Raw genomic sequence first — 126,846 nt, 5'->3', positions numbered from 1 at the left:
GAAACCAGAAAAGCTCTAGAGAAAAATTAGAAAAAACTGTTTATCATCTTGGAGTGAGGAGGGCTTTGTCAAGCAAGCCACAAAACTCTAAAAGACAAGATTAATCATTTTGTCTCTGTTCTTTAAAAAAAGTCAAAGGACCACAAACAGGGAAAAACTGCAACAGATATATCAAAAGACTAATTTTTAACACATGAAGAGCTCTTGCAAATCAGTAATGAAAAAAAGAACCTAATAGAAAAATCTGCAGGAGGTATGACCCCCATTTCACATTCACTATTAAAAATTATATAAATTTACAATGAAATAAATGGTGTGAAAAACAAAGGCAATAAACACACAGCCGTCTTCCTAATAATTTAAGACACTTCCCATTGACCCACGCTCTGGAGGCATTCATGTCTGTGGTGTCTGCACGCGGTGCCACTCGCACCTCTTCCCAGCTCCACAATCGGGATGTCACACTGGCAGCTGGAAGCTGGCCGTAGTGTGAGTATTTGCACCACAGAAATTGGCAAACAAAACCCATCTTGATTTATTGTTTTGTTTATGGCCAGACTTCTCAAAGGCAACACCCTGGGAGCTCATCTCACAAGAACTTGGCTCTCAGCCTCCTGCCAACTGCCATGGACCCTGCAGTGCTGTGGGTGTTAGAGTTTCTGGATGTTTATCTCCACAAACAAATCATTTCAGGGTCAGGAAAGTGATTTTTAAAAAGGCATTAAAGGGGTGGCCGGTTAGCTCAGTTGGTTAGACCGTGGTGCTGAAACACCAAGGTTGCCGGTTAGATCCCTACATAGGCTGCACCCTCTTAAAAAAAAAAAAGAAAGAAAAGAAAAAAAGGCATTAAACACAGATGCTCCATTTCCTGGAACAAAGGACCAAAGTTCTGAGACAGAGAAGGGCGACTGTTTTCCTGAGTGAGCCGGTGGAGACAGCACCTTCCCGGTTACAGCTACACCCAAACCCATGGCTTCAAATCGCCACCAGAGAGCCAGATTGGCACCTTGGGCCCCAGGATGACCAGCCTTAGCTAGCAGTGAGGGGCATGGACAGGGAGCCTGCGGCGCCAGGCAGGCACCCCGGGGCTTGGCCACCCCAGGCTCCATGACTACACAGATGGCAGCGTCTGTCTGGCCACCAGGTCCACTGCCAGGTCATCCTAACTTTGGATTGGCCACTGGCTCCCACCCCTTCCTGAAGGCCCCTGGGCTCCTCCTGTCAATGACCACCCACTCCCTCCTCTCTGGGCCAGGAGGAGCCTCAGGTGACATAACCCTGCATGGCTCTCAAGGCAAGGTTGGAATAGGCCCCCAGCTTCCACCTGGCACTCTCACTCACACGCTCTCTCTCCATCGCTCTGATTCTCAGTGTCTCTGCTGAGGACTAAACTGTGTCCCCCTCAAATTCATATGTTGAAGCCCCCAATGTGACTGTCTTCTAGAACAGGGCTCTTAGGAGGTCACTAGGGTTAAATGAGGTCATAAGGGTGGGGCCCTAATCTGATAGGACTGGATTTATAAGAAAAGAGAAAAAGCGCTCTCTCTGCTGGGTGAGGACTCCGCAGGTAGGAGGCCATCTGTAAGGCAGGGAGACCCCTCACCAGGAACAGAGTTGGCTGGCACCTTGATCTTGGACTTCCAGCTCACGGACTGTGAGAAATAAATGCCTGTTGTTTAAGGCACCCAGTCTGTGGTATTTTGCTGTGGTGGCCTGAACTGACTCATTCTGACTCTTTCTCTCCACTTGCACTTGGAAGACAGACCCATGTTGGGAGGAAGCCCAAGTCACAAGAAGAGGCACATGCAGGTGGCCCCACAGGTGGCCAGCAACCACCACTGGTGCAGGCATCTCAGAGGATACCAGCCTAGCCTTCCCACACACCGCTGGGTGTTGGAAGCACAGAGTGAAGGGACAGAACCATAAGACCCAGGAGGTCTGGTGGCTGAGGTATGTTTTTATGGTCTTTTTCTATGCACACACATACTTTCTCCCAAATCTGGATTGAAGTATGCATACCACGTTTTTTCACCTAACAACACATTAAGAGAATTGCTGAAACCTTGAAAGTTTTTCTCAGTGGCTTTTGGTGTTCTGTGATACGAATTACTCTAATCTGCTTACCCAGATGTCCACTTGGGGACATTTAGTCCAATATGTGGTAAAACATCACTGGCATCTCATTAAAATGGTCAATTAGGAGATGTGATAAAAAAATATGGTTAATGTTTAAATTTAAAAAATGGGGGGTGGCCGGGTGGCTCAGGTGGTTGGAGCACTATGCTCCTCGCACCAAGGTCGCCGGTTTGATTCCCACATGGGCCAGTGAGCTGCGCCCTCTATAGCTGGATTGAGAATAACGGCTGGGCTCCCGCGAGCGGCCAGTGTAAGCTGCCCTGTGCTGCTGTGAAGCTGCCGTGTGCTGCTGTGAGCTACCATGAGCAGCCGGTAGCCAACGTGAGTGAATGGTAGCCGGCGAGAGCTGCCGTGAGCTGTCGTTAGCGGCCGACGACCAATTGGCTCAGCTGGGTAGAGCGCAATGCCCATAACACCAACATGGGCCTGTGAGCTGCGTCCTCCACAACTAGACTGAGAAACAATGGCTTGACTCCGAGTTGGGGGGGCCGGAGGGGGTAAAGGGAAAAAAATATTACAGTAAAAGACACATTGCTATTAATCCCCCTCAAAATACTCCCTCTCACTTCAAGCACTCTTATCCCATCGTTCTTGCCACTTCCTGAAGCAGTTCTGCAAGTCCTTTTTCGTGAGTGTCCTTAGTTGCACTGTCATGGTTGCCTCGATGTCCTGAATCATTTTGACTTTGGGGAAGAGCCAGAAGTCACACGGTGCCAGATCCAGCGAATACGATGGATGAGGACACACCGTAATGTTTTCGTTGGACAGAAGTTGCTGTACCAGAAGCGATGTGTGACACGGAGCCTTTCCATTGTGATCGCAAAATACAGTGAACGCTGCTGCCGAGTGCCATCCAACAGAAAGGCAGGGATCTTCATACGGGAAGTGGCATGTTGACCCTTAGTAACAGTGTGTGACAAGTTTCAACTTGTTTGGTGCAGTTGGGTGTGAGCTACGGTTGAGAGAAGTTGTGTTTTAAGTGTGCCATGAATCATCCTCCCTCACGACCGCTCCGTGTCACACATCGCTTCTGTTACGGCAATTTCTGTCCAACAAAAACATTACGGTGTGTCCTCATCCACCTTATTCACTGGAGCTGGCACCATGAGACTTCTGGCTTTTCCCCAAAGTCAAAATGATTCAGGACATCGAGGCAGCCATTGCAGTAGAACTAAAGACACTCACGAAAGAGGACTTCCAGAACTGCTTCCGAAAGTGGCAAGAACGATGGGATAAGTGTTCAAAGCGAGGAGGAGTATTTTGAGGGGGATTAATGGCAATGTGTCTTTTACTGTTATAAAATTTTTTTTTATTTAAACATTCACCATATTGTTTGATCACACCTCATAGTTCTTAAAACAATAGTAAGAGCTATAGGAAGGAGGAGGTTATATTGTCATTATTAATGGAATTTGATGATATCCTGAGAAAACACAAGGGAAAAACTGGGAAAAGCTCTGTAAATAATCAGAGCTCAGAATGTTGTAAGCTATAAAGGGAAAGTCTGTTCCCCAAAACAGCAAGCGATGAAACAAAACACCTCCCATGGCAGAGAGCTGATCTAACATCTATTGGACAGAGCTCTGAATTTGGGCTGAGTGTAGGACCCCCATCCCCCGAAAGAAGACCCCCCCCAACATCCTTCCAGCAGAAGCTGAAGGTGTGCGGCTGGGTTATAAAGGAATGTTTGAGTGTAGACAGTGGCGCCATGTCTCTGTGGGGAAACTGATCACATGCTCCCCAGCAAATGGAGACGTCCAGAAGGGTAATAGAGGAGGCAGTGGTTAATTGTGTGTCAGTCACCCTGACAAGCCACAGGTGCCCAGATTGGACACGATTTCTGGGTGTGTCTGTGAGGCTAGTTCCAGCCAGACTAGCATTCGATTGGTGGGCTGTCTAAGAAGTTGGCCCTCCCCAATGTAGTGGGCCTCATCCAACCAGTTGAGGGCCTGAATAGAACCAAAAGGTGGGGGAAGAAGGAATTCACCCCTTGTTCCTGCCTCATGGCTTCAACTGGGACATCACGTCTCTCCTTCTGCGCCCACGCTGGGACTGACGCCCTCGGCTGCCCTGGTTCTCAGACCCTCAGACACAGATGGAATTGACCACCAGCTTTCCTGCCCCCAGTTCACAGATGGCAGACCTCCACGTCACAGCCTCCATGTCACAGGAGCCAGCTTCCCACAGGCAGCGTCCGTTAGCGGTACGTCCCCTTGGCTGTTTCTCTGGAGAACCCTGACGGATACAAGGAGCTTGAAAACCTGATGCTGCAGTTGTGCTGGAAGAAGAATGTTGGCTGTGCTTGAGCGCTGCCCTGGGTCTTCTCACTCGTGAGCCCCCACGCCCATGCTGCTGGTCATGAGAGCAGCCAGTGACAAAGGGTGTAAAATGAGGCGCAGCTGACGCCCGGAAGCACCAAGTGAAGCCAGCAGTGTTGTCATTGTCACTGTTACCAGGCATTGGAGGAAGAAGTGGAACGAGTCTCCTAAGGTGGCCATGAACAAGCCACGCAGCATCACTGCAAGACCCCAAGAAAGGAGCAGTGGTACAGAACAGGCGTGGGACGCACGGCCTCTTCTCAAGTCGCTCGCAAGAAAGTCAAGTTTGAGTCTCCCTCGCACAACACACCAACACGAAACCCAGATGGAAGACACAGTTAAAAAGAAAAAGCACCAAAAAAGCGTAAAAAGGAAGAGCCATCACTGGGGTCACAGGGACTTTCTGAGGAAAGAGACTCTGAAGGACACCGCGGGCTGAAAGCCAGGTTGTGTCTGTGTACCTGGACACCTGGAGATGCAAATGTCGCTACAGCCAAAAAGCCACCACCAGCAAAGTTACAAGGCAAACGGCAGAAAAGGGTCTGGGACATATGTGGGGGGCCAAGGGCTGATACGCTGGGTACATGCCAGCCTCCAGCACGTGGACAGGAGCACTGGGTGTGCGCAGGGCAGGGCACAGGCCTAGGTGGTGATGAGTGGGCTGAGCTCGTGAGGGTGGGGCCCCACCTACAGGGCTGCCTCAGTTGCCCATCAGATTGCTGGGGACTGAACACCAGGATCCCAGTGTTGGCACTCGGTGGGCAGTGGTGTCAGTGCACAGACGTCCCCACAGACGGTAGGAGCAGCACATGCCCAGAATGAGCTCCGAAGGCTGAGCGGGTGTGGGTCAGGCAGCCATAGCACAGCCACCCAGCTGTGGGAAATAGCAAGTTGAGATCTGGCTACAAAGAGAACATACCATATGATCCTATTTGGTTAACAAAACGTGTGTAAATGCATGTACATGTAAAGTGCATATTTACGTGTAGTGGGTAAGGCATGTAAAACATCTACACTCAAGTCCAGGGAAAAAGATGGAAAGATTAGAAATGCTCTCTGTGTTAAGAAGTTGTCTCTGTGGTGGGAATTTGGTTGACTTAGTTTCTTTTTTTTCAATTACCTCTATGTCTTATTTTCTCAGCAATGCATATGTATAAGTTGTGTAACAAAATACAGGAAAATGCCACAGGCTTTCGGAGTCACATTGCATTGCAGCCGTCAGGCTACTCACCCATCTGGCTGGGGTTTGCCTAGTCCTGGAAAGACCAAGTGAACAAAGGGCCCCCCAGCCCACCTGCGCCCTGCAACAAACTGAGGTGTCTATGTAAGGATGCTGTCTGCTTAGGGTACCATCACTACCATCAAACAAAATTATGCAAATCTGTAAGAGGGCACCAAAGTCCCCGGGGAGATGGTGCGAGGAGTAACACACAGAAGAAGTAAGTACATGACTGCTTGTTCATTGTCACCAGTATCAGGAACCATAGCATTTCCCTGTCTCCTTGGCATAGACTGACCGTGGGCCTGGGTCAGGAGAATACCCTGCATCTCAGTTTACTCAGGCTGGTGTCCACTTGGGTATTCTTAGTGCTGGTGAGGCTCAGGCATGGCACCGTGGCGCTGGGACCTGGAGCAGCCCTCTGCCCAGCAGTGGGTCCTGCAGGTGAAACCAGAGATGTCAACAGGGACGCAGGAACAGGTATGAGTGACACTTCAAATAGCAAAGCATAGGGAAAGGCAAGTCTCACAGCAGAGAAGCTGACGGATCAGACACGTGGAACACGTTTGCCAGTAAAATGTCAGCATGGGACGTTCCCAGCATGGGAATGTGCTTCCGTGTGTTATGAAAGTCAGGACAGACGGCCCAAGGACAGTGGCCTGGGTCGGGAAGAATGCACGAGGAGGCGCCCCCACACTGACCAGCCCGCTCTGGGTCCTGAGAACAAGGGGCACCTTTGTGTTTCATTTAATACTTCTCTGTGTTTCTTACAATGGGAACAGTGTCACAATGAGCCAGTGCATGAGTTAGATGCTGAATGAAAGAGGAAAGCAGCAAGTCGCTGACACAGAAGCCCACAAGGGACGCTCACGGATAAGTCATAACAGCGGACCCCAGTGCCGGCAGCACCAGTGTTCAGCCTCGGCACTGGTCAGATGACCGTAGGAATGGTTTCCCGTTTTCTTTATTTTTCTCATGTTTACAATTAGCAAAAATGATTTTGGTAATCTGAAAGCAACATTACATCTTAAGTCAAAGAAGTAAAGTGGGGCTGATGGAGGGGCCCCAAATGCCGGCTTTGTGTGGGATCCAATGCAGCGGGAGGCGGGGGGAGGCACAGTTTGGAGCAAATAGTATTCTTCAAAGATTTGTGTCGGGTGCTGGACACAAGACAGGGAAGCCTGGTCGCAGGTACAAAGGCCGCAGGTGTCCTGGACACACTGGCTGGGTGCTGGCCTGGCTGGCGCTGCAGGTGGGGAGGAAAGAAGTGGGTGAGAGCCGTGGGGCCAGCGGCCCAGGTGACCTGGGGACTGACTGGGTTTGGGGGAGGAGGAGGAGAGAGGAGTGAAAACCAGCTGAGGTTCAGAGACTGCCCGTCCCCCAGGAAAAAGAAAATTCTGGACCAATATGCAGAACAGAACATAAAACAGACGCACACACCAAACGGGCGAGTGTGTCTGGGATTTGGAACCATGGGGGACGGGAGGACCTAGTTCAGTTATACAGTGGAGTCACACAGACACAACATGTTGCCCAGGAAACTTCCAGACACTGCAAATGAGCGAGATTCACCCTCACATGACATTGTCCACCTTACAAAATAAGAAGGGGAAAAAAAATCAAACCCCAAGTAAGCAGAAGGAAGGATTATAATAAAAATCAGAGTGGAAATCAATGAAATGGAAAACAAATGCAATAAAGAAAATCAATAAACAAAATGTGGTCCGTAAAATTGATAAACCTCTAGGCCGATCAGGACAAAAAGAGACGGAAGACAAAAACGACCAATATCAGGGACATGGATGAGAAAGGGACAGAAGGAAACATTTAGGTTATTGTCTTGATATGGTGATGGTTTCATGGGTGTAAATACTTATCAAATTTATCGAATAACCCTTGGGTCCAAGAAGAAATTAAAAGGGGAACTTAACAAATCATGCATTTCAGTATGTGCAGTTAGGCCTCAATAAAGCAGTTAAAACAAAATCACGAAAGCGTTATTGGGAGGACTTTTAAAAGACCTAAGTGAAAGGTGAGAGGGAAAAGCTAAACAGAGATATCAGAATGTCACAAATGTTGGGGTTCAAGACTTGCCCAGAAGGGTCCCTGGGAACACCCCAGACTTTGGCTTGACCCTGAAGGGCAATGCCCTGGACGCAGGAAGGCAGGGCCTCCCAAAGCCTGGCGGCATCCATGAGTGGGCCCAACCCCACTGGATGGACAGAAGGAAAAAGAAATTCTGAACAACAGAACACCGCCAGAGCCTCCCCGTTTTCTTGACAGTGACCACCACATAGCCAAGATCCCCAGCTGTGCCAGGACACAGGATCACGGTAAACCCAGAAGAAGCAATAGACACAAATCCACGCGTCACCAGACATTGCCATTGTTAGAAGGAACCTTAAAATGTGAGCAATGTGTTCAAGACATAAATGAAAAAGAGAGAATTTCATCAGAGAATTGAAACTAAAGAAAAAGAATCCTATGGAAATTCTAGAACTGAAATATAAAAATGACAGAAATTAACTGCATAGATGGCTTGAAAAGCAGATTGCACACGACAGAGAGAGGACTAGTGAAATGCAGAGCAGTGGATAGAAACCCCCCGATGGATGCGTGGAGAGGAGAGCAGTAGAAATACGGAGCATGAGGTGTTGGGGATGGAGTAAGAACCTGACACAGGTGCACGTGAAGCCCCAGAGAGAGAGGCGTGGGGGACAGAGTGCAGACACAATATGTGAACAATACCGGCTGAGAATTTTAAAACACTGACGAAAGACAACAAGCCACAGATTCAGGAAGCTGTATGAATTGAATTAGCATAAATAAAAGAAAATCAGCTAGGAACATCCTAGCAAAACTGCTGGAAGTAGAAATTTAAAAAGCATCCATGGAAAAATGGTACATTATCTTCAAAGTGCAACAAAAAGATATGAAGCACATTTTCAACAGAAACACTGGAAGCAAGAAGACAGTGGAGTGAGGTCTTGAAAGTGCCCAAAAGATAATGACCACCAACCTCCAATCCCATACTGGGTGCCCGGGTGCCCACAGTGCAGGCCACTCCTGTTGGCCACCCCAGCTGCCCCGACTGGCGCCCCCACTCCTGAAGGCAGCACCCCCCACACACTCCAGGACACCCGACAAGCTCCCCATGCCCTGTCACACTGTCCCCACCTGCAAGGAGGCCAATGTCCAGCCCTTGGATCACGCCCGCACTGCTCAGGGGTGCTGACCTGCCCTGCAGAAGCTGGAAGCTCACTGCTGCCACTCGGGGGCCTCAGCTGGCCAGGGTCCTGCTGCAACCAGGGACAGCCTCACCTCCTTTCTGTGTCCAGATGACAGAGCGGAGGGACATCCTAGCCGCCCACTGCGTTCTCTCCTGGCAACTGACGTCTGGGGGTGGCCTGATTTCTGTCTGCCCAGTCTGTGCTTGGACATTTCCTCCGCTGCATGGTGAGTGACACTCTCAGGGTCCTCCATGCCCGAGTCTCTCTCCTCATGGTGGCCCCTCTCTCAGAAGCCTGCGGCGGCCCTCTGCCATCTGAGCCCCCAGGGCCGTGGATGGCCGTCCAGCACGTGTGCATTTGTCAGGCAGGGTAAGGTGTGTGGGTGTTCCCAAGTCCTCCTCCCTCCAGGGGTGGGCTCACTCCCCCCCACCCCCCGAGTGTGGGCTGGCCTGACGCGGGCAGTCATCAAGTCTTGCAGGGCTGTCCCACCAGCTCTGGTCACACTGGCCGAGGGGACGCCGGCTGCCATGCTGGGAGGACATGCAAACAGCCACATGGAGAGGGCCCCTCCGGGAGGAGCTCAGGCCCCAGGAACAGCTACATGCGGGAGCTTAGAAGTGGACCTCCCAGAGTCTTCAGAGGACTGAGGCCTCTGGGGACACCCCAAACTAGAGCCACCGGGCTAAGCCTGTCCCAGACCCTGACCCACAGAAGCTGTGACATGATGGTTTGTTGTTTTGAGCTGCTACATTTGGAGTAACTTGTTACCCAGCAATTGATAATCAATATACCAAAAACGGTTGTTCAAAATATGGAGCAATGTCAGACTATGGGACTATGGAAATTTCACAACAATTTTGGACATCTGTGAAGTAAGAGAGATGAGCCAGGTAGCAAACATGGGAAGCTGCTAAGCATTGGTGTGGCTGAGTGATTGTTCCTCAGCCTTTTACTATTTTCTCTGCACTTTTAAGTCTTAAAATATTTTTATGAAAAAATTAGAAAGAAAAGGCACTAGTTTGGGCTTTTCTTTCTTTTAAATATATATTTCCCCCCTTTCTTCTTCCTCCCCTGCTCTGGTTCAAGCCCAGGGCAGGCAGCCCAGCTCCAGGGAGAGCTGTTGTTCACAATCTTAGCTGTAGAGGGCGCAGCTCACTGGCCTGTGTGGGACTCAAACCAGTGACCTCAGTGTTAGGAGCACAGCACTCCAACCACCTGAGCCACTGGTTCAACTCTAGTTTGGGTTTTCAAAGCAGAGGTCTTCAGCTTTGGCCTCTTGGGTGGCTGTGTGCTATCATGACCCTCAGGGCACTGACGACCCTCAGGGCACTGACCCCTTGCTGCACCACTCGCTCCACCCCGCAGTGCAGGTGAGGATGCAGGCTGCACATGAGGAGGGGGCCCAGTTGTCAGCCGCTGCCTCTGGCGTGGCCTCCGCAGGTGTGGCCTCCTGAGCGTGATTCAAGTGGTCTTGCAGTTTTGTTTTTACTCTTAGCTCTAACATCACCTGGAATTCATTGTTAGGACAGTATGAGGTTGGGATTCGGTTTACCCTTTTCCTTCTCTAAATGGAAATCCCAGCATCACTGAAGAGCCTACCTTTTCCTCAGTGATTTGAGGTCCCTAAATTTCCATACACGTGGTTTTCCGTTGGGCTTGTTTTCCGACTCCTGCTTTTATTCCATTTGCCTGTTTGTCCCCGTACAAATACTACAGAGTTTTAATGGCTGTAATTTGGTGTAATATACAGAAGATAATTTTCCTCTCCCTGAGTTTTCTTTTTTCTTTTAGAATTTTCTTGACTATTCTTGTGGATTATCTCTTCCAAGTGACTTTAGGATCAGTTTATCAAGTTACTGTATTTGAAAATCTCAGTGACATGTGATTGGGATTAAATCGACTTTACAACCTGACTAGTGAAGAGTATGTGTATTTTACATCTTTGCTTCCAAATCAGAATGGAGCGTTTTCTGAGTTAGTTTGAGCTCCTGTCACGTCCTACAGTTAAGGTTTAGTTTTTCAAAAATGTAGTCATGCACATTTCCTTTTAGGGTTATTCCCATGGGTGTTGGGGCGACTGTGAATGGCACCTGCAGATGCTTGAGGGCTCGCGTGGGTAACCACAGGTGGCGGGAGTCCTGGGGGGACAGACAACAGGGGGAGGGGCGCTCATGGGGATGTCCGGGCAGGTCAGGCACAGGTCCCAGAGACAGGTGAGCTGTGGGGCACAATATGCCCGCCCCGAGGGAGGGGCGGGCGGTCCCCGGGCCCGGTCTCCACCCTCGACCTGCGTCGCCCAGTCCCTGAGCTCCGCTTTTCAGACCCCACCCGGGGCCCCGCCCATAGCCCCGCTCACAGATCCAGGTCCGGTTCCAGGCGAGTTTACCACCCAAGGCACCGCCCACCACAGTCGGACCCGCCCCTCAGGCCCCGCCCACCAAACAGAGCCCCGCCCCGCCTCCGGAAGTTCTCGCGCTGCCGACGAGGCCTGCTGGTGTGTGGTTCCGAGGCTCGGTGGCCCTGCCGGGGCTCGGAGTCGCGGGTTCGAGCCGTCACTTCCCCGTCGCGGCCTGGGTGCCCGTCTCCGTCTCGCAGGCGCGGCCGTTGCAGGAGACGGAGCCCCGGCGCTCGCGGCGAATCTGCCGCTGCGAATCGGCGGGCGCGGCGGCGGCGGCGGCCTCGCGAGAGTCTGGGCGCGGACGCGGCGGCGCGCCGGCCGCCGAGGCGGACAGAGCGGGCAGAGCGGGCCGGAGCGGCGGAGCCGGTCCCGCGAGCCGCCGGCATGACGGGCCGCGTGTGCCGCGGCTGCGGCGGGACGGACATCGAGCTGGACGCGGCGCGCGGCGACGCCGTGTGCACCGGCTGCGGCTCGGTGCTCGAGGACAACATCATCGTGTCCGAGGTGCAGTTCGTGGAGAACAGCGGCGGCGGCTCGTCGGCCGTGGGCCAGTTCGTGTCGCTGGACGGTGGGTCCCGGGGCGGGGCGGGGTTCGGAAGCCCCTCTGCAGCCGGGGGAGCGACGTGAGGCGGCTGCGGCTGGTCCGGGGACGCCGGTCGCCTTCGCTTACGTCCCGTGAACGGGTCCACATTTCCACCCGGGGACCCGCCGCCAAGAGCCGCCTCCCCACGTCCCCGGCGGCCGCGGAGCTGCGCCCCGTCCCCACTTGTGCTGTTGAGTGTCCACTACGTGGGACCAGGCCGTTCGCCACCTCGCGGGGCGCGCGTCTCTCCCTCCGTCCCGGCCTCTGAGGTGCCCCCGCGGCGCTGCCGCTGCTGAGCCGGCCCGAGCGGCGGCCCCCGTGCGCGGACCCGACTTGTTGACCGGTTCCGGCTGGTGGCAGCTTGGGGCGGTTGCTGGCGCCTCCGGAAACGGCGTGTGAAGCTCTTGATGCGGACGCACGCTTTCCTTTCTCGGGGGTGGCTCCCAGGAGTGGGCGAGCGGAGTTTGAGTTTCCCGCGACGGTGGAGCTGGTGTCGGTGGCCGTGCCGTCCGCGCTCGGCAGCCGCGCTCCGTCTTCACCAGCGCTGGGTGTTGGCAGGGTTTGCACTCGGAAGGTTCCAATAGCTGTGCGGTGGCGCCTCGCGCGCTGCGCATTTGCATCGTCCCTCTAGTGCCTGTCGGTGATAAGCGGCCTCTCCAGGGCTTATTGGTCTCCCCTGATCCTCTGCTGAAAGGCCTGTTCAAGGCTTTTGTTCCTTTTTTATTGAGGTTGTTAGTTTTCTTACTGTTGAGTTTTGAGCGTTCTTGAAATATTTTCGTGGCAAGTCCTTGGTTGGATATGCAGTTGACAGAGCAGAAGTGAACATTTTGACTAAAAGTTTTACATTTTGATACAGTCCAGTTTATCGATTTTTTTTCTTTCGTAGATGGTACTTTTTGTGCATGTCCAAGAAATCTTCTGACTCTAGGTTGCCATATTTTTCTTCTAAAAGTTTTATTTTTTTGTTTTACCTTTAGATCTATGACTATTTTGAGTTTAAGTTTTATATCAGCGTGATGTGTGTAGTGGAGGCTCCTTATTTGCAGGTGGATGTCCTGTCCAGTTGTTCCAGCACCATTTGTCATGAGACTGCCTGTTTTCGAATTGCCTTTCCTCCTTTGGCAGAGGTCACTAGCCGTGCTTGTGGGTCTGTTTCTGGGCCCTCTCCTCTGTTCCCTTGGTCCCAGTGACATCCTTTGTCTACACCACACTGTCTAGTGTACTGTACATTTATCGTCAGTCTTGGAATCACGTGTTGTGTGAGTCCTCCAACTTTGCTCTTCGTTTTCAAAATTGTTTTAGCTGTGGTAGTTCCCTTCCCTGCCCATTCAATTTTAGAATAAGTTTGTGTATATTTACCAAAAAATGTTACTGGGGTTTTGATTGGAGTCGCATTAAAGCTCTTGATAAATTTGGGGTGATTTGACATTTTTACTATATCGTGTCTTCCAGTCCGTGAACACAGCATGTCTCTCCACACGTTTAGGCTTTCTTTGCTGTCTTTCATCAGCGTTGTGTAGTTTTCAGCATATAGCTCCTGTACAACTTTGTAGATGTATGCCCAAGATCCAAACAGAAGTATTGTAAATGATGTTTTTTAAATGTTTAGTTTTTGGTTATCCATTGTTAATATATAGAAATATGGTTGATTTCTGTTGTTGGCCTGTTTCCTGTGACCTTGCTAAACTTTTTAGTTCTAGGAGTTTTTAAAATAGATTCCTTGGGATTTTCTATGTAGACACTCATGCTCTCAATAAATAGGGGCTGTTTTATTTTTTTCCTTTTATTTCTCTTTCTTGCCTTAGAGCAGACATGCCTTCCTTCTTCTCAATCAGGGAAAAGCATTCAGTCTCTTCCCAATCAATGTAATGTTAGCTGTAGGTTTTTGGTACCTAGTGTTTATCAAGTTGAGGATGTTCCCTTTCTACTCCTAGTTTGTTGAGTTTTTATCACGAATGGGTGTTGAATTTTGTCGTATGCTTTTCCTGTATCAACTGATAAATCATGTTTTTTTCTTTAATACGCCAATATGGCTGATTTTTGAATATTGAACATGCCTTGCGTTTGGGGTAAAACTCACTTGGTCCTGGGTGTTATTCTGGGTATGGGTTGCTGGATTAGATGTGCTAATGTTGAAGAGTTTTATGTTTCTATTCATGTTGGATATTGGTCTGTAGTTTTCTTGTAATGTCATTGTCTGGTTTTGATATCAAGGTCATGGGCCTCATGGAATGAGTTGGGTAATATTCCCTTCTCATCTGTTTTCTGGAAGAGATTGTATGGAACTTGTGTTAGGTTCCTTGAATGTTTGGTGGAATTCTCCAGTGTAGCCATCTGGGCCTGGAGGTTTCTTGTTCAGAAGATATTTAACTACAGATTTCGTTTCTTTAGTAGTTGTAGGTTATAGTTATAGTTTAGATTATCTCCTTCACCTTGGGTGAGTTTGTGGTTTTGAGGATTTGGTCCGTTTGATTGAGGTTGTTAAATTTTTGTACAGAGAATTGTTGGTACTATTCTCTTATCCTTTTGATGCCTGCAGGGTCTGTAGTGATGTCCCTCTTTCCTTTCTACTATTGGTGTTTTGTGTGTTCTTATTGTTTCTCTTGCCAGAAGTTTATAAATTTTATTGCTCTTTTCAAAGAACTGGCTTTGGGTTGCATTGATTTTTCTCTCTCGGTCTTCCTCCCCATCCTCTCTGAGCTCTACACACGTCTTTGTGTTCTTCCTGGGTGACTTCCCAAGGGCTACTTCCTGAGACTGCTGGAGTAGCGCTCCCCGGCACTGTGTTTGGGGCTTTGTCACACATCATCAAACTTTTCCTCTAGAGTCATTCAAGACTTTGATGCCTGTTGGGGAGAGTAACAACCACAGTAAGAACAGGTAACTGGAGTGGCTGATACATTGTGCTGAGCGCACCCCTGGACCTGATGACAGCGCCTGTCCTCTCTGGGCAGACAGGAAGCTGGGTGCAGAGGAGATGGACTCCCAGAGAGTCCTGGACGTGAGAGATGTGCTCCCGCCCATGCACAGCGGTCAGGCACACGGCCTTGTGAGCGCCGGGTAATGAGGGGGGGTGTCTCCTGCGCCAGGAGTTCTCCATCTGCCCGGTGGGGTTCTCCCAGATGCCTGGCCTCCCCTCCCTTCCAGCGGCCATGGCACTGAACCAACTCCCTGGCACAGGGGTGTGTGCCCAGTGGCCCTTCTGAGCTCTTCCTTCACGCCAACCCCATCTGAAAGCTGAGCTTCCCTCCTAGTTGCCCTTTTCTGGGTCCCAAGGCCACTGCTTTCCTAATTGGTCCTGCTTGTTCTTTGAGAACTGAGCGTGGACATTTAGCTCAGTGGTTTACTCCAGAATATGCACATTAGTCATCAGGCCGTGTGGCCAGAGGCCTTGCCACCCAGGCTCCCGATGGGGCTCCTGGAAACCACCCCAGAGCTCCGTTGTCCAGGCCTTTCCGAGCGACCACCGCCCCCCCACTCCCGCCCATTCCCTGGAAGATGTTCCCTGACCAGCAGAGTGTGAGTCCAGGACTGGACACACAAACAACTCCTCACTGAGCGGTGGTGACAGGCGGTGCGGGGAAATCCAGGCCAAATGCCTCAGCTAGTGAGGGGTTGGCATGGGCAAGGGAGAGACCACCAGCCCAGAAGGATGGGTGCGTGAGGATACAGGCGCCCAGCCAGGCCAGATGGGCAAAGCGGGGTGGGGTAGAGCGTGGGGCCTCAGCAGGTCCTGAGGAAGCTCCTGCCGCTCCTGGGGAAGGGCTCGCCTGTGTGTGCCCGGGACTGCAGGGGCAGAGCAGGGCTTCCCAGCAGGGCGTGCAGGGTAGGCTCTGTGTGCCGCAGCGTCCTGTCACAGACACTGAGGGCCTCAGGACAGCATGCTTCCCCTGGGTGTCTGTCCCCTGTGCGGGTGATGAGGCAGCCTGGAGGCCGAGAGAGCTCCCGCAGCGAGCGACGCGGCTCCTCCTGGGCAGCGCCTCCCAGGGTTTCCACAAGGACAGCATCTCCTAGTGCGAGCGGTCCCAGTGTGAAGTGCTGTCGGCACGTTGGTGATGGATGCCCACCCCGTAATTCAGTGACAGGTTTGCTGCCTGCAGCCTGCTGCTGCTTGCTGGGGCCATCCCTCTGCCCTGAAGGAGGCATGCACCCCTCCCACAGGTGCTGTCTGGCCACAGCCCGCCCAGCAGCTGGGCGTCTGAGCAGGGGCCTGGTGTCCCAGAGTTGGAAGGTTCTGCGTCTCTCTTTCTACCTGGTGGCCTCTCAGAGCCCCTGGCTGGTCTGTCCTGGAGTCTCTTGGGTGAGAGAGGACTGTTTGTAAGATGTCATTTGCTGCTTTTTTCGCCCACCAGGCGCCTTGCTGCGTGGTTTCCATCAAGGGAATGTTAACCCTGCAAAGCAGGCTTTGGTAGCTGCCTCGGGGGAGGTTCAGGTTGCTGCCTCTGCTTAGCTGTTCATTCATCAGTGGCAAGGGCTGCGTGTCCGGCCCGTCCTTAGTGCCTGCGACTCACCTGGCTTCTCGAGTGTCTTTGGATGCTTTGGTCCACGTGCGAGCTCAGGCTGCCGGACACTGAATTCCTCTTTCATGCTGGGACCTTGTGTGAGTGTCTCCCCTTAAAAGGAGTTTCACTGCAACAGAAACGCTGCGCTTTAATGAAATAGTACAAAGTGATTGAAGGTTTTGCTTACCCATCTTGAAGGAACCCGTGAATGAAACGGAGTGTGGCACCGTGCGAGGCTCTTCTTTCTGGGGTGCTGAGGCCCCTCGGCCCTGCCTGGTCTCTCCTTTCTCTTTTGGTCTGGGGTCCTGGTGCTGCTGGTGTTGTCGTGTGCTCAGAGTGGCTGAGCGCACGACAGGCCCCTCCAGTCGTGAGCGTCAGGCCTTTGCACCTTCTTGCTCTGAGAGCCACAGCTGGTGGGGCCTGGCTGGGATCCCAGGGGAGTTGCAGGACCTTCCCCTGCTGCCCACCAGGGGGCGACCTTGGCCTGGCCGTATGGAACGCTGCCTTCTGCCTGTGAGTTCCAGCTTATGTTTTTTGTTACAGGATCTTGTTATAGAAAATAGCAAATGTTTTCGGAAGTAGAGGGACTGGTCTGAAGGGCATCTGAAGGGCAAGAACACCATGTGCTGGTGGTGTTGGTCAGATGTAATGCTCAAGCCCATGGCTGCTGAAATTTGCTGAATACGCACTTTCGTACCATCCCGCCTGCCTTCCAGGTTTTATCTGTTGTGACCAAACCCCAGTGGGTGGCGCTTGTCAAGTAAACATACAGATCAGTTCTGCAAGCAGGTTTTGACTCCCCATCCCCACCCACCGCACCCCCAGCTGGCAGGACCCAGTGAGGCACCGTCCTTGCTACAGAGAACTTAGTCTGCGGAAGGGGCATGCAAGGAGATCCTGGTTTCTCCTGGAAGCACGTGATGCACTGAGGCCACGCACAGGGAGCTCGGGGCCGTGGGGCAGGTGTGTGTGTGCATGCGCGTGTGCACGTGTGCCTGTGCAGACGTGAGTGTGCACGTATGTGCACAGGTGACATTGTGCATGTGTGTGCGTGTGTGAGGGTGCCCTGCATGTACACGGGTGCGTGTGTGTGGGTGTGTGAGTGTGCAGGGGGAGCAGGCCTCAGCAGGAGGCTCCCAGAGCAGATGGAGCCGGAGCAGCTCCATGTAGGGCCACCTGGCGGCGGGGAGACTGGGAAGGACGCCCAGAAAACGGCCGTGCAGGTCCTGGGAGTGGGGGGCATGTTTGGGGGTGGACAGTGCAGGGGAGCAGGAGGGCAGAGGGCGCCACCTCTGGGTTTTGCGCCTTGTGGGGGTGGAGGAGCCAGGAGATCTCACTGAGCCCTCGGCCTCCACTTGAATCAGTGGAGCCTCTTCGGCGCCTGTCCGTCAGTGTCTACGCAGGGAGATGAGGCTGGAGGAAGGCCACCTCTGTCTTAGTTCCTGAAAACTTTATGTCACGTCATTGTCTTCTAACGCAGGATCATTCTAATTTGTTCAGAACATCTCCATTTAATTAGAACAATGGGGCTATTTCTTTTCTAACATTAGACTTGGGGGTGCTGGAAACAAACAGGCCTGGTGGCTGACCTGGTCAGGTGACTGAGTGACTGTGCCTTTGTCTAAAAGATTTCGAATCCCAAAATCCTGAAGTTTAAAAAAGCCAGCACCACCAGATGGGTGGGAGATGCCTCCCAGTGTCACCCAGCAGAGCTCGCAGCTGCCGTGGGGCTTCAGGCCCCAGCGTGTCGCCTGGCCCGCCCCAGCTGGCAGGCGAGGGCGCACTGCCGGCTCTGCTCCTTCCTACCCTCCATGGCTAGCTTCTTGAAGACACTGAGTCTGTGGTGACCTGTTAGGGCAGCAACACCTCGTGTGACAACAGCCATCTCCAGGCACTGTCCCCGTCCCCGCACCGTGCTCTGCTGGGAGGGGGCCGCAGGCTCGTGCCAGTCCCCACGGGGAGACGGCGCTCATTCCCGAGGGGCAGGGCTGAGCTCCAGCTCGGCTGTCTGCCCCAGTAGCACCTGATGTGCCAGAGTGCTCCGCCACGTGTGGCTAATTGGTCTGATTTGTGTTTCTAGGTGCTGGCAAAACCCCATCCTTGGGCGGCGGCTTCCACGTGAACCTGGGAAAAGAGTCGAGAGCACAGACCCTGCAGAACGGTACTTCCCGTCTCGGTGCTGCTGGGCGAGGGCGGGTGCCAGGCTCCCGTCCTTGCCACCCTCCAAGCCCAGTGCACACACCCTTCTGGGAGGAATTGTACATGGACCCACTCCCCTTTCCCCGGTCGCCACGACCCCTCTGGGCCTCCTGCAGAGACTATGCCAGGATCGCTCAGGGAGGTCGGGTCCTGTTTGTCTCTGGGCTCAGTTAAGATGGCACAGAAACTACAGGTTGATACAGTGTGACGTGGCATGCCGTCACCGTGTATTTTATAACAGATCGCGGAAATGTCTTTCAGATCCCAGGCCTGTGTTTAATCGGGTTTCTCCTCAGTGTTGAATTGTAAAAGTCCGTAGTGTATTTTAGATACAAGTCTCGCATGCATCACGTGAGTAAGGACACGTTCGCCCGTCTGTGGGGTGTCTTCACGTTTTGATGCTGTACTGTGAGGCACAAAGGTTTTCTTTTTGGTGCTGTCCAGTGTACCTATTTCTTTGTGCTTTTCATGTCATAACTAAGGAACATGGCCAGTCCAATCCAAATCACAAAGATTATGCTTACGCTTTCTTCCGACTTTTATGGTTTTAGACCTTGGATTTAGGTTGTGACCCCCTTTGAGTGAGCTTTCGCCCATGGTGTGAGGAAGGACCCACCTTCTCTCTGGCGTGGGAGTGCCCAGCGTTCCCAGCCCCGTTTGTTGGGAGCCTGCATTGATGGCCCAGCCGGCCATGGGTGTGCGGTTCGTTTCCACTCACCTCTACTCCTAGCTCGGTGTCCTCTGCGCTGCTGCTGGGGCTTCGCAGCAGGTGTGGAATCAGAAACGGGAATCCTCCAGCTTTGTGCGTTTTTAGACAGGATTTTGGTGATTATTCTGAGTCCCTTGAATTTCCACATGAATTTTATGATCAGCTTAGTTTCTGCCAAGAGCCAGCTGGGGTTGGATAGGGGTTGTGTTAAGTCTATAAATCAATTTGGGGTGTCACCATCTTCACATCCCTGAACATGGAGTGTCTTTCCGTTGATTTGGGTCTTATTTAATTTGTTTCAACAATTTTTGTGGTTTTCAGAGTATAAGTTTTACATTTCTCTTATTACATGTATTCCTAAGTGTTTTATTCATTTTGATGCTGTTGTAAATGGAATTGCTTTCTTAATTTCATTTTTCAGTTGTTTGTTGCCAGTGAATAGATGGTAGATGTCTGGGTGTTGAGCTTGTATCCTTGCAGAACTCACTGATTATGATAGTTTCTAGTGGATTCCTGAGGATTTCTTCTGTATACAAGGTCATGACATCTGCAGATAGAGCTTCACTTGACTTCCCAATTGAGGAGCGTTTTGTTTAACTTTCTTGCCTGGCGGCCCTGGCTAGACCCTCCAGCACCGTGTTCCTGATTTCAGGGGAAACATCCAGTTTGTCACCACTAGCACGATGTCAGCTGTAGTCGGCTCGGGCAGGGTCCTTTCTGCCGAGACCGCAGACATTTCCGTGAGGACGCTCTCAGGAACGTTACGGCATGTAAGAGCGCCTCCACGTCTGTACCTGCCTGCTGGTCACCTTGGCTCTCAAGGACCTGCGTCCCCTCCCTGCTGCTGCTGTGGACGGGACGGCCAGCAGGGGACACCCACATGGGCCGACTGACATGAGAGCAGACACATCAAAATGTGTTTCTAAGTTTGCACTGTGCTCTTTTCTTTGATCCCATGGGTTTGATTGGTGTAGTTTGTGCTGCTCTTCTTCCCAGCCTGATTCCTCTGGTCTGTAGGAGCTCAGTCTTTTGAGATGACTCGACACTTGCTCTGCCTGTCACAGACAGTGTGTTAAACCCCCGTGGGGACTGTGGATGTGTCCGTGGCCACCGTAGTTTGGTGAGGTTTTGTTCTGCCTGTTCCAGGCTGTTGTTGGCGCCTGCAGACGAGTCCGTCCTGGTGGGAGCCTGCCCTGCCGCCCTTGCTCATCACATGGGGCTGTCACACACGTTCCTGTTCTGTCTGGCTGACTTTAAGTTCTTCTGCAGATGAAGAACTTTATTCCCAGTAGAGGATGTGTGTGTTCCCAAACCTTGTGGTGTGTTGTACGTCAGACCCCAATAAAATGTAAAGAGCATGGCAGCAAAACTGGAAACTAGCAATAAAGAGAGAAAACCCATCTGAATAAAACAAACTTTAAATAATCCTGGGTTTAAGCAGAAAATCGCAGCAGACCTCATAGACTCTTAGAACAGGGTATCTATCAGGTCTGAGGCCGAGGTGGAGCCCAACAGCGATTTGGGGAAGCCCGCACTTTGTGGGGTCTTCCTCTGCAGCCCTTTCATGGGCTCCCTCCTGGGGGTCAGCGGCTCGGCGCCTGCGAGGGGCTGGCTCTCCCTCCTCTGCCCTGAGGTGCCCTCCTGCCTTTGGCCGTCTTCCTGGGTGTCAGCATCCAGTGTCTGCCGGGTGGGGGCCGTGGGGCCCAGTCCCAGACTGTAGAGCCGTCCGTTTCCCGCCCGGGGCCACACTCTGTTGACCTTCTGTCTGCCGGGGTTCCCTTTTCTTCTTTGCCTTGGTGAGTTTTTGCCACTTGATATCCTGTCATTATCTGTAGCTTTCAGGGGTGGGGGTGGGGGGATAATGGAGGGCAGGTCCTGGCACAGTTTCCAGACGTTCTCTAGGAGACGGAATCTGCTTTTCCGACGTGTTGGGGGCTCTTCCTGCCTCGTATTTCATGTTTTATATTTATCTGTAAATAACCTTCACTGCTCCTTGCTGATTTAACCATGGCTTGTGTTTTTTTCCTTCATACGCTGTGTTCTTCACCTCGCCCGCCTGCCCGGGGGTTTGGCTTTCCGAGTATCACAGTAAAGACGTGACGGTCAGTAGTCACCCCCAGCTTTGCCTCCAGAGCCTGGACTTGGTCTGTCATCCTCCCGTGCCTGTGCACGTCGCGCCCCCACCCCCAGCCTGTAGTGTTTGCTTGAGATCCGTGAATTTAGCTTCAGCTGTTACTGTTTTGTTAAATGTTGGTTGTCTGTCTTAGAAAACAAGGAGCTGGAAAATGAGCAGATGGACAGCTCGCCCGGCGCCGCGCCGTGCCTGTGTCGTGAGAGGGTTTGCCAGCTGCTCGCCTCTCTCCCTCCCTCGGGTCTTGTGCCCACACCTGTCCCTTTCATGTTTTCGCCCCTGGTTTTGTTGGGAACATACTCAGGCTGTGGTTAAAGGCTGGGTCCGTGAGGGAGGAGCTCCGGACGCCTGCGTGTTAGAACTTGACTTTGTCCTCCCTTGGCAACGCTTGACGGGGCTTTGGGGCCGGTGTCCACCGGGCCCTGAGCAGGAGCGGTCACGCCCAGTCTGAGTTCTGGTCTTCTTTTATTACTTGCAGGTGTACAGAACAGCATACTGATTAGACTACACCCCTCACAGCCTGATCACCCCCTAGGCTACTACCCCTCTGACACCCTACATCGCTATTCTAATACCATCGACTGTATTCCCTATGCTGTACTTCACATCCCATGACTATGTATATATATTTAATTATAGTTGACATTCAGTATTATTTTATGTTAGTTTCAGGTGTACAGCGCAGTGGTCAGGCGTTGATCTCATCTATGAAGCGATTCCCCCCATAAGTGCAGTGCATCTGACACTCTACGAGGTCTTTACAACATCACTGACTATATTCCCCACACTGTACTTCACGCCCCGTGACTGTTTTGTGATGACCAAGGTGCACTTCCTGATCCATTCACCTTTCTCACCTCCCCCCCAACCCCACTCCCATCTGGCAACCATCAGTTTGTTCTCTGTGTCTATGAGTCTGTTTCTGTTTTGTTTGCTCATTTATTCTGTTCTTTAGATCCCACATATAAGTGAGATCATATGGTATTTGTCTTTCTCTGTCTGACTGTCATGCGGGAGACCCTGCTCGCTGCGCCATTTGTCGTGCAGGGCGTCCGGCGGGGTCTCTGCTCCCGCTCCCCATACAAGAACGCAGGATATGGTGAGGCCAAAAAGGAACACCCACGGAGCCATAGGTAGGGGAGTCATATCACTATATTCCCTCTGGCGGCACTATACTCTCACTGGAGGCTGGATCCACACTGTCTGCAAACCTCCATCCACACTTGCCAGCCCAGCCACCATCTTCCTGCTAGCCCCCATCCTTTCTCTCTGCTAGCGTAGCCACAGCAGTTATATTAGTGGCCAATGGCTCACTGGTTACAGCTGACGGCCAACTAGCCACAGCTGATGGCCATGCAATCACAGTTGGCCATTTACTACCTGAGCCAGCACCTGTCTATGTGAGGCCGAGAGCCTGGAAACTACTCTCTGGGGCTCCGCCCCCACACTCCACCCCTACAGGCTCTCGCCTCACAATCTACGCGACAAGCGTCTTCCGCGAGGGGACCTGTGCGAGGAGCCTGGGGGTGAATGCAATATCCTGGACATAGCCAGGCTCTCTGGGCACAGCCAGGGTTTCTCAGGGCACCACCAGTGCTTCTGGGCACAGCCAGACTTCCTGGACTTCTTAGGGTACCACCTGTCTTCCCGGACACAGCCAGGGTTTCTCAGGGCACCACCAGTGCTTCTGGGCACGGCCAGACTTCCTGGACTTCTTAGGGTACCACCTGTCTTCCCGGACACAGCCAGGGTTTCTCAGGGCACCACCAGTACTTCTGGGCACGGCCAGACTTCCTGGACTTCTTAGGGTACCACTAGTTTCCCCGGGCACAGCTAGGATTTCTCAGGGCACTGCCACTCTCTGTGGGCACAGCCACACTTCCTGGACACAGCCAGGGCTGTCAGGGCACTGCCACTCTCTGTGGGCACAGCCACACTTCCTGGACTCAGCCAGGGTTTTCAGGGCACTGCCACAGCCACACTTCCTGGACACAGCCAGGGCTCTCAGGGCACTGCCACTCTCTGTGGGCACAGCCACACTTCCTGGGCTCGGCCAGGGCTCTCAGGGCACTGCCACTCTCTCTGGGCCTCTCAGGGTACCCTGCTGGAACAACAGCGACTCACAATCAAGGTGCTTACATATTCTCAATGGCGGCCAGTCAAGAGACAAAAGCAAATATCCCCCAGTTCCACTAACAACAGTTCCCAAACAAACAGTCAAGCGGTCCATTAAATTAGGGATAGAAGGCAATTCCCCATAGTCCATAGTCATTCACTAGGGCTGTCCTGGGGGTGAGGGATGACCTTGACCTCACCCTCATCTCCCACGGAGGACTCAGCAAGCGTTACCTCCTGGGACTACAAGTCCTGCATCCGGGCTGCCTGAGCAGGAACTTCCCAGCCCACAGGGCCGCAACGACCTTCGCTTTCTCCGGCCTGTGCTGGTTGGGGAACCGTCCACATCTTTCCACCTCTCCACGGGGCTCCATCTCTCCAGCAGCTGCATGGCTTTTCCTGTGCTGGTGGGAGAACCGTCCACGTCCTCCCACCCCTCCACGGGGGTCCAGCTTTCCGGCAGCTGCTCCTCCTGGTCTTCCAGAGACTCAGTGTTCATACACACAAACTGCTCCACCACTCTTGGGAGAGCCTTGGCCGGCACCATACCCTGCTCGCTGCGCCATTTGTCGTGCGGGAGACCCTGCTCGCTGCGCCATTTGTCATGCGGGAGACCCTGCTCGCTGCGCCATTTGTCGTGCGGGCGTGCGGGGCGGCCTGCGGGGTCTCTGCTCCCGCTCCCCATACAAGAACGCAGGATATGGTGAGGCCAAAAAGGAACACCCACGGAGCCATAGGTAGGGGAGTCATACCACTATATTCCCTCTGGCGGCACTATACTCTCACTGGAGGCTGGATCCACACTGTCCGCAAACCGCCATCCACGCTTCCCAGCCCAGCCACCATCTTCTTGCTAGCCCCCATTCTTTCTTTCTCTCCTCTTTCTGCTAGCGTAGCCACAGCAGTTATATTAGTGGCCAATGGCTCACTGGTTACAGCTGACGGCCAACTAGCCACAGCTGATGGCCATGCAATCACAGTTGATGGCCATTTACTACCTGAGCCAGCACCTGTCTATGTGAGGCCGAGAGCCTGGAAACTACTTTCTGGGGCTCTGCCCCCACACTGACTTACTTCGCTTAGCATAATGTCCTCTAGGTCCATCCATGCTGTTACAAATGGTAAGATTTCATTCTTTTCTATGGCAGAGTAATACTCCATTGTATAAATGTACCTCTTATTCTTTATCCAGTCGTCTGCTGATGGGCATTTTGATTGTGTCCCTGTCTTCGCTATTGTGACTAGCGCTGCAGTGAACATAGGAGTATGTCTATCTTCTCGAATTAGTGTTTTGGATTTCTTTGGATAAATACCCAGAAGTGGAATTGACGGGTCATAAGGTAGTTCCAGTTTTAATTTTTTGAGGACCCTCCATACTGTTTTCCATAGTGGCTGCGACAATCTGCAATCCCACCAGCAGAGCACAAGGGTTCCCTTTTCTCCACATCCTCACCAGCACTTGTTGTTTGTTTTATTGATGATAGACATTCTGATAGGTGTGAGGTGATAGCTCATTGTGGTTTTGATCTGCATTTCTCTGAATGGTCTCTTTTTCTTTCTTCTCTGGGCCCTGGTGGGGTTTTCCCTTTCTCCCTAGAGCTCTGAAACACCATGAGCCCTTTCATTTGGGAGGCATCGCTCGGGGAGATTTGTTTCTGTTCCCCTTGTTTGTCTGTCTGTCTTGGTCTGATGGTCTGCAGCCCAGGGCATGCAGTGCACTGGCCGTGTGAGCGGGCTCAACATCGTGCGTTGCGGCATCCGGTCAGGGCGGAGCGCTCCCCGTCGTCGACCGGCTGGCTTGTTTTGGTTTTCCCTGCAGACAACTGGAATGGCCCACAAAGAATGGCCTTCTTTGCATGGGTGTTGTTGTGTGGGACGTCATGGTGTGAATACAGCCCCTCTGATTTAGCTCTTTGTCCTGTAGATGGCGTGTGGCTCATGCGTGTTGTCCTGGGGGACACTTCTCCCAGGAATGTGCCTGAGTGGGATTTCTGGGCACCAGGTGCACACGCTCACGTTCAGTAGCCCTGGCACGTTACCCTCCCACCAGCAAATGACCTGAGAAGCCAGGAGCTGCTGCCCGGGCACCTAGCTCACCAGCGTGTGGGCACTCAGGCCTGTGATTGGCTTTCCCTGGTGAGGCGTGACCATCTTCACCCAAGCTTTGGGGCCGATCCGAGGTCCTGTTTCTTAGAGTCTCTTGCACAAGTCCTTTAATGGCCTTAACCTTTTACCACTGATGCGTCAATGCCCCTTCCACACATACAATGGATCCGACTCCTTTGACGCATATACATATTTGATGTCTCCCCTAGACAATGGCTTCTCTTTTCACTTTTTCTTTCTTTTTTTTATATATAATATATAAGATTTTGTTTGAGCCAATCTGAACAGGATTGAACGGGGAACAGGATCTCAGTGCTCCCTCTTTTTATTTTCTTAAGGTTGTCTTTTGGTTTCTTAACTTTTGAAGTCCCAGCATACCAGTCTTTTACGTTTAGGATTTTTATGACTTGATTGAGAGATTCTTGTCAATCCCATGGTCAGAAGGTCATCTCCTGTGTTCTTATCGAGAAGCATTATCATTTTATGTTTTGTATCTAGATTTGTGATCCACCTAAAACAAGTTTATATACACGTGTGAGGTATGGTCGAGGTTTACATTTTTAATATAGACACACAGTTCCAGCACCAATTCTCAACAGACCAAATTGCCCCCAAGCATTGTTTTGTCCACTGTCCCCCCAGAGCATTGCATCTGTCCACTGTCCCCCTCAGAGCATTGCATCTGTCCACTGTCCCCCCAGTACATTGCGTCTGTCCACTGTCCCCCCCGGAGCATTGCGTCTGTCCACTGTTCCCCCGCCGGAGCATTGCATCTGTCCATTGTCCCCCCCGGAGCGTTGCTGCATCTGTCCACTGTCCCCCCCGGAGCGTTGCTGCATCTGTCCACTGTACCCCCCGGAGCATTACATCTGTCCACTGTCCCCCCCAGTACATTGCGTCTGTCCACTGTCACCCCCCCGGAGCGTTGCGTCTGTCCACTGTCCCCCCCAGAGCATTGCATCTGTCCCCTGTCCCCCCCAGAGCTTTGCATCTGTCCACTGTCCCCCCCAGAGCATTGCATCTGTCCCGTCCCCCCCAGAGCTTTGCATCTGTCCACTGTCCCCCCCAGAGCATTGCATCTGTCCACTGTCCCCCCCAGAGCGTTGCATCTGTCCACTGTCCCCCCCAGAGCATTGCATCTGTCCACTGTCCCCCCCAGAGCGTTGCATCTGTCCACTGTCATTCCCCCTCTGATGGCTTTGGTGCACCATCTTTGGGGCTGCCCCCAGGTGCCCCCCTTTGGCCAGCAGTTGTTTTCAGGTCATTGTGAGCAGCATGTGCAGGGTGGGTGGACCCTGCCATTAAACAGACGTGACCGAGGACACCATGCAGACCTTGCATCCCCAGCCACAGCCCTTGTCAGAGGGGAAAGCGCACTCAGCTTTTTGTGGATGGAGCGGAGGTCCTGCTTTTGTTCCTGGCCCCTGCGGTCTGGGGTGTGGAGGACGCTGGGGGCCTGGGTCTGTGATGGGATCTGCCCGTGCAGTGTGGCCGCTTGGCAATCAGTGGCAGTGATGGAGACGACTCTGCACAGTCTCCCTGGTGTCCCACTGTGGCCTCTACAGTCTCCCTGGTGTCCCACTGTGGCCTCTCGGCCTCGGTTCTGCTCTCTGGGCCCTCTAGCCGTGATTACTCTCGTGTGCGGGCAGCACTCTGCTGTCACCGCTGTCTTTGGCCTGTAGCTCTGGGATGGATGTGGCCAGGAAGAGGTGTGTGCAGACTTCAGTTCCTCGGAGCTTCCTGGTGCTGCGTGCCTGGCCGGGTGGCACAGAGGAGGCTGGGCAGAGCCTGGGGCACTCAGCCCGGGAGGGGTGTCCATGTAGTCCCATTGCAGGGTTTTGTGTCGTGGGGGGCTCGTCGGGAGTAGCACCAGGCTGGCGGCCTAAACACAGCCCCCCAGGCCCCCGAGCTCAGGGACGCGAGAAAGGCACACGCAGCATGCTGCCGCAGCCGCCTAGGCCCGGATCTAATGCCATTTCAAGGTGGAGAGGAGAGGTCGTGGTACGTGAGTTGTAGGGAAATTTGCGTCGTGGCCACACCTGAAGTTTTTAAAATGCGACCTAAAGATGTAGAAGGGAAGGGACAAACCTGTGTTCTGACTGTTAAGTTGCCAGGCGGCCACGTGAGTGGGCAGTGGGCTCGGCGGTGACCTCTCGCTTTGTGTCCTAGGCCGGCGGCACATCCATCACCTGGGGAACCAGCTGCAGCTGAACCAGCACTGCCTGGACACGGCCTTCAACTTCTTCAAGATGGCCGTGAGCAAGCACCTGACCCGCGGCCGCAAGATGGCACACGTGATCGCCGCCTGCCTCTACCTCGTGTGCCGGACAGAGGGCACGCCGCGTATCCTTTGGTTCGGGGGCTCTCACTGGGCCTCGGCTTGGCTCTTGGTCGGCGTCCTGTTCGGTATTGGGGCTCCGTGGTGACAGTGGCGTGGTGCTGGCATGTGATGCCTTATCTGTCCTGTTGTGTTACCTGTGTGGATGAGCGCCGGGCATCCTGGGCGCCCGTCCTCCCTTGGCCCTGGGGGAGAGCGGAGTGCGTGCTGTGCCCCCACTCTGCAGTGTCTTTCCTCAGTTGGCTGCTTGTAGGCAGGTCTCGTCCCAGGCCTGGTCACTGTGCCCCTCCTGTGTGTGCCCAGCGCTGTTCCCTGCCTGGGTGAGTCGTGGGCTGTCGGTTCCGCTGCTGCACCCTCTGCCTCCTGCACCCTCTGCCTCCTGCTTCCTCGTGCTGTTTCCCACCGCTCTGGGGCTCCCATGCCTGTGCACCCACCTGCGCACCTCTGAGGACAGCTTCTCTTCTGCCCACGCCCTTGGGGGTAGGTGGCAGCAGTCCAGGGTGCAGATGGGTCGCCCCAGCATTTGTGTGGCAGTGCCGGGGCCTTTCTGCCGCCACGTGCCTGCTGAGCGGTGCAGTACCCCAGTCTTGAGCTCCGTTTGTGTCGGGCGTGTGGCATCTGAAGGCCTAAAGCATCCGTGTTCTCAGGCTCAGGGTTCCTGGCGCAGCTGAGTGACTCAGGGGGGTCCTCTGTGCCAGTGTGCCTGTCTTCCTGTCGTGTCCTCCCTTTCATCCCATTTACCTTCGGCTCTGGGGGATGTTGATTTTTCCCAGGAACATGCTCCTGGCGGAGGAAGCCAGGTACAGAGGCCACATGTGGGTGACTCACCGTCTGCCAGACGTCCAGCACAGGGGAACCCACAGGCAGAACACAGAGCAGGGGCTGCGGGGCAGGGGAGGTGGTGCGAGCCGAGGGCAGGGTTTCTTAGGAGGTGATAAAAATGTGCCAGCATTAGATTATGGTGTTGGTCGCACAGCTCTGTACATTGGCTGAGAACTACTGAACTGTGCACCTTGAACTGGTAAATGTGTGACTGTAACTTTGCCCTTGTAAATCTGTTAAAGACAAGATGGCAGGGTGAGGGGAGCCCCGCCCAGCAGCCTCACCCCCGCTGGCCTGGTGGTGGGGGAAGTACAGGTGTGACAGGGTCTCATCTGTCGCTTCTGGTTGCCGGCACCACCACCCTCATGCCCCAGGCAGGGTCCCCAGACTTGTCCCGAACACCCCTCTCCTCCTGCCCCTTCTCCCTTTCTGCCACGCTGCCCAGCTGGGCAGTCCCCGTTCTGGCACTGCCTCGCCTCCTGGCACGTGAGTTCCAAAGCCTTTGAATGCGTGTGGAGGCCCCCAGTAGCCCCGCTGCCCCCAGGTGGGGCCGGCCTCGTCGACTCAGGGCTCTGGCAGGGGCCAGCTGGGAGCAGCTTGGGAAGAGACCAGCTCTCTAGACCCGTTCTGGGCCAGGGCTGGTGTGATTGGCAGAAGCTCTAGGGCTGTAACTGGACACACACACACCGCCAACCTCGTGTGTGCCAGACAGGTGACCAAGCCAGGGTGTTTTCCACAGAACCGGAGGTGCAGGGTGGTTACTGCAGCTCTCCGTGAAATGCACTCAGTGCTACGTGTGCTTTGGACACAGATGCCTTTTAAGTCTGATATTTACTGGTGTCCAGCCGAGCTGCTAGAAGGTCTATGGGTTTAGCTAAGTTAAGCCATGAAGCCGTGTCTGGAGGTTTCTGTCAGTTGTGACCTGTCATGCCTGTGCAAGTCCTGGGCAGGAGGGCTAGGTCTGCGCAGAGCACTCGCACAGCCGGCTGGCTGCTCCAGGCTGCAGCCGCCTTCAGACGCTGTCTCCCAGGCGTCAGACCACTCACGCAGCATCACGTCCGGGGCTTAACAGCGGTTCTGGTTTGCAGGGCACAGTAGCCTCCTAGAGTCTAAGCTTCTTTCACCCAGAACCACGTGCCCCTGTCCCCAGGGTCAGCCGAGGATGTTGTTCTTACTTACTCACCTTCACACAGCAGCGAGGTGCCCTGTGTGGTCTGGGGGTGAACGGGACTGCTCCTTCTTGAAATGTTTGGGGCAGTTCAGAGCGAAGCCATCTGGGCTATTAGCTTTCTTTGCAGAAGGGTCTTTTGTATGGGTTCAGTTTCTACCGTAGATGCAGAACTATCCAGACTTTCTGTTTCTTGTCTCAGTTTTGGTAAGTTGTATTTTCAAAACACTTGTTCCTATCACTTGACACCGAATGTAGTGGGTACTATTAATATTTCCCATGACCCTTTTGGGGTCTGTGACAGGTGTGGTAACATTCCCTCTTCCATGTCTTATGTCAGTAATTTTGCCTGTTTGTTTTGATCCATCTTGCACGGAGGGTGCCAGTTTTATTAGTCTTTTTCTCAGTAAGAGCTTTATTGAGATGTAATTCACGTGCCATTCAGTTCACCCACTGAAGTGTGCGATTCCGTGGTTTGTAGTTATATTCACAGAGCTGTGCCGCCGTCACCACAGTCAATGTGACAACATTTTCATCACCTGAGAAAGAGCCCCATCCCCTTAAGCCCCCAGCCCTAAGCCACCAGCAGTCCGCTTTCTGTCTGCCTGTTGTGGACATGTCATGTAAATGGCATCGTGTCATGTGCCACTGCAACGGTGCTTATTGCATTGTGGGGGCACCACCGGATTTCAGCCACCAGCCGCGTGTGTGCCCACCAGCAAGTGGGGGCCGCAGCATCCCCACCTGCGCCCGCACTTTTATTTTTTTTTATTTATTTATTTTTTTTTTTATTAAATTTATTGGGGTGACAATTGTTAGTAAAATTACATAGATTTCAGGTGTACAATTCTGTATTACATCATCTATAAATCCCATTGTGTGTTCATCACCCAGAGTCAGTTCTCCTTTCATCACCATATATTCGATCCCCCTTACCCTCATCTCCCACCCCCCACCCCCCGCCCCCCCGCACTTTTATTTCGTTGGTATCTTTCTACTATTTCTTTCCTTCTATTTTCTTTTGGTTTAATTTACTATTTTTCCATCTTCCGGAGACACGTGCTTAGGTTTGCTTTTAGTCCTTCTGTTTCCCTAACGTATGCATTTAAGACTATATTTTCTAAGTGGGTTTTAGTTACATCATACAGTTTTGATGTGTTATATTTTAATTCTCATTCAGTTCAAAATATTTCCTGATTTCTGTTGTTACTTCTTCGTAGACCCTGGAGACATTTAGAAGCATATGGCTTATTTGGAAAGGTTTCCTTGTCTGAGCAGCTTCCGTGTAATTCCGTGAGGCCCGAGGACACTTAGTGACCCTGCTTGCCCTTGTTGGTGACCGTGCTGTGTGCACTCCACGCATGCACCTGCAGGTGTGGGCGCGGCTGTTCTGTAAGTGGTCAGTCACCTTCAGATCGCCCTAGTGGTCTTCTGTCACAGCTTCTGAAAGGTGAGGACCCCCATCCCACGCAGGGCCCATGTGGCCGCTGCCTGCTTTCCTGCATCTCCTCGGTTTTCCATTATATTCTGAAGCTGTGTTATCAGGACGTGAATTCCCGATTGCTCATCATCCTGGTGGAAATGACTCTTCTAACATCACGAAATACCCCGTCACTAAATATTTCCCTCTTGAAATTGTGCTGTATTTGATGTTGGGTGTTTGCGTGGTCTTTTTCCAACTTTTCAAATCCAGTCCTCCGTGATACAGTCGAGGTGTCTCCTGTAAGCAGTGTGTAATTGTCTTTTTGTCTGATTTTTAAATCCAGTCTGAAAATGTTTTTATTGGAGCATTTTGTGTCTTGCAGTTTAATGTGCGTATTGACATGAGTTTATTTCTGCCGTTTTACGTTCGGTTTGTTCCGTCTGTTCTTGGTTCTCTCCCTTTCCTACCACCTCGTAGAGAAATCAACTATTTGGCTGTTCTGTCTTCCTTTAAGTACATTTACCTGTTATTACTGTGGCTCGTCCGAGAGGTTGTGTCTCTGTGCTCCTGACAACGCTCCCCAGCCTGTTGTCACGGCTGCTCCTGCTCTGTTAGCTTTCATTCACTCAGTGCCGTCGCGTTGGCCCTCTCCATTCCTACTGAGGAGGGGGATTGACCAGTTGCACTGTCTGCAGGCCCCCCCCCACCACCTCCACCATGTGCTGAGGAGAGGGTGCCCAGACTGGCCCCTCAGGGCAGGTTGAGGCCGGGCTACGTGTATCCTCAGGTGTGGTCTCTGTCTGACCTGTCATGGTTCTGAGGCCCAAGCTGGGGGTGAGAGAACCACCCGAGGTGGTAGCCAAGCTCCTTCTGTACCCTGTGCAGCAGGGGCTCAGTGCCCACAGAAGCAGGCGCTGGGGCCGTGTGGGGTGCTTCTCACTCTGCCAGGCACAGCAGCTGGCTGGGTGGGCTGAGGTGGGGCTGTGGGCGGTGCACTGGTGGTGCTGGGCAGGTTGACCTGCTGGGTGAGGTGGTGTCCTCTCCTCAGGGGACTCGCCCTCTCTGGTCCCACCAGAAGCTGGGAATGGAGGTGTGTGCTCCCGTCTTGCTGCCCTGCGGTCCCACCCTCTATCTGCTGAAGGTCCAGCGTTGTGCAGCCTCTCAGCCCTTCTGTTGGACTGGGCGTGGTTCTCTCCCCTCACCCACCTGCTAAAACTCGATGCGAGGCTGTGTGGGGGAGCTTGTGTTTTCTGACTTTTAGTTCTGCCTTGTTTAAATCTCCGTTCCTTTTTCCACTTACCAGTGTGAGTTTGAGTTTAAATCAGGTTCCATCTGTGATTGTTCTCCCAGAAGCAAGGTGGTGCAGGTGGCCCTGTCCCGTGTTGCTTCCCAGTGGCGCTAGTCCCGGACGCCTGGGCAGTGGTGGTAGGGCCTGGTCATCTGCATACTTCCCTGGAGACTGGCTGAGCTCTGCCGGGGACCCCGTGCTGTGGTCTGTTGGACTCTCAGGAGTTTTCCAGAATCTGAAGGTGTTTTATTGCTGTCATTCTCTATGTATGTGCATTTCTTCTAGGTGGGCACTCGGTGCCACCGACTAGAACGTGGCAGGGACCGGGCTGTGGGAACCGATGTGCTCATGCCTGAGTGCTCGGCTCAGCTCATCGGGGCTTCAGAAGACCCGGTCCCTGCTGGCTTTTACGTGTCCCACCAAGGTTGGCAGTGTGCTGTCCCTGAGCCGAGAAGGTTGAGAGAGACTGCTGGAAGGACACTGGCCTACCAGCCAGGCTGACAGAAGACTTTCTGAAGCCACCAGAAACCCCCCAAGTGCTCATTAGGTCGGGAACCCACCTTTGTCAGGCCCCAAGAGCATTAACGGGCCCTGGCCCAGGATGGGCCTGTGAGGAGATCCACGGCTCCAATTGTGCTGCTCAGAGGAGAGCTTCGGTTGTCTGGACCCTCCCGCGAATGATTCCTAACAGGCAGTGGACATCAGGGGCAGGTCCCTGTCGCCATCATGGCAAGGAGACAGTCATTTTAACTTGGTGACGTTGAATTCCAACCTCCTTTTAAAATATACATCCTCTCCCCTGCCAGTTTATCATAAAAAGTCTCAAACACCTGGCACAGGGGTGAGAACTGCGCAGAGGCCCTCGCAGTCTGCCGGTCACTCCTTGGCCCTCGCTCCCCACTGCTCCATACCCCTCTCCATCCCTCAGCCGGGTTCTGTTTGGCACGTTTCAAAGCGAGTTGCAGGCATGTGCCCATTCCCAGCCTCCTGCAGGCAGATCGCGACCTGACTTGATCACAGTATTTGTTCGTGGTCTTTTTTCCTTCTGAGGTAAAATTGGCATAAAAGGCAGTTCACAGGTCTTAGCTGTGTCCTTGGGTGAGCTGTGACAAACGCGTGCATCTGTGCAGCCAGGTCCCCCCAGGGATTCACTGTCCAGTCAGGCCGCCACACTGAGTTTAGGTACTGGCTGCTCTGCAATCGTCCACTATGCATGTGTGACAGGTCTTGGCTGTCCTGTTGATGCACACGGAGCTGGTCCCCTCTGACGACTGTCCAGGAGGCTGCTGTGAACGTTCTTTGTCTTCCTGTGGATGTGTGCTTCCTGCTGGCCAGAAGGGAGGTGCACGCTCAGTTGTGTAGGCACCTCGCGGCCTTTACCAGAGCAGCTGTCCCACTGCACACTGTCTCAGAATCCCCAGCACGGGTACTCCGGGGACGGGTGTCTCTCTAACTCGCACTGTCCCAGAATCCCCAGCACGGGTACTCCGGGGACGGGTGTCTCTCTAACTCGCATTTCTGGGATAACCAAGGGGAGGGGTCTTCCTCATGTGCTTGTTGGCTCTTTGCTTCTCTTCAAAGCATCTGTTCAAAGCCGTTGGGCCCATTTTTGGGCTTTTGTTTTATTATCTTTCAGAGGTCGCGTTTTGGAGACTTCCATATGCGTCGCCCCACACCGGTTCCTGTTGACACCTGCATTAGTGTTTGTGTGACAGCTGATGGACATGCGTCACATGTCATTATCGCCCAGAATCCAGTTTACATATGCCTCCTCTTGGTGTTGTGCCATCCACGGGCTTGACAAATGCAGGTGCCACTGTGGTACCAGACACGCGGTTTCACCGCCCTGAAAATCCTGTGCTCCGCCCACTCCCCTTTCCCCCAACCCTGGTGACCACTGATCCTGGTACTGTCCCCACAGCTTTGCGTTTTCCAGAGCGTGCGTGGCACAGTTGGGGTCTTGCAGTGTGTGTTCTTTCGGCCTTGTTACCTTGTGTTTCCCTTCAGTGTCACTGTGTATTTACAGGTGCAGCCTTCCATGGCCCTTCCTCATCCTCAGCTTTCTCACTAGATGGTGGTGTGCACCGTGGCATTACCTGTCTCGTGTGGGGGTCCCCCGATGAAGAATGCGCCTGTAGGCAGAACTTAGCAGACGGGACCTGAGTTGGTGTTCAGCGTCCACCCCTGGCAGGCTGTGGTGTCAGGGACGCCCTCCCTCCGTGACGGGCTCAGGCCCAGGCTTTCCCTCCCGATACCTGGTCTGGGCTCTGATTCAGCCTCCTGATCATGTCTTTCTAGTTACTTCTGAAAGCCACAGCAGGCCCTGAATGACATTCATTTTCACTTCATTTGATGAGTTCCTTACTCAGAGGCTTGTGTTTTGTATTCGTGTGTGTCCAGCTGAGTTTTGAATAGCTTAGGACATATTCTGGTTACTATTTAATCAGCTGCTGCGAGCAAGGACAGGGCCCACGCCAGAGTCCCACAGTTGTCCCCTTGAGCACCAGCACTGTGGCTGTGCCTGCCGGCCACCAAGGGTGGCCGAGTGTCCATGTGTCTGTCCCCAGGAGCGTGCAGCAGGCACTCAGCGAGTGCTCGTGGAAATGAGTAAATGTCGTTGTGCATGAGTGGGCTGTGCCAGCCAGGGGATGCCTGACTGGGCGGGGCCCTCGTGGGTGCTGTGATGCAGCATGCAGCCCGAGGACCACCCTGCAGCCACCCCCGTCCTGGTCGTGGTTCACTGGGGTCTCTAGAAGGTTCTGCTCAGCACTGCTGCTGCCTCCATCTCCCTGCCTGGTGGGTGCTGAGCAGATTTCTAAGGGTCCTTGGGCCTGGGTGACATGCTCCTTGACGACCCCGCAGACATGCTCCTGGACCTCAGCGACCTGCTCCAGGTAAGCCGTCTCCTTCTGGAGGCCCTTGCCCGCAGGGGCTGTGCTCGGGGCGTGCGCTGGCTGGGTGGGAGAGTCTGCAGGTGAAGGGCACAGGGTGGCATGGCCTCTGGTGGGAGGAAGTGGACATGGGGTCACAGTGGTGTCCTAAGCTGGTGGACTAAAGTCAGTGGAGAGACCCAGAGGGCTCTGTCCTAGGCTCGGGAGATTCTTTAAAAGAACAAAAATGGACTCGCTTGCATATGTTTTAAATGATACAAAAACCTGTATTTATGGTCTATTTAGAGAAATTTGCTTTCTGGGTCCCAGGAATGCATTTTCTGTACAATCTCTCATTTCCAAGGGACAGAACGTGATGGAAAGACCCAGTGAGAGGGATACCCATGTGGATGGGACACTTGGGGGCGGGGGCAATGCCAGGCAGGGCCACCAGGAGGGCGGCCTCCTGGTGATGCCCTGGGGCTGGGCCCTCAGTGATCTCTCCCCTGAGGACTTGGAGAAATAATGTCATTGAAACAGGCGTGTCTACAGTGTGAGGGTTCATGCAGGAGCCACATGAATTCCACCCCATGGGGAAGCTTTGTTCAGATCCGGGCGCCACACTACCCCCAGGGGCAGCTAACAGGTAGACTTTTACTTAAATCTGATGTTGCCTGTTTTTGTCCTCTCAGCTGTCTTTATAAATGGTATCTCTCGTAAGTCCTGCTGGAATATTCCGTGGTCAGGCTAAAAATAGCCCATTGGAATTGTGGGAATTCAACACTGCATGTGCCCAGCTCCGTTCAGGGCAAGGCCACGTGGCCTCGTTTCCATCCGGTGACTTCCCAGGAAGGACAGGAGTGAGGCCCGCAGGACAGCCACCGAGGAAGTGCTGGGGCCCTGCCTGGAGGGAGCGGGGTCTGGTAGTTTTTCACTTCACAGCTTTGGAAATGGGAAACCATTCAGGTGTCCAGATGGAAGAGGGTGACTGGGTTGGCTGTCCCCCGCTCACCGGGGCTGAGCCAGCGAGAGCCCGCAAGCTCAGGCTGGGCACACACACCAGTTGCTTCACCCTTCTAAAGCCCGAGGTGGAGGGGCGTGCCAGGAGGGCGAGGTGGCCTGGCAGCTGGGGCCAGTGCGCGCGCGTCCCTTCCCTCCAGCGTAGTGTCCTGGAGTGGGCTGGCCCAGCTTTCCAGGGCAGTGGTCTGTGGATGTGGAGCCGTGTAGGTGAGGGCCTCACTGAGGGAGCTCGCACTGCCAAGGACTGACTGTTTAGCAGAAATGAGCAAAGGACTTAAAATTGGAAAACAGCACCCAGGTTCAGGGTCAAGTTTTGTACTTAATTCACACACCCAAGGTTCAGCACTCCTGGCTGAGTGCACGGGGAACACCCTCATGCAGGGTGACCAGGCTGTGGGCAGGAAGCCCCTGTATGCCGAGGCCAACAGGGGTGCTCACTTCCTAGGGAGGGACACAGGCCCTCAGAGGTGGAGCCAGGAGCGCCCATATGCGCAGTTCACCTGCCATTGGGGGAGGAGTGGGAAGGGCTGGCCGTCCATACCCAGCCATGACCAGCAGCCGTCACAGAGATGAGCCCGGACAGAGTGACCCTTAGACAAAAGTGTCATGATTTCTGATAAGTACTAACGAAGGACAGCATCTCTGGCCATAACTTGTTTCACGTACTTCGCCCTTTTAACATTAGACTTCCCATTGGAAGGCCATCAGCCCTTCTCCGCAGCGTCCAGGTCTTCGTCTGCCTGGGACACGAGTCAGGGACGTGGAGGAGCTGTGGGCAGGGAGGGCCAGGGATGCGCCACGCGATGGAGGGGAGACCATGTGGGGGGCAGGTCAGGTCTGAACAGACGGGGCCTGCTGGGAAGCCCCGAGGGCTGCGGTGCTCCTAGGAAGATGCACGTGGGCACAGGCACGCGCCGCATGCACAGGCTGGGCAGGCCGTGAGCTCCGTGAGCCAGCTGCCCTCGTGATGGCTTCTCCTGGAGTCTTCAGGAGTGCCTCGGGATGTGAGTGCCCAGCGGGGGTGCAGGGTGCCCCACAAGGACCCTCACCGCCTTGTTCCTGAGCTCCCTAGGCTAGACGCAGCACACACCAAGGTCTCGACTTCATCAGTCTTTTCTGGTGGCCTCTTGGGCACTGGGCAGAGGGGCCCTGGTTCAGGGGCCCACAGGCCAGGCTGAATCAAGTGAGGGAGCCAGCTGTCTGAGAAGCCAGAGCCAGAGGGCGGACCTGCCCTCTGGGAGGCCTGAGTCCTGGGGCAGGCAGGGCCTGGCAGGGCAGGATGCCAGCTCTGCACTTTGTTCAGACTGCTATACGGCCGGGCCGAACAGCAGGGGGCAGCTCGGCCAAGGTGTGGCCTGTGCCTGGGGGGCGGGGGCTTTGACAAGGAGTTGTTTAACGTGTAAACAATGAAACTTAAGAAGAGGTGAGGTGCCGTGTCCTAAGTACAAATGCACCATCGTATGGTTCTTCCTGACAGGTGAACGTGTATGTGCTGGGCAAGACGTTCCTCCTCCTGGCGCGAGAGCTGTGCATCAACGCACCAGCAATAGGTACGGCAGGGCCGCTGGGCGCAGCAACGGTGCCAGCGCTTGGGATGGGCTGGGGGCTGTGTGCAAGTGTGAGGATGCGCGGGGGTAAGAAACGTGTCCTGCAAAGCTGCCAGGAGCCCAGTGCGTGGCGGTTATTTCTGATTTAAAACCAGAATGCTGAGGTCAGTCCCCAGCAGGTGTGGAAAAGGGTGTGGACCAAGGGAACCATGTGGTGCTCTGCGTGGGGACCCGTGTGTCCACCGCTTGAGGAATACACCTGGCAGCCAGCTGCCTCGGGGAAGGCAGGACCTGGGCGCAGATGGAACAGCAGGGCCTTTATTAGAGCTTTCCTGGGAGGATGGTTTTCAGTCTGCCTGGGGAGGCTGCCCCTTCCTGTGCCTGGCAGCGTCCAGAAGTGCATTTCTTCGTAGTAAGGAGGCAGCGGGCAGGGGCTGTGCTCCTGGGTCACCCCCATGATGGTGCCCTGGGGCTGGGAAGCCCAGTCCAGCAGGGAGGACCACAGACAAGCTCCCAGCCACGCTCTCCTCCCAAGAGGCCACATCCCTGTGCTGACTGAAGCTGTCCCTTCCTCTGGGGGTCAGGCCGAAGTTTTTCAGAAACAAAGCAACTGCCCAGGGAGTGTGCAGTGGGGAGGAGAACCTGCTTTACCCTGCAGCGCCCCCACCCCCACCTGCTCCCCTCAAATCCGCATCCCAGGCGTACAGTAGGGCTTTTTCTGAGCAGCTAGCACTCTTTACCAAGCATTCTAGCCACAGCCCCGGGAAGCAAGCCTGCCCCGATGGTAGAGGTCTGGCCTGCCGGTAGAGGGCAGACGGGGACACGGGCTTCCTGGGCCGTGGCTTGCTTCTGACCTGGTCGGCCTGGTTCAGGATGGAGGTTTTCTGTGCTGCTGGGGAGGCGCTGGGCCCAGTCGGCGAGAACTCGGGCGTCCTGCAGGTGCTTCTCTACACTCGGTTCTCCCTTTATTACAACTTTATTATGAAAATCCACTTAAAGAGGTAAACTGTTTTAAGTGACTTCCCCGATTTTGGATCTGAAGGGAAGGTCTTAGATTAAGCTCAAAACACTTAGAATGGAATCCAGGAGGCTGGGAGGGACGGTCCAGCCCCTAAAGCAGGTGGCGTGGGCGCCCCTGGCAGGGTCTCGGCCTGCTGTGTGCCCCCAAATCTGCCCTTCACCTGAAATGTGCACTCCAACGTGCAGGAGACACCTGTGAGGCCCAGCCACCAGGGTTCAGAAACCGAGGCTCTGGCCGTATAGAAAAAGTCGATTTCCCAGCTGCGCTAGCTGACTGCATACAAGTGTGCGGAGCCTGTCAGCTGCGGCCCTCCCCATGCCCCTCAGGCATAGAAGATGAGCTCGGGGATCTGCCCGCCCTGGACGCCGGTCCCATTGGTGCTGTCTGAGGAGCACTGGAACTGGAAGGTCACCTTCCCACACTGCACCTCTGTCATGCCCTCCTGCCCGAAGTAGCTGAGCTCACTGCCATCCAGGACGGCGCTGGCCGTGTAGAAGGTGTCCTGCTCCACCTGCACGGGCTGTTCAAACCACACCGAGAAGGTGCTGCTGGAGCCATCCGAGACGAACCTGGTCAGGTTCTGGGCCAGGACCACCCCCAGCCGCTTGAGTTCAATCTTCACGCTGTACTCGGCTTTTCCAGAGCTGGACCCGTACAGGCCCAGCCCCGCCACAAATACCCGTCTGTCCACAGCAAACTGGATGCTGTCACAGCGCCCACGGTAGCGCCACTGGTTGCTGCGGTAGGCGGAAGACTGGAAGCGGTGGCACCTCTGCGGGGCGAGGCCCTTCCTCTTGGTCAGCGGGAAGGCCAGCAGGGGCTTGTTGGCCGCCGTGTACCACAGGAAGATGTTGTGGGTCTCCTCCAGCGTCAGGATGTCCGACTGGGCGGCGCCATTGGCAAACTCCTCCAGGGTCATGGTTGGGATGCGGACCAGATAGAGCGCTGGCCCCAAAACATGCCTCTTGTTGCGTGGGGTGAGCGGCAGGCCTTGCCTCCTGCACTCCGCCTCGGCCCAGTTCAGGACGGCCTCAAACACCACTGCCTCCTTGGTGTTCAGGGCCTCCCGCGTCACGATGATTTCCAGCGTCTGCCAGTCAATCTCACAGAAGCCCTCGGACCTTAGGGCCATCTCAGCCTGCGCATCGATGACCTCCCAGCAGCGCTGGGTCAGCTCAGGTTCCTCAAACAGCCGGCTCTGGGACAGCAGGACACAGGCGTTTTTGGCTTCCAGACTTGTCTCCAGAAAGTTGACACAGGCTTTTGCTAACGCAGGGACAATGTACTTCTTGGCAGCGTAGAGCGTGGCCAGCACTGTGTCGGCTTCCAGGTCAATCTCATCACTGTACATGTACCTAGGCAGGGCGGGGACCATGTCACAGGCCGTGCGGGGCACGCCGGGCACCCAGGGCCTGGGGCTGGAGCCCTTCAGTCCCCGTGGACTTCTGCTCCAGGATGCCGGCTGGGGGCAACCAGGCAGAGAGGAACCACCCCATCCTTGCAGCCAGTGGAGCCGACTTACTTTAGCAAGATGAGGAAAGCGGCGGGCTCCACGTCGGGGATGTGGATTTCCGACTTAACTTCTGCCAGATCTCCGTAAAACATGGCATAAAAGACTGAGCTACCGACAGCCAGGACGTACTGTGGGTGAAAGAGAGCTGCCCTGAGCCTTGGGCCCTCCCTGCCCCCGGCAGCTGCCACACCCAGGGAGGAGGACAGTGCGCACTCAGGAGGTGGCCTGTCGCTTTGGGAGCTGAAAGGGCCAAGCCTCTACCAACCTTGTGGGCAGGCACTCTCCGGGCCCCGCCTGGGGGGCCCACAATGAAGTGGACGTCGGCCATGAGCTCGTTGTTGAACATCAGCGCGTTCCTGTAAAGGGAAAGGCACACAGCTCGGGGCTCGGCTGGCGCGGGCGGGGGCCGCGGCGGGGGGCGCGGTCATGGCCGGGCTCGGCCCGGGCTCACCTCTCGCGCAGGGTCGGGTGGAAGGACTGCCAGTTGGGGCTCTCCAAGTTGTTGTTGTCGGGCGCAGGCGGCGAGGGCGCGGGCGGCAGCGGGGCGGGCGGCGGGACGCTGGGCGGGCCCTTCCTGCCCGCCGCGGAGGCGGAGGAAGCGGCGGCGTTGCTGTTGGCGATGTCCGTGGCGGTGGCGGCCGCGGCCCCGGCGGGCGCGTACAGCTCCGCGGCCATCTTCGCGGGCAGGGCGGCCTCCGCGCGCGGGGGCGGTGCGCCGTGCGCCCTCGCGCAGCGCCGGGGCCTCGGGGGCGGCTCCGCGAGCACGAGCAGCGCGGTCAGGCACTGCGCCACCCGGCCGTGCAGGCAGGCCAGGGGCAGCAGCATGGGGCCGCGGCGGGCGCTGCTCCCTCGCCCGGCCGCCGGCTGCCGGGCCGCAGGGGGCGCCGTCCCGCCTGCGCGTCACGCCGCGTCACGGCGCCCGGGCCTGCTCCCGGCCCGCCCCGCCCCCGCATGACGTGCTTGCCCGTGGACCCGCCCCTGCGGGCGGTGCGGGCGGGCGATGAGGGCGTGCGGGGCGCTGGGAGGAGCCGGGCTGCGGTTTTGCGGGCGGGGCAGGCTCGGCCGGTGGCTGTGTTTGCCCAGTTACTCGGCCCCGCCGAGTCCCAGACGGTGTCCAGCAGGGCGGCTGTGGGCTGAGAGCAGGGCCCAGGGTGTCGTGTGCAGCCCGTTTCCGTGGGGCCGCCCTGACCTCACCCACCAGCAGGCGAGCTATGTCATGGTGGGGTGATCCGCATTTCCACGATGGTCAGTGACTTGCAGCACCTTGTCACATGCCTGTTGGCTTTCTCTGTGTCTTTGGAGAAACAACTATTCAAATCCTTTGCCCACTTTTTGATTGGGTTTTTGTTGTTAAGGAGTTATAGAAAATGTTAAGCCCTTATTAGACATGTGATTTGAAAATACCAGGGGTGCCAAACAAAATGTATACACATGACTTGTATTCGTTATTTGTTATTGGTATACATTGAGTATTACAATTTTAATACAGTGTTTTCCTTTCTTAAAATGTGTATACATTTTTTTGGCACCTTCTGTATATTCTTCCATTTATTTTCCCAGTGCCCTTTCAGTCTGTTGTTTCCTTTGCTACAGCTAAGTCTTTAAGTTTGGTGTATCCCATTTGTCTATTTTTGCTTTTGTTGCCTGTGATTTGGTGTCACATCCAAGAAACCATTGCCCACACCAATGCTAGGAAGCTTTCCCCTAAGTTTTCTTTTGGGAGTTTTATAGTTTCATGTCTTACAGTTACCTCTTTACTCCATTTTGAGTTAGTCTTTGTATATGACACAAGGTAAGGATCCTTTTTCAGTCTCTTGCGTGTGAGTGTCCAGTTCTCCAATAGCATTTGTTGAAGACATGCCCTTCCCCCTTCTGGCATCTTGCGGGAGGTCACTGACGTGTATGGCGGTTTGTTCCCAGACCCTCTCCTGTCCCCCGGGTCTCTGTCCTTATACCAACCATTACCCCACTGTCTTGGTTTTTGTCTTTCAGAACTTTTTGCCTGGTGGTGGTAATTTATTTTTCGTTACTCTTTTTTGTCTACTTTAAATACTTTAACTTTTAATTTTCTACTCGATGCTTAGTTTACTGTTTTCTCTTTAACAAAGCATTTAAGTCTACAAAGTTACCTAAAAGATCGGTCTTTAGTTTCCTAATAGTTTGCTTGGAGGTGAGGGGACTGTGTTTATCTCTTTTTGGCTACGTTTTTAGTGTTCTTATACTTGAGGTCAAAGGGCATGCATGTCCTGTGAGAGTTCTGTTCTCTGGGCCGGTCTGGTCCTGTTGAGGGCTTCTTTGTGCTCTAACATGGTCAACGTCTGTAACTGTCCCTCAGACTTCCGAGAGGCACGATCACTATTTACCGGGCATTGAACTTAAAAATACATTTGTTAGGTCCAGCCTGTGGTGATGAGGTCCCGCTCCTGTACTCAGTCTTTTCTCCTCTAGTCACTTTGTTAAATTTGAGAGAACTGTGTTAAAGGCTCACATTAGAGTGCTTAGAAATCTGTCTCCAGCACTTTCTGCTGTGTTTAGTTCTTGCTGTATTTCTCTGTGTCTGTGTTACCTTCTTTAAGGTGGTTGTTCCCTTAAAATGTTCCCTTTGGTCTCTTTCACTGTTCCCTTGCCTTGAATCTCAAGGCTGCCATGGCTTCGCTGCTGTCTTCTGCCCTGGGTGACTCTGTTTGTGTGTCCGCGCAGAGCTTTTTCTCCTTCGCATTTTTGCCTCTTTGTGTGTGTGTGTGTGTGTGTGTCTTGTAAAAAGTAGCATAGCCTGGATTTAGACTTTTTATCCAAGCTGATGAAAGAATCTCACTTAGGTCACGTGATCTGAATTTGTGGGATGTTGCTTTCCCCCTTAGCTTTCTGCTTCCCTTCCCCCATTGCAATGCCCCAGTCCCTCCAACCATCACCCCAGTCTCCCGATGTATTTCTCTTGAAACTTTTACCTGTATTTTTATTATTTATTTATTTTAAAAAAATTTTTATTGGGGAACAGTGTGTTTTTCCAGGACCCATCAGTCATTGTCCTTCAATCTAGTTGTGGAGGGTGCAGCTCAGCTCCAAGTCCAATCGCGGTTTTCAATCTTAGTTGCAGGGGGCGCAACCCACCATCCCTTGCGGGAATTGAACCGGCAGCCTTGTTGAGAGGACGCGCTCTAACCAACTGAGCCATCCAGCCGCCCCCAGTATTTTTAAACTCACATTTTTCTGTTTTAAGAACTAATCAGTGTCAAAGTTCCAGCTCAACCAGGATGAGCTCTTTTAACGTGCTTTTAATCCCCAGTTCTGAAGGTTTATGACTTATAAAAAATAGAAATCTTAACAAGTGTATAATTTCTAAAATATATCTGTTTTCTCCCAATAGTATCTTTTTTAGCAACCAAATCACCAAAGAGGACTGCAAACCAGTGCAAAAACAAGCACGCAGGGTGGTAGTGGGCTGTAGCTCCAGACTGCCCAGGCTCCAACCTGAGCCTGCCCCGTGGTGGCCACGTGCGTGGGCACCATGTGGTCTCTGTGCCGTCTGCTCACCTGGAAAGGGGATAAGGGGTAGCAGCTGCCCGTGTTGGGGGCTGGGCTGGACAGATGTTAGGATCTTGCTGGTGTATCAGCCGAGAGGCGCTGCTCGCTGGTCAGTGCAGGGGAGTGCCACCTGGGTGCATGCAGTCCCTTGAGTACCCATGCTGCTTCAGTGGCTGGTGCCAATCTCTGTGGCCTCAGAAACCTTTCCTGGTCCCTTTATGTAAGCCAAGGCTGTCCGATCTCCCAGGGCTTCCAGGGCCAGAGCTCAGTCCCATAAGCCCTGTAGATGCTGGGAAGCAGGGAGAAGTGGTCAGGTCGTTGAGCAGAGGCAGGGTGCCTGGCGCTGGCACATAGGGGCGTCTCTTGTCACCTGCTCCTGTTGGGGGTTTAATGAGCTCACTGGTCCCCTGCTGTGCCTGCCAGGGTCTCCCGGTCTGCCTCTGCCACTCCGCCATCTGCCAGTGCATGTGGCTCCCATCCAGTGCCCCCCCACATGCCTCAGCCCCAGTGGCCCCTCTTGTGAGGCTTTGCTAGAGGGTCCTGTCCAAAGGTCTCGCCCTGATGTTCTCCGTCATAGAGCCTTCCACAGAGCCTGCATGGCTCCTGCATGGCACCTGTGGCAGTGCCAGGAATCAGCTGAGTTCCGTAAGTGACTCAGTAGCGCTGGCGGCCCTAGAGGCTGGGAGCTCCATAAAACCTCCTAGGCCAGAGCCTGGGGGCATGCAGGGGTCCTTCCTGGGCAGGCTGGCTTTCCCTTAGGAAGCAGTAGGCACTTACTCGCATGTAAAGAGATGAGGCACGTGCCCATAGACAAAAGGGCAGAAGACGGAAGCTGATATTTCACAAGAGTAAATGCAGCAAATAAATATGTGAAAAACACACTCGACTTCACTTCTCACCCACGAAATGCCAAATGAAACAGCAAAGTATTATGTGTGGGTCTGCTTGCCCCACCCATGCGCAGAACTGTCACTGCCCAGAGCCCCACGTTGCCTGCAGCAGCCGCCCCGCCGGGGCGGGCGTGCACTGAGGGCCGCCAGCTGAGGGTCAGGGAGGCTGCGAGTCTCGGGCGGGAGGACCACAGGGAGCCTGTGCAGTGGAACGACAGGAGGGTGGCCCTGTGGGCGGCTCTGCTGGCCGACGGGGAGGCTGCTCCTGCCCAGGGCCCGCACTGAGGCGTGTGTCGCCACAGACCCCTGCCTGTACATCCCACGCTTCGCCCACCTGCTGGAGTTCGGCGACAGGAACCACGAGGTGTCCATGACGGCCTTGAGGCTCCTGCAGAGGATGAAGAGGGACTGGATGCATACGGGCCGGCGTCCCTCAGGCCTCTGTGGGGCAGGTAGGGGTCTCGGCGTCGGGTGGCCTGGCTGCTGGGGTGGGGGTGGGGGCTCCAGAGCCACCTCCCTCCTCTACCTGCTCCCCCACAGAGCTAGAGGAGGGGCAGGACCCTTAGCTACTGAGGGAACCGTGGGCTTGACTGCTGGGGCACGGTCATGTGGCCAGCCCTCCCCCACACTGAGTTGTTACTGCAGAGGGTGCCCTGGCCCCCACGGGACAGCTGTGTGGTGTCCCCTCTGGTGGCAGCTGCCCGAACACAGTCTGTGGTGTTCCCAGCGGCATCAGTCCGATGGAACCCCTAGACCTGGAACCCCCTCCCAGGAGGCCCTCAGGCTGGCACAGCCCTTGCTCTTCCTCTCGTCCCCTCACCCAGGGCCCCTCTCTCCCAGAACGTGAGGGGCCCGTGTCCCCACTCAGCCACCAGGAGGGTCATCGCTGCCCTAGGTCCATCTTCCATCTCAAGCCTTACGTTGAGAGTGCAGTCCAGAATCTGGTCGCCATGTGCAGTCCACAGGGCCCACTCCCTTTTCTCCCCAGCCCTGGGATGTGTCCTCAGTCATCAGCCAGCCAGCTTTTCCCACACAAGTCACCGCAGAGTGAACTCATCAACTTTGAGGGCTTATGTGAAATTCTCAAAACACAGAACTTTTATTTAACCGCAGAGCGTGTGACCAACACTTTTAACATTTTGTAAGGCCGGCATCGTCGCACGCAGAGCAGTGCGTGGGTCTCAGTGTTCTGGCCACCACACATACCGGTGCAGCCACGCCCACAGGGCGGAGAACCCAGCTTCGCCCAGGCAGGGGCCTGGCTGCCCACGGTCCTCAGCCCTCTGAGTGCAGGGTCGGCCTTTGCGTCTCGTGTCCTGCTTCACAACCCCCTGTTGTGTTCCTTTCTAGCACTTCTGGTCGCAGCTAGGATGCACGACTTCCGGAGAACGGTCAAAGAGGTCATCAGCGTGGTCAAGGTGTGCGAGTCCACGCTGCGGAAGAGGTGGGTGGCTGTTGCCGGCGGCCTGAGGGCGGGGCTCCTCCTCCATTGGGCTGGGCCAGGCCTGCGGGTCGGGGCCACCTCCTCGGGTCCTGGCATGGGCCCTCCCAGGGTCCTTCTGTCTGGTCAGGACCCTGGCACAGCCCCTGCAGAGGGTCCCAGTCACCCCCCGCCCCCCGGGGCTGCACCGCCATGTCTGCGATGGTGGCCCCTTCCTTCTACACCTTGTTCCTTTAAACTAAGTTGAGGTGGACAATGGTTTGTAAGGTTGCCCCGGCTCTAGGGTCAGGAAGTGGGCACTGAGGGCGGCCTCACCAGCCTTCTGCTCGCTGTGGCCTAAGTGACCTGGGGGAAGCCGAGCTCAGGAAACCACACGTCTGTGTAACCGCGTGACCTGTCAAGGTCCTGCTTTGGGGCACGGAGTTGACGGGTTGCTACAGCCCAGCTCCAGCCGCACCTGCACTGGGAGAGAGAGCGGAGGGAGCACGGCGCCGCTGGCCGACCCATCCTCCCGAGTTCGCCACCAGTCTGCAGCACTTGGCTGGTTTTCAGCCGACGTCTGTCCTATGGCAGTTTTCAAAGGCAGCTGGAAAATTATGTGTTTATTTGACTTCTAACTCTCTTGTGAAATTCTTTCATGAAACATTTTGAAGAGCATAGGAGGGTGAGTGAGTTGAGGGTTAACCTCCGGTCGGGCAGACCAGTGCTCGACTGGCTGGGCTGCGGGCGCCTCCCCTCCCGGGGCCTTTTCTGAGTGTGTCTGGGGAGCCATGGGGCTGTGCCCCCAGCTGAGTGTGATCAGGGCGCTGGGGCCCGGAGGCTGCTTCGTGCACAGGGTGCTGGTTTAACTGGCTCTTTTCAGGGGCATAGGCTCTCTCTCGTCTCTGTCTTAGGCTCACGGAATTTGAAGACACCCCCACCAGTCAGCTGACCGTGGACGAGTTTATGAAGATTGACTTGGAGGAGGAGTGTGACCCCCCATCGTACACAGCCGGGCAGAGGAAGCTGCGTGTGAAGCAGGCGAGCCACCCCCCAACCCCTTTCCACCGGCAGCTCCTGGGCTCCTGGCAGCCATTGGCCTGACACTCCACGTTCTTGTTCCAGAACTGGCAGCTTAGTCACGGGGGCTCAAGGGGGTGTGGTGATGGGGCACTGCATACCAGCCCTTCTCCCCGGGCTCCCCCTCAGCGGCTTCTAGGGCGCCGTGCTCAGGGGGAGTGCACTTCTCTGCAGGGCCCAGCTGCTAATGTTTGCCTAGAGGGCTGCACACGTGTCCCTCTCTGCGAGGGCAGGGCCCACAGCTCAGTCTCCCCCTCTCTGCGAGGCCTGGCCCACAGCTCAGTCTCCCCCTCCCGGCCCCCCAAGGCTGCTGCATTCACCCCTCATCAGCAGTGAAGCAAGTTCGCAGCGAGGCCAACGTCAGCCCCCACTGCGTCAGGGACAGGCCTGCAGGGGCCCCACATCTGGTCCTGTCACTCAGTGTCCCCATCCTCTTCGTTTTCAGCTTGAACAAGTCCTGTCAAAAAAACTGGAGGAAGTTGAAGGTAACCAGCCATCCTGCCACGCAGATGCCCCGGGGTCCTTAGGAAAAGGGATTTTGTGCTTACTTTCTGTTCCTAATTGATTATTGCAGGTGAAATATCCAGCTACCAAGACGCGATTGAGATTGAGCTAGAGAACAGCCGGCCCAAGGCCAAGGGAGCCCTGGCCAGCCTGGCGAGAGATGGTGCGCCCGCCACATCCCCAGCCCCGCGCTTGGCTCACCTTGTGCCCCTCCCACACCCCTTCCACGGCCAAGTGCCCTGCTCACCCCAGCCATCAGTCAGTCGCCTGCTGGCCCCCGTGCCCTGTGCTGTGTCCAGGGGCTCCTAGGACCCCTGTCCCCAAGGCTCCAGCCCTGTCCTGAGCAGCTCCTAGGCGCGCGACCCTTCCTGACTGGCCCTCTGTCCCTTTGCCCTGGGCTGAAGTCACAACCCCTCTGGTTCTTGTTCTCCGATGCAGGCCGGCCTGTACCCAGGCGTCCCACTGCGGGTCAAGGCACTGAGGGCTTGAGCGACCCGGGACAGAGCGTTTTGTGCACGTGTGGTCTGCAGCTCTCTCTGGGGTGGCCATGGTTGGGCTGTGCCCCCACCGTGCGCTCTGGCTCGTCAGGACCAGGAGCACGTGACCTGCGTGTGCCCCTCGAGCTCCTCTGGCGGCTCCTTGTTTTCCGCGTGATCTCGAGGGTCGTCCTGTGCGCCCACCCGACCCTTTGCCCCTCCGTGGCTCATCCTGTGCGCCCACCCGACCCTTTGCCCCTCCGTGGCTCATCCTGTGTGCCCACCCGACCCTTTGCCCCTCCGTGGCTCATCCTGTGTGCCCACCCGACCCTTTGCCCCTCCGTGGCTCGTCCTGTGCGCCCACCCGACCCTTTGCCCCTCCGTGGCTCGTCCTGTGCGCCCACCCGACCCTTTGCCCCTCCGTGGCTTGAGGAAGGTGGCGCCATCCCCCATCCCCCAGGCTGCACTGGCTGCTGGAAGTGGTGTCCTTCCTTTCCCCGTCAGCTGCTGCTGTTGGGGTGACACTGCCCTCCACATATGTCAGGAAGCCCATTGCCACTCTCAGGTGCCTTCAGCTTATCCTGGGGTTTTCCGAGGACGGCAGCCCCACTCAGGCTGCTCGAACCACGTCGCTCAACTTTACGGGGTGCAAAAGCGACATGTGTTCAGTAGAAACCATACTTGGAAGTTTATGTGTTGATGGATTGTGGGGCTAGCCATACACGTGCAGTGCTGTCATGACACCGGCACAGGTGATGACCCACCCCCTGCAGTGCACGGTATGCCAGGCTTGTGGGCGTCGCTTCCCACCACGGCCACAAAACACCCATCTACATCTTCTGAGTCTGGTGAGAACAGGGCACTTACCCTTGAGATGGAGTCCAGTCGCCTGCAGTGAGCCGCTGAGTGTTCTGAGCACGGTTGAGGCAGCTCGGCCGCCACCTTCATAGGTTAGGTGTGTTTCGTGTGTTTTTAACTATAGCGTTTTGTTGGGATGTGACCCCATCGTCCATTGAGTTTCTGTGATTGTGTCTTCAATGGGACCATTGCTGCTCCTTACGATTTTTTGGCCCCTAATTTCCGTCCCCAAGTAGTCCATCGCTTGGCCCTTTGGCACCAGGCTGTATGGCCCGGTTGCCCCACAAGGTCTCTGGGCTGTCCCAGGACATGTGTGGGCTTAGGGCTGAGGGGCCACTTTTCCCTGTAGTGTTTACTGAGTCGTCCTGTCTTGGCACTTGGTGACACCCTGTCTGTAGGGTCTGGAGAGGATGTGGGGCTGTGTTGGGTGGGTGGGTGTGATCCCTCGACTCCACGGTGCCCTGTGTTGAGCCCGCCTTGGTTCCCGGAGGCCTGTCAGTTCTCACACTCCTGTGTCTGTTCTATCTGGCCAGCCACACTTTTTGCACAGAATTGAACCAACTTGTATCTTATGACACTTTCGATTTTATTGTTTCTGTGGGGTTTTTTTGTTTCTTATCCTTTCATTTTATGGTAGTTCTGTTTTCTGGGCTTTTTCCTTGGGAGGTTATTGATTTGAGGTCCCTCCAGCTTTGACTGATGTATAAGTTCTGTTGACTTCCTGTTTGTGGTCCTCCTTCCAGCTTGTCCGCCTGCAGCCCTGCTGGGCAGGCGCTGCTTGCCAGCTGTCACCCTGGCTCTCGGCAGCACACTAGGGCAGGGCAGGGCGCCCCCTGGTTGTCGTTTAGCAGCGACCCCCTGTTGTGGTGGCAGGTGTTTCCTGCCTCTCATTCATCCCAGGTTGTGTTCGTGTTTGGGGCTCAGCTGAGTGAGGGAATTCAAGCTTCAGGGGGCGAGGGCCTTTTGTTTTCCGCTTTTGTTGTTAGTGCGTTTATCACCTCGGGACCAGGAGTGTTGCTGGTGCAACCCCTCCTCTGTGCCGTCTACTGCACGTCTGGCCTGGTTGTGGGTTATAGCTACCTGTGGGGTTTGGGGAGGGGCCCCCTGATCGAGCGCAGCCCGGGCTCCCTCATCTGTGGGTCATCCTGCTACCTAACGTGCTAGGCTTTCTGACCCTCACTCACTCTGCCCAGTGATGTCTTGTGGACACGGGTGGCTGATGTCCACTGCCCCCCTGTGGCTCCCACGGCTGGCATGTTGTGGGTGCCTGGCGCCCTGGTGGGTCTGAGCGCTGCTCTGATCGGCCTGCCGTCCCCACACGGCAGAGGGCTGGGCTCTGCATTCTGCTCCAGCCTGCAAGCCTTCTCTTCCTGCAATTGAATCTCATTTGTGCGAGGCCTTCTCTGGACCCATCTGGTGTTGTGTTTCATCTGCCAGTTTTCTGGTATCATTGCTTTAGTCTTCTGTTCCGGGCAGCACCTGTTTGTACCTGCTCGGCATGACAAAAGGTCATGTTTCTCCCACCCCTGCCCACCGGTGCTGTCCCACACGTGTCTCCTCCCGATGAGGCCGTGGGGATGTGGCCCCCTTGCACACAGCCTCCAATTTGGTTGTACAGACCACGTCTACATTGTCAGGGTGACAGACACTTCATCCCACCCACCTGGGATGATGCAGGACACACCCAGCCCTGTGGGTCGTGGAGTCTCTCCTCAGATGGCCTCCCGAGCCATGGCTCCCGCGTCCCCTGTCCTCTGTTCTTCTGCCTCATGAAGCTCTGCGAGGAGGGTAGCTGGGCTGGTGCAGGAAGCAGATGCCCACAGAGGTGCTGGGGTGTAGGGGACGTTGCCATAGCAGTGGGGAGAAGCCCTCCCGCAGGAAAGGATGTTGCGTGTGTCCAGAGTACTGGGCCCTGGGACCCCTCAGGCACAGCAGACAGAGACGGCAGCCCTCCCGCTGCTGGCCCTCCTGTGGGGCTGTCAGGCGACACCCATGATAATGAAGCGGGCTCCACAGTGTGCTTGATGGCACGGAGGGGAAGGGTCATGTGCCGATGGGCAGTGTCCCTGGCCGGCCTGGGTGGGGCACAGCAGGACCCCTGTGGGCTGAGGTGTCTTGGGGCATGCTGTGCGGGCCGGGCAGGACTGTGGTTTCATGTGGGGTCCAGCAGGGTCGCGGAAGGGCCCAAGCCAAGGAGAGATGTCCAACTGTGGGTGGGGGGAGTGGAGGGGCGGGCGGGAGCGGGGCTGGGCTTCGGGTGCTGTCGCGCTCAGCCAGCAGGACGGGAGTATGGCTGCGTGTCCAGTGCCTGGGCCTTGGCAGGGAGCCCCTGACATGTCCAGGGGATCGCCAGCCACACAGTTGTCCTGCTCTCAGAAATCTAATGGGCTTTCCCAGGGAAACATTTGTCAGATGTGAGCCCCTCATGTGACACTCAGTGCTAACCGTGACTAAGTATTTAAATAATTTTTAAAATGCAGTGTAGCATTGGATGACATTTATTGAGGTGTCATCGACATGCGACAGTGGTCAAGTTTGAAAGGCAGCACTGGGTGAGCTGTGACACGTTCACTGTGAAACCCTCACACGATGAGGACGGGGGACACACACATTGCCCCCAAGTGTCCTCAGGCCTCTCATCCGACACCCCCAGCCCCAGCAACTACTGCGCTGCCTTCTGTCACTAGGAACTGTCGTGTTCTCTGGAATTCTGCACAAAGGGGTCATGTACGTACACTCTGCTCCCTCTGTCTCCCTGTCGCATCGCCGTCAGCGCCCCGTCCCTTTCTGCACCCACCCCGGTTGGCTGCCCTGCCCTGGGTATAGACGTTTGGGTTGTTTGCAGTTGGGACTGTTGCACACGAACGCTGTGAGCGTTCTCGTCTGAGACTCCACGTGGACGTTTCCTCCCGTTTCTCTTGGGTGACTGCTGATGTGGCTGTGGGGCTGAGGGAAGGCGTGTGTTTCCGTCTTTAAGAAACATCTGGCCGCTTTCCACGTGGCCGCACCATGTCCACGCCTGCCAGGGTCAGAGAGTCCGTCCTCCCGTGGTGGGGTGGACGGGGCCGTCACTGTGGCTTTCCCGGCATCTCCATAGGGGTCTGCTGATGTACTTACTTACCACCCAGACAGACCTCCTCTCTGCTGAAGTCCGTTTACGTCCCTGGCCCTTTTTCTCCTGGGTTCTGTTTCCTTGTTATGGAGTTCTGAGGGCTCTTTGTAGCTTCTGAATACAAGTTCCTCATCAGACTGATTTGCAGTGTCTGCGCGTTGTCTCGATTTTGATGACATCTGACTTATTAGTGACTTACGGATTCTGCCTTTAGTGTTACATCTGAGAAGTTTTGCCTTAACTCAGAGTCAGAAGCCTTTCCTCCATTGTTTTCTGAAGTTTGTCCTTTGAGCTGTTCCGTTTAGGGCTGTGCCGCATGCTGAAGTGGGCGCAGGCGCTCTTTGGGACACGCACACCTCCCGGTGGTGTCGGTGGTGCTCTCAGTCCGTTGTTCGCATAAGTGGGGTGACTGACTTTTGCAGCTGGGTGGCAGTGTTTCTCCACACAACAGTGGGCTCTCCCTGGCTAACTGCCTGGCTGATGGGCGGTGTGTGGCATTGTGTCCCCAGGCTCCGTTGAGGACACCACAGCCAGCTTGTTTGGTGAAGAGGACGCCGAGGACGAGGAGCTGGAGGCCGCTGCCAGCCACCTAAACAAGGACTTCTACCGCGAGCTGCTTGGTGGCAGCAGCCTAGAGGCGGCGGGCAGCCCCGACGGGGGCAACAGGCCCCCTGCCCTCGAGTCCCTGCTTGGCCCCCTACCCACGGCTGCCAGCCTGGGCATCTCAGACTCCATCCGAGAGTGCATCTCCTCCCAGAGCCGGGACCCTAGTGAGTGCCCAGGGCGGGCCAGGCTGGGCCAGGGGACTGTCCAGCTGTGGGTCGTCCTTCCCTGTCTGGAGATGGACGCACTGTTGTCGGGGTGCAGCTTCTAGAAGGTGGGGGAGGGCCCTGCCAGCTCCGCTGCAGGGCTGTGTGAGCAGTGAGTGACTAGTGCGTGCTGGCTGACCCCCACGTGCCAGCCGGGCGTCACCATCTCTGGGGCCCTCGTCCACTGGCCCTCTGACTCCAGTCCTGGCCAGAGCCCTCCATTTGGTTGTGTTGTTGCCATGTGCCACTTTCTGCCCGCCCCCCATGTGGCCCAGGAGGCATCCTGCAAATCTTAGCTGAGAAGTCATGGCCACTTGTCACCTGTCCCGTGGGGACAGAGACCAGCATCCCCGCCCATCTTTCTGCATTTGTCTAACTTGGTGCAGAAACGTTGGCTGAGGGCACGGTCCCTGTGGTCAGACAGACATCTCTTGCTGAGCTCCAGCGGTGACAGCCACTGAGCAGGGGAACAGCTGCTCCTACCCCACGGGCAGGGCCTGGGATGCTGGCCGCCTCAGCACCAAGGCGGGTTGTGTTCCGTCATGTCACTCTGGACAGCAGGCCCTGGCCCTCTGCCAGGACCGTCCCCCCCAGATCCCCCCCGACTTCCCCCCCACTGCAGAACGAGGGCCCATCGCCTCTCCAGGCGCTGAGGGTTTGACCTCTGTGTGGAGGGGTCCCTGTGAGGGGACACCACTCCGAGAAGCTGTTTAGCTGCCTAGATGTTTGCCATGTGTCCTGTGGGCCATGTGTGGCAGTGGGCAGCCGTGTGTCTGCCCTGAGAGGTGATGGTCTGGTGGAGTGAGGGACAGTGACACAGACATAGTCATCAGTTAAGTACATCAGGTTGTACCAAGAAGTAGCTGCTGTGTGGTGGAACCTGGGGTGGGTCCTGCAAAGCGCAGGGCAGAGGGCATGTGCAAAGGCTCTGAGGCAGTGGGGACACCGTGACGCTGGAGTAGAAAGAAGCCATTCTGGCTGGAGCTAAGAGATAGAGGCAGGCCCCAGAGGGGCATGAGGGGTGCGTTGGAGCGCCAGGGGGGCCCTCGCAAGGCCTCAGCTGCAGGGTGAGGACGCAGCCACAGAACATCCCAGACAGCCGTCTGTGTGTGGGCTGCTACCTCTGGGACTCGGCCGGGGACATCAGGTAATGAAGGGCAGACAGGAGGGGCCACCCCGATTTCTGGGCCATGCAGATGGTGCCGCTGACCCAGCTGTGGCAGGAGAAGCGTAGCGGTAGGTTTTGGGCACATCCTGAGCACAGCCACTGAGGGCTCCCTGAGGCCCCCTCTCCTGGTTTGCTGAGCAGAGAACTGGCTGATCCCCTCCCAGTCCAGAAAGCTGCTCTGTGCAGGACGCACAGGGCTGCCATGGTTTGCTGTGCAGCCCCGTTTAGTGTCCTGCTTCCCTGATGGAGGCCAGGACATCATCTCATCCCCCACGCACACGTGGAGAACAGTGCCAGCCCACCAGGAGCAAGGGGGACGCAGGACTCGAGAAGGCGTTGGCCAGAACCCCGATTCATGAGCCCAGGTGGTGTCTGCGCATTAACGGAGCCGTGCTTCCCTCTAGAAGACGCTTCCGGGGACGGCGAGCTAGACCTCAGCGGCATCGACGACCTGGAGATCGACAGGGTGAGCGCCAAGGCTCTGTGACCTCCTGGGGCTGGTGGGCTGTCGGCTGCCTGGGCTACGCCCAGTGGGATGCCCTGACATGCACACACCAGTGCCACCTGCCTTGGTCTGGGGTGCGTCTCCAGTCACGGGCCCACTGACCCAGGTGCCTGCACACCTCCCGGTCATCAATCCCAGAGCCATTTGGAGGGGCTCTGAGTAGTTTCTGCAGCATGCTTGTCTCTAGCAATGGGAGGTCTTCCCCTGACTTTTCTCATGGCACCTAAGCCCAGCCATTCGGACTGTGCTAGCTTCTCACTCTCAACTCACTCCATTCTCGGGCCTCTGTCCTCTGTCCTCTGGCTGGCCCAGGCCCTGAGCACCGTGGAAATGCAGAGGATGCAGGCATCCCTTTGGGTCGGAGGCGCACCCCTGACCAGCTCCAGGGGTGGAAAGTGTGTGTTTGGCCGAGACCCAAGTGTGTTCTCTGGACGTGACTCTGTGCTCTGCCTTAGTACATCCTGAACGAGGCGGAAGCCCGTGTGAAGGCGGAGCTGTGGATGCGAGAGAACGCCGAATACCTGCGGGAGCAGAAGGGTAAGTGCCCACCCACCGCCCAGGCTCCCTGGCGCATGGGGCCCTTGCTGACCCTGCGCTTGTTGGCCTTTCAGAGAAGGAAGCCAGAATCGCAAAGGAGAAAGAGCTGGGCATCTACAAGGAGCACAAGGTGGGTGCGTCCTGGTAGCAGCTTGAGAGCTCCCGGCGGGGCCACAGCGAGCAGTGGGGCAGTGCCCTCCAGCCTCAGACCCACGTCCCTGGCCGCCCCTCGGATGGGCGCAGCCTTCAGCTTTGGGGGAGCCCCAGGGTCTGTGCTGAGGGCCCACCCCACCTCTGTGCCCCAGCAAAGCCTGCTTGTCACATGCCCTCGATCCTGTTGGCGGCTTAGCTGCTTGGTGTGGCTGGGTGGGGGAGCAGCCAGGCCTCTAACTGAGTGAGGGATGGCAACCTGGCATGTAGCAGCTCAAAGCCTGTGCTCCAGAACCTTCCTGGGATCGAGAGGGAAGGAGGCCGGGAGGAGGGGCCCTGGGGCTTGGGCTCAGGGTTTGGCACCCCCCAAACCACGGTGGGGGCTGCTCCTGCAGGTGGTCTGCAGCACCCACGCCCAGCACAGCACCCCTACCTCCCTGCTGGGTGACAGCTCCAGAGCACAGGGAGCACCCTGCTCTGTCCCTCCGCGTGGCCACAGGCCCAGGATGGTCGGGCTTGGCCTGGCATGCTGTGGGCAGTGTGCAGCCATTGCTGCTCGGTGCCCCCTCTGGCCCTGGGCTGGGCTCCCAGCTGCCGGGGGAGGGTGTACGTGGGCGGGGGGGGTGGGGGGGTGGCTTGGCCCTGGTGGCCCTGCTCCCACAGCCTGCTCAGCACCTCGCAGGCCACGGCGCCACCTGCAGACACACAGGATGTGTGACTCTTACCCCTTGCAGCCCAGGAAGTCGTGTAAGCGCCGGGAGCCGATCCAGGCCCGCACGGCCGGGGAGGCCATCGAGAAGATGCTAGAGCACAAACGCATCTCCAGCAAGATCAACTACAGCGTGCTCCGGGGCCTGGACAGCACGAGCACCAGCCACCCGCAGAGGGAGGGCGCGCCACCCAAGGACAGTGCTGGCCCCAGGAGGCTGCCACGCCGGAAGGTGCTGGCTGGCAGGAGCAGGGGGGACCCCGTGGCCAGCCTGGGGAAAAGGTACCGTGCCGTTGGGTGGGCTGCCGTGGAGGGCCTGGGCCCCGCAGGACCCCACGTCGGAGTCTACTCTGCCTCAGAGCTGGTGGCGGCCGTTCTGCAGCCCAGGTCCCCTCTCCTGGGGTAGGCAGCCGAGAGCAAACCGCCGACAGGAGCCCCTGGGAGTGGGTGAGGATGGTGAGAGCAGCGGCCACGTGTGCCACTCCTGACTGAGCTGGTGAAAGCCACCACCCTGTGCAGACCAGTCTAGGGGGCTCTGCGAGGGCCCCTGCCACGCCTGAGGCTGGTCGCAGTGCCCCTGGCCATAGGGACGGGGCCGGGTGGCTCCGCTCTCATCATCCACCCAGCCCTGGGCACACTGGGAGCCGCAGGAACTTTCAGTCACCTGGATGGCCACCCACCCCATCCCGTCGTCTGTTGTTAGTATCATTTTTCAGTCGTGACTCACCTGACTAGTGAAGTTCTGATTTGCATTTCTTTCCTCTTAAGTGGGAGTAAACATTTTTCATGGTTTTGTGACACCTTTTCTATAACTTGGCTGCTCTGCTGTGTCATTCCCCGAGTCCCCAGGTCCGTGAGTACCCAGCACAACCTGTCACCATCCAGTTCCAGCTGTCCTACCCATTTCTGTCCCCATGTCTCCCTGATGACAGGCACAGAAGCGGGCACTGCGATTGGTGTGCTCCCCTGGCTCCCGGGACCTGGGAAGTGGTCCCTGTGGAGCCCTGGCCTGCAGGAGGCCTGCATCCATAACGGGGTGTCCGTCTACTCAGGCCAGTCAGCCTGCCCTCTGGGGCCCGTGGCATCCTGTCTGCAGCGTCCCCACTCTGCTCACCCAGCACACAGGCTGCCCTCCCAGGGCCCCGGGTGCTCTGCCTGCATAGTGGGGTGGAAAACGCTGTGGGCAAGCTCCCACCTCGGGTGGGCCCAGCTGCCTGCCACCCCTTGGCCATGCAGTTGGCCACTGAGGCTGAGCACTTTGGCAGCGCCCCCTGGTTGGCCACACATCACAGGCCACTGGCCGGCTGGGACCCCACCGGTGGGCTGGGGTTGTGGGTTGAGTAGAGGAGCGTGTCTGCTGTGTGCTCTCAGACCCCCCCGAGGCCCAGCCAGCATGCCCAGCATCAGAGATCCTTGTAAGATAAGAGGAGACCCTGAGCCCCAGCCCCCGCCATGCCTGCTGCCCGCATCCCACAGCCCCTGACCGGCTAGGCTGGCCCTCACTGGGGAGCTCTGGCTGCATGGGCAGGGCCGGCCGGCATCCCGCCTCTTGGGTTCTGGTGAGTGCACTACCTCCTGGGTCCCTGTAGGAATGGCTCCCTCAGAGCTTGGCCTGCAAACTACAGGCACCAACCGTGGGCTTGCCTGTCTCCCCATCCCTGGGCCACTGGCTGAGACAGTGTGGAGGGTGAGGCCCCGTAACAGCTCTGCCACCTGCCGCTCAGATCTCCTGTCAGCCGGCATCCGCCATGACTGCCACTGTGTTGGAGGCTGTTACAGCGTCTACTCCCAGTGTCCCCAGGGTTCACTGGCATGCCGCAGCGGGGCCAGGCCTCAGAAGGCCCAGGGCAGCGGGCTGTGCGGGCTGGGCGCACGTGACTGCATCTCCCGGCAGGGTGTGGCCCCAGCACCTGCCCCCAGCCTGGGGTGCAGGGGTTTCTGGGCCTGGACAGCTCGCACGGGCAGGGTGTGGGAGCAGAACCTGCCTCCTCTGAGGTGGGGGTCCCACTGTCCACCTGGGGCTGGCCAGCCGTGTCGAGGACATTTGGTGTGCTCTCCTCTTTGTCCCTTGCAAGTGACAGTGTGAAAGTGCACCCTGGCTGTGTTTGGAGGGTCTGGGGGAGGGAGAGCAGGCGCAGTGGAAGGGGTGCTGTTCACAGAAGTCAGGGTACCCCGTGCTGTGGGACTAGGGGATAGGTGTTTGGATGGACGACCATGGTGCTCGGCTGGAAGGAGAATGGTCGATTTGGTCCCTAGAGCACTAACCCCCCTCTACCTTCCTGTGTTTTCTTGCAGGTTGAGGCCAATGGTGTCCACGCAGCCAGCTAAGAAGGCAGCTGTGGGAGAGGTGCGTCGTGTGGACACAGCTAGAGGCAGGGGCCTCGGGAAGCAGCAGGCCCCAGATAGGATGTCTGAGGGAAGACAGGCCGTGACAGGGTGGGGCACCAGCTGCACTTCAGCCCCCCACACAGGGTGTGCCCGCGTGGAGCTGTGCTCCCTCCAGCCCTGCCCCCGGCCCACCTCCCTGGGCCATCTGGAGAGCCTCTGGGAAGTGAGGCCCCGTCCCCTGTCCAGCCCAGTCCCTCCTTGGAAGGTGGCCTTGTCTTGGGGCCGGGCCGTCCCTGGCCAAGGCTTGGGGTTCCCCCTCCTTGTCAGGGTCCTTGTGGGTCCCAGGAGACAGGATGGAGAAGCAGGACCACCCCAGGTGGCTGCAGGTGCAGGCTTGGGGTCACTTCCCGCAGCCTGTCCCAGAGCCTGTTCCCCTCGCTCACTCGCAGTCCCTGCTCCCGAGCCCCCCCACCTTGGGAGCTGAGCCTGCGAGGCCTGCGGCGGTCGTGGTGGAGAGCGGGCCTGTATTGTACCACGCCACCGAGGAGGACGGCGAGGACGAGGAGGCCGAGGAGGAGGACGGCGAGCCCTGTGTCAGCGCCCTGCAGATGATGGGCGGCGACGGTGAGGGCCTCCCGCACGCTCGGGGCGGCAGAGGCACTAGGCCCGGCCCGTAGAGCCTGAGTGAAGCCTGTGGCTGACGCCGACCCGCTACACCCTGGAGAGGAATCTGATGGACGTTCACCGTCCTGGATGGAGCTGACCAGGCCCTGCCCGCTGGGGAGGCCATGGGCGCTGGGCTGGCCAGGAGGGTGGCCGGGCGAGTAGGGCTCCCGCCCACTGTGCAGCACAGCTCCCACGTCCTGGGTGGGAGCCAGGACCCCGCTGCCCACATGCCAGCCCCTGCAGGGACAGACAAGTGGCTGTCCCCATTGACAGTGGTGGGGCCCACGGAGCTGGGAGCAGGGGAGGGCCCCTTTGATGCTTTGACCGCAGAGCGCTCCTTAGCATCCATGACTGTCCTTTGTGCTTTGCAGATTATGGCTGTGATGGTGACGATGACGATGGTTACTGAGGTGTGATCTCGCCGAGTCATGTCCTGCTGGTGTCCCGCTGGTGTCTTATTGGGGAGCAGACGGGGCCTCTGGGCCCGGAGCCCCAGGTGTGAGCACCGAGACTCTTGGTGACGAGAGGGTGCTGCCCCGCGCTCTCCACAGCCCTCGTCCCACAGCCACATGTGGCGCCTGTGGCATTTGCTGTGGGGACCATGTTTTGAGCAATGTAAGGCGTGTTTCCCCCCAGCACAGGAGACTGGACCGATGTCTGCGTGTGACTGGTCAGACGGGGTCTTGTGGCCCACACACCTTCACAGGTGGGGCTGTCATGTCCCTTGTGAGCACAGAGGTGCAGGGCAGTGCAGGGCAGGCAGTAGGGTCCTGCTCTCGGCCCCTCCCCATCTCGCTGTCACAGAAGCACTTATGTCCAGCCCCTCCCTCTGCTGGTGCAGCAGTCCTGTGCCTCCAACGACAGTCCCCAGCCGGCCCCAGGCCTCCTTGCCGCGGCCTGGTGCCACGAGGACCAGAGCCCAGGAGCCCTGTGGCTACCTGAGCCAGGACAGCTGTCATGCTTTGTGTCTGAGCGAACATCCGGTCGGCACCCCAGGGGAAGGCAAGCAGGGTCTCTGAGCCCACCACTTGCTCTGGATGTCCCCACCCCTGGACCACCCTGCGGGCCAGGCCTGGTAACCGGAGACCCAGAGACCATTGTCAGGGCCTCAGCTTGGGCTCCGTGGCTCTGGACATGGCCAGGGAGGGCAGGCAGGGGCTTCTGCCCCTCAAGGCCCTGTTCTTGGCTCCACCCCATGCCCCTGGAAAGGATGACCATGGTGGCAGAGCCCCCGCACACACTTTTGCAGGGCCCTGCACTCTGTCTCTTGGGACAGGCTGGGCCCCCTCCCAGAGGGCAGCCGTCTGCAGGTCAGGACTTGGAGGGCATGTGCCTGCACCCGTTGGCCTGCCCCTCGGCCTTCTGGGAGGAACGTGGGGATGGGTTTTGTGGACAAGAAGGTCCATTACTTGAGCAGAAAGCTACAGGCTGTGGCCTGTGCTCCCACGTATGGTCCGTAGTCCGAGGGGGGCCGGGGGACCCCGTGTTGGAGGAGGGCTGCGGTGGGTGGCCGTGGTCAGGCACATCTCGCTGAAGCAGGAGTGAAGCCCCAGGATGGGGGGCAGGGAGGAGGGGCCGGTGGGGAGTGGCTGTCCCATTGAGAGGGTGAGGTGGGGAGCATTCAGTACAGGGTCCTGGGGCAGTGGGGACCTGCACCATGGATGTGGGTGACAGCTGGTGCTGGAGCCACACACACATTAGTGAGGGAGCAAGGCCAAAGGTGAGCAGCCAGCAGCTGGCACAGTGGCTCGGCTGTGGCCCCTCTGCAGGCCCCGCATGCATCTCCATCCATGTCTGCTCACTGCCTCCCATCTTGTAGTATGGCCTGTTCCTTAGGCCCAGGGAATTGGGGGGGGCCCCCAGCGCTCATGTGCTGTCTGGACGTCTGCCCTAAAACCGGTCCATCAGCTGCTGGCCCAGGAGTGGACCTGGGGACCAGTCTGGGACACCCCTCCCATCTGCAGCTTTGCTGGGTGGGCGGCAGGAGGAGGCAGGGCCCTGGGGCCCCCTGCCCCTTGGGGAGCCAAGCCCTCTGCCTCCACACTGACATCTCAGGGTCAGGGTCACTGAGGTGCTCTGCTGGGGGTGGGGGTCAGGCCAGGGGTGGGGGAGTCAGCACCACCAGGGTATGCCTAGCAGTGGGCTGTTGGGTAGTCTGTCGGGGCAGCTCCATCCTCTGCCGTCCAGCACCCCCGAGCCTGAGGCCTTCCCCAGTCTGAACAAGCGCCAGTCACCAGGGTTCAGTCATGGGCTCCCCCATGGCTCCTGGCAGGTCTCAGGTGAGGCCAGAGGCACAGGAGCTTGAGTGACCGCTGAAGGCCACCCAGCTGGGAGGTGGCCTCCTTGGTACCTATCCTGACAGCCGCCCTCTTCCTGAGGGTCCAGCTGCACCTGTGCTTGGCAGGAACAGGGCCCTCCTGGACCCAGCAGGGACAGCAGGCTTCCTGGTGAGAGCACACAGCTGTCCCCAGTCTCGCCCGCTTGTATGTGCCCTCCCATCTGTACACACGTGTGTCCCGACCCACTCCTGGATGCACGTGTCCTGTGGGGTGCAGGCACAGGGGCTCCGAGTGGACTGGGGCCACACCCCTGGTACAGCTGATCCCATGCCCGGGGCCTTTGGCTGCTGTAGGTGGTGTAGTAGGACACTACGACAGGGCCGGTCCCTTACCCACTCCTCCCAGAAGACGGGGAGGGGACTGTCCCAGGCCAGAGGCACCTGGGCCAGTCCCCTGCTCCAAGCCAGAGCTGGAACTACAGGTCACCTTACCGGCTGGAATGAGCAAAAGGGGACAGTGCCCACTCACTGCCCCAGGCCCCTCCAGGGCCAAGGGCAGGTCTGAGGCCCCCACCCACCCAGGGTGCCCAGGCAGGGGCAGACCACATCCTGAGCCTGCCTTGGCAGCCCAGCCCCGGCGGCCTGAGCTAGCAGTGGGAATGGGGGTGGGACGGTGGCAGGAGCACCCTTCTGTGTCCACCTCCCAAGAGCTATGCCCTCTGCATCGCGTCTGTATAGTCAGTCAGAAAGGTCGGCCTCGGCCCTGCTCTCCCACCCGCTGCCACCAGTCACCAGTGACTGGTGGGTCACAGCTGCCTGCTGGGCTTCAGGCATTGCATGTCCTGGGCCTGGGCCACACCTGCCTGTTCCCCCAGGTGCCCTGCAGCCCCGCAGTGGTTTCTGGGTTGGTCAGGCCTCCAGGCAGGCAGTAGGACTGATGGCCACCACTATTCCAAGACCACCGAGGGCTCTGAGAAAGGAACACTGGTGCCTGTGCCTGGGAGCTCCACCTGAGGCCCTGCCCTGCCAGGGTAGGCACTACCCCCACTGGCAAAGTCACCACCCGCTGTCACTCCCAGACCACACCGCCCCTCCGTCTTGCCCTTCTCAGGACCAGGGCAACAGTGACACGTGACCCCTTCTCTCTTGCGTCGGCCTCTTGCTCGTCCTCCCAGGTGCCCCAGCCACCTCTGCAGGAAGAAGCACTGACTGCAGGTGGTGTCCTCCTCCAGGCCCCTCAGCTGCTCCCTGGTGATGTCTGCTGTGATAGGCTGGGCCGGTGGCCGTTCTGACCCAGGGCCTGGGCGTGGGCGTGAGGGCTGCCCACTGCTTTGTTGAGGAACTTGGGCCCTGGCAAGGGTGTGGAGTGCCCCCCTGCCCTGCACCCCTGAGGCTGGAGGCCGCCTTGCAGGGGCTCCTAGGTCACAGTAGGACAAACTCGGACTCACACTTTGGGCGGTGCGTGTACCCGTGGGGGTGCAGTGAGGTACCCAGTGCTGGTCCCCTTTGGTGACTGACTACAGCTATGTCAGGAGACACCCAATGGGTCTCCTCTGTCCTGCCCCACGGCCAATTGCCCGCCCACTGGGGCCCGGCCTGGAGGTGGAGGAGCAGACGCTGACCTTCCAGAGGCCCAGACTGGTCCCCACCAGTCTTCCTGTCCAGGCCCCAACCGGGGTCCCCCGCATCCCAGGGACACCCCATTCCCTGAATAATAAAAGCCAGGACCCACAAAGCCGCAGGCACGTGCAGGTCTTGGGCTGGGTCTGGCGATTTTGTTCTTAGCACATCAGTCTCTAGTGTGTCTTCCTGTCACTAGGGCCTGCACGGTGCTGCCCAGGGCTGCTCTGCCAGCAAGACCTCACCCCCTAGTGGGCTCACCAGCTTGTATTCTGCGTGCCCACCTGGTACCCTTCCCAGGTCTGAGGATCCCCTTGCCTGGCCACACGGTGAAGGCCAGTTTGGGGAGACCTCTGGTGTCCACGTCCTGGGTGCACAGATGGGCCTCTCAGAACTACCCAGTCCCCACTCCAGGGCTGGACCCAGTTACTGCAGCTGTACCCCTGGTCAGTAGGGCACACCCGGGACGAGCTGGGTTTGGGCAGGGTGCTCAACCCCTCTCCATCTGTCCCCAGTCCTGCACAAGCACTGACGGCCCTTGCAGCCTTGGGTCTTGGGCGCCTCCCTGCAGCCCAGGTGTACCTGACGGGGTTCACACGGGCCCAGCCACTTCAGCAGGACACTCGACCACCTTGTACGTGCACCCTGGCTGATTTGGGGGCACCAAGAGGATCCAGTTGGTTTTCTTGGGGAGGGGGCCCTGAGCCAAGGCCCCTAGGTGTGTTGCCCAGCTCTGGTGCTGTGTGTGGGGCCATGCCTATGTGTGGCCCACAGTTGCCGTGCCTGGTTAGCGCCTACGTGCCTGCAGGGTTGGCCGGTCCTTGGGGAGGCCTGGGTCCCAGCCAGGCTGGCAAGGGTGGGGCTGAGGGATAGGCTCCAAGGCTGCAGGCCTCAGGCACTGACTGCCCAGGGCCTTCAAAGTGCAGAGTGGAGGCTCTGTGGCTTTCCTGCTGGAGAGGAACCTGGCTCAGAAAGCCATTGTCCCCACACAATAGGTCCGTTGGGACCTGCAAGGGCAGTGGCCCCAGACTGGTGGGACTAGCCCTGACCCTGACCTCGCCCCTGACCCTGGCTCTCATCACAACCTTGACTTTGATCACTGACACTCCACTCTGTTCTCTGCCACCCTGGCTGACTGGCCAAGCCGGTGGACAGCTGCTCCTATCTTGAGAGCTGGGTACCAGGGAGGGGCCCCACAGGTCATGATGGGTGGGGCGCCCTGTGGCCCAGGCAGGTCCGTGGGCAGGGAGGGTCATCATCTGTGACTGGGAGTAAGCTGTTGAGGCCCTAGCTGGACTGAGCCAGAAGCTGTGCCCCACTCTGCCAGACAGCATTGGACTCATTTCCTTGGCGGTGAAAGGCCTTTGCATGGGCCTGAGGAATCACTTCCCGCATTCGAGGTGTCAGTAAGGACATTGTCTACCAGGTGTCCACCTTGGTGGGGCCTGGGAAAATGACCGTCTAGTGTATTGCAGGGCCACTGTGGCCCCTACCCCCCACCTCAGCAGTAAGGTGGTGCTAAGCTAGCAGCTGGGGAGACATCTCGGGCAGGAGGCCACGGGTCAGCAAGAATCAGACTTGGGCTGGACCCACAGTGTCAGAGCAGGGCCTGGCAGAGGGAGGTGGGTACCAGGGCCCAGAGGTCGAGTGGGACCAGCATGTGGGCATATGGCTTCACCAGCCCACATGCATGCATACACACGGGGTCACAGAAGCCCCCACTCAGGCACAGAAACACTGCTTGTCCTATCAGTGACGGAAAAACCAGAAGCTGTTACAGATTATGTCTGCCCATCCCCGAGGACTCCACCCCCTTGGGGTCCCTACCCCACCAAAGCCCTTTACTGAACATTCCTCCAACCCTACAGAGGACTGGAAAGTGCACTGGGTCCTGGGGTTAAGACAGCAAGTGTTGGCAAAGCGCTTACTCTGAGGTCGCGTGGGGCCCTGGCAGGAGGAAAACGCAGCAGGCCATGTGGGGAGCAGTGAGCAGCAGAGGGCAGGCGGGTGGGAAGCTAGGCAGGGTCTGAGCAGGTGGGTCTGTGGCTGTTAGTGGATGGGGAGCAGTGGGTGCTCAGAGCAGCAGGTGGAAGAGTGTGGGCTGAGGACTGGCCATGGGCTGGAAATCTGGAGCTCACTAGCCTGTGGATGGCATTCCAGGCCCCCTTGCACACAGGCCTCGCAGGCCCTGGTTAGATTCTCCAAACCACCGTCACTGGCCAGGCCTGGGCCTCTGAGTGTTGGGGAGGGGCGTGGTGGTCAGATCGCCCAGGAGCGCCCATGCACACTTCGGTGCACAGATACACCAAGCACCCCCTACCCAGCCCTGGGGCTTCGCAAGCGGGGCAGGGGCCTCTCGTCCCGGCCAGCAGGTGGCGCTGTAGGACGGCCCGGAGGCTGGGAGTCTCAGATGGCGAGTGTACGATGAGGGAGGACCCTTCTGCAGGTTGCGTGTGCGCTTGCGGAGAACAGTGCTGAGAGCAGCGCCGCACCGGGGAGGAGGGTGGCACTTCCTTGGAAGTTCCCAGACGGATGGTTCCTCTGCTCTTTATATCTGCCCCCAGGGTGGTCCCCTGATGGAGGGAGGGGCCCTGTATAAGACGGAGGTAAATCAGCGGGGCCTCCCTGCCACCTCCCCAAATTCAGTTCCATCTTTACCCAGGGCGTCCCCAGGTGCAGTGGGGCGAGGGTTGAGGTGGGTTCTGCCAGTGGCCAGTTCTGTGGAGTGGTGGCTTCCCTTGGGGCGGGGGGCGGGGGGAAGGCGGGGCAGCATGGGAAGGGTGAGGGATAGACCCGGAAGGCTCCCCGGAGGAGGAGGGGTCAGGCTACATTGGGGTGCAGAAGAGGCAGGTGAGCCGCCTACCTGGGGGTGGAGTCCCCAGGGGCTGGGGTGTTGTGTTGGTTGTAGTGTGGGGGACAGCCAAGCCCACCCGTGTGGAGCAAGTGTGTGGCAGAGTGGAGGTGAGTGGCCTGGCTCCATCCTGCTGGCTGCGGTCACTTGGGATTGGAGCAGGGGGACAAACAGGTGGGGATAGGGAGAGGGCAGGTCACGGTTCCTGGGAAAAGGCTCAGAGCAGCCCGCCAGGTGAGGGCAGGAGAGCCCAGGCAGGTGGTGTGGGCCAGGGCAGCCCCAGGCAAGGCTGTCTTGGTGGTGAGTCACCACTGACCTGGAGTCCCTGGCACTACAGGGGCCCAGACCACACTGGCCACAGGAAACAGTGAGGGCTGATGAAGCTAAAGTCAGAAGCTGCCAGCCTCCCACTTCCTTCAGCCTGAACAGTTGGGCTCAGCACTGGGCAGGGGCCTGGCAGGCCACATCTACTGATGTGAGACTCCAAGTCACAGGCCCATCCTGGATCATCCACAAAACAACACAAATGTGACCCATGAGCATCTGGCTGCACTGAGGACGACACAATGGGAGACGTCACTGTGGGCGCAGCAGTCTCAGGAGACCACTGGCAGGAAGGACAGCTGCAGGGTTGAGGCAGAGTGGAGAAGGCAGTCAGGGCTGAGACAGTGGAGGGGAGTGGGGCAGGCAGGCCAAGGTGGGCATATTGCTATCTGAGGGTCCAGGGTCCAGGCTGAGGACTGGTCACGGCTGCCCACTAAATGGGGTGCTCACGGCTCGCGGCAGGGGAAGGAGGGCAGTAGGCAGGGGTATCTGGCTCCATGGAGGGCATGACCTCAGGCCCCTGAGCAGCAATCTGGGCAGCCCGGAGGCCTCACACTCAGCAACTGCAGCCCTTCAACACCCCAGCACTCTGCCATGTCCCCAGCCACAACTACCAGTCCACCAGAGAGCCACCACTGCCACCCAGGCTGTTCTTGCACCATCAGGGCCACACCTCAGTACTCTGCACCGCCCAATCCCTGGGACACTGGCAAAGAGTCACTAGGTATGCCCTCTCCCTGCCAGGGCTGGCCTCCAACGACTACCTTCTCAATAGCCACTGCCACTGTCATGGCAGAGTGGTCAAGACGTGTGAGAGGCAGCTGGTGTCAGGGCGATGCCACCCTGTCCTGGTAGTCCCTGCCTATGGCCCAGGCACACCTTCCAGCCCCCCAGCTGTTGCAAGTGTCCCTCTGTCCTGACTTTGCCCACCCTGCATCTCTACCTTGGGGAGTTGCTCCCACCAGGCCAGGGGCTTGTTGAGGGCAGGGCCTGCTAGCTGGTGGAGGCTGTGTCAAGAAGTGCTGGTAGAGGTCTGGCCTGGACAGATGAAAACAGGAGTCTGCTATGAGCCTGGATTCCAGTGCTTTCCTCTCCTGCCTGGGCCTGTTAGGACCAAAAGTGGGCCTGGGCCACCTCACCCTGCCCTGGAAGAGAGAGCCTGCCTCAGTTTCCCCAAACTGCTAGGTCTTCCCCTCTCAGTCCCTCCTCTCCTGTGGCTTTCTAATCCGGGGGATGGGGGGACAGGTGCTGGGCTCCTAGAAGATGCTGGGTCCCACCCCCAACACACACATCCTGCTGCTTGCCCTGGTTACAGCTCTGTGCCTGCCTCACAAAGCCTTCAGGTTAGGGGTGGGGACCAGCGTGCACCTGGGCCCTGAGCCAGCACAGAACTGACTGCTGACCTCAGCTCCATGGCTCAAGTCTGGGCAGGGACCCCCACTGCTCCCTTGCAGCTGGCTCTCTGGCCTGTCCTCTGCACACTGCGCTGCCCAAGTTCACTGCTGTGCCCAGACACCTCAGGAATTCCCAAGGTGGAGAGGCCCCGGGGAAATATGGCCCCGGGTAGCATCCCGGGCACCGCTCCAAGGCTACGGGGACAGGCCTACAGAAATCCCAGAGGGAGCTGGAAGGGCACCTCTCCCTTCCTGCTGGCCCTCCCCCATCACAACCCTCACAGAAAACCAGGGGGTGCGGGGGTCGATAGGGCGGTCCTCCGGGGCTGTCGTTCCACCCAAATGAGGTGAAGGAGGTGCTGTGAGGCGCCGTCATGTCCCAGCAGCAGGACTTCTGATGCTTTTAGGGGGAAATATCAAACACTGCGCTCTCTCCGAAGCGTGGCTTCCTTCGTCGCGCAGGGGCCAGACCGGTAGCCAGGGATCGGACTCCAACACCGCGAAGACCGCGTGCGCGCGAGGCCGGCCCGGGGGCCAGAGGCGTGGCCGGGGCGGAGGTGGGGCCGCCCCGGTGAGCTCTCGGATTGGCCCCCGAGCGGCCAGCGCGCCGGCTCCCCATTGGCCATCAGCCTGCGGGGCGGGGCCACCGCCAGCCCCGCGCTCCAGCAGCGGTCCCGAGCCCGCGGAGCCCGCGGAGTCTCAGCCTCGAGAAGGGCCAGGCCGAGTCAGGTGTCCGCCCCCGCGCCGGGTGCCGCGGAGCTGGGTCTTATCAGCGCGGGCAGCTGGTGGCCTGTCCGTGCGCGAGCGCCCCGGCCCAATTCAATGGCCATTGTCCGCCGGCCCCTTTGTTCAGGGGGCGGCCACTTCCTGCGGGGCCGGGCTGGGGCAGGAGGGCGGAAACTCTCCGAGCCGAGGCCCAGACGACGAGGCCGCCCCAGCCTGGGGTCAGAGGCGATGGCCACCCACCTGGGGCGCTCTGGGGTTGGGGTTCAGAGCCAGAGGAGGGAGTGAAGCTGGGCTCAGCTCAGCCCTCTCCTCTGGGCGTCAGCCGTCTGCAGAGTGGGCGAGTGAGCAGTGTGTCCCCTCCTTGGGAGGCCACGGTGGAGATCCTGTAGAGCTGGGGAGGGCAGCAGGAGGAGGAAGGTCCTTAAGCCTAGGGGTGCCTCTCCCAGCCTGCCCTCTACCCCTGAACCGTAGCAGGGGGTGACAGGCTCCAAGAGGTAAGTAACAGCATCAGTCAGGACTCAAGTTCCAGGGGATGGAAATCCACCTCCCACTGCCTCCCTACAGCAGGAGGAGCCCACTCTGGACTCCAGGCTGAGAGACAGGAGGGAGGGGAACAGAGCCCCAGGTGCTTCCCCACCTGGGCCAGAACTCCTGTCCCTCCTTCCCTGGGCTGGACACTGCTGTGCAGTCCTGCCTTGTATGGATAGGCTGTCTCCTTGGGGCCCTCACCAGGCCTCCCTGTCCATCATCCCCTCTGCTCCAAGACTGCCGGCTCACCAGGCCCCATGGGTCAGCTCAGTGCAGCACTGATTGGCGGGGCCTGTGCCATGTGCTCACCCATAGCTGGGAGGGGTGGGAGGTGGGAGCCTGCCTGCAGCATGGTTCAGCAGTCCTTACCTAGGCAGTCGAGGCACAGATCACTCTCCCGCCCATGCGAGGGGTGGTCCTCCCTTGGCCAGACCTCAGCCTGCCCTCTGCCCAGTGCGTTAGAATCTCTAGCCGTTCCTTCCTCTGAAGCCCCCACACAGGGCGGCCTGCAAAGCCCCCCCCTAAACCAATACAACTCAATCAGAAAAACCACCACGGGTATTTCAAATGGCGGGATTTAATATGAGGACTTGGTAACAAGGGCTGGGGAGGGCTGGGGGAGCACCAAGAGGACAGTTGGGCACCCTGGAAATTCAGTGCTGCCGGAGGCCACCGCCGAGGCCAGAAGAGCAAGGGGAGAGTTGTTACCCAGGCCCCACAGTGGCTGTGTCCCCACAGGGCTGGGCTGCTAGCCATGGGCAATTGTCCCCTTTTGAGCTCCTTAGTTCTAACATGGGGAGTTGTGCAGATGGCACGAGGTGTCAGACAGAGATCGCCCAGCACAGCACTGGAACTTAGGCGCTTTCCGAGGGCAGCGAGTGTTTATGAAGGGCCTGGGCATCCACCAGGAAAATGGGGAGTTCTGCCACCTGGTGCCTTGGCCTGAGGAGCTGGAGGTCAGAAGGTTCAGCAGAGGTGTTGGGGGCCTGAATTTGAACCCATCTAAGAGGCCAAGTGATGACATGATGTGGAAGAGATTAGAGTGGAAATGCCTGTGAAAACCAAGCGGGGAGCCCCAGAACCCACGCAAGTGCCTACCCCGGGGGAAGCAGGGGAGAGGCAGGAGGCTGGTGGGAAGGACCACCTCACACCCCTGCCGCTCCATCATTCCATGGTGGGAGGGCCATAGCCAGGCACTGAGGCCTCAGCGGGATGCCATGTGGTCCAGAGGGCAGCAGCCAGCTGCCTCAGCTGGGCTCCAGCAGCAGGGTGTCCCAGCATGGTGTAGTGACATGGCCACATGGGCCAGCCCCACACTGGTGTCAGGGACGCCCAAGGAGAGGGGCCACATGTGTCCACAAAGCAGGGGGTGGGAGGAAGGTGTCCAGGGATGGGACTCCAGAGCCGCAGGCGAGAGACGGTCTGGCCATAGCCCAGTTTTGGTGGGGGGGTGGCAGAAGCCTCAGAAATGGGCAGGAGAGTGCTCAACGGGACCCTCACCCAGAAAAGACCCAAAGGTGAGTGTCCCCGGGAGGGACAGTGGGCTGGGGTGGTAGCAGCTGCTCGTGGGCCACATGAGCTCCCCTGCTCCAGGGGCTGCAGAAAGGCTGAAGCAGCTGGAGCACACATCAGACCTGCGGGTCTTGGTCACAGGTTCTCAGGAAAGCGCCAGGTGAGGAGCCAGCAGGGTGCAGGTAGGGGAAGGTCAGCACCTTTACTGCATTTCCCAAGGAGGACTCATTGTGAGCCTGGGCCCCACGCCTGCCCCCCCCATGAGATCCCCCCAACCCACGTGGCTTCCTCTCCCATGCCCCACAGTGGGAGGTAGGGGTCAGATGTCCTCCCCGAGGCCCTGCCCTCACACCTCTTCTCTGGAAGGAAAAGACCCCAGGGGGTGCCCTCAGGATCCTGCTGCTATCACCAGGGCCTGTCCCCACCCCCTGAGCAGGGCAGTGTCCCCGGGACTTGGGGTCTGACCACCTGGGCCATTCAGGACATATGCCACCCAGGACCCCCTGGTGGGTGCCTGGCACCTTCTGACTGGGCCCCTGCATGGTGGCCCTCATCGGCATCACTGCTCAGCCTCCCCATACCCAGGGATCTCCTAGGCCCCCCAGAGTGTGGAAGGAGGTTCAGACATTGCATCTCTGCCTTCCCTCGAACCTGCTCCCCTCTGCATAGCTCCCTGGATGTTCAAAACACGATATGCCTTCCCTGACCTCTTGGGAGCAGAGAGCTGCTGACCTCTGTGCCCCTAGAGAAGCTCTCCTCACCCCACCACCCCACCGTGCTGGCTCCTGAACAGCTATCAGCACTTGACAGGGCCCCTCCTCCAGGAAGCCCCCAGAGTCTCTCTCAGCCCTGTTGCTGTCTGTCCAGCTCAGGTCCTTTGCACGTATTCAAGCTGCTGGGGTCGAGCTGAAGTGCAGGAGGAGGGCAGGGGCTCAGAGGATGGCTGGTAGACCCTCGACTGGCCCTGGGGGTGTGGAGCTGTGGGGGCCCCAGCCCTGGCAGACTTGGCTAGAAGCTCCTCTATGTGGGAGGTCTCCGTGTGAATCACTGCTCAGGCACAGGCACAAATGCAGGAAATCGCCATTCTATTAAACTCTATTTTCTCCCACTGAGGGGAAAGTCTGTCACACGAAGGTTATTGTTCCCCGGGCTCCTGCTTTCCGGGCGGGCTGGGTCTGTGATGGGGCTTGCGCGTTCCTGGGGCTCCTGGCTGAGCTGTTTCCCTTCAAGACCCAAGGGCGCCTAGAGGTTGGGAATGGGGGCCTCCGTCCAGCCACCAGCCCGAGGGCAACATTGACAGGCAAGCCCACAAGGCAGTGCATGTCCCAGGAGCCTGGGTCTGCTCTGCGTTTGGGCCCCAGTGAGGTCACAGCCAGGGCTCAGCATGCCAATCACAGCTCTCTGCCTGCCTCTGCACCTTAGGGGTTTGTCCCATGCCCCACTCCACCCTTTTCTCTCTTCCCTAGGAGGGCCCCCCAACCCATCCTGCACCCCCTCCAGCCTTCCAGACCTGGCCAGTGGGCCTGGTGCTGCCCTGCTGCCCCCAGCTCAGCTTGGCTCTGGCCTGCATGGGCCCCTCTGTCCTGGGGAAACCCTGCCATGAATGGGGGACGGGGCTGGGCTGGGCAGGAAGTCCAGCCCATGCCAGGCCCTGGGGGCAGTGGAGAGGCAGGCAGCCCAAACCAGTGCTATATTGTCACAATACAAACTTAAAACAATAGGGCACACATGCTTGAAAATAAAAGCTGGAGAATTTTTAACCAAAGGAAAGCCGGGGTAGTCATTTTAATCAGAAAATAGATGTTAAAGTAGTGGCATCACGAAGGACAAAGAGGGATATCAATATATATATATATTTTATTTTATTTTATTTTTTTTTTTAAGGAGGGTACAGCTCACAGTGGCCCATGCGGGAATCGAACCAGCAACCTTGGTGTATCAGCACTGCACTCTAACCAACTGAGCTAACCGGCCACCTCGGGATATCAATACTTTTGAGATGAATAGCAGATAAAAAATATAACATATATGCAACTAAAAACATAGCCTCAGAAGATACAGGGCAACAGACGACAGCTGAGCCAAAACTGGAGCTGGAGATGGAAACACTCCAACTCCTCTCTCAGACACAGACAGCTCAAGTGTCTACAAGCAAAGACGTGGACAATTTGGATAATGCAATAAATAGAAGATGCACACTCTTTTCTAGTGCAAATGGGACATCAACATGTGTTAGGTCCCCAAAGAGGCCTCATAATGGAAGCAGCCACCCTGGAGGAGAGCAGACAATGAAGCAATGCCTACAAAGTACTGGAGGAAAGTGATTTCCAACTGAGAATCTATACCCAGCCCAGCTATCATTCAAGTAGTGAGGGTGTAGTAAGGACGTTCTCAGACAGGCAAGGTATTAAAATGTATCTTCCACGCACTCTACTACTGCAGAATGTGCTCCCTTAAAATGAGAATGTAAGCCAAGAAAGAGAGGGCTGGCATTTGAACTCCCAGTTTCTAACACAGGAGCCAGGGGAAGTGAGTCCCTGGGGGATTGTGAAGGGTGATGTCTGTGGGACAGCCATCCAGATTAGACAGTATGACAGAGATGGCACCTTTGGGCAGCTGAGGATGTGGGTTCCCGCAGGAGTGTCTGCTTTGACCCGCTCATGACCTACACCTGAGGACTGGGAGAGGGCCCTGTGGGTTTAGAAGCAGAAACGCAGAGCAGCTCAACCCCCAGACCTGCCAGATGCCCAGACTATGGGGGGCTTCAATGTCCGTAGGTCATGTCCCTGCCCACTGATGGCCCCAGAACGGCTCCTAGGAACTCTCGGGGAGGCAGAGGCCACACCCAACCTGGGCTCTGCTCAGCCCCTCTTCTCCTAGGGCCTTCAGCTGAGCAGTCTGTCCAAACACAAGAGAATCCAGCTTGGGGACACCCACTGAATGTGAAAAAGGCTCAGAAGACCCAGGGGATGGTTCATAGCATCTGGAAGAAGAGACTTTGGTGGGACCAGGGCCCTGGAAGCTTCCAGAATACAAAAAATGTGCTATTGTGTGCTCTGGCTCCTGTGTGTCTCCTTTATGTCATTCTTTAAACTGTACGTTATACAAATACATGTTGTGTATTCTTCTGCATGTACGACACTTTGCGCATCTAAGCGTTTACAATTCAGTGGCGCTCTTTCCCCCAGCAACAATCAGCAGGAGCCTGACAGAAAGGAGGATGGCAGCACAGCAACACGGGGCACTGCTGGCCCACACAGGGCTCAGGCTCCCAGGGACATGACCGTGGCATCAGTAAAGGGGAGGGGTGTCTCTTTGCAAATGAGGAGGAAAGCCTTGCTCAGAAGCCCCCATTGTTAGGACCAATGACCATCTGCTCAAGGTCAGGGCCAGGCAGGGGGGCACATCACCTTCTGCGAGCACACACCATGGAGGTGACCGCCCCCAACCCTGGCCAGGCCTGTGAGGAGGGGAGGTGGGCGCTGAGGGAGTGTAGGAGAGGCGCCATGACCTCAGACTCACAGCCCTGGAGGATTCAGCTTTTCTCCACAGATGTATGCACGCACTGCATATGTATACACACAGGTGCACAGATGCATGCACACATGCATACACGCATGATATACACGTGTATATACACACAGGTGCGCACACATGCATGCATATAAACACACACACAATGCATGACATACATATGCCCACACATGCCCATATGCAATGCATATACACAGATGCACACGCATATGCACACATGCACCTACACACACGAGTGCAGATACACACATGCGCATACATATGCATGCACTCACACATATATGCACACGTGCATGCATACATTTCTCCCTTCTAGTGTGTCCACCTCGGAACCTCTAGCTACATCAGCACTAGGTGTTCCCTGTATGAGCACGCACACTTAGTAGCTCGTTAAGATGTGCTTTCTTGCCGTTAGCTGCTGAGTACTGCCGCGGGTTACCGGCTGTGAGTGGCCGGCAGCCAGCATGAGTGGCTGGCAGCCAGCGTGAGCTGCCGTGGGCTGCTGTTTGCTGCTGTGGGCTGCCGTAGGTTATTGTGTGCTGCTGTGGGCTACTGTGTGCTACTATGAGTGGCTGGTGGCCAGCGTGAGTGGCCAGCAGCCAGCATGAATGGCCGGCAGCCATCGTGAGTGGCTGGCAGCTGGCGAGAGCTGCCGTGAGCTGCTGTGAGCGGCCGACTGACAACCAGTGACCAACTGCCTGAACCAGGGGGGAGCGCAAGGCTCATAACACCAGCATGGGCCAGGGAGCTGTCCTACTCAACTAGACTGAGAAACAACGGCTTGAACTGGAGTTGGGGGCGGGGAGGCGGAAGGGGGGAAAAAAGATGTGCTTTTTGCTCACCTTTCCTTCCACGTGTAAGTTACCTCTTTTCCCCCTCTCCTTCTGTGATGGCTAAGTGTCCTGTCAGCATGGCTGGGAGCTACCTGATATTCAATGGGACGCTATTCTGGGTGTTCCTGAGGCTGATGAGCTTGGCATCTGGATGGGCCACCTCGCCAACCAGTCCGTGGCGGCCTGCACAGAACAAAAGGCAGAGTGAGTGCAGATTGCTCTCCGCCTGGTGGTCAGGCAGGGACACAGGTCTCTCACCTCTGGACTCGGGCTGGAACCACAGGGCCGGCCGGGGGCAGACTTGGGGCCTCTCAGCCTCCATGACCCCGTGAGCCGGTACAGGAATTGGTGAAGTGCACGGGACAGAAAAGAAAGCCTGAAAGCAGACTCCTGGGCCCCTGCAGATCTGAGGGCCTCTGGAGGGCCGAACTTGGAGCTGGAGGTAGGGTCAGTGTACACTTGGTTTGTGTGGCTCAGGCCAGAGGCCTACGGCTCTCTTCTGGAGAGATCAAAGGCCCAGAGAACCTCCCAAACACTGACACTTGGAGCCCCACAAAGGGACTGCCGGTGCCTCCTGTCCCCGGTCTGTCACGTCAGGAAATTCCTGACCAGTATCCTTACTGCTCTGCCTGTCACCCCTCTGGGAAAAGACTGAACCCTGGAAGAAGCCACCTGTCCACCTGTCCACTTGTCCAGGCTGCTGGGTACTGCCCAAAGAAGCCCCGCTCACCCTGCTACCTGGGCTCCCAGGCCTCTGTCCCTTGCGGACCCCTGCATAGCCACCCTCCCCTCTCACCGAAAAGGGAGGTGGCAGCCAGCAGGAGCCTCCTGAGTGTGCTGCTGGCGCCTGCCCACCCGAGGGGCCAGTCCTTCCACTACCCCTGGAGCACTAACCCTGCCCAAGGCCCCACTGGCATGGACCCTCCTGGCATAGGACCCACCTGGTGAACTCTCCACATCCACACCTTGATCCCCAGGACTTTCAGCAAAAACATGAAGTGAAGGACCCCGAGATGGGGGATGATGCTGGATTATGGGGTGGGCCCGGTGTCTTCACAAGGGCCGTATGGGAGTCCAGAGCAGAGATGTGACAGCGGGAAGCAGTCAGGGATAGAAAGGGGCCACGAGCCAAGAGCATGGGCGCCTCCAGGGGCTGGAAAAGGCCAGGATCCGAGCCCAGCCCCAGCCCCCTGGAGCCTGCAGAAGGAACACAGCAAGGCTGCATTGGGCTTCTGCCCTCAGGACCATGGGGTACTAAGGCGGTGCTGCTTGAAGCCACTGAGTTCACGGTGCTTTGTTCATGGTAGTGCAGGTACCAGTCTCTGCGTCCACTCAGCCCTCACTCACTCTGGCCCCCCAACCGGCCCTGGGGGCTCCGAAGCCCCCATAATACCAAACCCAGCAGTGGTTTCTCCCTTTTCGGAGGCCCCATGGCCCCTCTCTGACCAGGCTCCAGTTCTGAGCCGCCAGGACACACTAGGAAAAGAAAAATGGCAGAACTCACACCTCACTCAGGAAACTCACCCCTCGCCCCCGTGGCTCCATCCCCAGGGCTGTGGTTAGGCTGCAGTGGCCTGGTCTTGGCCCAACAGGAAGGGCCCAGGCGTGTGGAGGTGGGGCTGGGTGGCCATGGCCAGCGTCAAATGCTCCTACAGTTTTGCTGATACATTTTCCTTTCTTTAAAAAATCTAACTGAAATTTGCATAACACTAATGCTTTTACTGTGTACAGTGGCATTTAGTACATTCATAACAGGGTGTAACCATCACCTCTGTCCAGTTCCAGAACATTTGCATCACCCCAAAAGGAAACCCTTCCCACTAAGCAGTCTCTCCCCAGCATCCCCTCCCCAGCCCCCAGTTTCTGATCCACTGTCTGTCTCTATGGATTTGCCTATTCTGGACATTTCATATGAATCGATCCTATACCTTGTGACCTTCTGTGTCTGCTTCTTTCCTGTAGCAAAACAGCAGGGTCATCGTGTTGGAACAGGCATCAGAATGCTGTTCCTCCTATGGCTGAGTCATATTCCGATATATGGCCGACCCACAGGTGTCCATCGTGTGTTGATGGACAGATTGTGGATGGTGCTGCTGCCGCAAGCATCTGTGGAAGTCCGTTCCTGGTTGCTTGGGGTACATGGAGCAGTGGGATTGCTGGGTCTGGTATAAGTCCATGCTGAACTTTCTGAGGACCTGCCAGACTGTCCCCACAGGGGCGGCACCCTGCTAATATACAGACGGCACCTAAGTCCTGCCACCCACACCACCAGCCCCTCAGCAAGTGTTATTATGAAAATGTTATTTTCCCCCAAGTATGAGGAAAGTAATGTCCGGTGGGGATGCTTCCAGGGCGGCCTCCCAGCTCTCACCCTGGGCCCTGTGCTCCCCCTGGGTCTGGCCACTGCTGGGCAAGCTCTGTAATTAGTCCTCACTTTTCACACGACCACAGGCAGGAAGTGGCCTGTGCTCCAGGGAGGGGGCAACCCTGTGACCCATGTCTGGAGGAAGAGGCCTGCCTGGCGTTTGGATGGTGTGGGGTCAGCTTCTGGGATGGGCTCTCGGTCGGCGGTCTGCCCAGCCCAGGACACCAGGTGGCCAGGGCAAGGCTAGGAAGCACCATCCCCTACCGAGTGGGACCTGGCAATGGCTAGTCTCCGACGATGACCCCTATGAACCATCCCTTGTGAAGTCCCCTCCCCACGACTCTGTGACTCACAGGACGCAGAAGTGATGCTGCTTGACATCTGAGGCTGTGTCATGAGAAGCCTGGCCTATGGCTGAGTGCCAGGAAGCTGGCTGCGGAAGAATCCACTCTGAGACCACCCTGCTGTAGGGAAGCCCAGGCCAGCCCCACAGAGAGGTCGCACACGGTGACACAACCGCCAGTCCCACTGTTCTAGCTACACAATTGAGGCAGCCAGGCTGGATGTGTGTCCCCACTGAGCCTCCAGAAGAATCCTGGGGACAGGGGGGAGGGGGGCTGCCCGGCTGAGCCAGGCCATTACCCAGGGACGGGGACACGGGAGCAAATGGGTGTTTTACAGGCAATAGATAACATGGGAGTTGATTTCAAGGCCGCACGGCCAGCCCCACCTGGGCTGTCCCTCCTGAGGCCACAGTTCAGAGAACAGACACTGGCCCAGGGCTCAGGTCCCCCACCCCACCACTTGTACCTGCCCCTGGGGAGGCAGTGGTCACTTTGGAGGGGGTCCTCAGGGTCCACACCCAAGGAAGGACAGGGCCCTTCCACAGCCTGGGAGGGGTGTCAGCGGGGAGGGGCTCCTTGGAGGAACAGCCCTAAAGACTGGGACTAGCAGCTCCTCCCACTTGGGCAGGTGGACCGTCTGGTGCAGTGCAGGTCAGCTCCCCCACCCCGGGAACCTGGAGGGGAAGGCCTGGCTCTGCCTAGGCCCTTGTTCCTGTCCCTTCCCCACTCCTGCTCCTCTCACCTTGCCCTTCTTCCAGAACCTTCTCCCCAGCCATGAGTCTCTCTAGAGGTGTCCACACTGCCTCACCCCGCGCGCCCAGTGACCCCTGCACACCGCTTCCAATGTCCTCTCCGTTCCTCCTGTCACTGGCTCCGCTACGCAGCCCTGACCGCCAGATTTCTCTCTTCAGAGCACAGTCTCTCCTTCCTTGTGGCCTGCGCCCTCCTCTGGACGACTCCATCCCGGGGTTGTGGTCGACCCGTGGAAGAGGCATCCGCTCGGCTCATCACCTGCAGAACTGCACCTCCAAGAGCAACTCTCCCGGACCAAGACGGCCCAAGTCCAGGAGCATCGGCGATCGCCCCTTGGACCCGTCCATTCCAGTCCCCCCTGATCCGCACCCTCGGCAAGTCCCCGCCCGCGAGTGCTCAATCTGCGCGGGGCCTCCCGCAGGTGCCACCTGCACGCACTGCCCGCCAGCCCGGCTGGGGAGTCCGCCCCGCCCCGCCCCGCCCCGCCCCGCGCGCACTGGGCATGCCCAGAGCCGCGTCACGCGCCGGCCTGCAGGAGTGCGGAGTGGACCCTGCCGCGTCCGCCCCAGCCCGGGCGGCCTCACGCGCAGCCATGGAGCGCATCGAGGGGGTGGCTGTGGGCCGCTGCGCATCCTCACCCTACCTGCGGCCGCTCACGCTGCACTACCGCCAGGTGAGGCCGCCCCGTGGGCGCCTTCCGCCCGTCCCTCCCGTGGCCCGGAGCCCCGCCCACAGCCCTGAGACCTGTCCCGCCGCTCCTCCCACAGGCCCAGCGACCCGCCCACATCCCGGAACTTCGCCGGGTTCCCGGGCTCTGCGAAGGGGTCCGGGTTCCTAGACCGCGTGAGCGCCTCGGTCGGGAGGGGCTCCGGCAGGGACACCTCGGGGACGTCCCTCATCCCTCCAAGGAGGCTTTGCTGGGCTCCGACCCTTGTTGCGATGGGACTTATTGGGCTCCGCTGGGATCTGGGTGGCGAGAGGAGGCGGGGAGGGAGGAGGCCCGAGATGGAGCTGGGTGAGCACTGGAGAGCCTCTCCAGGTGGGCGCCCTCCCCAGGGCAGCGCCTTAGAGTCTCCACCTGCCCCACTCGCAGGCTGCCTCCCAGGGAGTGGTCCTTCAGGGAGAACAGGACCCTGTTCCTGGGACAGGATGCTGTGTCCCCTGGCCCCCGGCACGTGGTATTGTCACCAGGGGTGAATGAGTGGCCTCTGCCTCCCTCTGCCCTTATCCGGGGTTCACCGAGCCCTGGCCGCCTTCCTCCTTCACATCTGTCCGCCATCCGCTGTCGGGTTGGCGTCCCCCAGCACCGCTGCCTCCTGCTGGATGAAGACTGCCCTTCTGCCGGCTCAGGCAGGACAGGCACCCTGTCCTCTCCCGGCCCCTTCCTCTCACCACCCTTGTGAGGCCCTCCTGGTTCCCAGCCTGAGAGAGGCTATTGCACCCCCACTTTCCCCATGACGCACCCAGGTTGGCAGTACTGGCCTGGGGCAGGAGTGGGGGCCAGTTGGGAATCAGTGTGGGACATGGAGGTCCTGCCCGTCTCCCTGGGGTTGGCCTAGGGCAGGATGCCTGATTGTGGCAGCATGGCCCCCAAGGGCCTGGGGCTCTGGGCAGCAGCAAGTGGGCACAGGATGGGCCAAGCACATACCTGCTGGGCCCATGGTTGTAGCGCACCCCCACTTCCTGTGCAGGCCTGCATTCTTGGTGGACACCTTCAGGCCCGGCTGCACTGATGGGTGACGAGCACTGAGCCATGCAGGCAGCAGGCTGTGGTGGGCACAAGCTAGAGGGCCAGGCCAGCATTCCGTCAGGTGCCAGGGGACACTGGGCTGGCAGTGCAGCCACCCTGCCAGGGGGGATCTGGTGGACAGATAGACTGACCAGACGCAGGGCACCCCCATGGCACTGAGGGGGGAGGACTGTGTTCGCTCCAGTCCTGCCCCTCCCTCCCAGGCCTCTGAAAGATGAGCCAGGCCTGGGGCCACAAGCTGGTGGGTCCTGTGGGAGGGGCTGACTGGGCCTCAGCAGGCCTCTCTGACCTTGCCCTGCACCTCTCCTTGGCTGGACCTAAGGGTCTGATGGATGCTTTGATCTTGAACCGCGAGGGTCTGTGAGAACTGCATGCATGACAGTTACCCTGAGAGAGGTAGGGGCACAGCATGCATTTGGCACACTGGGGCAGGCCTTCCTTGGAGCCTGTCCTGGGTGGGTGGCTGGCCCCAGGGTGGCCGGATTGCAGACAGGCCTGGGCTTGCCTCTGGGGCAGTACCTGCGAACAGCCTCCTGGGCAGCCCAGCCTGCACAACACAGGACATCGGCCCTCCCTGGCCCTAGAAACCAAGGCTGCCCTCCAGGACGCCTATGCCTCCTGGCTAAGCTCAGACCAGCATGTGGGCCTCTGCCTGTGAGGTCCCCTGTCTAGAATACCCTTCCCTCATTTCTGTGGGGCCTGGTGGGGTGTCACCTCCTCCAGGAGGTCCTCACAAAGGCTGTCTCTCAGCGTCCTCTTCTGTAGCTCTGGCTGCACTTTCTGGGTCTCTGGGGCTCGGGTCCACTTTGTGGCCTGGACAGACCCCACAGGTGGGGCCAGCAGTTCACCAGAGCGTCTGGGCTGACTGAGGGGCTGCTGATGGGCAGCCACAGGGCAGCGCCCCAGGTTCAGCCCCATCTGCAGAGACCCCCTGGGGAGGGGGAGGGGCTGGGTAGAATGGCCACTGCCTGCTCTGGCCTCCAGGATGGATGCCTGCTTCAACTAATGGTGTCCAGCTGGCAAGATTCTGGGCCCCTCCTACCCTGCCTGCAGAACCCCACTGGTGTCCGTTCTGCCTGCCACAGCGGGCTGGGCCCAGGCCCCTGCCCCACACTGCCTCTCATACACTGAATGCTGCTCAGCGCTCTGGGAGCCTGTTGGGATGCAGTGACCCCGGTGGGGGGGAGGGAAGTGACAGAACAGCAGGACCACAGGATGCATGCGAGACAGTCCAAGACAGAGACTGGGCCAGGGAAGGGGATGTCAGAGTGTCCAGTCACTGTCATTGAACCCCTGTGTCCTGTAGTGTGCACTCCCACCTAGGTCGGCACCCCATCCCCCAGCTATTTCTGGTGCCGGTGTGCTCTCAGGAGGCCGGCCTCCCTCCTGCCTTCTTATCTTTCTTTGTCTAGTGGCCAGAGGGACCTTTAGCAATGGAAACCTGGTCTCTGCTCTGCCCTCTTGGGACCCTACCTGCCCTGACTGTGAGGATATGGCATGCCAGCCCCTCCTCCATGCCCATGGTCCTTCCCACACTTGGTGACAGCATACATCTGTGCAGCTCCTTGTACTTAAACTGTGCTGGGTGGTGTGCATGCCTGCCTGGGATGCCTGCCTTCCCCTTGTCCTGCTTTTCCGCCTCACCCTCAGAATATCAGGCCTCCTGACCTCCCTGCCCAACCCAGGCTGCTTCCCATCCCCGACTTGCAGGGAGTTCCTCTGTCTCTGATGGGCTGAGGCTGGGAGTGAGCCTCCCTGGTGGGTCTGTCTAGCCATCTCAGCTCCCCGGAGTACCTCCACCCATGCTGGCAGCCACCCTAATTGCCACCTTCCCTCTTTCAGAATGGCACTCAGAAGTCGTGGGACTTCATGAAGACACATGACAGGTGAGGGCCCAGCCTGGACCTCTCTGATGCCCATGGGGATTCTGGGAGCCAGGGCATGGAACCGCACACTGCCTCTGCATTCTGTGCCCCTCCATACATATCCCCACTCTCACTTTCCCTTGTCCGAGGGGCCACCCCATGGCTGGGTCCACTTAGACCATGGCAGTGGGCAGGCCCTCTTGGACCTGGGAAAGACCGTCTGGGGGCCCTCGCCCCCAAGCGTTGGGGTATGGTTCCAGTAGCGTGCCCATCAGCACATGTCACTTCAGTCACCCAGCCTGCAACTTGCCCAACGTGTCCTTCCCCACCATGCTGCCTGTTCTGCCAGCTGGCGTACGGTAGGCGTGAGTCCTAGCCTGACTGTGTGCCTCTGGCAAGCTCTGGCCCTACCTGGACCTTAGTCTCTCCAGCTGAGCAGGGGGCCCAGTTTTCCTGGGCTGCTGGGGAGAGGAGGTGGGCCAGGCATGCCGGGAACAGGGACCCCAAGGAGGTGAGGTGAAGGGGTTGCTTCTGTGCTGAGCTCTGTCCCCCCTGCCCCTTGCAGTGTGACCATTCTCCTGTTCAACTCTTCTCAGAGGAGCCTGGTGTTGGTGAAGCAGTTCCGGCCAGGTGAGGCCAGCCAGAGGGGGGCACAGGGAAAGGGGCCTCCCGGGAGAACTGAGCTTCGGTGAGGGGGTCTGGCCTACAGTGGGTCACATGGACGGGGCCACCACATGGCTGTGACTGTGCTCTGCCCTCCCCCCAACTAGCTGTGTATGCCAGCGAGGTGGAGCGCCACTTCCCAGGGTCCCTGGCAGCCATGGACCAGGACAGGCCACAGGTGCTGCCGGGGGCACTGCCCGGCTCTGTGGGGGTGACGTACGAGCTGTGCGCCGGCCTTGTGGACCAGCCTGGGCTCTCGCTGGAGGAAGTGGCCTGCAGGGAGGCTTGGGAGGAGTGCGGCTACCGCCTGGCCCCGTCCGACTTGCGCCGGGTGGCCACCTACAAGTGAGTGGGGCTGGGCCCACCTGCCTGCCAGGCTGGGGAAGAGCGTCCTGCTGTCAGCACTGCCCAGGGGCTGGCCAGGCTGCTTGGAGGCGGTGAGCACTCCGTTCCCAGGGGTGTGCAAGCAGGGTGACTCCTGTTTTCAGCATGGAGTTGGGGGAAGGTGGGACGGAACACGCCCAGATCGTGATCCGGGCTGGGACCCAGGGTTCTTGAAGCTGTTGGGGAGTATGCTGGGCCCGTGCCCCCACCCTGCGGCCCCTAGCCCTATGGGGCAGGCTCTGGTGGCAGCTGCTGCTGACAGATGCCTCTACTTCCTGTGGGATTAAGCACCAGGCGGCGTTGGGGGTGTGGGTGAGTCACAGATCTGCCCTGACAGGGGCTCAGGAATGAGGGAAAGGCTGAGCTCTGAGCTGGGAGGGGCCCCAGCACTCCAGGGGATGGGGGAGAGGTGTGACCTGGACCCTGGACTTCAGGGCCTGCCTCCACCAAAGCCCAGGCGCCCCTGCTGCACACTCCCCATGAGGCCCGCAGCTGGGGCCATCTTTCCAGAATAGGATGTTGGGGCAAAGCCCACCTGGGGATGCTGTGACAGGTCCTGAGGGCCTCAGAGTCCTGCACGCTGAGTGCTGTACAGGGCCTTCCCCAGAGGGCAGAGGTTCTGTCCCTTTTCAGCCCAGTGCAGGGGCCATTCAGTGTTGGGCCCCGGGCCCCCTGGTTCAGCAGCCCCCAGGGCCTCGTCAGGGTGTCTCCTGGCCTGGGGTTGGAGTGGACTCCCAGGCCCAGGAAGAAGGTAAGCCAGAGGACCCTCCGTGTTAAATGTGGGCTTTTCATGCCAAAAGCTTGCACATCCTGGTGTGAGGGGCCTCAGTGTTCTGTCGGTGTCCTCCGTGTGGCGGCCAGTGGCTCCTTGGTCTCTGAGCCTGCTGGGGACGCAGAGACTCAAGGACCTGCCCTGGAAGACTGGGAGGCAGGTAAAGAGGGGCTGCCCCTGAGGAATGAGCCTGGTAGAGTCCTGGCAGAGGGGTTGCTCGGCAGAGGTACTTGACAAGGGGGCCGGAGGTGCCGCTGCACTGGCTCCACAGACAAGGCCTCGGCTATGACCTGGTCCTGAGGGGGCTGGGGAGCCAATGAGGGTTGTGGGCAGGGGGCAGCCTGCTCAGACTTGTGTTTTGGAATCGAGGGGTTGCTGTGGGGAGGCAGGACTGGAGGGGTTGCTGTGGGGCGGCAGGACTGGAGGGGTTGCTGTGGGGAGGCAGGACTGGAGGGGAGGTCAGGTCAGCTGTCTCTGAGGCCTGTCTGGGTTGGACAGACAGCAGAGCTCATGCAGCCCTGTAGCAAGGCCCATGGCTTCCTCTCCATGGCCCCAGGCACGGGTGACGAGGCCCAGGCTAAGGACGTGATTGAGTGAGGCAGGAGTGGCAGTGCCTAGCCTGGCCCAGCACAGTCTTCTTGGGCTGGGCCAAAGGTCACGCCGTCTCCTTCAGAAGCCTGCGGAAACTGGGACTGGAAACCCCACAGACGGCATTTCCATCAAAGGTGCAGGCTTGGCCGCCGGCGGAAATGGGCCCTCAGGAAGGGTCTGAGGGAGATAAGGGGCCGGAGGGCGCAGGAAGCAGCTGGGCGAGGTCAGTCTGAGTGGGGTCCCCTCCTGGGGGGTGGAAAGTGGAAGCCCCTCAGTTCTGCTCCCTGCCGTGTGTGTGGGGTGCATCTCCAAGGGCGGCCTCCACCATGCAGGCCTCCGGCTGGCCTCAGCTAGCCTGGGCTGACCGAGGCCTCCCGCACTCCCTGGTCGTCTCAGATGCCCCCTGATTCCTTCTAACCTGCACACCTTGCCTGGCCCTTCCTCCCCTGTTCTGGGACCTGCTAACCTGTCCTCTTAGCCAGCAGCCACCGCGGCTGTTCACTCTTGTCCTCCACTAGTGCCAGTCTGGGCCACTGCCTTCTGCCTGAGTGCCCGAGTCCCTCCTGGGGGCCAGCATCCCCTTCTGGCCACCACCTACTGAGGAGGGAGCTGTCTTACACATCACTGCTGCCAAGGACCAATGGGCTTGGCCTTGGGGACCTCGCCGCCACTCTACCCCACCTCTACCTGAGCCCTGGCCTCTTGCCTGGGCTGCCTTGGCCCCGGCTGTCCCCAGCCTGGCATCCTGCAAGTGGCAGTGTAGAGAGCTGTCACAGGCACAGACCGCACAGGCTGCCAGCACGTCCCCACTTGCAGCCAGCCTGGAGCCCTGGATGCCTGGAGGGGACTGCGGGTTCAGGCCACCATGGGGTAGGAGGCCCTGACTGAGGGCCCCGTAAAGCAGAGGGGCAGGGAGGAGCCTGCACCAGGGTCTGCTGCAGACAGCCTGCCAGACACTGACCGGCTCCAACCACCCACAGCCTCATGGCTGTGGTGGGTCAGCGGTCTGCTACCAGGGAAACTGGGCCCGCCGCTCAGGGTCTCTGTAGGCTGCAGTCAGGGCGTCTGGGGCTCAGCGTCCTCGCAGAGTCCAGCTCCCAGGGCTGTATGACTGAGGGCCCTGTTTCCTGGCTGGCTTTGGTTGGGACCATGGTCAGCTCCTCCAGGCAGCCCACAGGCCTGGCCACATGGTCCCTCACAGCATGGCACTTGTTCTGTCTTCAAGGCCAGCCTGTCTACAGGTGGGGGGCATCCTGCTCGCCAGAGGGCTGAACGCGCAGAGCGGACAGGGCTTTGGGAAAGGTGGTGGTGGCCAGCGGGGCCTACACGGTGGCTCAGCAGATGCTGTCTCAACCCACAGGTCTGGCGTGGGAGTGACCGGCTCCAGCCAGACCATGTTCTATGCAGAAGTGACAGATGCCCAGCGGGACGGCCCGGGCGGAGGCCTGGCGGAGGAGGGAGAGCTCATAGAGGTCACACACCTGCCCCTGGATGGCGCCCAGGCCTTTGCGGACAACCCGGATATCCCCAAGACGCTCGGCGTTATCTTTGGTGTCTCATGGTTCCTCAGCTGCGTGGCCCCTGGCCTGAGTCTCCATTGAGTCTCCCGAGGATCTGGACCGAGGCCAGTCCTGGCCACCCACCCTGCAGACCCAATAAAAGCTGCTGTAGCTCCAGCCTGTGTGCACTGGCTCCAAGCTGTGACCAGGGTGGGTGGTGGGAGGTGAGACGGTGGGCTCTCGGCAGCAGAAGTGTGCCACTGTGGCTGTGCCACCTAGGGCCAGGAGCAGTGGGGATGGGCCAGGCCAGGCGAAGTGCTTGGGGGGCCTGCGGATGGGCCCACTGGGCTCCAGGACACGGAGTGAGCTAGGGCCACTGGGTGACGGCTGTGCCAGCCTCCGGCGGGAGGGGGTGTGGACAGAACTACAGGCTGCACACCCGGAGGGTGCACGCTCCCTGCCCCTGGGGCAGTGAGGTCCCTACCCTGACGGCTGGGCTGGTGGCCCTGGGTCTGCGGTACAATCTCTTCTGCCTGCCAGCCCGTGTGTGGCCCTGAAGCCCCTGCCTGTCATGGGGATCGGGCTGCCGTCCATCAGCCTTGAGCGCTTGGATTCACAGGAGGGCTCGGCTCAGCCAGGCACCCAGCCTGCTCCATATGCAACGGGCAGGCTGGAGTCCACTGTGGGGAGTGGGTGCTGGTCACCATGGTCAGCCAGTCAGGGATGGGGGCCCAACCTGACCCTTTATGAGGGTCATGACCTGACCCTCTGGTCAGCCCCATGGGTATTGCCTTTGAGGACAGGTTGGGGGCAGCCTGGGTCATGGCCTCCTGACCCTGGGGAGGGCAAAGTATCCAGCGGGTGCTGCCTGCACAGCCATGCGGGGACTGTTAGCCAGAGTGGCCAGGGGCTTTTCTGTGAACCGGGCTTAGTGCTCTGCCCCAGTGCCCCTCAGTACTGGGCTCTGGGCTGCAAAGGCAGAGGACTTGGAGGCAGGGCACACTGCCTCTGGCTCCTGCTGAGACCCCATTGTCAGGTGGGGCGACCTCCTGAGGGCGAGGTCCACCACCCTCCTGTGCTCCTCAGGCTGACCCCAGGCAGGCAGGTAGGCAGGTGCTTTTTGTGAGCATGCATGGAGGGGCACCCAGGTCCCTCCTTTCCTGTGGGTCCGGGGAATGCTTGTGGCCGAGTCTGGCCAGAGTGGTGCAGTGCACACAGCTCCTGGACCTGGCATTCCAGGCCACCCTGAGGAAGCTGTGCCCAAGCGACTCACCCAAACAGCATCACCTGTATGCAAATGCCGGCTGCCACCCAGGTGGGGCCTCCTGGGAGCCCAGCCAGGTGTGTGCCATGCTGTTGGGGAGGGGCCCTCGGGCAAGCAGTGTGTCCAAGGGGCTGGCCGGGGCCGGGTTGCAGTGGGGGCCTGAGCAGCTCAGCTCCACCCTGTCCAGAGGAGGCCCCAGCAGGCTGCCCCAAGCCCCACTCATCTGAGCACGAGGCCCAGGGCAGGTGCCCCCCTACCCACCAGCCCCCTTTGCAGCCTGCCTGATGCCCAGCCCTAGAGCTCCACTGGCCCTCTGGCCCAGACTGGCGGGTACAGGGTGGGGCTGGGGGCTCTCTCTGCCCCAGGGAGTGGACCGGGCTCTGAACTGGCAGGGCAGGGGTGGGGCACAGGGTCCCTGGACTTGGGTGCCATCCAGCCCCCTCTGCTCTGGCAGGTCAGCAGGCACTGCTGCTGAGCCTAATGGAACTGGCATCGATTTCCCGGCACGGGGGTGGGGGTGGGGGGGCTGTAACCGGAAACTCCCCTCCCTGGCCGCTATATTTAGCACCATAGAACACGGGGCGGAAGCACAGCTCACTCCTGAGTCCAGCCGGCTCCGTCCAAACCTTGGGCAGCCTGCACCCCAGCCTGGTCCTGAATCCCCCGGGCAAGGCTAAGTGGCTCCCAACCCCCCACATTGTGTTCAGCACAAGCTGAGCACCCACCTCAGAGAATGCTGGGAGAGCCCCTTGTTCTGGGGGACTCAGAGTGGGAGCCCTCAGGCTAGGGGGCGGGTAGAACTGGGAGACGGGTGTTGTGGCCCAGTGGGCCCCAGAAAAATGATGGGGGCCTTCCTGGAAGAGACTGGCAGGACAAGGTGGAGGCAGGAGCTCTTGACTCCCGCTGGATGTCAAGCCCTCTGGCCCAAGGCTGCAGAAACCCCAGCAGGGGGCACCCCAGGAGGAAAGGGTCTTTGTCCCCCAGCAGCCTCCAGTGCCCATCCCTCCCCTGAAGTGGACACCTTCCTGGGCACTATTAGGTGCAGGCAGGAGGGGAAAGGGGATGGAGAGCAGGAGGGAAGGTTTCTGTGTCCTGCAGGGTCGCACCCTAGGCAGGGAGGCAGGGGGCCTGCCCCACAGGGAGGTGTCCTGTGTCTGCTGACCCTGGGTACTGCCCTGATGCTTGCCCAGGTGCCCTGGCCAGGGGGACCCAGGTCTCACTCCCAAAGGGCCTGGAGGGAGGCAGATGGGGCAGGCTCCTGTCTCCCCAGCTTTGCAGAGCAGGCGGGGGCTCTCTGTACCCTGAGGCAGGGCAGGCCCCAGGGAGGCTGCATCCCCGCCCGGTTGAGCTGGAATCTTGAGATGGACTGAGGTCTGTCACTGGTGCCTCCCAGCAGAGAAAGCCTCAGCTAGAGCGCAGCAGCTCTGAACCGGGCAGCACAGCAAGCCCTGTGGGCAGCCTGAGCTGTCTTTCCTCCCAACACTGGCTGGGAGCAGGAAGCTTCAGAGCTGGGTGAGGGAGGGGCCCACAGGGGGCTGTTCTTTTACACTGGAATTCCCCCATCCTCAGGCCCCAGCTGGCCACTGGGCCCCTCTCGCACTATGGTAGTGGCCTCTTATGGCCTCCCTGCCCCTCCCCCGCAGCCAGGGATCTTTGTGAAAATGTAAGTCGCAAACGTGGAGCCCAACCCGGCTCAGCTGCTTTCCGTGACTTCCCGTTGGTCTTAGCAGGAAGACTCTAGTTGGGGAGGCCCAGCTCAGCCTGGTGCTCACACCCAAACCCCCCCACCCCCACCCCAGCCTCACCTATGCTCCTCACCCCTTCTGCCTTGGCCACTGAGTCTCTCTCAGGCCGTCACTGGGGCCAGGCTCCCTTGGCCCCAGGGCCTTTGCATGTGCAATCCCACCTGCTCACCTGGCTGACCTTTGCCTGCCCTCTGTCTTAGCAGGTGCTCTCCCTGGTTTTGGTTTTTGTTTGTCACTCTACGTTATTTATCTAAGTCCTCTGTCCACCGCTGACCAGGATGGGCAGGGGCTGTCTGCCTTGTTCACTGCTTGGTTGAGTGTGGTGCAGTGGGTATGGGTAGGGATATAGCCCTGGACCCCTGGAACTGAAGGGCTCCTCTCTCCTCCTCGGGCCTCAAGTACCCAGGTACCTCAAGCATCCAGCCCCAGGCCAGAGCAAAGGAAAGGGTCTGCACAGTGAACGCCCTGCCCCTGCAGGACGAAAGTGGGGCCCTGAACACAGCTCAAAGGCCCTTATTTGGTGGGGGCTCTGTGTGTACAGGTGCCTGGCTTGTGTCCTGCCCCTTCCCAGCCTACAGTGGGCTCAGGTGCAATGAGCCTTTGGAACGAGCACAGAAGGCCCATCCCTTCAGGGGTACCCAGCTCTTCCTGAGGCCTGGGTCCTGAAGGAGCTGTGAAACTGGGGGCGGGGGTGGGGTGGTGGCATTCATTCCCACTGCTTTGGCCCCTTGGGCAGTACCTCCCACACACCCTAGTGGTAGAGGGCAGTGTCTGTACTGAGTTCCTTCTGCCATGCCCCCAGCCCCTGAACCAGCGTCCCCCTCTTTCTACCAACTATGGCAGTGACTAGCTCCAGGCAAGGACCTGTGCTCCCAGCACCCAGCCCAGGGCCGGGGGAAATTTGCTGGAGGAGCCAGGGGCAAGAAGACGGCCCTGTTATTGTGGGGGAGGGGACAGAAGACCCCTGTAGAACATATGGTGATCCCCGACCGCCAAGGCGATCACCAGCCTGGTGGATGGGAGGTGTTGACCACGTGGAGGGGGGTGCAACATGGTGGGACATGGGGGCTCGGCGACCAGGACAGCAGAAGACTCTTTGGGTGGCCGTCACCTTGTCCTTTTGAGCGCGCAGCACCGTCCTTTATTGCCCCCGCCCAAGCTCGGACCCCAGCCTCGGCGTTCCTCGAGTGTGTGTGGCCTGGCGACCCCTGCGCCAGCGCGAGGCTGGGCACACAGGCTGCGCCTGGGAGCATTTGTTGCCTGGCAGCCCAACCCGTGAGCAGAGTGGAGGGGAGCAGCGCCCCCTGCGGCCGGCGCGGAGGGGTACCCTCCCCTGGGAAGGGGGCCGCGCCCTGATTTGTGCAGGAGGCGGCTTGTGTCCTCCGGGGCTGCGAGGAGTGAGGCGGTGGCGTACTGATGGGAGGGGACCGCGGCAGTGACCTCAGGGGGCGCCCCACCCCCTGGCTTCTGACACCCGGCGGGGCTCGGGCTCGGCGTTGGCGTCGGCGAAGCCCCCGCAGCCCAGTCGCCCAGGGAAGCGCGCGCCGGGCCGGGCGCTGGCGAGAGGCGCCGTCGGCCGCCTTTAAAGCCTGGGCGCCCCCGACCCCCCCCAGCCCCACCCCGTGGCGCGGCCCCGCCCCCTCATGCATATGCAGGTGCGCGGGTGACGAATGGGCGAACGAGCTGTCAGTCTCGTCCCGAACTTGCTGGCTGCGGGCGCCGGGAGCGCGGGCGCGCAGAGCCGAGGCCGGGACCCGCCGCCGTCGCCGCCGGGAGGGAGGGAGGGAGCCGGGCCGGAGCGCGGCCGCCTGCGAGCCCGAGCCCGAGCCCGAGGCCCGCGCGGCACCGCCTCGACCCCGCCCGCCGCCGCCGCTGCCGGCGCTCGGAGGGCGCGCGGGCGCTGGGAGGCCGGGCCGGGCGCGCAGGGGCGGCGGCGGCGGGGTGAGGCAGCGATGCGGGCGCGGGGCCGGGGGCGCCTGCCCCGGCGGTTGCTTCTGCTGCTGGCGCTGTGCGTGCAGGTGAGCGGGCGCGGGGGTCCGGCCGCCGCGAGGCCGCGGCGTGGGGGCGGGGCGCCCTCGGGGCTGCCACCGACCCCGGCCCGGCTCCCGCGCGCTCCCTCTGCCTTATTTTTAGGCGGCGCGGCCCATGGGCTATTTCGAGCTGCGGCTGAGCGCGCTGCGGAACGCGAACGGGGAGCTGCTCAACGGCGCCTGCTGTGACGGCGACGGCCGCTCGACACGCGCGGGGGGCTGCGGCCACGACGAGTGCGACACGTACGTGCGCGTGTGCCTCAAGGAGTACCAGGCCAAGGTGACGCCCACGGGGCCCTGCAGCTACGGCCACGGCGCCACGCCCGTGCTGGGTGGCAACTCCTTCTACCTGCCGCCCGCGGGCACCGCGGGGGACCGGGCGCGGGCGCGGGCCCGGGCTGGCGGCGACCAGGACCCGGGCCTCGTCGTCATCCCCTTCCAGTTTGCCTGGCCGGTACGTGCGCCCCCACCCCGAGCCCCAGCCCTCCCCTTCTCGGCGCCCCGGCCCCGCCCTGCCCACGGCCCCTCCAGCACCTGCGGCCAGGGCCCTGCGTGCGGCCGCGCGCACCCAGACGGGGCCGCGCCGGCAGGGGGCGCCGCGCGGCCGATGGGCCCCGGGGCGCGTGCTCCGTGGGGCCCGGTCGGCACCCCGCCACGTGGGCGCGCGGGGGTCGCGGCGTGTGCCTGCGTCGCCCTGCGCGTGTCTGCCTGGGTGGGGAGGCGCGGCGAGGCGTCCCGGGCCCGGGCAGGCAGCGGAGGCATGTGCGCTGCGCGTGCTGGGGCTGGTACAGGGCAGGCCCCGGCGGAGCCTCACCGGGCTCACGGCCAGCCTTCGCCCGCCCTGCTGGTTCCTGGATGCTCTGGGGGTGCAGTGGGGGTGGGGGGCATCTCGGGCGTGCGCTGCGGGGCCTGGGTCGGGGGGGGGGGGGGGCTTCATGCATGCGTCTTGGCTGCAGCTCTTGCTGCCGGCCCAGGAACCCTGGGGAGCAGATGGGCCCTGGTGCCCTGACTCTGTGGCACCATCCGTGTGGGGGTTTTTGGTTTTGTTTCTTCTATTTTGGGAGGAGGCTTGGAGGGTGGCCGGTCAGACAGGAGTTCTGGGCGTGGGGATGCTGGGAGGGATGTGAGCTGCCCCAAGCCATGGTGGGAGAGGGCTGGGACAGACGCAGGGGGCTGTGGGAGGGAGCGTTGGCAGGCGTCCCGAGGCCTCCAGGTGCCTGATGTGGTGTTTTCTGCAGCAGGGCCTGGCCTGGCACTTGAGGGTCTCTGTGCCACAGCCCTGGAACTGGGTGGGGCAGGAATGCAAGGACCCTGTGAGCAGGATCCCAGTGTGCAGGGTCAGGAGCAGTGGGCTGGGCCTGGGAGAGGGCCTGGGAGTGGGAAGTAGCTGGAGAAGGGTGCCAGCCTGTGATGGAGGGGCCGGACCTTATGACCGAGGACTTCCAGCTGAACCAGCCAGCTGGAGGCACCAGGACATGTCCACCTAGTGCCCTGCTCTGGAAAGATACTGGGGGGTCAAGGCCAGGCTGGCAAGGGTGAGCCAGTAGGACCTACCCAATGGGGAGGGGGGCTGCGCCACTGCCCCATCCTGCCTCTGAGCCCTGTGTTGGTACCTTCTCCTAAGCTTGGGCCAGGTGGACTCACTTGCTGTCCCACACTCACAGATTGCTGACTACCTTCCCACATAAGGAGACCCTGCCCCTGTGATCCTGGCTGACCTCTGGGGGTCTCCCTTGACCCCAGGGCCTCTGCGGGGAATGTGTCCCTGAGATGGAAAAGGCAAGGGTTAGGTCTGGGAGGGCCCGGGGCAGTTCCGATAAGCCCTGCCCCCTCGCCCCCACAGCCGCGAAGCAGGCAGGTCTGAGCAGGGCCGCAGCCTGTCATCTGCACTTGGGCCCCAGCCAGGGCGGCTCCAAATCGCTACCTGAGGATGTGTTTTCTGCTCTAGTTGGCAGCAGTGGCATGGGGGCAGGGAGGCCTTGGAGGAATGTAGCAGGCCAACGTGGGTCCTGCGTGGCTCTCAGCCCCACAGGCTGGTCCGCGGTGGGACAGGCTGGGCAGGCTGTCACCTCCCTGGGAGCCCTGAATTCCGGGCACTGGGTCTCAGGCCAGCTCACCTCTTTTCCTCCTGTCCCAGCTAGTACCCTCAGATGCCCCATGAGGGGGCAGGTGGTCTGCCCCCAGGTGGGTGGCTGGGACCGTGGGGTAGTGCATGTTTGGGGCAGCTCCCATCTCCCCTCTCTGCAGCCCTACGGCTGGGCTGCTGGGCGTGTGGTGGTGTGGTGATGCCAGTGCGCTGGTATTTCCGCTGGGCCGCAGCAGCCCCGCGGCCACGCGCCTTGGCTTACTCTGAGTCCGCTGGGGCGTGTTTGGAACCCAGGGCACCCGCCAGGCCCATCCACCCAAGGAAAGCAGGGACTGTGCCTGGCTCCCTGGGCACCGAGGAGTGGCTGAGCCCTGCCTTGGGTGCTTCAGTTGGCAGGATGGTGAGTCTCCTGCCCAGGGCCAGCTTGGACTCTTGGGGTTCCTGGGTTAGGAGGCATGAGGAGGGCCTTGGGGGTGGCTGCAGGTGGAAGGTGGGCTCCCAAGGAGGGGTACGGAGAGCTGCCCCTCCTGCCCCCAAGCTGGTTCCTGGAGGCAGGAGAACTGGGAGCAAATGTGGGCTCTGCTCTCCACCACCCTGTCGGCCAGCCCTGCCCCCACCCCCGGCCTCTACCAGTAGCCCAGGCTGGTTGGGTGGTCTCTGCACCCTGACCTGGGCAGTGGGCCGGTGTCTGTACTGTCTGTGACTGTGGTTCCATGTGATGTCAGGCTCTGCCTTCCGGAGAGGGACAGGCCAGGGTCTTAGATGTGGGGAGGTGGGGCGAGGCCTCCCAGGAGGCAGCCCCTAGGGTGGGAACTTCCTCTCCTCACCTGACCCCACCCCACGGATGACCCCGTGCCTGTTACTGGCCTCCCAGGAGGTGGGTCAGGGACACCCTTTTGGCTCTGGAGCCTGGCCTGTAGCTGGCAGGGTGGAGGCCACATGTGGTCATGTGTGCCTGTGTGTGCAGGTGTTCTCTCTGGATGTAGCAGGTGGCTGGTAGAGGGTTTGGGGTCCCGCTGGGCAGAGGGCTCAGAGGTGCTGGCGGATAGAGGCCGTGTGGCAGCCAGGGCCCCACCCGAGTGAGGGGCTGCAGCTCAGCTGGAGGCCATGCCTTCCTGCCTGTGTGCAGCTGTGTATGGTCGCTCATGGTGGGCAAAGCTGGAGTTTTGGGGAGAGCCAAGGTGGGAATGGGCCCTCTCACACGTCACAGGTGGGCCTCAGGCCCACCCCATTTCTGGCACTGCAGCCAATCAGAGACTCTGGGCCATGGCAGCTTCTGGGGCTCGGCTTTCCCACCTGTGAAATGGGGCAATGATGTGGCCACGTGAGAGGGGCATGGCTGCAGGCAGCCCCTAGCCCAGCACCCAGTCTGCCTAGTCTCCTCCCCTCCTCCACTGGCTGCCCATCGGAAGGCCAGGGGCCCTGGGGCCTGGGGTGTGCTCAGGGGTGTGTGTGAGGGGGGGCATTTGTACCCAAAGGGGGGCCTGGTGGGATGTGAGCACAGGGCCTGGGCTCCACCATTTCCAGCTACCAGGAGGCCTGGCAGCTGCATGAGCCCCCTGCCTGAGGTGGGCCAGGCTGAGGGTGGTGAGAGGTACCACCCTACCTGTGCTCCCTGGCCCCACAAGGAGCTAGGGGATGGGGGCTGGTGGAAGCCTGGCCCCCTCCCCACCTTACTTACTCTCCTCCTGGGGCCTTCTCTGTGCACACTGCCCCCTTCCTTCCTATACCTTCCCAGCAGGGCCTAGGAGTCCTGCTTGAGTGGGGCTGAGCAGGTGTCTGGGCAAAGTGGGGACCCTGAGAGGGCTACACTGGCCAGTGGAGGGCTTGCAAATGTGCTGGGGGTTTTGTCCCTGGGCCTTGAAGGGTAGGTTGGGGAGCCAGGCTCCATCTGATAGGAAAGAGGCCCCTTCAGGATTTGAAGCAGGGGCTTCATGGGAGGGTCCTCCCTCAGGGACCAATGAGGGCGTTCTCTGGGGAGCCAGGCCATGGCCTGAGCTGGAGGTGGGGAGACAGGCATCTCTAACCCCCAGGTAACTGAGTCCCCGTCCCCAATATTCCAGTTGAACTCGGTCCCCATTCTCCAAACTTGAGGTGAGCCAGTGTCCCCATCGCCAGAGCCCAGGTGAACAGGTTCCCCATCCCCTGCTCCCAGGTGAGCCAGGTGCTACAGCAGTCTCACAAAGTCCATGTGACAAGGTGCCAGGAGACCCTGGGCTGCTGGCTGTCTTCCCAGCAAGGGAGCTGAGGGTGCAGTGGGTGGGGCATACGCAGAGAAGGCCCTGGTGGGTCTCGGGTGTGGAGGCAGCGTCTGGGCTCCTATGTGGGCTGGGCCTGTGGTCCATCCCTCCTGCCATGGCCCTGGGGCCCACACCTTAGGGGAGGCCCCTTCCCCTTCTCCCTCCAGTGACAATGGCTGCAGAAGCCTGGGCCTCTCCAAAGCTCGGGTTTCAGGAAATGTATCTGTGCGTAGAGCTCCTGGCACTGACGACACCCAGCTCTGCTCCGTGGGGGTCCAGGCGGCTGATGCTGGGTGCTGCCAGAAGGGAGCCAGGCTGGAGCCTTGGACCTGGGCAGTAGGCCTGGGGTGCCCCGGGCTATGGGGTGTCCTGGGCCACGGGGTTCCCTCAGCTGTGGGGTGTGGTACATCGGGGTACCCCCACGGGTACACCCCTGTCTGCCCTGTGCCATTTCCATGTCTTTGGGCTATGGCCCTGTTTGCCTGTCTGAGTTAGATGAGGGTTTGGACCTGGCCTTGGGGGTCTGCCCTTGAGGGGGTGTGGCTGGGTCAGGGCAGGACTGCAAGAAGAGGTGGCTGGGTCTTCAGGGACAGGCCAGATGGCCAAGTGGCACTCCCATGGCCTGGAGGAGGGACCAGGTTTCCTCTGCCCGCTCACTAGGGAACCCGGTCCTCGTGCGCCTGCCCAGGCACCAACCCCAGCCTGGCCCTGGGACACAGGACCCCTCAGAGGACCCGCCCAGGCTCTGCAGGGCTTGGGGTTGACACAACCTTGTGAGGCTGGCAGCCGTGAGGCAGACAGCACAGCGCTGACAGGCTGCCGTTTGCCGAGGGGAAGCCGAGTCCTGGAGGCCAGCCCAGGGGAGATCGGCTGGGCCCCGCACCCAGGGAGGCTCAGGTTCTCCCTGGACGCCTCCCTGCCATCCAGGTGTAGGGAGCCCAGCTGGCGGGCGCTGGGGCCCTTGAGGGTGGGCAGGCGGGCGCTCGTCCCTGCGGGAGCAGGTAACCGGAGCCCTGGGCGCGGGCGAAGGTGGCCGTAATCCTACCTGGGCTGCCGGCATGGGGTTTCCTGGGAGCCCGGAGCCCAGGTGCCAGGAGACGGCCAGGGCGGCCCTGCGGGTGGGCGGCCTGGGCCTGGGGCTTTCCTGCCCTGCTGGGGGGCCTGACCCACAGTGGAGGTCACAGGCCCATGCTGGCCTGCCCTCTCGCGCCTGCCCGTCGCCGTGCCGGCTCCCTGCACCCAGCCCCTGCCTCTGCCCACCATACTGCCTGCTCCACCCTGCATCTGTGCCTCACGTGGACCCCGCAGCCACTCACTTTGCTCAGCATTGGCGTCAGTTGGCACTGGGGTGAGCGGCCCATGACCTGACCCATACCTCTGTCCAGCTGCGCAGTGCCCCTGCGTAGGGAGCCTCCTCGCGCTCTCTGCAGCCTCGGTCCTGTGGAGAGGCCGGCCCCGACCCTGGGTAGGACAGCACTCCACCCCTCCCTGGAGCCCCGCTGGCTCATCTGTCCGCCAGGGCAGAGGTTGTGGTCCCCAGGGACAGAGCTAGTCCTAGTGCAGGGTGCATAAGTGAATGAACAAACGAACGAACGAACGAAACAAGTGAAGCCTGGGAAGGAACTGAGATCCAGCTGTCACCACGTGTGGGAATGGCCAGGGGAAGGCTGGCCTGACGGAGGCATTGCAGGCCAAGGAAGGGAGCTGTGTGTGCAAAGGCCCTGGGGCAGGGTGGGCATCTGGGGTGGCTGTGTGGAGGGCAGCAGTTGTGGGGAGCCGTAAGAGGGCTCTGAGCACGGGGAAGATGTGGACAGAGTCCTGGGGTTTTTGTAGCTCCTGTGGATGAGGGTGTAGAAAAGGCCTAGTCGCTTCAGGCAGCCCTCGGAGGGGCGGCCTGGCACAGGCCTGCTGGCCTGGTGGAGGGTGGTGGCGGGTGAGAGGGAATGGGGTTAAGGGAGATTCAGGAGGTGGGATTGAGAGCCTGGTGACAGCCCCATGGGAAGCAGAAAGGGTTCTGGAAGGGTAGAGGATGGCGCCCTCCCCATTTCTGTTCTGTGCTCCTGGGTGGGTGTGGGCCCCAGGGTGGCAGCTGGTAGGTATGAGGTCCTGTGGGTCATCTGGGTGTCTCGGAGGCCCCTGCTGGTGGGGACAAGGCTCAGAGCAGGGACAGCCAGTGAATGAGGGGAGGGAAGCTTAGGGACGGCAAGTGTCTCCCTGGGGGGCAGGGAGAGGGGCAGGTCCAGAGGCAGTGGGTGTGGTTGGGTGTGGGGCTGGGGGCGGGGGGCGGGGCATGCCCTGCCCAGGGAGGACGGTCAGGCTTGGGTCTGGGCATCAGCAGGAGGCCACAGGGGTGGTGGGACCGGCCTGGGTCGGTGCCCCCTTGGGCGGGAAGCTGGCAACCTGTGGCCCCAGAGTTGGCCTTGTCCTGTGGGAGCCAGGGTCTGGTGGAGTAGTGGTCAGCCCTTTCATGGCTGGTCCAAAGATGGGGGGGAGCCACGGAGGGTCCCCGGAAGAGAAAAGCTGGGCAGGGTGTGCCAAGGCTCGCTCCCACTGGGTCGTTGTACCTGCGAGTGACAAGGGCTGCATGCATACTCTCACGGAGAGTGCAGGTGCTGGAGTTTCTCAGTGATGTCACCCCATCACATAGTCTGGGACTGGAGGGAGGGGGTGGTGACCACAGCTGAGGCTGCAGTGGGCGTCCCTGGGCTTCCGTTTCCCACCTGTGCAGCAAGGGCTCCTCGCTGCCGTTTTCCTGTTCTCAAGGTGAGGCAGATGTGTGGGCTGTGTGGTGCTTACTGTGCACCTGCCGTGTCCTGGAAGGGCAGCATCTGTCACTCTCCCCTGTCTCTGCTGACTCGAGCTGGTTGGGCTGGTCAGGTGTGGGCCGCTGGCCACAGGGGCCAGGGCACTAAGGCTTGGTGACCTGGGGGGCAGCCTCCCTCCTGCGAGCAGATTATTTGGGGGTCTGCTGACATGTGGCCAGAGGCTGTTTCTCAGAGCCAAGGGGGAAAGGAGGGTGTTGAAAGGGGGTCTTCGGCTGTGGGGAGAAGCCCTGACAGACTCAGGGGCAGAGTTGGGGCTCAGGGCTGGGGTACGGCAGACAGGCCCCCACCTGTACAGCGGCAGGCAGGTGGGGGCTGCAGGGACCTGACTGGCGCCTCCCCATGTCTGTAGCGTTCATTCACCCTCATCGTGGAAGCCTGGGACCGGGACAACGACACCACGCTAGATGGTGAGTGAGCCCCGACTCGGCGGCTTGTGGCCGGTCAGTGCCTGCCCCGTGGCCACGGACCCCTCCCAGCCATAGACACATATGTGGCCAGGTTCCTTGTTCTGTCTTGCTCGGGACAGGCCGCATGCCAGGAAAGCTGCCTCTTCCCTGAGGATCTTGCGTGTGGTGTCCCTTTTCACCCTAGCTGGCAGGAAGCTCTGCTGCATTTGTGATTAGCAGAGCTGTGTGTGCTCTGCTTTCCTCCCCAGTCTCAGCTTTGGCCATGTTCCTCTCGGGCCACGTCAGTGGCACAGTGGAGTGGGGCACCCTCGAAAGGCGCTTTCTGCCTGTCTGCCCTCTGCCCAAGACTCACCTGCTGCTGGCTGGCCTATGCAGGGCCCTGTGGTGTTAAAGAGGTTTTCTATGGACAAATGGGAAGAGCACTGTAGGCAATGGGAGCAGCACGTGCAAAGGCCCCGAGGCCAGAGTGAGCCAGACGTGTTCAGGGAGCAGCAGGGGGCCATGTGGCAGAATTGAAGCAATGAGGTCAGTGAGCCTGGGGTCAGAGCATGGAGGTTTTGAGCCTTGGGTCCCACAGGAGATGATGCTGGGGGGTTGGGGCACCCAGCAGGCATGGGGATGGGTGGCCCAGGTCTGGAGTGTTTCAGGGCAAAGGGTGCAGTGGAACGTGGGTGCGAGCTGGCTGGGAGAAGCCTCTGCTTAGGGCATCGAGGGAGCGTGGCATTCCCTAGGCTTTCATCGTGGAAAATCCCAAAGGCACAAGAGCATAGAGAATGGGTTCACAGGGCCCGTGTGCCCATGGCTGCCACTCAGCCTCCGCTCTCACAGTGGCTTGGTTGGAGGTGAGGCCCAGCCTTGGGTCACTGGTGCCTTGGGGCCGAGAGAAGGCGTGTCTATGACTGGGCTGTAGGGTGTGCCTGTTGCAGGAATGGCCCTGGGGGGTCAGGAGCAGGAGAGACACAGGGCAGCTGAGTGACAGCCCCATGCAGGATGGGTGACGTGTACCTGGGGTGGGGAGTGCTGGCGTGGGAGGAAGATCACCGCCGTGGGGCACAGGTGGGGGCCTTGCAAGGGCGTCCCCACCCCCCTGCCCCAGCTGCAGCTGCGTTTGGGGTGGGGAGCAGGCGTCCTCCTTGGGCCTGAGCTTCGTGCAACAGCCCGTGCTGGTGTTGGTGGGAGTGGCGTCGCCGTGGCTGACCGACCATGCTGCCCCCACAGAGGAGCTGCTGATCGAGCGTGTGTGGCACACTGGCATGATCAACCCCGAGGACCGCTGGAAAAGCCTGCACTTCAGCGGCCACGTGGCCCAGCTGGAGCTGCAGGTGCGCGTGCGCTGTGCTGAGAACTACTACAGCCCCACCTGCAACAAGTTCTGCCGGCCGCGCAGCGACTTCTTCGGCCACTACACCTGCGACCAGTACGGCAACAAGGCCTGCATGGACGGCTGGATGGGCCGGGAGTGCAAGCAAGGTGCGCGGGTCAGGGGCCTTGGGACACCTGCAGGGGGGTTCAGGCGTGCATGGGTCTCGGGCATGTGCAGGGGGGCTCAGCTGTGTGCAGGGGGGCTCGGGCCGTGTGTGGAGGGTTTGGGGCCATGTGCAGGGGGGCTCAGGGTCATGTGTGGGGAACCCCGGGCATGGTGGCCTGCCCTGCTGCAGCGGCTCTCTGCTCCCCTCTGTTCCAGCCGTGTGTAAACAAGGCTGTAACCTGCTCCATGGGGGATGTGCGGTGCCTGGGGAGTGCAGGTGAGTGCCACGGCCCTCCTCCCCCTGCTGGGCCCTGGTGGCCCCATCCAGCAAACAGCTAGCTGCTTCTGCACGCTCCTCCCTCAGCAGAGGGTGGCTGAGCACCTACTGTGCGCGGGACGCTTGCTGTGCTGGACATCAGAGAGGCAGGCTCTGCTCCTGTGCAGCTTATAATCGGTGCAGGGCAGACCCCAGTCCTCATAGCCCAGGGCGTGCCGATGGCAACAGCCCCACAAGGACAGCAGAGCATGGAACCGGGGAGGTGGCCAGGGCCATTTCATGTGACATGGCCAGGACAGTCACGTCCAAGGGGCAGAGGCCTGGAGACCAAGGGCCACCTGAGGATGGCTGCCCACAGCATGGAGGACTAGGTGCAGACAGCATGGGGGCTTGAGCTGGTGGGTGGGGGACAAGGAGATGCCAGTGAGGGTGGGGTGGGACCCAGAGGGTTTAGAGCTGGGCCAGGTGGGATGGAAGGAAGAGCCAGGCAGGGAGGCTACAGGGCTGGGAGGTGGAGAACTGGGCGGGACCTGCAAACATCCTGGAGTGGATTTGATGTAGGGGTGAAGCGAAGAGTGGGGGGCCAAGGAGGACCCCAAGCCTTCTGGCCTGTGCCACTGATTGGTGGGGCTGCCATAACTGAGGTGGGGGTGGCCGCAGGCAGAGCAGGCAGGTAGAGAAAGGCCTGTCATGTTGGAGGGGGGTGTCTGCCCTCTCTCAGGAGACCTGTGGAAGGCAGAGGGGTTTATGGGGAGAGGCTTGGCCTGAGACACAAGTGGGGTAGCTGTGGCGTCCAGGCGGAGTTTGCAGCCCTAGGCTGGGGGCAGGTGGAGAGAAGAGGCCAAGGAACCAGCCTCGGCCTCCTGCTGGTAGAGGTGTGCAGTGGTGTGCAGACTGCCACTGGCGTCGGGGCCGGGAAGGCAGGGGTCCTGGCGACCAGGTGTGGGAGACTGACCTGGGGGATGGTGGGAGAGACCCCTCGATGGCGTAAGTCAGGAAGGTGGGAGGGGAGCATTGGGTGAGCAGCTTTGCCATGTAGCGGCAGCCAGGAGGCAGGGGTGGGCAGTCAGAGGGGACCGGGCCAGGGGCTTGGAGTGGGCAGGGAACTTAGAGCAGGGTACTCTCACAGTGTGCAGGCCAGGGTGGGTGCTGGGCATGTGTCAGGACAGCCTGGGACACGGGGCTGGGCCCAGGTAGACACTCTCAGCCCTCAGGAGGGACTGCAAGTTGGCGGAGACGGCAGGTGGGGGTGAGTGAAACTCTTGGCCCCAGCCTGGCATTTTACTAATCCCAGAACCCCCCCACTGGGTGGGTTTGCTTCCATATGCGTTTTCCAAACAAGGACACTGAGCACAGAGACGTTAAGTAACTTCCCCACAGTCACACAGGGATGAGTTTAGACAAGAGGACAAGGTTTAGGAGCCAGGAAGGGAGGGGCGGTGACCTCCTCCATTTGTTGTGTGGTGGCTTTGGCCAGGGAAGGGCAGGGGGCTTGGGCTTCACCCAGCCAGCCCCTCACATTGCTGGATTTCAGATAAATCAAGTGAGCTTCCAGGTGTGGAGACACAGCAGAGGTGAGAGGGCACCTGGGGGGTGGCCTGGTCCAGGGCAGGTCCATGTCTTGGGGGCCAGCCGCTACCAGGAGCCAACCCTGGGTGGAAAAGGTAGATGTGGGGCCTGCCTTCTGACTTGTGTGGTGGGTGTGAGCCTAGGGACCCTGGTGAGCACAGTGGGGCTGGCCGTCAGCTCCGCACTAGCTTTGCAGGTCCTGGCTTGGCACTATGTGCAGTGCACAACCTTCATGGCGGGCCAGTGACTGAGCAGCCAAGGTGGAGGAAGGTGGGAGAGCAGTTGGTCTCTGCCCCACCCTCTCACTGGTGTGGGCTGTGCAGGAAGCTAAGGGGCAGGACTCCTGAGGACAGAGGCCAGCCCCCGCCCGCCCTCTCAGGCCCTGTGGGTGAGGCCCAGCTGCTGCCGGTGGCTCCCGGCTCCGGTTTCAGTGCAGGACACCCCCCACCGGATGCGGCGGAGATGGCCGTGCCTTCCTGCCGCCTCCTCCCCGGCTTCTGGAGCTGTAGGCTAGGGAGGTGGGGGCCTGCCGAGGGCTGCCTCACCCGGGGCTGAGAGCACGCCCTTGGGACCCGCTGAGGTGACCCAAGGTAGCGTGGGCCCTCCCAAGCCTGGTCCCCCACATCACCTGAAGGGAGGATTCGGGTGGGGTGGCTCCTCTGTGCACACGGGGCCGGATGGTGGAACCCCTTCTCGCCAGTCTCGGCTTCCGTGTGCCCACTGAGCTGTCCAACATCCCCTCTGGATGGCCACGGGGCCCAGGGATGGCCCAGGAAGGGCCATGGCTCCTTCCTTTTACAAAATAAATTCCCACGGCAGGTGCCGGCATGGAAGAGACGAGGTCTGGATGTCATTCCCTTCCCACAGGACCTTTGAGTTCTAGGAAAGGGGTTTCTGGGGGTCCTGTTCAGGGCCTGGAGGGTGGCCTGCCGGGCCCCAGGGTATCTACCGTAGGACGGTGGGCTCTCTCCCCTGACAGTAGTGCCCCCGAATCAGATGGAGCTCTGGGCCCTTGGCAGGGCAGCAGCCTCTGTCCCCTGCGAGTTTTCTGGGCCAGCCACAGCCTGGGAGGGGGCCTGCACTGACAGCCTTGGGTGCCACCTGCCCCTCCTCCTGAAAGACTTCTCGGAGGGGGTGCTGGCCCACAGCATGGGGCAGGGCCAGGTCTCAGGGTCGTGGCCTTGGAGCCAAGCTGTCTCTCAAGGCCATTTGCCAGCGAGCAGGTGACTCTTCCTGGGTCAGGCACTGCCCTGAGCCTGACCTCTCGCAGGGCTGTCCTGCTGTAGCCTGTGAGCCTTGGTATCCCCACCTGTGACATTGGCCCTTGATGGGGCATTTTTGGGACAGAGAAGTTACTGCCCTTGAGTTTCGGGTGAGGTCTTGAGCTGTCCTCAAGGTCACAGAGCTGTGGCCATGCCAGGCGCCCTCTCCTGGCATCCTGCTGGCCTGTGGTCTGAGCTGGCACTCTCATTCCTGGGGTCCCGGTAGGGCCTCCCTTTCCCGGCGCCTGCTCTGGGGGCCCTGCTCGGGGCTAAGTCCCAAAATAGCTCAGGGAGGAGTGACTGGACAGCTGCGGCCCACTGTCCTCGGCCACAGGCCGGGAAGTGCCCGTGACAGTGTGGGCTGGCTGGCCAGCCGGCCAGCCGTAACCCCACCTGGCTCGGGGCCTGCTCCAGTTCAAAGGCTCAGGCTGCCAGCCCAGGGGTGGCCCACGTGACTGAGCCTGCATCCCTGTGCCACCCTGGCAGCTGCCACAGCTCCCAGCGTCCACCCTCACCCACCAGGCCCCATGGCCCTTGGACTTCCCCAGGTGCAGCTATGGCTGGCAAGGGAGGTTCTGTGATGAGTGCGTCCCATATCCCGGCTGTGTACATGGCAGCTGCGTGGAGCCCTGGCAGTGCAACTGCGAGACCAACTGGGGTGGCCTGCTTTGCAACAAAGGTAGTGGTGGGCAGGCGGTGGGTGGTGGGCGGCCAGGTGGCAAGGCCGGAGGCTCAGCCATCTCGGGAAAGGTGGGTAGCAAGGGGCAGGGCCTGTCCCTTGAGCACCCACCCCTGCCCCCAGACTTGAACTACTGCGGCAGCCACCACCCCTGCACCAATGGGGGCACGTGCATCAACGCCGAACCCGACCAGTACCACTGCGCCTGCCCTGCTGGCTACTCGGGCAGGAACTGTGAGCGGGGTACGTCAGGGCCCGCCATGGGGCACCGTGCTGGTTCTCAGGTGCCCCGCTGCTTTGCCCCAGCCTTGGGGCCCTGTGGGTGTGGGGAGGAGCACTTGTGGAAAGCTGGGGGCCCCAGGCCACCCCATCCACCCACCCACTGCCTCTGGTTCCCAATACAGCAGAGCATGCCTGTGCCTCCAACCCGTGTGCCAATGGGGGCTCTTGCCATGAGGTGCCCTCCGGCTTCGAGTGCCACTGCCCATCTGGCTGGAGCGGGCCCACCTGTGCACTGGGTGAGCACCCATTCAAGTGGATTGGGGAGCTCCAGCCTGAGGGGTCTGCAGGGTGGGGGTGGAGTGCAGTGGTTAAGCCAGGAGAGGAGTGACCAGAAGCCCCAGGCATGTGGCCCCTACCCCACTGTGGGGCCCCGCCTTCCCACACCACCCACGTTCCACGCCTCCTTCCGTCCCTCTGCAGACATTGATGAGTGTGCCTCCAGCCCGTGTGCAGCAGGCGGCACCTGTGTGGACCAAGTGGATGGCTTCGAGTGTATCTGCCCCGAGCAGTGGGTGGGGGCCACCTGCCAGCTGGGTAAGGGCCCCACAGGGCAGGTGTGTGCATGGACCGCATGCTGTGCATGCAAGCGGCTGCTGCTGGTGCTGCTGGGGCTGCGGGTGCTGCTGGGGCTGCGGGGCAGGCGGGGCTCGGGCCCCATTCTCCCCCTTGTCTTGTCCACAGACGCCAATGAGTGTGAAGGGAAGCCGTGCCTTAATGCTTTTTCTTGCAAAAACCTGATTGGTGGCTATTACTGTGATTGCATCCCGGGCTGGAAGGGCGTCAACTGCCATATCAGTCAGTATGGGTGGGCAGGCGGCAGGCGGGAGGGCTGGGAGAGCTGGGAGAGCTCAAGAACCCTGCCCGTGACTCTGCCCCTATGTCCCCCAGACATCGACGACTGTCCTGGGCAGTGTCAGCACGGTGGCACCTGCAAGGTAAGGTGTGGCCGGCCACCCTGCCCCTACACACCTGTGGGAGGGGCGTGCGTCCGGAGGTGCCTGCTGGGTGCGGCTGTAAGAGGCTAACTGCCCACCTGCCCCGCCCAGGACCTGGTGAACGGCTACCAGTGTGTGTGCCCGCGGGGCTTCGGAGGCCGGCACTGTGAGCTGCAGCTGAATGAGTGTGCCAGCAGCCCCTGCCTGGGCGGCCTGTGCGAGGACCTGGTCGATGGGTTCCGCTGCCACTGCCCCCAGGGCTTCTCCGGACCACTCTGCGAGGTGACTGGGTGCTGTTCTGCCCTTCCAAGGAGCCTCAGGGGCAGGCCATTGTCCCCAGGCCACCGAGTAACCAGGAGGAGCTGTAGTATGTGTGTGGGGGTGTCCCTATAGAGTGTCCCAGGCTCAATCCTAGACCAAGACGCAGGCCCCAAAGTCGGGGCACCTGGCTGGGCAGAGGGTAGGGGGAGGGTGAAAGTGTTCCTGCTTGTCATGACAAGCACTGGCAGGTCACTTGGCTGCCCAGGTGCGCTGTCTACCACACCGTGACTGGAGAGCAAGTGGCTTTGATGGGGTGGAGCATGTAGGCAGCCTGAAAGGGGCCTAGGGTCGGGAGGGAGTGACAGCATGTGAGAGGTTGCACATGCTGTGTGTGGGGCCTGGGGAGGGGTGGGTGGAAGCCTGCCTCCGTCACTTGCCCCGGTCTTTGCAGGGGAGAGTATTGGGGCTGCAGGGGTGCACAAGGCAGGGCTCCTGGCCAGCAGGCTTCCTGGGGTCCATAGCAAGGTCTTGCCTGGGACCTTGGAGCCTGGTGGTGTGTCTGGGGAGGACCCACAGACTGGGTTCAGGGTGGTCATGGCATTGGAGAAAGAGGGTCAGGAGCTGGTCTTCCTGCCAGCAGGAGGGGTGAGGCCGGATGCCGCCGGGGGCAGGCAGAGGAAGCAGGCTGTGGTGGAGTGAGCATGGCGGGAGGGGCCTGAAGGCCCGCAGGTGTTTCCGTCCAGCTGACGGGCCTGGACAGTCTCTGGTGGGAGGTTCTTCAGGCTCTGGCCGAAAAGGCCCTGGTGTTTAGGCTGAGCAGGACTGGGGCTTCCGGGATTCCTCAAATGGACAAGATGTCTGGATCATCTCCCAGTACCTCGGCGTGCAGGGCTGGGCCCTCACCATGCGCCCCATCCCACAGGTGGACATCGACTTCTGTGAGCCGAGCCCCTGCCAGAACGGTGCCCGCTGCTACAACCTGGAGGGCGACTATTACTGTGCGTGCCCCGATGACATGGGTGGCAAGAACTGCTCCGTGCCCAGGGAGCCATGCCCTGGCGGTGCCTGCAAACGTAGGTGTGGGGTGGGGCCTGCAGAGGTGGCACACACGGCCGGGGACTACAGAGATGGGGGCGGGCTGACCCTTCCTCATTTGTCGCAGTGATCGATGGCTGCGGTCTGGAGGCGGGACCCAGGGTGGGCGGTGCCGCGCCCTCTAACCGCGTGTGCGGCCCCCATGGACACTGCGTCAGCCAGCCCGGGGGCAATTTCTCTTGCGTCTGCGACAGCGGCTTCACGGGTGCCTACTGCCACGAGAGTGAGTGGCTGGGGGCCGGGTGGGGGCCGGGCGGGGGCCGGGCTAGCTGGGGACCCTGCTCACCCCTGCCTCTCGCAGACATCGACGACTGCCTGGGCCAGCCATGCCGCAATGGGGGCACGTGTATTGACGAGGTGGACGCCTTCCGCTGCTTCTGCCCCAGCGGCTGGGAGGGCGAGCTGTGCGACACCAGTGAGTGGGCCTCTCCAGGCTCCCCCATCCCCATGGCTGTGCCTCTGTGTGCTGGGTGTGGCACACCGTGCCTGGGGGGCTCCCACCAGTGCCTCAGCCTGTTCCTGGCTCTTGCCACCTGGCTCTCCTTTCCTGCCCCTCTGTCTTTCCCGGCGCAGCTCCAGTGCCTCCCCCCCCCCGCCCCCCCGAAACCCTCCCTGAATGCGGGTGACCCCCCTGCTGACCAGTGTCCTCGCCCCCAGATCCCAACGACTGCCTTCCCGATCCCTGCCACAGCCGCGGCCACTGCTACGACCTGGTTAATGACTTCTACTGTGTATGTGATGATGGCTGGAAGGGCAAGACCTGCCACTCGCGTGAGTGCCCACCGGGCTGCCTTCCGGGACCTGCCTGCTGCTCTGGGGCATGCCCGCTGAGCAGCCTGTGTGCCCGCAGGCGAGTTCCAGTGTGACACCTATACTTGCAGCAACGGTGGCACGTGCTATGACAGTGGCGACACCTTCCGCTGTGCCTGCCCCCCGGGCTGGAAGGGCAGCACCTGTAACATTGGTGAGGAGGCCCTGGGTGTCAGGGGCCTGGGCACGGGCTTTGTCCCTGCTCCTGGCTCGGGGGCATGGTGTGGAGACCCCATCCACCAGGGCAGCTGAGCAGGCCCCCTTCCTTTCCGTCGCAGCCAAGAACAGCAGCTGCCTGCCCAACCCCTGCGTGAACGGGGGCACCTGTGTGGGCAGCGGGGGCTCCTTCTCCTGCATCTGCCGGGACGGCTGGGAGGGCCGCACCTGCACGCACAGTGAGCTGCTGGGGTGGGAGGGTCCATGAGGGGTGGGGGTGCTGTGGCATGGGCCCACTCTTCTCCACCAGGCTCCCCAGGCCTGCTCCTCCCGCCCTGTGGACGTGCCCGCTGCACCTGTCCACCAAAACACAGTTGTATCCCAAGACCTGCTCTGCTACCTCCGATCCCCCCACCTCCAGCCAGGCTCCTGCTCACCCCAACGAAAGGCACCCTCCAGGATTGGCCCCTCTGTGACTGCCCAGGGCCACCTCCTCCTGAAGCCACCTGCCCACCCCAGCCTCCCAGCACAGATATGGTGGGCTGGCGTGGACAGTTTGGTGTCTGCCTGCTCCACGTCCGGGGCACCTACACCGGGTACAGGGCGCTGGGGGGGTGGCTGCCGTGCTGACCTCCCTTTCTCTCACGTCACATGCAGACACCAACGACTGCAACCCTCTGCCTTGGTGAGTGGCAGCCCTGGGGGCCGGTGGACCCGGGGAGCTCGGCTAGCGTGGGCTCCTGATACCTGCTCTCTCCCCTGCAGCTACAATGGCGGCGTCTGTGTTGATGGTGTGAATTGGTTCCGCTGCGAGTGTGCGCCTGGCTTCGCGGGTCCTGATTGCCGCATCAGTGAGGCGGGGAGGCTGGGTGGGTGGGCCCAAGTGTCTGGGGTCAGGGGTCACGAGGGTCCACGTACCCTGAAGGACAGCGTGAACACAGCCACTTCCTGCCTCGCTCCAAGCCTCAGTTTCCCCACTTGTCTGTGCTCTGCCCATAGCACCCCTATGCTCACACCCCAGCCTAGGTACTGGGGCTGCCCTAGAAGGGGATGGACCCTAGTTGGTCTGAGGTGTTTGTGCCCCAGGGCCCTGCCCACCCTATTCCAGAAGTGGATGGAAAAGGGTGGGCTGGAGCGCATTAATCCTCAGGCTGGTGACAGTGACTGTACTAGGCCTGGCTCAGAAACCCGAGCTGGCCTGGACCCTGCCCCTTGGGGACCTGCACAGGCCTCCCTCCTGGGCGCTGGCCTCCGTGCTGCCCGCTGAGCCCCATCTGTCCTGCAGACATTGACGAGTGCCAGTCCTCGCCCTGCGCTTACGGGGCCACGTGTGTGGATGAGATCAACGGCTATCGCTGCAGCTGCCCACCAGGCCGGGCTGGCCCACGGTGCCAGGAGGGTAGGTGGAGAGTACCACTCGGTCAGGGCCACGCCAGGCGGGACGGGCAAGGCCTGGACTCCAGGGCCCGTTGCCCCCACTCATCCCCCACTCCCTCTCCTAACAGTGCTCGTGTTCGGGAGGTCCTGCTGGTCACAGGGCGTGCCCTTCCCACACGGGAGCTCCTGGGTGGAAGACTGTAATAGCTGCCGCTGCCTGGATGGCCGCCGAGTCTGTAGCAAGGTGCCAGGGGGCCCCTGCCCAAGAGCCTCCCTGACCAGTCCTGCCCTGCCTGGGTCTGACATCCTGGTGCCCTTGGCCTGGGGTGGCCCGTTTTTTGTCCATTACCCTGACTCACCCTGTGAGACCTGGGAGCCGGTGCTGGGGGGTGACCCAAGTCTGCCTGTCTCTGCTGGACATCCGGGGAGGAGGGCCCTCTGGCACCGCCGGCTTCCTCTCCTCATTGTACAGTCGGGGAAACAGGCTTAACCGTGCTCAGGCTACAGGAGCCCAAGGCCTGCGAGCCACCTGGCCCCGCCCTCAGGGCTACCGCTGCTCTGGTGGGGTTCCTTTCTGGTGCTAGGGTCAGCCTGGGAGCCCTGGGTGGGGTGGGGCATGGCCCTGGGACTTGCTGACCCCGACCGTGTGTCTCCCTGCGTGGTGCCTACGCGTTTCTGCGGGTGCCCATGTGTCTTCCTCCCTGTGCATGCTGGCCCAGGTGTGGTGCGGCAGGAAGCCTTGCCTGCTGGCCGGCCGGCCGGACACCCTGAGTGCCCAGTGCCCAGCAGGGCAGCAGTGCCGGGAGAAGGCCCCGGGCCAGTGCCTACAGCCACCCTGTGCAGCCTGGGGGGAGTGCAGCACGGCAGAACCCCTGCTGCCTGGCACCGCCTGCCTGCCACGCTCCAGCCACTTGGACAACAACTGCGCACGCCTCACGCTGCACTTCGACCGAGACCAAGTGCCCCAGGTGAGTGGCCCCGGCAGTGGGCACCCCGAGTGCCTGCAGAACCTGGACACTCTTGTCCCCTCGGAGTGACCACTCAGATGGCAGAGATCAGCTGCCTGCCATACTGGCTGTGGCTCGACCCCTGTGGAGTTAGGGGGCTGTGGGTGGCCACGTGGCCACTCAGGGAGCCCAGCCTTGTGTGGTCAGGTGGGAGGGGGCACTGAGCCATGTGTGCCCTGTGTGGGCAGCAGGGCAGGCCAGGAGTGGTAGGCGCAGCCAAGGTGCCACTCCATCAGCCCTCTCGCGGAGGCCTGGGCCAGCCTGCAGCTCTGTGGGTGATCCTATGGCCTAGTGCTTGGAGCCCAGAGGGAGGGGCTCAGAAGTCAGTGAGGCCTGGTACACCCCACCCCACCCCCGGGGCCTGTGGGTGGAGCAAAAGGACAAGCATGTACTCTGGTGGAGTGGTCTGTGTCCTGTGTGTGGGACACAGGTCTGGTGTGGGAAACCAACTCCCCAATGGGACCCCTGCATCCCACCCTGTGTCCCCAGACGGGCTGTCAGATGTCTTCTGCTACATGCCTTTGGTGCCAGCTAGGGAATGACTGGGCCCTGCTCATGTGCTACCCATCTCTGCCCAGGGTACCACTGTGGGCGCCATCTGCTCAGGGATTCGTGCCCTGCCAGCCACAAGGACAGTGGCCCAGGACCGCCTGCTCGTGCTGCTCTGTGACCGGCCATCCTCGGGGTCCAGTGCTGTGGAGGTGGCCATGGTGAGGAGTGCTGGATGGGCCCAGTGGCCACCCTTGCTCAGCGCACTCTCTGTGCTCCTAGGAGGTGCTGGGGTGGACGGCTAGGCCAGGCTGGTCCCCATGTACTCAGGGAGACAGAGTAACCCACTGACTCAGAAGTCCGCCCCCATTGCAGTTGTGTAGGGTGGGCTGTTGGTGCCCTCATTGGAGGCTGGTGGAACTGGGACGGGGTCCTGGAGGAGAGGAGGTGGCGGCCCAGCAGGGGTGGGAGGGGAGCTGAGGCCGGGACTTAGGGGCACAGTTCAAGGCAATGCATGTGGCCAGGTTGGAAGACTGGGCCAGCAGCTGGGGCAAGGCAGAGGTGGGAAGAGCAAGGAGAGGCCAGTGTGTGCCTGTCTGAGAGTGGACAGGAGGGGCCGGGGAGTGGCTCAGAGCAGCGGGAGATGGTCATTGGCAATTAGGGATCAGCTTCTCGAGGGACGTAGAGCAAGGGTGTAGGGTGAGGTCACTCGTCCTGTCTGCTGAAATGCAGGGTCTGCAGGAGGCTGGCAGAGGCCCGCAGGAGCTCGTCTGCGGGTGAGGCAGGGGCAGTGGGCCACATGACCTGGAGGACAGGGTGGGTAGGGGTGCTGCGGGAGCGGGGCTCAGGCTGCAGAAGCGAAAGGGGAGGGGCGCCAGGTCAGCAGATCACAGGCTGGGTCAGGCGCTGGTTGGAGAGTTTCAGAGACAGAATGGTGACGGGACCTGGACTTGGATTGCGCCCCTTCTCTTGTCTGGTGTCTGAAGCCGTGGAGGTTGGGGCTCTGGGCACGTGTCCCTGGAGCAATGAGAGACCCCCAGGTGACGGCAGGAGATGGGTACAGAGGCAGCACTCAGGGAAGGAGAGTGGACGGGTCTAGGGTAGACAGTGATGGGGTACAGTGGGCATTCTTGGGGTCCTGCTCTGGGCCCTGAGGGGCCGTCCAATAAACCAGAAACCACAGGGTAGGGTGAGTCTGTGGCTGGGAGTGTGCAGGCAGGGAAGGAGGCAGGGCAGTTCCTCAGGGTGCTGTCTAGGTGCCAGCGTTGGGTGGTAGGGTGCCATATGGGCAGAGGCACAGCCAGGACAGCTCTTGCACTGGGGGCAGTACCAGGCTTGTGGTGCCCTTGGGGCTGCCAGTGGCCCTGACAGCCATTCCTGCCCTGGATGGAAAGGACCGGTCAAGACACACCCATCTCCCTGTGAACCGCCTAGTGGGGCCCTCCCCTCAACAAGACCCAGGGACCAGACTCCCAAGCCCCCAGCCCTGATCCAGGGCAGCCCTGCTCAGGACCACAGTACCTGCGTGGTCTGTGCAGCTGGATGGCAACCCTGGCATTCCACTTGGCCGGTGGACACAGAGCCAGGCACTCTGTCCTGGCTCCCGCTGGGCGTGGGGGGCGCAGGCCCCAGGGGTCGGCGGGCGGGCACCTCAGCACTGTCCTCTGCTACAGTCCTTCAGCCCCGCGCGGGACCTGCCCGACAGCAGCCTGATCCAGAGTGCCGCTCACGCCATCGTGGCTGCCATCACCCAGCGGGGCAACAGCTCACTGCTGCTGGCTGTCACTGAGGTCAAGGTGGAGACGGTGGTCATGGGCGGCTCCTCTGCAGGTGAGCAGGGGGCGGGTGGGAGGTTGGTGGGCTGGGCCGGGGCCAGCAGTGCCTGGGCTGCAAATGCCGCCGCCCGTGCAGGTGTGCTGGTGCCCGTGCTGTGTGGCGTGTTCAGCGTGCTGTGTCTGGCCTGCGTGGCTGTCTGCGTCTGGTGGACCCGCAAGCGCAGGAAAGAGCGGGAGAGGAGTCGGCTGCCGCGGGAAGAGAGCGCCAACAATCAGTGGGCCCCGCTCAACCCCATCCGCAACCCCATCGAGCGGCCAGCGGGCGGCCACAAGGAGGCGCTGTACCAGTGCAAGAACTTCACGCCCCCGCCGCGCAGGGCGGGCCGTGGGGATGGCGAAGACGAGGAGGACGAGGAGCCCGGCCGCGCGGAGGAGGACTCCCTGGAGGCCGAGAAGTTCCTCGCGCACAAACTCACCAAAGAGCCCGGCCGCTCGCCCGGGAGGCCGGCCGGCTGGGTCTCAGGCCCCAAAGTGGACAACCGCACAGTCCGGGGCGTGGGCGAGGCCCGCCGCGCTGGCCAGGAGTAGGCAGGCCGCCAGCGGGCCGCGCGTGACCCTTCGCCGGACAGTGGGAGGCTGAGGCTGTGTGCATAGTTTATTTTGTGTAAAAAAACACCAAAAACCAAAAACAAATGTTTATTTTCTACGTTTCGTTAACCTTGTATAAATTATTCGGTAACTGTCAGGCGGAAAACGGCGGGGTGTTCTCGGATAGTTGCTATTTTTGTACCGTTTCCGGCGGGCGCCCACTGTGTGGCAGGGGAGAGCAGAGGGTGTCGTGTTCTCACCAAGCTGTTTAATGCTTGTTACCAGAGGCGGTGTGCTGTTTACAGAATCTTCCTGTGTATTCCTCACTTGGGGTTCTCAGTGGCTCCAGGCCAAAAAGCCGGTGGGACCCATGGCCCACGGTGTTGATAGGACCCGTGGCCGTCTGTGGGGCCCATGGCTGTCGGTGGGACCACCCGTGGCTGACAGTGTGGCCCATGACTGTTGGTGTGGCCCTGTGGCTGACCATGGCACCTGTGGTTGTCAGTAGGGCTTGAGGTCATCAGTGGGGCGGTGGTGTTGGCGTGACCCGAGGCCCGTGGGCAGCCCCTTGAGGGCTCACCGGTCAGGCCCCCCAGTCCGCTGTCCTCACGTGCTCCTGCCCGGAACACTCACTCTAGAGATCTTTCAACTGTGTTTTCAGAAGTGCCCTTCCTGACTGCTCTGTTCTCCCCGGGACGGTGGCAGTATTGAAGCTTGTGACAAGTGCCTTCACACAAACTCTCCCCTCGCAACTGTCAGCGTTTGCTGTGGGCACCAGGCCACTGCCCACCTGCCAGCCCCGGCCCCCCCTGTGAAAGTGCATTTTTGTAAATATGTACATATTAAATGAATCACTCTGTATATTTGATTTAATAACTTAAACATTTTGGTCTCCCTTGTTCTTGGGATGCTGGTCCTTTGTTATGTGCATTTGGGGGGGGTCTCAACAGGGGAGAGGCTGGGGTGTGGGCTGTATGTTGGGCCATGTGGCCCTGGTGGCTGTGAGCAGTGATTCAGTCTTGCTGACCATTGATGGCATTGGTATCCCATGAGGGTGACACAGGCTTCTTAGAAGCAGTCCTGGGATGGGGGAGGGGAAGCGCTTTACACCGCCCCTACTAATAGCAGCTACAAAATGCCTTATAAACTACTTCAAGGTCATTTGGCCATAAAGTGCTATCAAGGTTGTCAGGGCTTACCAGGGCAAACTTGAGAGAATGAAATCAGGGCCATCCCGCTGGCTGGCAAATGACTGGGCCTGGTGGCCTCGGGCTGGCTGTGGAAGGCTGTCTGGTGTCTTTGTGCACAAGTCGTTCGCTCTCCTGAGAGGGGCAGGTGGTCCCTAAGTTGAGGGACAAAGCCCAGAGCACAATCTGTAAAAGAGAAGAAAACCCTGCGAACAGCCTGGGCGGGAGTTGCGAGCTGGTTTGCTGTTTGCTGGTCGCCACCTGGACACCTGTCCTTAGGGTACTCCTGCCATCGGGTTCTCTAGATGCCATGCCAGCTGCAGTGCACATGGAAGGCGTGGCCTCCTGCAGGCCTACCTGTCCCACCAGCTCCACCGTGGTAAGGCCAGGTCTGTGGTAGGTCCTGTCACAATCATTTGGACCCTGAGGCTTGTGCCCTCCAGGTGAGGAGGCACAGAGGTGGACCTTTTTGCCCAGGAGGTGTCCCAGCAGACCAGGTGGGAAGTCTGCCCCTGAGAAGTCATGGTTCACGCCAGACTTGCATGGACGTGGAGCTCACACTGCCCACCACCAGTTGGCTAGAAAGCCTCCAAGTTTTGAGTTTCCTTTTCAACCATGTTAACCTAACCTGGGGCCCTTGATGCAAGGTCCTTTGTCCTAGACCTCTGTGTGCCTCAAGTGATTTTTTCAAGGTCAGAGGTCAGTGAACAGACAACAGTCCAACCCTAGCTCTCAAGGAACCTGGCATCGTGAGGGAGAGCAGCTAGAAGTAGCTAGCCAGGCGTCAGGTGCATATGGGACACTCAGACCCTGAGTATAAAAACAGGTTTGCTCAAAGAAGACAGGTTGGAAATGCCAACATGTCAAATGGAAGCTTGGAAAATAACCCTGTAGATTTGAAAAAGAATGACGTGGAAGGGCTAGAAACGAAAGTGTTATCCTCTCTAAAACGTCCACAGGCTCTGGGACGCTGCTGCAGGGAGAACAAGTAGAGAGAATGACCCAGCATGCAGCCCAAGACACAGGTGGAAACAGTGTCAGCAGGTGGGTCGGGGCCCAGGACTGGCCTGGCAGGGTGTCCTGGCCCCGTCAGGTGTGGGATGAGAAGAGAGAAGGTGGCCACAGGTGGGCTCAAGTCCCTTCTGCAGGATGGGGAAGCCATCCAGTGGGTCTCCCATGTTCTCGGGAAGCCCCTGTAATCTTGGCGGGGGTGGGTCTGGCCTGGGGTCTGGGAGGGGCTCACAGGACACTGCCTGCCTGGGGAGGGGATGGGGAGGCTGGCTATCACAGGCAAGAGCAGGTGGCACCCACAGGCACATGTGTGCACACCACGTCCATGTGAGTGAAGCCTTGCCCTTCCTCGGAGCCAGCTGCCAGTGTCCTGAGCCCACCACAGGGTCTCACCTTCCTTCTTGAGTGACCTGGTGCCTGGCAGGGTGGGGACAGTGTTGTCCACGTGGACCTTTCCAGGCTACGGCCAGCTCACACTGATGGCCACACTGGAGCAACTCAGGCTAGGGCTTGGCATGTTCTGTGCTTGACTGTCTCCTGTCTGCGTCACTCCTGGACAATGGATTCCCACTTCTGGGCTGCGCCCCTGCACCCCCTCACTCTTGTGTGACCACGAGACTGGCCAGCGTTGTGCCCAGGACCCTGCGGCCTGCATACCATACCCTCATTTGTGCCCAGGACCCACGTGCTGCACGGTGGAGAGATGGTGGGGGACCAGGGTGCCACTGGGGGATGGGCTTCCAACATGCAGGGGTTGGGGTGCAGAGCTGGCCTGGAGCCTGGGGTAGGTCTGGGTGGAGGGCTGAGGCCCCAGGTCGGAGCTGGCTGTGCTGTGCTGGGAGAGGTATGGAGGAGGGGCTGCTGGCAGCAGGCACTCTCTCCACAGGCAGGGAACTTAGTGACCTGCCATCAGTGGCCATCACTGCAGATTCCATGGCACAGGTAGGGCTGGCTGCCCTTTCCCTCCTCTCATCTCCACGTGGTCAGAGCAGTGCCTCCTCCCTGCCCTGCCTGGACCTAGGGGCAAGTCGACCTGCCAGGCTGACCCAGTGTCCTGGCGGGCAGCCAGGATCAGTGCCTCCTGCACCGCCACCCGGGGCCACCAAGGCTTCCTCAGCTGGGCCCTGGGGACCGTGCCTGCTGGCTCTGCTTGGCGACAGCACTGACTGCCAAGTCTCCGAAGAAACGGGGCCCCAGGGACTGGGGAGGAGATGCCAAGCAGGTCCAGGGCAGCCCGGCCCATTAACCCCTGTGAGCCGGGCCCTGGGTGGTGGCCTTGTGGTGGCTTGAGTCCAGCCGTCCCTGTTCCAAGAGCCAGCTGGCTTGCCCCCTCCTCAGCAGAGTCCCAGAGCCAGGTCTCCAAGGGGCCAAGCCAGCAGGGACCTGTGAGGGTCTCAGATTGGGAGCATCAGGGTGCCAAGTGCTTTGGAGCCCACTGCACAGGAGGGAAGCTGAGGCTGGGAGGAAGGGGTTTGGCCCACAGCGGTTTGTGGCCTCCCTGGCTTTGGCAGATTCTGGAAGCCTGTCACGAAGGTGGCGAGGACTCGGTTCTCAAGAGGTGCCAGGCGAGGGGTGGTGTTGGGGGGAGGGCAGCAGACGTGAAAGTGGGAGCCACGGCGGGCGGTGCCTGAACACAACGGGCCAGGACAGGCTGCCGAAGCTCCAGGCGAGGTCAGGAACAGGCTCCGGTGCGGTGGCTCACTGGGTGGGGGGTGGTGGGACACGTGCTGCCGCCCCTGCAGCCCGCACTCGCCCTCTCCATGGTTAGTCCCCCGTCGTCCACACCTGCACGTGGGACAATAGTGTGTGGCCCAGTGACAGTGCACCTCACACCCTTCACTCTTCCTGCAGGTCTCCAGGGTCCCTGCGGCTGGGGCCTGCCTCACCTTCCCTGCCGGTGGGGCTGCTGCACCTTCCACTCCTACAGGCTGTGGACACCAGGCACCCAGAGCCAGACAGAGTTGACAACAGCCAGAGAGACTGGTCAGGACCCCCAGACCTCTCCTTGAGACAACAAAGCTAGTCACCAAAGAGACAGTGTCAGGGGAGGTCAAAGGACACTACAGAATGACTTTCTGAAACCAAACCAGCGAGCAACTCAGCAATGAATGGAAGGGACAGGATGTCGATGCTGAGACCCACTCAGTGCCTTGAGGGTCACAGGGAACAGATAAAGTGCTTGGGTAGAGGTTCAGGGACGTGACATGGGGCCAACGGGAGCCGCAGAGGAGGGAGCAGCAGACGGGAGAGGCAGCAGTTAAAATGAAAGCGCACATTCCTCTCAGCTACATAAAGACCCAGTCGGGTGGGAGGCTCTCCACCCCAGGCTGTAGAGACGAAGGTCGGAAGGTCACACCTGGCAAGTCCGAGGGGAGCTCGGGCTCTTGGGAAAGAGGACACAAAGGTCCAGAGAGATGAGCCAGAGCGACAGGGATGAAGGAAAGAGATTGTGCGGCTGGCGCTACCGGGCTCACCAACACCTCCGTGTACTTACCTTCCCAGGCAAGTGGCAGGAAGGGCCTGCCCCACAGGTGGAATGTGTGCTGTCACCCTGCCACTTTGGGAAGGCTTGGAGAGCTCTCGCCCCCTGAGGCTACCGTGCAGGCACGTGGCGAGCGGGACCACCACTATTTGGGGCCTGGTACACTGAGCCAGCCCACGAGCCGCCCGCACCCACAGAGCACTTCCCCGTGTGCTAAACCCTGAGATTTCAGGGGCATTGTGCTTCTCCCCACCCAACTAACACGTGCCGTCCTGGGACTTCCCGCCAGTACCAGCAGTGCTTTTCTGCTGCTGCGGAAAGTAGCCCCTCAAAACAACAAACCTCTGTGGGTCAGGGTCTGGGACAGGCTTAGCCCGGTGGCTCTGGCTTGGGGTGACCCCAGAGGCCTCGGTCCTCTGAAGACTCTGGGAGGTCCACTTCTAAGCTCCCGCGTGTAGCTGTTCCTGGGGCCTGAGCTCCTCCCGGAGGGGCCCTCTCCATGTGGCTGTTTGCATGTCCTCCCAGCATGGCAGCCGGCGTCCCCTCGGCCAGTGTGACCAGAGAGGGTGGGACAGCCTTGCAAGATTTGATGACTGCCCGCGTCAGGCCAGCCCACACTCGGGGGGTGGGGGGGAGTGAGCCCACCCCTGGAGGGAGGAGGACTTGGGAACACCCACACACCTTACCCTGCCTGACAAATGCACACGTGCTGGACGGCCATCCACGGCCCTGGGGGCTCAGATGGCAGAGGGCCGCCGCAGGCTTCTGAGAGAGGAGACACTGTGAGGAGAGAGACTCGGGCATGGAGGACCCTGAGAGTGTCACTCACCACGCAGTGGAGGAAATGTCCAAGCACAGACTGGGCAGACAGAAATCAGGCCACCCCCAGACGTCAGTTGCCAGGAGAGAACGCAGTGGGCGGCTAGGATGTCCCTCCGCTCTGTCATCTGGACACAGAAAGGAGGTGAGGCTGTCCCTGGTTGCAGGGGGACCCTGGCCAGCTGAGGCCCCCGAGTGGCAGCAGTGAGCTTCCAGCTTCTGCAGGGCAGGTCAGCACCCCTGAGCAGTGCGGGCGTGATCCAAGGGCTGGACATTGGCCTCCTTGCAGGTGGGGACAGTGTGACAGGGCATGGGGAGCTTGTCGGGTGTCCTGGAGTGTGTGGGGGGTGCTGCCTTCAGGAGTGGGGGTGCCAGTGGGGGCAGCTGGGGTGGCCAACAGGAGTGGCCTGCACTGTGGGCACCCAGAGGGTGAGGAGAGGGTGGGCCAGGTGGATGTCATGGGGTGAAGCTGGGCCATAGTCAGGGAGAGGACGCCCAGGGAGGGCATGCCTGTGGGGTGCCTCTAGGGAGCCAGCTGAGAGTGGAGCCAGGGTGAGTGGTTAATGAATGTCAGCGATTATACTTATTTCCCCCTTGTTGTCGGCTTCCCCTCCAACCTGATCTGTTCTCCTCAGCCATCACCTGACCCCAGCGCCCCCTCACCGGGTCACCTACCTGGGAAATCTATTTTGTCTCCAAGCCTTTGAGGTCACATTATCTGCACACAATACACACACGTGCATGTGTGTGCATGACACAGATACCGTGATTCCTTTTATAAGAACACAGGTCATCTCAACATTGCTAATCTTTAGAGAAAGGCATGTCAAAACCACAAGGAGAGACCCCTCACACCCACTGGGAGGCTAATATCCAGAAAACAGAAAGTGACAAGTGTTGGCAAGGGCGTGGAGAGATCGGCCCCTGCGCCCTGCTGGTGGGGAGAAATGGTTCTGCCATGGGAACAATACTGAGGGTCCTCACAGGACTGAACAGCTCCCAGGTGACCCAGCATTCCCATTTCTGTGTAGTGAGCAGTGTAGTGAGCAGGCCGGAGTGGCCTTCCCCTCGTGTCTGTGATGTGGTTGCACCGGGCAGGGAGGCTGGCTCCCGTAGCATCCTCCTGGCACCCCAGCCACAGAATCTCCAGCTGCTGCCGCAGCAGCCACCTGTGCACAGGTGTCCAGAGAGGCGGCTTCACCGCAGGGGCACACCGCGTCAGGATGGGCGCGTCTGAAATGTCAGGGTGGCTGAGCTGTGCTGCATAGAGGCTGTGCTCCCACAGGAAGCCCCAGAGTGGGGAGAGTTCCCAACAATGGGGTGGGTGGGGCTCCTGCAGGACAGAAACATGTGACCTGATTTGTACCCCAGCTGGTGGAATAGGCCGCCCTAGCTGTGTTTGGTGTCTTTTGCTATGAGATACATTTTAATTTGTATGTCGTTAAATCTCCGTTCTTCCGTTATGTCTGTGGCAAACAGTTTTCCAAGTTCAGAGTCAGCTGTAGCTTCTGCTGCCAAACAGAAGCTTTCCCCACATGTGGTCAGACCTGTGCACAGCTTGGGACATACGCGGCAGGGACGGTCCTGGCTGCTGGGAACTGTTCTTCTTTACTGATCAGAAGTTCCAGCTTCACGGACAGACCACCTATCAGTCCGTCTTGTGGCTTCCGGGTTAGGGGCTTGGGGACTGCTGCGAATAACGCCCTTCCTTTCCCCCCAGTAGGGGCCAAATGAGCACCAGCGGCGGCAGGCTGCTGGGGTCGGTGGTGTGGGTTTCGTCAGGCGCAAGGCTGGCCTGAGGGTATGGATGGGCAAGCAGGTGAGGGCTGGAGGGGAAGTCAAGGCGGATCCGTCCTGCTCCTTCCACCACGTCCCGCTGGTGAGCTCAGGTGGGAGGCTCCAACAGAGGCCTGAGCCTCGGCCAAGATTTCGTGTTACGGGACACCCGTCTTGCTGCCATCGGTCTTGGCTAAGTGTGGTCCTGGAGCCAAATATAGGGGCCTTGTCTTCTGGTTTCCCCAACTTCTCAACGGGGGCAAACGGCAGCTTCCTTGTGGTACGTGAGTGGTCTCTGCAGTGCAGTAATTACCCCAAAGCTCAGTAGCTGAAAACTACAGCCGTTCATGTGCTCTCTGGGTAGGCCATGTGGGCGGGGCTTCTGCTGGTCTTGGCGGGGCTGCCAGCCTGTGCGGCCAGCTTCCGGGACAGCTTCTGCAGTTGGGTGGTAGGTCGACTAGGGTCTGGCTGGTTCCTGATGGCCTCGCACACGGGCCTGGCGGTTGACTGGATTTCGGCTGGTCCCTCAGCTCTTCTCTAACTTCTTAGACCAGCCAAGGCTCATCCTGCCGGTGCCAGCTCTCCGAGAACACATGTCGTACTCTCCGACATGTTCTTCTGGTCAAAGCTGTCACCAGTCAAGGAGCAGGAAGTTGTGTCTGGCTCCTGAGGCCTCTACCACAGCAGGCACCATCGGCCGTGCAGCTGTGGGAGCCCCTCCAGGCTCAGCCAAATGAGGCCCCTCCGGCCAGCCCTGCACTCAGCTCCCGCCCAGGAGAGCTTTTGTTATCCACAGCCCTACTGTGCTGGTACAGCCAGAAGTAGCTGCCGACAACGAACCTTCAAGGGGGAGGTTCTGGGGGCCTACACCACCCTGCTGGGTTTGGAGGCCGTGAGGACCCAGGTACATCAGATGGCCAGCAATTTGGAGTCTGTGCACATGGTGATGAAACACTCATTTGCATGATTGCCTGCGCTCACCTAGAATGAAGTACCTGTGGGAGGCACGATTTTGGTGGTGAGCAGCAGAAGGGGAAGGCATGCAGGACCGTGGGACGGGCTGGCCGCTCTGAACTGCCCTGGAGTCTGAGCCCATAAAATGACATCATCGGGGTTTTGAATGCTGGGCTCAAGGCACGGTTGGACAATAAGAGTGTTCGTAGTCACTAAAAGAAGCTTTGGTCTCTTAAGCTGTTGTGTGATGGCTCCCAAATGAGACACAGCATCATGCAGAGGGCAGCTGAGTACCAAGAGAGACTGCATCCACTTCCTCTGCCCAGGTCTCTTTGTAAAGGTAGGGCCCTGCCTGGGACAGAGTTGGAGCCCAGAATTGGGACAGGGACATAGGGAAGATATAGACAGTTAGAATCTCATGAATGGTGCCAGGTAGAAACAGCCCGTCCCCCTTCTGACGGGTCTGGTTCTGCCTTGTTTGAAGACCTTGTAATGACCTCACCTGGTGTGGTTACTTTGTACGCAGGTGCTGATTTCATCACGTGACACCTCCACTACCCCTCTCCCATCTCCTCCAGACCTGCAATTAGATTCAGCTCCCAGCACATCCCAGGGGGAGACGCACAAACCTAATTTGGGAAAAGAAGGCTTACACATCAAAAGCTTTGCAAGATGTGTCATTTGTATTGTCGGGCCACTGGGGAGGTGGTTCTGTGCCCAGGGCAGGAGAACGAATGCACGGATAGGGTAAATCTGCGAGGCTGTGCACTTACAGGACATTCAGAATTCAGTACTTCCAGCTCAAGAAGCTGGAAGTGTTCCTCACATCTTTCTTGGTTGGTTGACTATAATCTGAGCTCAACAGTCGCCCATGCTGGCTGAGGCTGAGATGCTGGAAAGGCCATGGTGTGATGTAGAGGGGGGATCTGAAGTAAGGAAGGAGGACTCACTCACCCCCTCCACCCTGCTCCCATGAGGACCTGAGGACACTGCCCTCGCACAAGCATCCTGGGACAGCCATGGGGCTTCCTCTTTAAGTGGGAGGGAAAGGGGGCAATGCCAGTATGGAAATGTGCCTGACCATCGTAAGGATGATGGGCAAAGATAAAGACAAAAAGGAATGGATTTGAAAGCCAGAAGATGCACAGAACTAATAGTAAATAATTCTAAGAGCTAATTCTTTAGGAACAAAATCACAATGAAATAGAGAAACTTTTAGAAAATCTAATCAAGAAAGGAAGAATGTGGGCCGGCCTGGTGGCTCAGGCGGTTAGAGCTCCGTGCTCCTAACTCCGAAGGCTGTTGGTTCAATTCCTACATGGGCCAGTGGGCTCTCAACCACAAGGTTGCCAGTTCAATTCCTTGAGTCCTGCAAGGGATGGTGGACTCTGCCCCCTGCAACTAAGATTGAACACGGCACCTTGAGCTGAGCTGCCTCCCGGATTGCTCAGTTGGTTGGAGCACGTCCTCTCAACCACAAGGTTGCCAGTTCAATTCCTCGACTCCCGCAAGGGATAATGGGCAGCGCCCCCTGCAACTAAAATTGAACACGGCACCTTGAGCTGAGCTGCCACTGAGCTCCAGGATGGCTCAGTTGGTTGGAATGCCTCCTCTCAACCACGAAGTTGCCAGTTCGACTCCCGCAAGGGATGGAGGGCTGTGCCCCCTGCAACTAGCAATGGCAACTGGACCTGGAGCTGAGCTGTGCCCTCCACAACTAAGACTGAAGAACAACTTGAAGCTGAACTGCACCCTCCACAACTAAGATTGAAAGGACAACAACTTGAGTTGGAAAAAAGTCCTGGAAGTACACACTGTTCCCCCATAAAAAGTCCTGTTCCCCTTCCCCAATTAAAAAATATATATATATATATATCTTTAAAAAGAAAAGAAGAACGTTAAAATATACAGAAGAAGAAATAAGAGGAAAATAATCACAGATGGAGAAAAATTTAATCATGAGAGAACACTTTAATGAAGTGTTCTAAGCAAATAAATAAAGCCTGGTTGAAATAGATGATTTTCTAAGAAAATACTATAATTAATAATTATAATGGTGTTGTACGGATCCCTGAAGAGTTAAAAAATCTAAGCACACAGGTAACACAGACCATTTTTCAGAGCCATCACCTCAAATGTCATCATCCTAAGAAGTCAATTTCATAAGAAGACTGTACATTTAAGGGAAGAATAATTTTACGCTACCTAGTACTATATAAAGTGTTCCAGAATACAGAAAACTAAGGAAAATTTCCTACTTTAAACTATTTCTTGAACTGGATTGGTAATGAAACTCCAAAAATGTGGCACAATAATGTAAAATTGCGATCTCATTAACACCACTAAAAGACATACTAGTGAGAAGCATCGAGCAGCTCAGTGAAGAACCGTGCTGTAGAACCATGCGGGTTTGCACACAGAGTGCAAGGATGGTTCGATAAGAGCATTTAACACAATGCATCACATAACACATCGAAAAATGGAGGTCATGCTGCCGTCTCCTCAGGTGCTCAGTAGGTTTGTCTACCTGTGATGTCACCCAGCACCACCCACAACTGCTGTCTCATTTCTGCCCTCAGCCCACAGCAGTCGCCTCTGCTGGGCCTCACTGAGGACCTTCCTGCATGCGTACAGTTCGGCCCCCAGCCCAGGAGCTGAGGGGGGCATCCATGCCAGCTTACCAAGATTTCATGATTCATAGTAAGAAACATGTATTTGGTCTTCATCCTCGCTGCCGGCACAGCGCTCCTAAAACCCTTGGAATAGCCTTCTACGAGAGCAATAAAGGTGTCTTGTGATATTAATGAGGTGAGTTTTGGAAAACACTTAAGGATGGGGGCTGCTCACCAGGGGAGCCAAACATGTGATTAGAGGATTGGCATTCTCAGTCCTCCCACCCCCCTCCCACCTCTAGGGCAGAGGGGCTGAATCAATGGTCAGTGGCCAATGGTTTACTCAATCATGCCTGTAATGAAACCTCCATAAAACCCCAGAAAGACAGGCTTGGGAGAGCTTCCACACTGGGAAACCAGAATACTTCTGTGTGTCATCGTGTGGACCCAGCATCCACGCGGACGAGCAGATGCTCCTTCTTTCAGGACCTTGCTCTGTGTATCTCTCCATCTGGCTGTTGATTGTTATCCTTTAATAACCTTTGTAGTAAATCAGTAATCCAGTAAATAACTGGGTTTCCTGTATTCTCTGAGCTGTTCTAGCAAATTAATTGAACCCAAGGAAGAGGTCATGGGAACCTCTGATTTACAGCCTGTCAGGCAGAAGTACATGCAGCAACCTGGACTTGAGACTGGTGTCTGAAGTGGAGGGAGGTTTGTGGGACGGAGCCCCTTACCTGTGGGGTCTGATGCTGTCTCCGGGTAGATTGGGCGCATTGAGTTGCATTCTCAGACACCCAGCTGGTGTTGGAGAGTTGCTTGGTGTGAGGAAAAGCCCGCCCAAGGAGTTGGTGTCAGACTCCTATGGCTGCGCCTTCACTGCACATAGCTCCCAGCTGTCCAGCTCCATCCCCTGCTGACCACAGCCCCTCCAGCAGCCCTGAACTCTGGCCTCTGCTTCCTTGGCCAGTGAGGCTAGTCCACCTGCCTGTACATGAGAAGGGAATCTGAGGTGGAAAACCAGGAAAAACACGGGACTCACCTTACGCCTTTCCCTCCTCTCGAGGGTGACAGACGTACTCTGCCTATTGTTCAAGTCCTGAAAATAATTGCCTCACACATCAACCCAATTTTACAGTTGTTTATGGCAGGAAAGTAAGTGTAACTCGTTACAATGTCATGGTCAGAGCCAACATGCATTCTTGATCAGATCTTCTCAGTCTGACACTATACATCCATGTAAGCCCCAAGCCAGCTTACATGGGGGAGGTACGAGAGGCATGCCTGTGAAGTGACAACCCAGGAAGCTTGTCTTCTGTTATCACTGCTACCGAATAGTATCGCAATTGGAGAAGAGAAGAAAATGAGGCATGAAAATGGCAAAGGAGGAAGTGCAGTGTCACCTTTTGCAGATGATGTGATGAAATCCCTGGGTGATCTAAGAGGTCAGCTTAAATCCTACTACAAACAGTACTGCAGTGCTGTGGCTGAGACAAAAGTAACCTGATCGTTAGTCTGTGCCTGAACAGAAAACAACTTATTAGCAGCAGGACTGATGAGAGAAGAGACCCTGGAAAGTTAAACTACCCAGGAACACACCTAACAAGGAACACGTAAGATCGGCAGGGAGAAAGCTAAAATACCATTGAGGGCACGGTCGGGGGCCTGAGTGAAAGGCAGGCGTGACCTTGGAGAGAAGGTTCAATGTGGTGACAGCCTCCACTTCTCGGAATTCATCGTACAGGTGTGACTTCCCGTGTGTGACATGCAGTATGTGAAGGGCATCCCTCAGAGCACTGTCTGTAACAGCACAGGACAGACAACATCTCAAGAGGCCATGGGCTGGTGGCCCACCGTGAACACGGGCGGGGCAGCTCTCTAGGCACCAATGGAGAACGAGCTCCTAGATTGATGGTTATGTGGAAGCAGTCAAAGCGCTGACTCGGTCATTTGTGAAGAGTGTGTGTGTGTGTGTGTGTATGTTCTGCATGTTAGGAATGGTTTGGCTCTAAAAGAAAACCTAAGTTAGCATGACGTCCACAAACAGAGGCTTATTTTTCTCTCAAAGGCCCGGAGGAGGTGGTCCCAGTCCTGGCTCGGGTGCCCAGTGGTGCCGTCGTGAGCTTTCTCTTTCTTTCCTCACTCCCGGGAGGGTGGTACTTTCCCTTAGCCTCACTGCCTCACAGTTGCAAGATGGCTGCCTCATCTCCAAACTCACAGCAGTCTTCAAGTCAAGATGAAAAAGGAAGAGGAGGAGGCAATGCCAGGCAGGTCTGTCCCATATTCCATGGGACAAGTGAACGTTTGACAGCTCTCCTCTCAGTAGGTATTGTTTATATCTGCTGGGCCAGACTGAGTCCACGGTGCTCCCAGTTGCAAGGGAGCTGGGAAGTGGAGTCTCTAACCAACAGTGAGGACGCGACAAGAGAGAATGGGCGAAGGGAAGGAGGCTGAGAGTGAGAATGCCTGAGTCACTGGCCACACGTAGCATGTCTTCAAAAGGACACATGAGAAACTGGCAGTTCTAGTGACTATGGAAGGTAGAGTTTCCAGGCGGGAATTCCCGCCCATTCGCAGAAGTATTTTTTTGCTTTCCCGTTCCCAAATCCCGAGAACAGTTGGTCAGGAAATCAGGGAAATCGGCTCCTTGAACCCAGTTATACCCACAACAGGGTATAAACATACTCCTCACAATGTATCTCTTAGACATTTTTCCTATTTATTGCTAGGGTTTCCAGGCGGGAATTCCCGCCCGTTCTTGGGAATTTTTTTTTGCTTTTCCATTCCCAAATCCCAAGAAAAGTTAGTTGGGAAATCGGGAAAATCCTTGAACCCAGGTGGTTGGTAGTATCGGCTGTCACTTTGTGGGGAACAGAAAACAATTTATATCTCGGGGTTCGAGAATAAGAAAGCAAAAAAAATTCCTGAGAATGGGTGGGAATTCCTGCCTGGAAACCCTAATGGAAGGGAAGCAGTGTGTATGGCTTTGGGGAAAGGGTGGGGTTCTTTATTCTACTCTGTGGATTTAATACTGTCTGCATTTATTACCTAAACAAGAAATAAACAAAATGGGGGCTGGCCCGGTGGCTCAGGCGGTTAGAGCTCCGTGCTCCTAACTCCGAAGGCTGCCGGTTCGATTCCCACATGGGCCAGTGGGCTCTCAACCACAAGGTTGCCAGTTCAATTCCTTGAGTCCCGCAAGGGATGGTGGGCTCTGCCCCTGCAACTAAGATTGAACACGGCACCTTGAGCTGAGCTGCTGCTGAGCTCCTGGATGGTTCAGTTGGTTGGCGTGTGTCCTCTCAACCACAAGGTTGCCGGTTCGACTCCCGCAAGGAATGGTGGGCTGTGCCCCCTGCAACTAGCAATGGCAACTGGACCTGGAGCTGAGCGGGCACC

General features: G+C 59.0%; 4 protein-coding genes across 17 annotated transcripts; 3 read left to right on the top strand and 1 right to left on the bottom strand.

Annotated features, from left to right (window-relative positions):
• The first annotated feature begins 11,360 nt into the window (after positions 1-11,360).
• On the top strand, positions 11,361-63,458 carry BRF1 (BRF1 general transcription factor IIIB subunit). Of its 3 annotated transcripts, none has more exons than XM_088797588.1 (18): positions 11,361-11,869; positions 18,467-18,547; positions 27,816-27,989; positions 35,548-35,579; positions 38,053-38,125; positions 45,374-45,523; positions 46,422-46,515; positions 47,406-47,532; positions 48,017-48,056; positions 48,146-48,238; positions 53,031-53,291; positions 54,906-54,964; positions 55,459-55,540; positions 55,615-55,670; positions 56,425-56,681; positions 58,695-58,746; positions 59,177-59,351; positions 59,765-63,458. In XM_088797588.1, exons 1-18 carry the CDS (start codon positions 11,686-11,688, stop codon positions 59,800-59,802), a joined length of 2,028 nt encoding a protein of 675 aa, XP_088653714.1. In that variant the 5' UTR covers positions 11,361-11,685; the 3' UTR covers positions 59,803-63,458. The 3 variants fall into 3 exon arrangements, with proteins under 3 accessions (XP_088653714.1, XP_088653713.1, XP_074182865.1); XM_088797587.1 differs by having other exon boundaries at positions 11,362-11,869; positions 54,903-54,964; XM_074326764.2 differs by lacking the exons at positions 11,361-11,869; positions 18,467-18,547 and adding an exon at positions 21,198-21,396 and having other exon boundaries at positions 54,903-54,964.
• BTBD6 (BTB domain containing 6) lies at positions 38,425-41,628 on the bottom strand. The gene is made up of 4 exons (XM_019747196.3): positions 41,108-41,628; positions 40,922-41,012; positions 40,666-40,784; positions 38,425-40,498 (listed from the first exon to the last, which is right to left on the bottom strand). The coding sequence occupies exons 1-4, from the start codon at positions 41,479-41,481 to the stop codon at positions 39,466-39,468; spliced, it is 1,617 nt and encodes a 538-aa protein (XP_019602755.2). The 5' UTR covers positions 41,482-41,628; the 3' UTR covers positions 38,425-39,465.
• Positions 63,459-78,947: 15,489 nt separating the features above from the next.
• On the top strand, positions 78,948-86,365 carry NUDT14 (nudix hydrolase 14). 7 transcript variants are annotated; one of them, XM_074326773.2, is made up of 6 exons: positions 78,948-79,128; positions 82,048-82,091; positions 82,636-82,700; positions 82,841-83,078; positions 84,563-84,703; positions 85,888-86,365. In XM_074326773.2, exons 1-6 carry the CDS (start codon positions 78,958-78,960, stop codon positions 86,348-86,350), a joined length of 1,122 nt encoding a protein of 373 aa, XP_074182874.2. In that variant the 5' UTR covers positions 78,948-78,957; the 3' UTR covers positions 86,351-86,365. The 7 variants fall into 7 exon arrangements, with proteins under 7 accessions (XP_074182874.2, XP_074182876.2, XP_074182878.1 ...); XM_074326777.2 differs by having other exon boundaries at positions 78,951-79,128; positions 84,615-84,703; positions 85,888-86,156; XM_074326776.2 differs by having other exon boundaries at positions 78,951-79,128; positions 85,841-86,156.
• Positions 86,366-90,706: 4,341 nt separating this feature from the next.
• JAG2 (jagged canonical Notch ligand 2) lies at positions 90,707-113,505 on the top strand. 6 transcript variants are annotated; one of them, XM_074326766.2, is made up of 26 exons: positions 90,709-91,006; positions 91,122-91,472; positions 98,519-98,576; positions 99,795-100,046; positions 100,261-100,321; positions 103,701-103,831; positions 103,955-104,074; positions 104,236-104,349; positions 104,534-104,647; positions 104,795-104,908; positions 105,002-105,048; positions 105,160-105,330; positions 106,232-106,382; positions 106,472-106,627; positions 106,706-106,819; positions 107,062-107,175; positions 107,255-107,368; positions 107,493-107,609; positions 108,028-108,055; positions 108,136-108,239; positions 108,656-108,769; positions 108,876-108,991; positions 109,467-109,715; positions 110,333-110,464; positions 111,917-112,073; positions 112,155-113,505. In XM_074326766.2, exons 1-26 carry the CDS (start codon positions 90,941-90,943, stop codon positions 112,604-112,606), a joined length of 3,717 nt encoding a protein of 1,238 aa, XP_074182867.2. In that variant the 5' UTR covers positions 90,709-90,940; the 3' UTR covers positions 112,607-113,505. The 6 variants fall into 6 exon arrangements, with proteins under 6 accessions (XP_074182871.2, XP_074182873.2, XP_074182867.2 ...); XM_074326768.2 differs by having other exon boundaries at positions 90,711-91,006; positions 108,136-108,221; XM_074326770.2 differs by lacking the exon at positions 104,236-104,349 and having other exon boundaries at positions 90,707-91,006.
• The last annotated feature ends 13,341 nt before the right edge of the window (positions 113,506-126,846 follow it).

This window comes from Rhinolophus sinicus, chromosome 3, assembly GCF_057876585.1.
Source record: "Rhinolophus sinicus isolate RSI-liver-muscle chromosome 3, RSI-T2T, whole genome shotgun sequence".
Classification (NCBI taxonomy): domain Eukaryota; kingdom Metazoa; phylum Chordata; class Mammalia; order Chiroptera; family Rhinolophidae; genus Rhinolophus; species Rhinolophus sinicus.
The sequence above is the reverse complement of the archived record's forward strand: the minus strand, read 5'-3'. Positions and strand labels throughout refer to the sequence as shown.

Coding starts and splice junctions, on each gene's coding strand:
- BRF1 (XM_088797587.1), top strand. CDS start 11,686: ATGACGGGCCGCGTGTGCCGCGGCTGCGGCGGGACGGACATCGAGCTG. Junction 53,292..54,902: donor CTCCCAGAGCCGGGACCCTA/GTGAGTGCCCAG, acceptor GCTTCCCTCTAG/AAGACGCTTCCGGGGACGGC. Junction 56,682..58,694: donor GTGGCCAGCCTGGGGAAAAG/GTACCGTGCCGT, acceptor GTTTTCTTGCAG/GTTGAGGCCAATGGTGTCCA.
- BTBD6 (XM_019747196.3), bottom strand. CDS start 41,481: ATGCTGCTGCCCCTGGCCTGCCTGCACGGCCGGGTGGCGCAGTGCCTG. Junction 41,013..41,107: donor CACCCGACCCTGCGCGAGAG/GTGAGCCCGGGC, acceptor TTCCCTTTACAG/GAACGCGCTGATGTTCAACA. Junction 40,499..40,665: donor GCTTTCCTCATCTTGCTAAA/GTAAGTCGGCTC, acceptor CGCCCTGCCTAG/GTACATGTACAGTGATGAGA.
- NUDT14 (XM_074326773.2), top strand. CDS start 78,958: ATGCCCAGAGCCGCGTCACGCGCCGGCCTGCAGGAGTGCGGAGTGGAC. Junction 79,129..82,047: donor TCACGCTGCACTACCGCCAG/GTGAGGCCGCCC, acceptor TCCCTCTTTCAG/AATGGCACTCAGAAGTCGTG. Junction 82,092..82,635: donor TTCATGAAGACACATGACAG/GTGAGGGCCCAG, acceptor TGCCCCTTGCAG/TGTGACCATTCTCCTGTTCA.
- JAG2 (XM_074326766.2), top strand. CDS start 90,941: ATGCGGGCGCGGGGCCGGGGGCGCCTGCCCCGGCGGTTGCTTCTGCTG. Junction 103,832..103,954: donor TGGCCTGCTTTGCAACAAAG/GTAGTGGTGGGC, acceptor CCCTGCCCCCAG/ACTTGAACTACTGCGGCAGC. Junction 104,075..104,235: donor GGGCAGGAACTGTGAGCGGG/GTACGTCAGGGC, acceptor TTCCCAATACAG/CAGAGCATGCCTGTGCCTCC.